A 144,179-nucleotide genomic window follows, 5' to 3' on the forward strand; every position below is an offset into this window, starting at 1 on the left:
GGGATGTACGATACTAATTTGTTCCATAGCTTTCCGCCTTGAAACAAGAAATGTCTTATGCCATATTAAGTTTTGGGGCAGTTCAAGGCCAGTTGGTCATTTCCAGACCGTGTTTTGTATATAGATTTACGGGAAATAAATATATCGCTAAGGTATGGTGGGCCAAGACAATGTACGGATTTAAACATGACAACGGCCAAGTGTTTAGCCCTACGAATTTTTAGATTATCCATATTAAGCGAAGAATAAAGGAGTTTCGATGGATATAGATGGTCAACCTGTAATACAGTTTTCAATGCTCTATTTTGTAATGTTTGCAATTTCTTATAATTGGTTTGAGAAGTTTTTCCCCATACAGTGGAACAGTAATCAAATTGTGACTGTATAACAGATTTGTATAAAATCATAGCAGTTGATTTACTAATAATGGGTCTTATTCTTTTTAGTAAATAAAGACTTTTCACAAAGGCAGGAGACAATAATATTGATCATTGGAGAACATTGGTTGTAGAACGATGTCTGCCACACCCCACAGAAACGTATCAAACTTGCAATTTGTATTGGCAACACGAATCATGTTTATAGAGCTGTGGAGATTAGAGATGATCATTCTGCAGGTGACCGTCCTTAATTGTTCGTGTTTCGGAAAGAGATACTCAGTCTAAATATTTTTACAGGGATTGCTGATGTAAATTTGACAAGCAAGCAAGCAAAAAAAAAGTCTTCTCTACAAAAAAATTGCAGGCCATTTTGGTTGAATCTCTTCATTTTGCCACATCTACCAAAATTCCAGGGGGTGCTGTCTTTGGAAAAAAACACAAAACAGCATCCCCCTCCCCAGAAAAAAAAATCAGCACCCCCGCTCCCAAACCCCGTGATGTTTCCCATTTCAACTGTTCTTCATGGACGTAATACCATGTCTCAAAATGCAAGAAAATTGGCAAAATTCCATATGCAAATATACAAATTTTAGCAAATCGATTTATGTTCATGCGAGAAGCAGACCATCAATGAAAATGTGTAATAAAATTCATGACTTTCAATTAATATTGGGACCTAAAACCGAAGTGTGATCAATTAAAACTTTCTTGCACCCCCCACCATTAGCGTGCCACGGATGCAGGTATACATCCATTAGAATCTACCTCGGTAATCATGGTAACCGCATCAATTGGGTCTAGGAGTTACAGTGCTGGGCAAGTCATAGAATCTGATGTTTGTATACTAGTAAATAAATTCAAGTCCCAGATGGTCTTATATTCCTCGTTCTGAATTTGGGGACATTTTCAGGGATTCTAATGATGACAGTATGTCATTTCTCGCCTTTCTTTTTACAATTTATTAGAAATCATGTACATATTTCAACGATATTTCATAATATTATCACAGTTTCTTTAAGTTATGAAATGTATGTTATGTAAAATAAGAAAGAAAATGAAGACATTTTTATCTTATAAAAAAGTGATTTTAAAATTCTTGCTGCGTATCAGAAGTGTCCAGCTGTAAATATAAAATTATTTATTCTTGAAGTATGAACTCAGTGTAATTTATGAGTGAAATACATATTATTGTCATTTTGTGTGAACAGTGAATACACATATCAATAAAAAGCAAAATAATGAAAATCAAATATGTTTATTGAATTGAATGCTGATTTTTTTTCGTAAACTTTAATAGGGCAATTTGTCCGGGTAGCTTTCTTTTGCCCGTGCCAACATGACACTCTGGGAAAGAATGAACATCGTAAAATCGAAAGAGTTTTAATTGACTTGTTTGATAACACTAAATTTGTTGAAATGGGAAAAGTAAAACGAGTTTCAGTGATTGTCTCGCCTGTACGGAGTTCGGCAGAGACCTAGTAATCACCTTTCCTGTTGGTCTGTCACAAAAATGTTAGTTTTTTTGTTTAATCAATTATGTTCATACATATGGTACAGATGATCCTTGGGTAATACCACATTTGTGGTGATGAAGATGATGAGGTCAAAGGTCATCTAGGGGTCAAAATGTTAGATCATGAGAGGTCATGTCTATCATTTTTCTTGTTACGAAAATGTTGACGTTTTTGTTTAACTTGCTCTCATTTTTGTACTTCTGCATCAATTGTTTTCATATACTTGTTATAAAATTATCCTTGGGTAAAACCACATTTGTGGTGACGAAGATGATAATAACGATTTTATTTACCCAGGGTAGCCAGTTAGTAAACTGCTCTACCAGCGGGCCATGACATGACATAAAAATATTATTATTGGAAGCCCTTCTCTAATCTAAATGTTGAACGCCTAGCAATAAGGTAGAAAGGTCCCTTTGGTATGATTCGGCCGAGGATCGAACCCACGATCTCCCGTTCATGAGGCGGACGCTTTACCACTGAGCCACCATACTCGGCTTCAATGAGGTCAAAGGTCATCAAGGGGTTAAAAGGCCAAATCATATGAGGTCATTTGCATCATTTTTCTTGCTACGAAAATGTTAAAATTTTTGTTTAACTTGCTAACATTTCTTTATATCTGCATCAATTGTGTTCATACTTGGTACAAAACGATCCTTTGGTAATGTGGTGATAAATATGGTATGGTCAAATGTCGTGTAGGGGTTGAAAGGTCAAATAAATAAACATGTCTTCATTCCCTTAATTCTATATAAATTTAAATGATCATTAGGCATTGTTACATATACCTACAAAACTTACATCAAAGGCCATATTGACGTAAAAAGGTAATTTTGCACGTTTTATTGATCGCGAAATCAGGTGAGACTCGTTGTTCGTCAACCACCTTGCATATATTTCATAATCAATTAAATTCGGATTAAAATTGTTGGTGTATAATTATACATCTAAGCCTGGAAGGGAATCACGTGTCGGTAAACCAATAGTCTGTAACATCTAGTAGAGATCGAGGCTGGATTTTTATAGATGAGGTAGAAAATGAGAGAGAAAATAAAGAGCGTTTTAGAGAAAAATGAGAGGGGGGGGGGGGGTAAGAGAAAAGGAAGATGAATGAAGAGGGGGAGAGATGTTTGGGGGCGAGTAAAAGAAACAAAAAGAGAGAAAAGGTTGGAGAAGGATATAGCATCATTTTTCCCCTATACACTCTTTTCATATCCCCACTCACCCATTCTTCTGCTCCAGGGCCCCATCTTGATCTTACGAAGAGTTACGATTGTTCCAATCAACTTCAAATGTATGGAAATCCATCCGTATCATATTTTTTTTCTACAGGAATTTTACCCAATGCCCTTTGTAAACAAAGTGAAGTACCCTAACTTTTTCAAGAAAGCAGTGAATGTATGACTAAACAGCATATCTAGAAAATATTTTGAACAAACATGCATTTTAGATGTTGACGTTGATGGCTTTCCATACTTGTGGTTGATTGGATCAATCGTAATTCTTTGTAAGACGGGGCCCAGGTTTCACTCACACTCAGATCTCCTTACACCACCTCTCCCTTCCCTTTACACCATGTACACCTTTTTCTCTCTTGCATGTTTCTCCGATTCTGGACTTTTAAAAGCGTTAATTTATACACAGAAACTTCTCTCCTTTCCCAATATAGATTCCTCCCAAACCTCTTCCTATTCTACTCTAAAGTTTCACTCGTTTTCAGCCCTCCTTAAATAGCCCACCTATGGACTCCACAAATGTCTCGAGTCTTCAGCTCGATCGTCTTACACAATGGATGATAATGATTTCAAGTACGGTTTAAGTCTAGTGTTGTAAAAACACCAATCACAGCACCGTATTTAAAATTACCCAATCTCGCTCTCCCACCAAAGTTTCCGTTCTAGATACCCACTAAGCCATCTCTCACTCCACCCCCAAGTTTCACTTGTCTTCGGTTCTTAATATGATCACTCTTTCTACTTCACTCTTGAAGTATTTATTGTCGATACCCCTCTAATCCACCTTTCACTCAACTCCTCATCTCAAAGTGTCACTTGTATTCATTTTTTCCATCATCACTTCCATTACCACTTTTTTTTCTTCACCATCCTCTCTCTCTATCCCATTCTCTCTACAACTTCTACACACCTTCGACATAATTAATATTCATATTTTTTCTTCACTTTTTGTTATCTTCTATTTTGTTGCTTCATTTCTATACAATCCAATTAAATGTAAAGGTAGGCAAGAACTCTAATAAGTAGTACACAATAATAACGATATTATGATAACAAACTATCGAAAATGATTACGATGATAATGAAAATAATGAGCCAATTTCTTCATTAATAGATATACAAGGCTTTGATATTTACAAAGTTATATACATATTTCATTAATTGAGAGTCTAATAGACATGCCTTTGTTTTGTGATAGATTAATTTCAAATAGTTAAACGTACACTGATCAAACCTCTTAAAGTACACCAATTATTCAAAGCCACAATCTGCATGAATTTATGTACATTTACAGCGAAATATCCCTTTTCATATTCTTAAGATTGAAACATCAAATATAATTTTCACTTTATATTAAAATACATGTCAATGTTGGTACCTATCTGGGAAAAAGACAATTGCTAACAAATTGATTAAACAAACTAATCTCGTCCGAATGTGATACATAAAACGTTTGCATACTTTCGATCCGACGAGAGGAGAGGGAACTTTTAAAACATGAACACGTTAAATACTAACAATCATGTTATACAGTGCGTCCCACAAAAAACGAAACCGAGATTTAGCGATGATTTATCATAACTTAATCATAAATACAATACACAAATGACCTACCAATGTAAAGCTTAGAATCTCCTCTTTCATCTGATGTTACTTAGATTATTTTTCATTCACGCATGAGTGAGCAAAAACAATTCGAAGAAAGGATGCCAAAAAACTCATTTGGCGGGGGGTATCTGAATTTCAAAAAGAACGTCACATGACTTAAAAGTTCAATATCTGCTCTTTAATTTGATACCTTAATCACAGAAAATGGTCAAGAACTAAAAAAGTTATGATCCCTCGAAACAATGCTTGTATTTCCATAATTGCATTAAATAAACGTGTTTTCACCGGTTTCCCACAGAAGCTATCGCACGGTAACAAAAGACTTAATGCATGGCTGATCGTCAACAAAACGGAGTGTCGAGTGAGTCTGGACGCTAGCCTGTAAAACCTCTTCATTTCATGAAATTATTGAAAATCAAGCCTTGTTTCAAATAACCAGAACTTTCTTATTTCTTGACCATTTTCTTTAATTGAGGTATCAAATAAAAGAGCAGATATTGAACTTTTTAGGCATGTGATTTTCTTTTTTAAATTCAGATAGCCCCCGCCAAATGACTTTTTGGTACCCCCTCTTCAAATTGTTTTTGCTCACTCATGTGTGAATGAGAAATAATCTAAGTAATTTCAGATGAAAGAGGAGATTCTAAGCTTTACAATGGTAGGTCATTTGTCTATTGTATTTGTGATTAAGTTATGATAAATCATCGATAAATCTCGGTTTCGTTTTTTCTGGGACGCACTGTATATTACATCAGTCAACTCTTCAAAAATCGCCTAGAAAGACACTGGTCAAAGAATTATGACTTGCTTTATAAGCCAGTGTAGGCAGTATTTGTCTTTGTTTTTCCACGGTTTTTAGCATACATGTACACACTTCCGACAATCCTTACTCGTGTTAAGTATATATTGTTTTAATACCATGGATACTGTACGACCACCAGAGGAGATACTACGATCGATGAACAGGCACTCAACTAAAGCCTACATCATCGTGGACTTAAAGTAAAATATGAATTCATAAATGTTTACCTTTGTATATTCTTTATGGTCTGGTCTGGTGTCTTATCATGGGGCGGATCAAGGATTTCATTAAAAAAAAACGGGTACAAAAAATGGTTGTTCCCTCGAAAACAACCAAATAGCCTTAAAAAATAGAAAAGAAAAACACGATTGACTCCTTCCCAAATTTGACATTAAATAGAAAGAAAAGGGGCACATTCCATAAACTGATAAAAGGGAGGCGCATAATTATAATGCACTGACTTTGGTTTAGAGAATGAAGAATTTATGTGCCATCGAGCCCCCTGTATCCGCGCCGTGTCAGACACACTTCGAGGTACGTCGACTATAAATTGACCGATTTAGCCTATCCAAAGAAAATACAGCCTATAGAAAAAATGTTCTGTATACCTAGATTATTTAGTTCAACAAAAAAGAAAGACAATCCAATTGTCTTGATTTCTATCATGTTCATAATCAAAGCAAAATGTAAGTTCTTCAAAAAAATAATAATTCCCAATGTTTGTTTCATAGCACATACCTCTCGCATTCTTTCAATCCACAGTACATTAAATCTACAATGTAGTAGCTCGCCTGAGTAGCAATTGTGCTCTGCGTTTTTCTCTGCGAACCTCATTCATGAACGTTTGAAGTTTTCCGCGAATTCTCTCTCTCATTGACTGAGGATATGAATCCAGTGCTTCCTGTAGGCCATCAAAAGACCATTCCTCAATAAGATCCTGTAAAACTTCGTTCAGACTCGTATTATCTTCACTGGGAGAAGAATCGCGCGTTGACACAAGTTTGGGGAAGGAGTCATCAATGAAGAAATCTCCTTCAAGGTCAGCAAACATCTCATCAAAGGCTGAAACGCTTCCTTTCTTTGGCTTCATACTCTTGGGGGTACTTGAAGACAAACCTTTGGGTTTCTTCTTTCTTCTCTTCAAGCTCAAGTTACGCAAGACACTACTGAGAAGAGACGCGGACGAGTTGGATCTAGTGGCGTGAGAAGAGTCTGAACTGCACTCAGGAGATGCAGATTCACCTTCACTTTCTGTAAACGATGAGTCGGATATTACACGAGGGCTGTTCTGTCCAGGTGTTGTGCTCCCTTTCTTTCTCTTGTTCTTCTTTGAACCGAATAATTTTCTGAAGCTACCCATCCTTTCTATTGTTTTGGACCTCTCTATGCTTTCCATCGTTCCGGTATCGTCATGTTCTGAGGTGTCTAGAGAAAGGTTTTCTGCAACATCATCCAACATGCTCAGAACAGCCCTCGTTCTTTCTGATCTGGAAATGACGGGAGCAGCAAGCAAGTCGCCTCGATGCTTCGACTTTTCTGCACACGAAGGACAAGGAGAATCTGAGGGTTTTGTTTCTCTGGGTTTCTTTTTCAGCGAAGATTGTCTTCTGCTAAGAATCTGGTGGTGTTCTGTGACTGCCCCATCAGATAAGCACTCACGTATTATTTGTTTAGAGTCACTTGTACGATATCCATCTGCTTTTCTGCTGTCTTCTAAACCAGGAGACTCGGAACTACGCTCTTTCTTTGGTGTAACTCTTTTCACCAAATGCTCTGCCTGATATTTTTGTCCATCATTCCGTTCATAATGAAGAGCCTGTGACTGACATTCTCTTCCTTCCACTATTACATTGCATAATTTTCTGTCTACTATGTGAGAATCTTTTGTTTCTGCTGTCAAAAATTTGGTTTCAGACATGACATTAACCTCTTCGTAAACTTGCTTAGACTCTTGTGTTATCATATCTCCGTGTTTCTGCGTCAAAACTTTGTTGTCGGGAATAGCCAGTGGACTCTGTTTATCCTCCGGTGCTAATAACATTCGAGTATCTCTCACTCTGGAGCGCACTCGATGTGAATGATGTTTCTTCCTACTGCTCGGAGACATCTTGACGTTAATCATTATCTTGTTTTTCACTATATTATCGCGTGTGCTTTCATGATCATCACCTCCGGTCGAAGCCCCAATCTGATCCCCATTAATCGCATTGACAAAAGCTGTGTTCACCCAGATACCACGATCTGAAATTCGACAAGATACATCCGTCCTTCCTTTACCTTGGCTCTCTGATTCAACAGTTACCTTCCTGCTACCTGATGACACGCTTCCATCTGAAAACGAGGAGCTTGGTCGGGACATCACTGATGAACTATAATCGGTACTACATGAAGATTCTCCAGAGTTCATCCCATGATGATGGCCAGCACTTTTCTTTCTTGGTATCACGTTCAGCCTGCCTGGAGAGTTTCGAGAAAATGTTGCAATCTCCTTGGTTCGATGTTCCTCCTTCTTTTGAATGCATCTTTTTCTATCTGCTCTTGTCTCCTTTATCGAATGTCCATTGAAAAGTTTTTCCAGACTTTCTTGCTTTTCTGACCCTTCGCTAGCATGTTTAGGGTTCTCCTTTTCTTGTTTGGATTCATTTATGTTCTCAGTACCACCATTGTCTCTGTGTGTCTTGGCATTTCCGTTTTCGTTCGGTCCTTCTAACGCTCCGCTAACTTGGGAAAACCCCTCTATACTGTTTTCCAATATTTCACCCTTTTTACAGTCTTTCTTCTGATCACTGAGAATTCCATTTTCCTGATCAGACTGGGAATTATCGTTTTCATTCAGTTTCATCTGTCCATGCACATTATAGCCACTTGATTTTGCTGACAAACTATTTTCAATAGTACAAGGAGTGTCACAGGAGCTCTGACTTCTGGCAGTCAGCTGACTGCTCCTTTTGCTGACCAGTGACCTCTCCTCTGCATAAGAATTGAAATCATCCATTATGGAGTTGGCAAGAGTTTTGACATTCGCAAGTTGTTCGCGGATATAGGATATACCAGAAAAGGGAACGTCTGAGAGACTCAGCGCCGATGAGCTGGTGGAACTGGAATCACCTTGCAAATCGCTGGCATTCACGTTTTCTTCAACTTGCTCCTCAGATTTAGACGTATTTGACAGCAATGCCCCACTTTCATTTTGGGTTTCCATCGTTTCTTCATCACGGTCTTGTTCGTTGATCTCATCTTTTTCAGTCTCTGGTGAAGATTTAATCTTCCGAAGTTCATTCTTATTATGCACAAACTTCTCTTCTTCTGGCGGAATCGGCTCTAAGTCTCTGGTAGCATCTTCGACAGCATTCTCACTATTATCATGATCATCTGTCTCTATGTCTGTAGACGAATCTTCTGCTTCAGAAGATTGCTTGCGAAGGATCTTTTCACCTACACCATTGTTGCCAATAATGCCATTCATTATTTCACTTCCTTCAGTTACCCTATTCTCCTCTTTTCCTTCGTTTGCAAAACTCTCAGATTCGGAAACTGGGGTGGTTTCATTTTGACTAATGAAAGGAACAGCACTTGATGTTTGAGGTATACTTGAACTTCTTGAATGGTTCGCATCGCCTTGTGACACGGCCGCTATGGAAGGTGGAGATTTCACGTCTGCTTTAGTCCCAGGAATAACAGACTGAAAGATCTCTCTCATGTCTGCAAGCTGTTGTCGCATAAAGGTAATGCTTGATAGAGGAATGTCACTCAGACTGCACGCAGAAACAGAATCCTCGTCAATCTGACTATCCTTTACAGATGACAAGGACTGAGAGGAAACTTCATGTGGCGTTGCAGGATAATCCTCGATACATGCAGAATCATATATCATTACTGCGTTTGCAACTACTTGTTCTACAACACTTGATGCAGAGAGTTGAAGATGGTAATCTTCCTCTGACCTTTGTCTAGATAGGGTTATGTCCTGGTGAGGGGTTGAATCTGATTCTATAGCGTTTTCCGAGGAAGCACTGGCAGGCAACAAGACATACTGCTTACCCCAAACTGCATTTGATACTGCGGAAGCTACGACTTTTGAAGCAAGGACGTGTAACTTCACTTCGTCTTTTTTCATCCATTCAGTCATTTCGTCAGCTTGAAAAGTATCATTGCCACTACCCTCATCGCACTGTGTACTCTCATCCTTTCTTTTCACCCTTTTCACATCAAGGTTTTCACGTAGGAAACTCCAAACCGTCCAAGACACGCTGGTCATAATGCTCCACATTTGACTTATCGTTTCTGCTGCAAATATTGACACACGTGAAGCGGCTGTAATCAATCCAGTCAACTTGCATGCTTTTTGGTTTCTGACCATTTTGTTTTCATCCGTTTTCATGCTAACCTCGGGTAAGAGATAGTGTGGTTCCTCCGGTGGAACTGGTTGTCTTCTCGTATGGATGTTGTCATCATCTGCAGTGTTATCATCTTCTGCAAGGCATGGAAAGAAAGCTCGTTCAAGACAAATCATTAATGCCTCTTCCTCTTCAATCTTACTTTTGCTTCGCTCTTGTAATTCATAGTCACTCAATCCTGTATTGTCCATAGCTAATGGGTGGTCATACCTTGCGGGACAATAGCGAGGTGGAGATATCCAATGCATAGGAACGGGTTTTTCTCTTCTTACCTCTCGAATGCCAGGAAAAAGTGCTAACTCCATCTGCAATGAGAAATCTTGCTCATCTGCCAATCTCCTGATTGCAACATTAACTAAAATATCGGCAAAAATTCTGGCGACTGCATTCAACATGACGAACTGTGTTATGTCATTTGCGAAATCAACTAAATCGAACCCATCCTTAGGCCGAAGAGGTTCAATTTGAATTTCCGGGCTTGTTTCTGAAGACGAAATTCCTGGCTCATACATTGGGAGACGGTCAGATTCTACTGAAGATACCGAAGTATCATTAGTGATCAGAGTATCTTCAAACACCATTTCATTCTTGTCCAAGTCGATCATAAACAATCGTTCATCTGAGGATGGTACATGTATGTCACCATATGAAGTTGAAGATTCATTACCAGTTGTCAAAGAACTTGTCTCTTGGATAGTTTCCTCTCTCGATTGAATATCAGGTATAGAATCACTATCCTCGTCGTCGTCTTCTTCTTCCTTTGAAACATTCTCACTTGATTCTTCATTTTCATCTTCTAATAGGACTGGTAAAACATTAATTTTCATATAATCTCTCTCTGGCTCTTCAAGCACCTCAAACTTGTTTATATCAATATCTAATGTGTCTTCCACAGGTTCTTCGAGACCCTCTGTCATGTTTTCACCAGATGTGATGTCTGTGTCCTCACCCACATCTGACTTGAACGTGGTCTCTGTAAAAGATTCATGCAGTATTTTAGGAGTCTCCCGCGCCAGTCTATCGGTAATATATTCATCCGATGATGTTGTCACACTGTCACTATCTTCATAATCAGTCGGTGAAGGGTCACTCCTAAGCAAGGCTTCGGTGAGATTGATATTACTTAGGAGTGTGGGGGATTTATCGGCAGAGTCTGATGTGAATATTTCTTCACCAGTTCGCGAATGAATAGTTTTAGTGATGCTCTTATTAGATGACGAGTGGGTATACTTTCCAGTAGTATAATCTGATGAATGAGACTCCGATTCGGTTTTTCCAGATTGGTATGATCCATACCCTCCATGTTCGTCCGAGGAACCAGTCGGTGTGGAGGTAACTCCTGAAGTAGCAGCAGTCTTAGATTCCGCAGAAGAAGTGATGCTAGTGCTATACATATCGGATGATGGAACAAAACTATTTTGAGACCTTGAATTTTCATCACTCTTCCCGCTTTGATGAGTAGAAGCATTAGACGAAGCATTTCCACCATCTGAAGAAACCAGAGACGAATAGAAGTCACCTAGAGGATTGATGATAGGTTGACTTGATCCTGTTCTGAGCACGGCAGGAAGATCTCGTGGATCTATACCTGACCTCTTCGAAGATGACATTCCACTTTCCAATGTACTGGAACTGGAGGAAAGCATATCTGAATCCAGAGTCAATTCCTCACTTTCACTGGAAGTGGTGAACTCATCTGTTGAGCCAATACTCGTTAGCGTAGGAGAATTCATATCTTCTTCGTTTGTTTCTGATGCCATCGTTGAGCTCATATTGGCGTCTTGTAACTCAAACCTAAGCTCGTCGGATAGGGCAGTTTCAACACCAAACTCTTCTACCGATGAAGAAATACTTTCAAAATCTTGTTCCGTTGTTCCTGACGTTATTGTAGAACTGACGGCACTACCCTGTAATTCACTTCTTCGATCACTAGATTGGGCAGTATCATAACCCGATTTTTCTGATGCTGGAAAACTTTCGAGATTAGAAGACATCGTACTTATTGACTCAGAGATAGTTCCCTCCTGTAACTCACTTCCTATCTCACTTGATTCGCCAGTTGGAGATACCTCACTTGATCGACCAGCAGGAGATATAGTTCCGAGATTAGATGATGCATTACTCACTGACCGAGAGCTAGATTCCATTTGTGAATCCATCCTTTGCTCACTTGATCGTTCTGATGATGTTTGCAATTTTCCAAAATCGGAAGACATCGTACTTATTGACTCAGAGATAGTTTCCTCCTGTAACTCACTTGATTGGCCAGTTGGAGATACCTCACTTGATTGACCAGCAGGAGATATAGTTCCGAGATTAGATGATGCATTACTCACTGACCGAGAGCTAGATTTCATTTGTGAATCCATCCTTTGATCACTTGATCGTTCGGTGTTGGCCCCCGATTTCTCTGATGTTTGCAATTTACCCAAATCGGAGGACATCGTACTTTCTGACTCAGAGATGGTTTCCTCCTGAAACTCACTTCCTATCTCAATTGATTGGCCAGTAGGAGTTGTCGATTTCGTTGTCGTTAAATTAGTTCCGGGATGAGATGATATATTACTCTCTGTTCGAGAGCTAGATTCTATTTGTAAGTCCATCCTCGGCTCACTTGATCCTTCGCTGTTGGCTCCCGATTTCTCTGATGATGTTTGAATTTTTCGATAATGAGAAGACATCGTACTCGCTGTCTGAGAGATATATTCCTGCTCTAGCTCATTCTCGAGCTGACTGGTCTGACTGACGTTGACACTTGATTTCCTTGACGATGTTTCAATAGTTCCTAGATCAGAAGACATTGTAGACCCTGACTGTGCGCTAGGCTCAACATGACCATATTCTTCAAAAGTACTTTGCGTTCTGTCGCTTCCACTTACCTCCCGGCTTTCACTCACAACACGAACCGAACCACTGTAAGCTGTATCAGTCTTTCCCAGAGCATCAGATTGACCAGTTGAGAAATGCAAATCAGGTGATAACATATCACTAAATTCGTCTAGCGAAGTGGACACGGCTTTCTGCAACATGTTCTTTACGTCATTCCTACTGCCCAGATTCCATCCATATCCTCCAAGACCCACCTTAGGGCCAGGTATCTTACCCATCATGCTTGGTTTAAGAGTTCCCATTTGGCCATCAGAGGAAACGTCCGACATGCCATCAGCTGGCGTGTCAATTCTTAGCGATCTTAATGATCTTTTTATTTTCTTCTTGTGCTTTCCAGTTGTATCCAGTCGCCTTTCATCGTAGAATGAACTGGCAGCAGATTCTTCCACGGTATCATCCGACAGAGTATCAGAAGTCCCTTCTGATGATAATTCACTCTCATCTGATGTTTTAAGACGTTTTCGCTGACTTGGACTATCCACATCCGACCTACCCATGAATGAAGCCGTTCCTGATGACTCATAGCTAAGATCCCCTGAAACTTTCCCTAATGTTTCGCCATCCGAACCAATCGTTTGTTGCCCACTTGCTCCCCTTGTGTCTATTTCTATAGATGACTCCTCGATGCTCTGTGTGAATTCTTCTATTGCACCACCCAATAATGATTCTAGTTTTCTTTTGGCAATTTGTGGCGGGCTTTTCAAAGGTTTGTTTTCTGCCTTCTGCTTCTTGATTTGTGATCTTTTTAGATTTTCATCAGAGCCCCGTTTTAGAGGAGACCTGTCACCTGTCTTTGTGTATGATGAGACTTCTCCTGAGGAAGGAAGAGAAGGAAGAAAGAAGGGTATAAGCTGTTGGATACAAGATATAATAGAAGATATGTTTAGACTTGCATTTGCCTTTCGTACACTGAACCTGGAAGCGTGATGGATCGTCAAGGTCTCAAAAAGCAAAACTAATGTTATTTTTTTAACCAATTTTAATTTAAATTCCATAATTACTTATTCATTTATTAGTTTGGTTATGAATCTATTCATCTTTTTATCTATATCATTAATTAATTTATTGCAATTTTTACATTTTTAAGGGGGTGCGTGGGGGTGTTTAAAACTTAAACCTCGACAGTGGTCCCCGGAGCTGGAGATAACTTAGGACTTCGTGGAACACGTTCACATCTTCCTTAGATCATCACATTAAAACTGTACAGTACTTGTTTTATATCTTGAGGGGAAAGGGTGAAACGGCAATGACCAATCCAGTTATAGCAAATTACAACAATTGGTTGCACTGCTTAACACCATAAAGGGCTAATTGAAAATGATTGAAGGATGGGTTCATTGATGTGACTTCCCATCTATTTATTCATCTTTAAATACGACGATATTTATCATTCAACGTGACTTAGACTTTGAAAAATATAAAGAATGAGTTAAAAAGCAATTGCATTGTTTATTTATGACCTGCTACTAGAAAGAGGTGAGATGAAAGTCATGTGGAATTTAAAATTTTTCTAAACAAAACAAGTGTCACACAATGGCCATTTCCTAAAAATAATCGAATACACATCGTTTTATAAAACTTTCAATATAAATGCGACGGCGGTCATCCAAGGTAATGTATTCATAAGGTCAAGCATTTCAGAAAAAAAACTCATGGGAAAGAGAAGGATCAATGGTGCACAAAGGTATTTCTGTAACAAGATAATAAAACATTATTCGGATAAAGCTTTAGCCCGAATTTTACTTGGGATCGATTTACTTACCATGATTTTGAACAAATCGAGATGGGATAAGTATCTTGTCTGAGTTGTTGCTCTCCGGTCCAAACAATGTCGCATATTCGTGCTGATGTACAGTTTTGAAAATAAAGGGGTTAACGAAAAACGTGAGATGAGAATAACTTAAAGGACAAGTCCACCCCAACAAAAAATTTGATTTGAATATAAAGAGAAAAATCCAACAAGCATAACAAAATCGGATGTAAAATAAGAAAGTTATGACATTTTAAAATCTCGCTTAATTTCAGAAAACAGTTATATGCACATCCTGGTCGGTATGCAAATGAGGGAACTGATGACATCACTCAGTCACTATTTCTTTTGTACTTTATTATATGAAATATGAAATATTCTAATTTTCTCCTCATTGTCCTGTGAAACAAAGTTTTATTTCTCCCTGAACATGTTGAATTACCATTGATTAACATTTTATGGTTCAGTCAATTTGGTCCTTATTGTAAAATCTGCACAAATTGAAATAATGTATAATTCGAACAATAAAACACAAAAGAAATAGTGAGTGAGGGACATCATCGACCTCTCGTTTGCATTTGACTAAATTGTGCATATAACTATTTTGTGAAAAATAAGCAAAACTTTAAACTGTCATAACTTTCTTATTTTACATCCGATTTTGATGAAATTTTCAGCACAATGCTTTTCTTGTTTTTCTCTATTGATTCAAATCAACATTTTTATAAGGTTGACTTGACCTTTAACATAAACCATGGTACTTCGAACAATCAATCCTTTATCATAGTGACTACGACGTTATGCATTTAATCTTATATGTATCCGGTATGACCTCTTGTTACCGTATCACCATCATTGAAATGAGCTGTTTAAAGTTGCCGCAAAAAGCAAGAATATGCTAAAGTAATTTTGTGTATGAAACTATGATTAAGAACAAGTGTATATCAATAAATTATATTCTACCTTTATTTTAGAGAGAGAGAGAGAGAGATAGAAGGTGAAAAAGGAAAGAAAAGACCAAAGTGTTAAAATGGGAAATAATATTTCTGACTAATATGTCAAAACCTATCGCACAATTAGATTTTCTTATTATAGGTAAACGTTTTGCTCGCTAACAACTTTTTTTTCCATACGGCATATTGTAACTCAAAATGCAAGCTCATTACATCACCGGTAAAGATCTTTGGAACGTTTTATGAAAGAACTCGTCGGACGTTTGATCTGGTGAGCGTTTCATGAAAGGACGTGTCGACAAGTCTTGTTTAATTCGACAGTTACCTTATAGGAACAGTGCTTCTCAGCCAATCAACATCGAGGAAAGTTGTCAGATCTAACAATTACCTGTCAGCATGGGTGTCGATCGGTATTCTTGGTTGGGGGGGATGATTGACACAAATGTTCTTGTGGATGGGGATCTTTCAACATTACCCCCACTAAAATCACAAGTTAGGACATTTGGGAGTGGTTGATCTGCATGGTGTTCTTGCAGTGGCGTATCGTGAGTCACGGCATTGGGGGGCACCAGCAAAATTTTTGAGTCACTTAGCAAGCGCGCGAAGCGCGCTCAGTTGCCAGGTATACTGACCTAATATAGGGACATTTTAAGGACAGTGCCATTAAACGGATATGTATCTCACTGCTCAAATAATGCGAGCGCAAAGCGCGAGCTGAAAATTTTTGATATGCAGACCAAAAAAGGACATTATAAGCAAATTTTTGTAATCATGATACATACCTGTCTTGCTAAACAAACAATGCGAGCGCGAAGCGCGAGCTGAAATTTTTGTAAATATTGACCCCAATGCCCCCCCCCCCCGTAGTTACGCCACTGTGTTCTTGGAAATTCTTTCATTGTTGCAGTGTACTGTACTTATATAATTTTTTTCAAAATTCAATTTGTGTTACAAGTAAGCCTATTCTAAACTCATACGAAAGAAAAAATGACAAAAATTGTCTGGACCATGTACAAAGTGATCTGTTTATTGAACATGATGTATACAACTTCTCTTTTAAATCTAACCCGACTGGCATTATCTTTTTTCTTCTTAATGCATGATGATAAAATGCAGATTCGGACAAATTAAGACTAGCACAGATTACAAACTGTGTGGCTTCTAGTGCGCCATCGGGCCCCGCATCGGGCTTACCGTCATTCCTTAGACGATTTTAACCATGGATTTTAACATGTTTTAAATGCCTTATAAGTGCATGAAACAAAAACAAACATAAAAACAATCAAAACTCAACTGTCATGTTATGATATTTCTCCCAACATTTTCTTGAACCATCAGTGTGTAATATCAGCTAATATATGTGTTAAAATGAAATTTACGTACCGCATGAGTGTGCTCATATAGAATGCAAAACTGTCATCCCTTTCCAAACTCAAAACAGATTTCTTTTTGCCAAAATAAGAAAAAATCAATCAAGTTTAGTTATTCAAGTCCATAACAATAACAAGAATAACATGGAAAAAAAACATCCGATGTTCATATCCGAAGATACGCTTTAGAGAGAAATGAATGATTATTCTTTCTGAAACCATTAATTGATTTCACTTATTAAAAAATTGTAAAAATATGATCATATTACCACTGGTGGGATGGAACACCCTATAAACAAAAGTTGTTTTTCGTCAGGGTCCTTTTATGTCATGTGTTAAAAAATATCATATACATAAACATTTCATTCTTTTTCATCTTGAACCTCCACCCATCTGTTTAAAAGTCCTGGAAAATAATGTTTTTATTTAATAACAATATACACAAATTGCGAGGGAAACAAACTGATTGATGGCATACTATAATCATCACTATAATCATCATGATCAAACTTTTCATTTTTTCATCATCATTATTATAAATTTTCTACCCTAAATTATTGGGGGGGATGATAATACAGGCCATCCCCCCCACTTGAAATATTGGGGGGGATATATCCCCCCCATCCCCCCCGTGATCGACACCCATGCCTGTCAGATAACAAAATATGTTGAAACACGCTCTCCAGACAGTTACCGTAGTAAAAGTGCTTGTCAATCTAATGATATCCAGACTAGTTTTCAGATCTGACATTTTGTGGGACAAAAATGTTGATGATATTTTTATACGCTGATCCGACTTACCTTGGATAGAAAGGCTGCAACATCACTATCATCACTAGTCACAAGAGGGCTACTCGTTGAAGAGCATGGTTTGATCTCCTCTTTCTGAAGTTGTTTTACCGAATCATTTTCTCGGTGCTGATCCATTTTCTCTTCCTTTCCATTTCTCTCCACGATCAAACTTCCATCTTGCTCCTCTTCAATCTCTTCACACTCTTCTTCCGTTTCTAAAATAGTGTGTAGATTCGGAGATCCGGGAGGGGTTCGAATGAAGTCGGGTATCGGATAGTCTTGCTTCGGGGACAATAGTTCCTCATCGGATGGGAGTACGTGTTCTTCTGCTGGTTTGGCCTTTTTGTGTTAAAAAAAAAAAAAAAAAAAAAAAAAAAAAAACGAAGAATAAATTCAGAAAACAAGAAAGAAATACATAAATATGATTAAAATACCGAAAACCATCAACATGCATGTTTTACGATCAATTAATCTGTCACTTTTCCATCATTTCTTTTCACATTATTGAAAAGTATGTTTTGAAACTATGTCACAGGTGCGTGCTTCTCATACAAAGATGTTTTTTTGTATAACTTTTTTTTTAGGATGGCCCCTCCGTTCAACGTCATTTTTGCCAAATTCACCTTATTCACCTCAGTTACCGCTTACTCTATCTTCTACTTCTATGAATTATTGTGATTGTCCTTGAACTTTGTGATATTTTGACAATGAACATATTTTTTTTTTAACGGAAAATGAATAGATCTCCAATCTCGGCTGCCTGGTTAATATCTTTCACACTGGGATAGTCTCCATCTTATATCTGTCTATCTTTGTCTCCTTTTCACTTTGTGTTACTTTATTTATGTTCTTCCTGTTAACTCCCATTCTATTCAAACTCCTTTAGAACTCTTTAACTCTGTTTAATGTTACCGATTTCCATGCACCCCTGCTTATTCGGGGGGGGGGGGGGAGGTGGGGTTCTCTCAAAACTTAAAAAAAATGATAAGCCAAATTGAGATTTTACTCCACATGCTTGCAATTTGTTTTAAGCCACTAGATTATTTCATATTCCATGTTTCATCTATGGAATTACCACAAACTCACAATCGAATTTTTTGGGCGGCCATTCGGGGGAGGGGGTCGAACGTGTCGCCCCTCTATTTCCATTTTTTTTTACCGCAGCCTCAGATGGGAGTAGGTCATCATAAGGGCCTAGTCTCACAGAATCGTCGCTCATGATTATAATGATTGATTGCATTTTTATTTTCTCTATTATGTCTTTCCCTTCATTCACTGTTCATGTTGTTCCAAGATAGATAATTGTGCCCTTCCCCCCAAGGGTAATCATACCTCGGCCTTGGATGACTTTCCATGCAGACGCCTTCGGCATGGGGGTTCTCGCCTGTCATGGAGTCCGCAGATCACGTGATCGTCGGACGACGAGGACGACGATGATTTTCCCGTCGAATCTTCATCGAGAGTTCGAAGAATACCCATGAGCACGGAGGCAAGGACAGGGTGCTTTGGATCGCTGCCTTGACGCTGGGCAACATCCATGATAGAGTACTGTCAATCAAACAAATACATTTTCACCATGTTTGTGACATACCTAAACATATATGTCCGGACAGATCATACAGATTCAATAGCAGATACAAAACAAAAAACAAAACAAAACATGACAAAACTTCTCAGCAGTATTTTACAAATCGCTTGAAAATTTATTTTGACCATCTTTACGACATATATGATCGTGATATGATATTATTACATTCCAGAGGGCGGCGCCTAAGAAGGGGGGGGGGGTTCAGGGGGCTCGATCCTCACAATGATTTGGCAAAGGAAACAGACGAGTATAAAATGGGAGAGATCAGGGTTTTTAACCCCAATAATCACCTGAAAAATGTATGACGTTAATACTTTGTGTTGTCTTCTTCTTTAAATTACCCTCTTTCCTCTTTTAATGCGCGGACAGGGGGTACGGTACTGATAAAGAGCTTTTTTCAGTCCAGCCCAGATTTTCTCCCCCTTTTCCATCCCCCCTACTATTCCCATTCCCTCTTTCTATTCAACCCCTTCTTTCTAATTCCCTTACTTTTCTATTAATTTGGCTGGGAGCGAGGGGAAAGGGCTTTTTGTCTAAATATTCACAGCTTTCCAGGGAAAACCTAAGTGATTATTCTTCCCTCTTTTTTATTCGGTCCAGTTCGTGTCTTCTTTCTTTTCTCTTTGTTTCCTTGTTGATTGTTCTTTGTCTTATTCTTTGCTGGGAGACTCGGAGTGAGGCAACAGCCAACGTCAAGTGACCGGGGCTCAATTTTTCAGTTTCAGTTTCAGTTTAGTTTATTTCACTTCCATTTTCTGATAATAAACATAACAAACATATATACATATGTATGAATGTACATAACAGAATAAGTGTCATAAGAATACTTCAATAATTAATTAACAAATTCGTAGGAAATAGTCGAAGTATATATAATTTTTTTTGTTCCAAACACATTTTGATAATTAGACAAATTATACATTACAGTTAGCATGTGAAAATGAAAATGAGGGACTTATTAAAAAGCAAAGCTTGTAATGGTAAGTCCCTTGGGATAAATTTGTAGTAATCTTAATCGTATGTAATTAAAAGTAAAGTAGGACAATCTTTACCATATAATAAGAACGGCAAAATATGTTTGAATAACAAGGAAAAGGGGGGCTGTGACTACATAAATTAGGGGGGAGAAGGGAATATTAAAAACTGGGGGGAATAAAACAAAAAAACAAAAAACGGTTATGTGTCCAGCAGAGAAAAGGGAAAGGGGAGGGGAAAGAGAAATAGGGTCGAGAGTCAAGTATCGTGGAAAAGAGAAAGCAGTTCATATGTGTTATACGTTGTACTCATTAAGGAATGAGAGTTTAGGTGTTTTTTTAAGGTGTTTATATTTCTATTTTGTTTAAGGACGTTCCACAGTTAGGTTTGTGCGCATTATGATCTGCGCATAGTTTACACTCTGCGCGCTGACGTCACAATGGATGAACAGGTGATTAATTAGCTGCGGGTATGAGCTGATTTTTCTCATCTTCTGCACTTTAACTGCAGATCCGATGCGTTATTTCATGAAGATAAAAAATTGAATTATTCCATAGACCATTCAAAAAAATATTCTCTACAATTTCAAAATACTTTACTCTGCAGTGCTGCCAAGAATCACGAATATTACCCCGAGTTTGAATAAATGGTAGAGTGGTTTTGATTTTTTATTCACATAGATACTAAGCATTCGGCGCATTTTTGGTGTTTTAAAAAGCACATTTGCTCTAATAAAAATGCTGATAGTTTAAAAACAAGCACATGAACCCCTATTTTTTAATGTTTGTACCTCTTAGGTATACCTTCCTCTACAACTCTGCAAATTTTGGTGAAAATGACATGGATTTTGAATAAAGTGCAGCATTTATTGTACGTTTGTAGTTTGTTACTGAAATTTTACATTTTTTAGATTGGGATTTTGTTATCTTTTACGCCATTTTTAAGAACTGACAGTGCTGTTAAACTTAAAATTGCAAACAAATAGCACTATAAATAGATTCTCCATTCTAAGGATACAATTATTAACTCTCTTGCGAAATTTGATGACTTTTTCATGTATTTTGACTGAGTAATAGAGGTTTAAACTCATTGTAGTAATATTGGGCGGTCTAAAAATGCCAAATTCTTTTGAATGCGCAATTCTTAAAAACATCAATTTGGGTGAACTTCGAAGCTCTATAGCAAAAAATCAAGCACATGGACCTATGTTAATTTTTGCACATTTCGAATATTAAGGTTCTAAAGTATCTATGTGCACAGTTTGGTGAAAATGACATGGATTTCACTTTAACTGTGGAACGTCCTTAAGGCTTTGGTGAATAAATTTATTGTCGATGAATATGCCGAGAAATTTTGTTGATTGGGTAGAGTCAATATTTATGCCATTAATGTTAATGTTACCATGGATCGTTTGTATTGAGTTACTAAATAACATGTAATTTGTCTTTTTTATGTTTAATGATAGTTTGTTCGCCCGTATCCAAGTATGGACCGATTTTAATTCGGTATTCATAACATTAATCAAAGTTGTTGGGTCACGATGGGAGAAAAATATGTTGGAGTCGTCAGCGAACCCCTTCCCCCTTCTGGACGCTTTTTGTCTCTTTCATCTCCTTTTTATCCACTCTCTTTCTTTTCTTTACACTCTAGACCCTATTTAAGGCTCTTTGTTCTTTCATTTACTCCCCTGACCCCCCCTCCCCGAGTAGCGCCTTGTCCAAAACAGCTATGCCTGGACGTAGGCTAGACTTAATTTCGACTGGAACAGCTCTAACATTAGATCTACGTTAGATCTAAAGTTACCTCTGCTCAAATGATCCGGTCATTTTTAGATTTATTAGGGTACGGTACTACCTCTGCCAACGTTTTTCTTCTGCAGTTTTTTACCTCTGCCATATTTGCCTCAACCACTTTTACCTCTGCCATTTTTTTAGCTAGGCATTGTCTGGCTCTGCCATTGTTATCTTTGCCATTTTCACCTCTAATATTATTATTAAATACCATTGCCATTATTACTTCTGCTATTTTTACCTCTGTCATTATTACCTCTTCCATTTTTACCATCAGTCACTTTCACCGAAGCCAGCCCATTGACTTTAAATAGTTAACATTAGGCCTTTCGTTCTAATACTGGGTCGGGTGTTCGGACACATTATTTTTGAAGCCTTCTTTTTTATCTTTTGATTACACTAAAAATATGAATTTAATTCAATTCAATTCAATTCAATTCTTTTATTTCATTTCCATTCAAAACATAATACAAAGTAATACAAATCAAATACAATTTTACAAAAGGGCATTCTTACTTCGTAAAAAAAAACACAGAAAAAACAGTAGGATGGGGGATCGGGTGTCCGGACACTTTATATTTTTGAAGCCTTCTTTTTTGTCTTTGGATTACCCTAAAAATATGAATTCAATAGTTGTAATCATCTTCGATTTTGTTCTCTATAATATTTCCTACATTTTGTACTAAAAATTTATGAAACTTCGCCTGTAAATTTCTTCAAATGACTTCCTAAAATTGATCGTCCGGACACACAACCTGTCCGGACACACAACAACTGGGTATATAATATAGAGCATAAATGGAAATGAGGGGGATCCACTAAAAAGCAAAGCTTGTAAATTGTGGATCCCCTTGGAAAGGAAGTATAGTAGACTTATTCTCATATGCGTACATATATGTATTACAGGAAAGAAAAAGGTGTAATCATCTTCTATTTTGTTTTCTATAATATTTCCTAACATTTTGTATACCCAGTAACTTGTGTGTCCGGACGATCAATTTTAGAAAGTCATTTGGAAAAATTTACAGGCGAAGTTTCATCAATTTTTAGTACAAAATATTAGGAAATATTATATTATAGAGAACAAATAGAAGATGATTACAACTATTGAATTCATATTTTTAGTGTAATCCAAAGACAAAAAAAGAAAGCTTCAAAAATATAATGTGTCCGGACACCCGACCCCCCATCCTACTAAAAATCGATGAAACTTCGCTTGTATTTTTTTCCAAAAGACTTTCTAAAATTAATTGTCCGGACACAAAACCACTGGGTATAACACTGAACGAGTCTAAACGAGTACCGTATATTAGCAGTTGTTGTGTGTCCGGAAAGGTTGTGTAACAGTGTAACCAGACGATCAATTTTAGAAGGTCATTTTGAAAAATGTACAAGCGAATTAAGTTTCATCAATTTTTAGTACAAATTGTTAGGAAATATTATAAAGAAAAAAATACTAAATAGAAGATGATTACGACTATTGAATTCATACATTTAGTGTAATCCAAAGACAAAAAAAGAAAGCTTCAAAAATAGGTGTCTGGACACCCGACCCCCCATCCTACCTCTGCCATTTTTTTTTACCTGGCCCTGGGGCAGGCCTTCTTGTCTGGCTCTGCCATTGTTATTTTTGCCATTACCATTGCCATTATTACATCTGCCATTTTTATCTCTGTCATTATTACCTCTTCCATTTTAACCTCAGTCACTTTTACACCGTAGCCAGCTCATTGACATTGACTTTAAATAGTTAACGTTAGGCCGTTCGTTCTAGTAACACTAACGAGTAACGTTAGGCTCTATACCGTCAGGGCACTAGTATTCAACCCGTTTGGAGAGTTTCCTCAAATATATAGAAATATAGAATTTACCTGAATTTCAGACCCGTCTTATTTCCAAGAGCAAATGCTGGTTATTCTTTTTCCGTTATTTTTTTCTTCAACCAGTTGACTGTGTGCGCGGGCGATCGAATTATACGGCGACGGATTTTGGTACTAGTATTCAACCCGTCGGCACTAGTATTCAACCTAGCGATGAAAGATGGCCCTGTCTCTCAATCTGCCCTTGTCCCATCCAACTATGGACTAGACCATTTGAGATGAGATCAAACAGGGAATTAATCAAAGCCAGAGATTTACATAGATCTAGATCTAATTTAGCAATCTAAACCCTTTTGAGATTTGCTATCAATCCTCACTAGGTTGAATACTATAGTAGGATGGGGGATCGGGTGTCCGGACACTTTATATTTTTGAAGCCTTCTTTTTTGTCATTGGATTACACTACAAATACGAAATCAATAGTTGTAATCATCTTCTATTTTGTTCTCTATAATATTTCCTGACATTTTGTACTAAACATTGATAAAACTTTCCTTGTAAATTTTTCCAAATGACTTTCTAAAATTGATCGTCCGGACACACAACCTGTCCGGACACACAACAACTGGGTATACCATACCATTCAGTGCAAAAGGCCATCGCCGCATAATTCGATCTTCCGCGCATACAGTCGACAGATTGACAAAGAAAATATCGACAACAGATTACCCTGGAAATAACAAAGGTGTGAAATTAAGATGAATTCCCTATTTCTAAATTTTTGGGGGAATATGTCAAAATCTTTGAATTATGCCGGGTTGAATACTAGTACCCATACGGTACCGGTACCGCCTACCGGTACTACCGGCGACCGTACGGCTGAATTACGACGGTCTAACCTGGCTCAGACTAGGTCTAGGCCTAACTCTGGATATTTAATTTCCACACTTACCTCGAACGTTAAGCTGTTTCGATCCTCAATGAATTGTCAGTCATCGTAAATCATTTCGTTTTCAGTTCGCTAGGCCACTCGTAAATGCAAAAACTAAGAAATTAACACATAACATTATGCATAAAACTGCAGTCAAACATGTATGATGTAGTAGACGTGTATTGTGCGCATATAAACATCAGTGAAATATGACAAAAATGTAAACAAAACGAAATACGCGCAAACGCACTGACGTCATGGGCTTCGCTGACGTAACAATCAAAAGCTAATTTTATTCATATCGATTTTTATTCGGCCGCGGGGGGGGGGGGGGGGGGGGGGGGTCATGTTTTGCTCCAAATTCCATTTGGAAAGGTCAACCATCGATATGGATATTCATGGTTTCAGCAGGCGGCGGACGGAGGATACCCCCCAACACCTATACTCTTTTAAAACGAGATATTACTGGAAAGTATTTTTCTGTAATGAAAGAAAAATGTAAAAAAAAACAATTTGGTATAAATCTTATATGAGAATCTCATTCGATGACACTGATAGTCCAAGCTAGCCTTCCCAACTGCAGTTAGATTTACCTCATGATGCCACCATTCGAATATCGAATCGTTTCAGTAATTAACTCTGCTTCTTTCATAAAAAAAAATGTTTACAGTAAACAAAACACAATAAAAATATGTACCAAATTGCCTTTTTTTTCAAGCAAGAGGTGAAAAAAGCAAAAAGCTTCCTACCACTTAAGGGGGGGGGGGGGCATCCCATTATATACTCTCCCGCTCGCTTCGTGAGAATGGGCCTTATTTGTCTATGGCATATGGGCTAGGTCACGTACGTCCCACACCTACCAGAACTGGTTCTTACGCCTTCAGTTTTGGTCTGAGCCGATGATCTGTCGGTTTATATACTAACGTGACAAGACGATGTGATGAGACCATGCATCATTATAGGATGAATCCATTATGTTTTTAGAACGTAATATTTCCCGAACCAGTGGCAAAGCCAAAAAGTTTAAAAACACATAAAAGTACAATTTTATTACTGTTTGTTTCTCTATGAGGATGGTAATAATTATGGAAGTCCTCCCCCCTCTGGCTGGAGGGGGGAAATGTCCAATACCCCATAGTAGGATACCACAGAGCTGTTAATTCAGTGTCAATCAGAACAATAAATCACAGAAGCAAGAAAGGTAAAATAAAAGGCTCATGAACGGATAAGAATTCTTTGAGACAAAATATATTTAATAAGAATCAAAAGAAAAAAATAATTCTCTATAGACTCAGAAGAAAATGCTCGATTTGAAATAACCCTAATCATGACAATTATACAGTTAAATACTAATCTCTTTGTCCCTCTTTGCCAGCTTATAACAGGGCTTGCAGGACGGTTCTGGAAGTTAGAGGGGGGGGGGGGGGGTAGCCAGCGGCGTAACAGGGGTCGGTGGCCAGGGGGGGCAAGAGCCAAAAATTTCCCGGTCATATCATGGTATTTTGAGAAGGCCAGATATTGCGTATCGGGCAAAATTTATCTTTAAAAAAAAAGTAGCGAGCGAGCGAAGCGAGAGAGCAAAAATTTTGACCTTTTTAATACAAAAATCAAATTTTGTGATAGATTTTGACATGATATTAAAAAAATAATATATTTCACTCTTCTCTCCTTAGATTCCCTTTTTGTGGTCTGTACACCACTGTGAAAAGGATTCTTTGCGGCAGTAGCATAAAGAGTTTAAAAAAATACGAGGGGCACAGTATAGCACATGTGCTAAAAAGCTGCTATATATAAGTCCCGAGCGAGCGAAGCGAGCGAGAAAAAAAAATCACCTTTTCATGAGAATCTAACTATTTTTGGACATTATATTCAGTAAATAAAATCATATCCTACACTTTTCCTTTGCGTTTCTTTCCTCCTTTTTTTTTTGCTTTTGTTTGTAAAACTTTTGGGGGCCATGGCCCAACCCTTCCATACACGGTGCTGTACGGGTGGGGTCCGGGGCGGAGCCCACGGAACTTCTTGATATCAAAGCCATTTAAACGTTGCAGATTGCCGCTATTCAAATCGCGGGCATATAGAGAATATAACTTTTACACAACACATTTATTCAACCCAGTTGCGTAATGAACCAAATATTTTGAGGGGGCAAAACATAGCAATGTGGGAAAATTTGTAAAAAGTCGCCAGCGTGCAAAGCGAGCTGGAAAGAAAAAAATTGCCAATTGAAATTAAATTCTAATTATGTGATAGATTTTCCCATTATATGCAACAAATTACACATTTCATTGTTTCCATTCATTTCATTATACGTTGTTTCTATTTCCTCTTGGGTGTGGAACCAAGACCCCCCCCCCCCGCCTGTATGCCAGTGATTAAACGGGGGGCTTTATAGAGCCATTTGAAGGTTATAAATGAAGAGCCCCTACTGCGTGGGGTCTGGGGCAAAGCCCGGTAGCTTATTTACATAAAATTTAGCAAGCTTGTAGCACAAAGTTGTATGCATGTCCATCTTTCTTCCCGCTCTTTAATTTCAATCATCGGCAGCCCGGTTGTTATTTTTGTTCTTGTCCCTTTTCTTTGTTTTCCAATTTAGCTTTTGACTAATTTCATTCTACCTTCGTTTCCCGCTATTGTTTGCCAATTTGTCATCTTTTGATTTATTTCCCATCGTGCTATTGCATTACATAGGCCTATTTCGGAATGATACACTTTCTCAAATGTTCTTCTTTCGTACATATTCCCGCTTTCCTTCTTTTTCCATAAAAAAAAAGTTTTTTCGCCGTTTTCTTTTCGCTTTTCCCTTTCCCTTTCCTTTTCCTCCTTCCCCTTTCCCCTTCTCCCCCTTTCCCTTTCTTTCTCCCTCCTTTTTTTTCTTTTTCCCGTTTTTCTTTTATTTTCCCGGTGAAATCCGCCAGGGGGGGCAGCTTGCCCCCCCCTGCCCCCCCGCCTGTTACGCCACTGGGGGTAGCTGACTATGCAAAAAAATAACATCACAAATATAGATTTTTTTTTTTCGTACACGCTTATTGAAAAAAAAATGGAGAGGGGGGGGGGTGAAGGCTCTGTCCCTGCGGGTTCCGCGGACACTGTACATGATACACTGCCTATGATGGCTTCATCATGCTCGCTAGTATGGCCTTTGTTAACAATGGATTAAAAAGAAGAACCATCCTTTTCACTCAGAATGGCCTGCCAAACTTTGTAGATATATCATCACATCGTTGCATTCGGATGTGTATAGAACTGTTTTACCGAAACGACGCAAACTTTTTTTTAGGTGTCATCATTATACTTTGTTGTATATTCCTTGTCCGATTTTGATCATTTTCAGTGTTTTGATTTTCTTTATCTGGTCAAATCATATGATTTTTTACCTGGATTACCCCCTTTAATTTGATGGTCGTGCCACACTAACAGAATATAGTAAAAGGGGCTATATTTCTAACGAGTGAAAATTTTGACACTTTTAAGTTTAAAATCTAATTTTGTAATAGATTGAGACATAAGCAAATTTCTAATATTTTATCCTTTCCCCTTTTAAGTTTCCATTTTTGTATCCTTTGTATCATTATATTATGTTATTGTATACCTCTCATTTGTTTATAATTTAATAGTTATCATGCATTACTGTTGCCGCCTTTTCATGTGAATCAAATATGTTCATAGTTTATTGAGCATGATGTATTGCAAATGCCCTTCAAAACGGCCTCCATCTATATTATATGCCAAGCCCAATGTCCTCCCCCATTCCCAGTCGCCACCCTGGCCTCAGTAATCCATCTACTTCAAATATTTCTTTGCTATATGGGCCTATATAATATAGTGCTGCAACCTTATTAAAACATTACTCTAGATTTGTGGTTCGTCCCCTGTTTTCAGTAACATTTTTGACGTTTCTCATATTTTTTTCTTTTTGCAATTGGGCGAATTGGAGACACCTAATTAATCGCTATCGATTGGTCGGTTGCTGAATCTTGAAATTTTGGATTTTTTTTACGTTTCCTCCGATTCAATAAGGTAAACAATGCGAAATGTCATTATAATATATTACAAAAGTGCTTATGCGATGCTATGGTACTAACTGTGTTGTTATTGTGATAAGTAAAAGAAGCATAAACGTCCATCAATTACAATCGATGCCGGTCCCATACGTTCAAATATTTGTTGGAGGTTTAAAACGTTCAACGTGCCCTCACATAGCCTTTAGACTAGTTTAGGCACGCTTCTTGGAAGTCTTCACGTCTCCGATGCACAAACAGTTACATTTTTACTGTAAAAGTTTACTTGTTTTATTTAGTCGTTATGAATATTCCCCGGGGGGGCCACTTACATTGACGAGTGGATACCATGCGCCACCAAGAAAACACGTAAAAAGGATGTCTTTTTCAAGATAGGGCACGTTACGTACGTAACGTGATAAGGGTGTCAAAAACACAAAAATAATGAAAAAAGGGCATCTTTTTCGCTAGGAAAGCTACGTGTTTAGGGTCACATTTGCTAGTTTAGGCACGCTTCTTGGAAGTCTTCACGTCTCCGATGCACAAACAGTTACATTTTTACTGTAAAAGTTTACTTGTTTTATTTAGTCGTTATGAATATTCCCCGGGGGGGCCACTTACATTGACGAGTGGATACCATGCGCCACCAAGAAAACACGTAAAAAGGATGTCTTTTTCAAGATAGGGCACGTTACGTACGTAACGTGATAAGGGTGTCAAAAACACAAAAATAATGAAAAAAGGGCATCTTTTTCGCTAGGAAAGCTACGTGTTTAGGGTCACATTTGCGGGGATGATAAAACAAAATTAAAATGTTGTATAAAGGATGTCCTTTTTCTGGCTTTTTGCCCCAACACTACGTGTTTAGAGTCCCGATTTGCGCGAGGTGAGGAAGGTGGGACCTTACTAAACCAAAATGTGTAAATTAGGTAAAACCGACGACCGACGGACCCGTGACACAACAATAAAATTTACTTGTTTAGGGGTTCATTTCAGGGAATACTTGCCAAGAGTATAGTTTTGTTTCCAATACTTGTTAAGGGTAGGGTTTCAGACGCCAATACTTGTTAAGGGGCACTTGTTCACTGCAACCACCCTGCCTGTGGGGAATCTACAGGTTGGACTATGGCATGCCAATGCTGTACAGAGCACACACTTTAAAAAATGATTAAAATGTCACTTTTGTGACCAAAATTACTAATTTCTGTACAGTTGCAATTTATTTTTCATTAGTAACTTGGGAATAATTTTTGTATTTACCAGAGCGCTCAAAAACTTGATTTTGGGGCATATTTCTGTGTACGCCCTCTATTGGTGGAAAGTAATATGGCAAGAAAATTTTCATTTTTTGATCTCTATTTTTAATTAAGAAAAAATAATTTAAAGAATCAAATTTACTTAAGAGCCAAGTTGTATTACTAATAGGTGTAATGGAAACTGTCAGTGTAAAAAATTTCAAGCATTTGTCCCAAAGAAAAAGAGAAAATAAGCCAAACATTGCCACCTTTATTTTGCCACACATGGAGATATAACTGAGAACAAGGTTATATCACATAACCTTGTTCATTGAATGAGTGTTAAGGGGTGCATTTTTAGAACATGGAAAATACGTGTTTAGGGTGCTTTTCGAGACCCCGTGGTCGCGCATGGTATCCACTCGTCAATGGAAGTGGCCCCCCGGGGAATATTCATGAGCATGAATGAGGTGGGCTGATGATGTCTCATCCCACTTTCCCTTTTCTTCTGTTATTACATGAAATCATAAATGTTTCATTTTATCAAACATGTGTAAGTGATGTCATTCATTCTGCCATTATGATGAAATAAGTTGCGGCAATAATGCACTTAATCAGTTGTCAATCCAATTCTCGCTACCCCAAATAGCGATTTCCCCGAGATCCGGGAAAATCCCTGTAACGCGCATTGCATTATGGGATAGCTTTTCGGTATTACAACTTCCTGTTCGGAAGTCCAATGCACTGTTTTGCCATTCAGATCAACAGTGCCGTCATGCACAACACAACGTTGCTTTCGCTCGGAAAGTTCGTGATCACAACCCTCTCTTTCACGATACAGTTTAACGGCCTTTTATGCTTAATTCAGTCACTAATTCTGCCCAAAGCTTTCCATTGCAAGGTATTCCTCTGTCAGTTAAGATTTTTTTAAGTTCCGAAACTGATTTTTTATCCATTTTGTGGTCGACGAAAATTTGAACGGAATGAATGCTGTATATATTTAGCGTCTAGTCGAATACGATCGTGATGTCAGGCCGGTCGCTAAATACACAATTTTAAGATATTCATTTTTTGTTTAATTTTTTTATAACCAAATAAAAACATGAATAAAAATTATTTTCACGTGAAATATATTTTTCATTTTTATTTACAATTCAAATGGAATCAAAACTGACCAAATTGAATAAAAAGTATTATAATCTGTACATATTACGCTGATTGGCATCGATTTCAGCGTGGTGGAAAACTCAGTATCGCGAACCTCGCGCGAGCATGACTCTGAACCGGAAGTGGTGATGACGACCCGACGGAGTGAAAATTATCTCGTCTCGCGCATTATGAGATTTTTGTTCCTATTTGGGGTAGCGAGAATTGTTTTAGTTCTTGGACTTGGTAGGAAAATTTAGAATAAACCTAATTTCATATAATAAAATACAAAAGAACAATCTGCAAGAATCTTCAACCCTGAAGGAGGCAGATGTAACCTGAAGAAGAAGAAGAACTGTTTCACCGGAATAATGCAAATCTTTAAAATTCAACAACTTTGTTATTGTTATCCAATTTTGATAAAATTTCTGCATTTTGCTCTGAATTTTACTCTATTTATTGAGATATAAATATCTCTGGCCAGGACCATCCCTTTAAGTGTAGGGCCTACTGAGTGTTTGCCAGTTTGGTGCACTCATTTAATGAACAAGGTTATATATAACCTTTTCTCTTCCCTGTGACACCTGTATGCAGGGGCGTCGATCCATTTTTCAGATTGGGGGGGCGAAATCATTAACGTTCCAAAGGCGCTCGATCGTACAAAACACCCACCCACACACACACACACACACATATATATACACACACACACACACACACATATATATATATATATATATATATATATATGTATATATCTATATATATGTATGACTCATGAGACACAGACACGTATCTCACTACACAGATAGTACGAGTGCCGAGAGTGAGCTCAAATTTTTTTATATTCTGAGCTGAAAACTTGATATTCTAAGCATTTTTGGTACAAATGATTAAGATTTGTATCTAAAAGAGAATAGATGCGAGCGCGAAGCGTTAGCTGAAAATTTTGATATTTCGATCTGAAAAAATGACAGTTTACTGGACGTTTTTGATAAAGAACAAGCTATATATCCAAGAAAAGATGATTGCAAATTGAAGCAGTTCTTTTGAGGCTTAGAACTGAAAATGGGACATTTACATTCACCAATTTAATCATGAAAAGTATGGGTTTTTGCTACAGAAATGATGCGAGCGCGAAGCGCGAGCTGAACATTTTTATATTCCAATCTGAAAAGCGGACATTTTGAGCACGATTTTAAATAAAGAACGAGTTGTGTATCTCAATCTCGCTTGCTGAACATTACAATCTTGTTTTTCTTTTAATGCATATCCGGAATTATTGGGGGGGCAAAATGATATGTTTGCCCCCCCAATATTTTCATTGGTGGGGCGATCGCCCCCCCTGCCCCCCCAGGATCGACGCCTCTGCCTGTATGGTGAAATAAGGTTGCCAACGACTTGTTGTTTTCTCTTGGGGAAAAAATGCTTTACACTGTCAGTTTCCATTATTACACTCAGCTAAATTATTCATCATATAACTTGGCTCTTAAGTAAATTGAATTCTTGAATCATTTTTTCTAAATTAAAAATAGAGATACAAAAATGACAATTTCTTAAACTTATACTTTTCACCAATAGAGGGCGTAAACAAAACAGGATCAAAATTACAGTTTTTACAATCTTTTTACAAAATTACAGTCTTGTGAATGAAAATGATCCCCAAGTTACCATTGAAGAATAAATCACAACTATATACTGTATATGGAAAAAAGTATTTTTGGTTACAAAAGTGATATTTCAAAGCAGGGCCCCACACTAACCCTTCTTTTTTACTGGTCCAACCTGTTCATGTCGGTCCACTAGATACCACTCATTCAATGAACAGGGTTATGCTAGATACCCAGTTTTTCCTTTTTTTACTGGTCTGAACCTAAAATTTTCTGGTCCCCCAAAATAAATAAAAACATTTAAAAAAGACTTGAGTTTATTTTGCTGCCTTTTATTGCTTTTATTACCCCCCCCCCCAAAAAAAAATAGAAACATTCCAACCAACAGTATACTCACACAACATATTTCATGAGAGCCATTTCTCAATTTCGGAGAGCCATTTTTGTAATTTACAAAAGAGGAGTCAGATCATTTGTATCAGTTTGATATATTTTTTACTGGTCATGTCGGACCAGTAAATCTGGTTTTTCTGAAAAAGTTGGGACCGTCAAACTGGTGCCAGTGTCGCACGCTCTTTACAGATTTTTTTTTCAGTGTGTGTTTTGTATTGGCACACCATAGATCTACATGATTCCCCACAGGCAGGGTGGTTGCAGTGAAAAAACGGTTTGGTGTTTGGAACACTCCTAAATAATAACAATAATACTTGCCTATTACTTATCTGGCGCTTTTCCCATAAGGCCCAAAGTGCTGTAATGTCAATGAAAGTACGGTACTGCAAATGAATTATATAATTTTTTTTTTCATTAATTTTGTTTAGATATGTCTGAGTCATTGCCAACCAAACTAGTAAAGATCTTGGACTGCAAACAAGGAGCAGTTCGGGCAGTGCGCTTCAATGTAGATGGTAATTACTGCATGACATGCGGAAGTGACAAGTCCCTTAAGCTTTGGAACCCCGAAAGAGGACTTCTTTTAAAGGTAAAGTTACAAGTTGTGTTTTCCCCATAGTAATTGGTTAACTGGACATAGTCAGGATGCAAAGCCACTAGCATTTATGGTAATTAAGCTTTGGATGGAAGATACAGATAAATTTAAAAAGTCCAGAAAAGGGCAACTAACATGGTGCAGGAGAGAAAAGAACTCCCCTACCCAACTAAGTTGAAAGTATTGGACTAAAAAAGATGGACTCAAATCACTTTTTCTCATCATGAAGAAGTTCCAATCTTTGAGGTAACGCGTTAAAGATTTTCAAAGAACGATCTAGACTCGACATACGCAAATGCATTTTTAGTAACCGGGTAGTGAATGACTGGAATAGCCTCCCCCAAGAAGTTATTGACTCAGGCTCCATCGATGTATTCAAATTAAGACGTGATAAGTTTGGTGGTCTGAGCATTTCAATCTTCAATGATCAAAACCAATTCTGCTGTCAAAGTTTTTGCTTTTGTTTATGTAAACACATCGTATGGAGATGGAAGACTGTAAATTCAGATGAAGTGATCAAGGTCAACAGGATTACCTCACCTTGTAACATGATGATATTGATGATGAAGTTATTGCTGAACTGCCCCCCAGGAAGTGAGGAAGTTCAGTGCTTTAAATTAAGCATGGGCAAGCCAGAATTCAATTTCCAGGGGTAAAACATTTACAAAACTTATTGTGATGTATTAATCACAGTATTATTCGATTACACCCATTAATGATGACATAGATTGTGATTGTTATGACAGAGGTGCCAACCTTCCCGATTCCATCATAAAGATCCAGAAAAATTGCCCCAATTCATGCCGTACTATCACCACCTTAATACTCCTGAATAATTTGTTGAGAAAATGAAAATTGTTAAAAAATGCATATTTAAAATATTTCTTTAATACTTATGTTTGACTAATATGAAATTATTTATGTTATCAACATGTCAACTACTGAGTAATAAGGCTCAAGTTACACCAGAGACATCTTTCAACCTAGTGCTTCCTGGGCCACATAACTTAGAAATCTGCTCTAACTCTAATTTCCCAAAGTTGGCATCTCTATTATGATTATGATGTTGTTGATTATTATGAATTTTTCTCTTCCCTTTTCTTCCTCTCTTGCTCTCCCATTTTCTGCCCCTCTCCCTCCCTCTCTCTCTCTTTTGCTTCAAACAGACCTACTCTGGCCATGGCTATGAAGTGCTTGATGCCCGTGCATCTATTGACAATGGTCATCTGTGTTCTTGCAGTGGAGACAAGACTGTTGTCCTTTGGGACGTAGCCAGTGGGAAGATGATGCGTAAATACAGAGGACATGCTGCAAGGGTCAACTGCGTGTGCTTCAATGAAGATTCTACTGTTATATTTTCAGGTAAATTTTGTACAGTGTAGTTTTTTTTTAAATCAGGTGGCTAAAAAGCACCATGTGTTTTTTGTCATTTTGTTATCAAACTTAAGTATGGAATGGGCTGAAAATTTTCATGCAATAATCTTGTTTGTAGCTCGCGGTATGCAATCATTTATTTGTGAAAAAGCTATTCATTTAGCCCTTTTTAGAATTAAAAGATTACCAAAAGAGGGTACTAAATATCCTGATTTCAGCAGGAGAATATTTTCAAAAGTAACAAAACTTATTTTTTAATAATTTATTATGATACCTTGTTTGTATGTATAATATACATTACATACAAAAACGTGATTTCCATAACAATACCACATATAGATTTGGAACAATATGTCCAGTTATTAGGAAATTTTCTCAAATTGAATAATTCTACCCTTGTGTGAATGATACCCAGGCTCCATCGATGCTACTGTGAAATCTTGGGACTGCCGATCAAGGAAGTTTGACCCCATTCAGACTCTAGAGGAAGCAAGGGATAGCATCACTTCAATCCAGGTCACCGATCATGAGATTCTAACGGGGTCTGTCGATGGAAAGGTCAGGAGATATGACCTTAGGAATGGAAAGATGCATGCTGATTGTATATCAAGTACGTTTCAATCAAACCCCTGGGGCCCCGTCTTACAGAGACTTACGAATAATCCAATCTGTTTCAACTGTATGGAAATCCCCCCATACCATAATATTTCTACAGGAAATTTGCACAATCTCCCTAATAAACAAAGAAAATCACACTGAATTTTGAAGAGAATGATGAATGTATGAATATACATCATATCTAGAAAATATTTTGAACAAACATACATTTTAGATGTTGATGTTGCTTGCCATCCATGGTTGTGTTTGATCTGATCAATTGCAACTCTTTGCAAGATGGGGTCCAGATTATAGTATACAGATAATACATGTCAGTGAGGGCATTATGAAGAATTGTGGTAACCTTTTCGAACAGTTCTGACAACCCCAAAGCTGAAGCGTATTTTGACAAGTTTCAAAGGTCTTGATTGGGGGCTATCATACTAATACCGGAATAGAATATTTGTTTCATAATCATCCCCATCTCCAAACCATGACAGATCATCATCCTTATGGGGCAGTTTTACACCTATTATTCGCATTTGCATGTCCTTAAATTATAATTTAAAATTCTTTTCGAGAAGGTTCCAATTATATAGAAACATGTCCTTATTTTCCACTTTCAGAGCCAGTTACCTGCGTCTGCTTCACCAAAGATGGTCAATGTATGCTAGTCTCTTCCCAAGACTCAACTCTCAGGCTTCTAGACAAGGACAATGGAGAATTGCTTGGAGAATACCAGGGTCACATCAACAAAGACTACCGCATCGAGTGCTGCATGAATGAGACCGACACCCATGTAGTCAGCGGGTCGGAAGATGGAAGGATCTGCTTCTGGGATTTGGTTGAGGTGAATACTTGATGTTTTTAAACTTCATTCATGTTGAATGTAATTATACGGTTGAATCTGAATCTTTTCTACTCAAATCTCTTGAAACCTCAAATTTGATTTTAGAAGATGTTCATACCATATGCTTTGCAGATGGGGGGGGGGGGTATTTCACAAGATTTAAGTATGACTTAGATTCGCGCTTAAATGTCTAGTTGCGTGCGGTATAAAAGACATGCCCGCATTGGTCAGATTATGCCAAGAGGATGCACACTACTGCAAATTGATCAATAAGATTGCATGTTTCATAACAATAATAATGTTTGCATCGGCATTTAAATGTGGCTCTAAGTCATACATTGTGAAACACCCTCCTGGTCTGAAAACTTTTTCTGATTTAGGTGATAATATTTGACCTATAGGATAAGCTTCTGGGATCTGGTTGAGGTAAATGATTCACTCAAAGCCAGGGCTTGAATTAATCTCTTGCAATCAAGGGTCATGGGTGTTGAATGCCTTCTTGATTGACCTCAATGGTCCTATCCATGCAACTGAAAATAAATTGAACTTTTCAAATTTTCCCATTCTTGCCGTAATATAGGAATGTGCCCTCCAGAAAAGTGGCCTTGCCCCCCAAATACTGAAATTCAAGGCCTGTAAAATTACATTGGAAGTAATTACTGTATTTCCCATAATTGCTCATATTGTTACATACGGATGTGAAAAAAGTCAGTTGCATCATAGTAATCAGGGAAGTGGGAGGTTTCCCTGGTTCTTATATATAGGGCACATATCTGTCTGATATGATAACTCCTGGTGCTCCACAAGCTTTACCTGGGCTTTAGTACTGCCACCATTAAAGCGCTTTAGCATAACAAGGATTAAGTTCTTATTTCCTTTTTACCTCACCTTGAACAAGTGTGGGAAATGTTGATGTCTTTCCAAAAATCTTTAGTGCCTTGGCGGGATCTGAACCTTGAATCTTGTGATTTATAATCCTCAAACTCTCTTACTTTCCTCCTTCACTTTGAACTTCTATAAATGTACAAAATAATTTAATTAATATTATGTGGAGAGTTCAGACATTTTACATTGAAAGAATATATCAACAGTAAGAATATTTCAGTACTATTTGCTTATTTGAATCTCAGCTTATGAAATGTATGATGATTTAGAAACCCAAATGGCTTGTCAAATTTAATTTGTGTGCAAAGTCAGGAATAACTTGACAAATCACTGTATGAACGCCACTCAAGAGAGAAACCCGTATTACAAATACTCATGTTTTTTAAACTACTATATTGCTATTTTTGTCTCACCTGCATAGCAGAGTGAGACTATAGGCGCCGCTTTTCCGACGGCGACGGCGACGGCGGCGGCGGCGGCGGCGGCGACGGCGGCGGCGGCGGCGACGGCGACGGCGACGGCGGCGTCAACACCAAATCTTAACCTGAGGTTAAGTTTTTGAAATGACAGCATAACTTAGAAAGTATATGGACCTAGTTCATGAAACTTGGCCATAAGGCTAATCAAGTATTACTGAACATCCTGCCTGAGTTTCATGTCACATGACCAAGGTCAAAGGTCATTTAGGGTCAATGAACTTAGACCATGTTGGGGGAATCAACATCAAAATCTTAACCTAAGGTTAAGTTTTTGAAATGTCATCATAACTTAGAAAATATATGGACCTAGTTCATGAAACTTATACATAAGGTTAATCAAGTATCACTGAACATCCTGCATGAGTTTCACATCACATGACCAAGGTCAAAGGTCATTTAGGGTCAATGAACTTTGGCCGAATTGGGGGTATCTGTTGAATTACCATCATAACTTTGAAAGTTTATGGATCTGATTCATGAAACTTGGACATAATAGTAATCAAGTATTACTGAACATCCTGTGCAAGTTTCAGGTCACATGATCAAGGTCAAAGGTCATTTAGGGTCAATGAACTTTGGCCAAATTGGGGTATTTGTTGAATTACAGCCATAAATTTGAAAGTGTGTTGGTCTAGTTCATAAAACTTGGACATAATAGTAATCAAGTATCACTGAACATCCTGTGCGAGTTTCAGGTCACATGATCAAGGTCAAAGGTCATGTAAGGTCAAAGAACTTTGGCCACGTTGGGGGTATTTGTTGAATTGCCATCATATCTCTATAAGTGTATTGGTCTAGTTCATAAAACGTGGAAATAAGAGTAACCAAGTATCACTGAACATCTTGTGCGAGTTATAGTAGTTTTCAAAATCAGCACTGCTGCTATATTGAATCGCGTGATGCAGGTGAGACGGCCAGAGGCATTCCACTTGTTTATACTTCATTCTACTTCTAGGGCTCAATGACCTCAACGATCGAGAAGGCTGGTAAGAATGTGATCCCCACACTCTCCTTCCATCCTGAAGAACCATGTCTTCTATCAGCCTCTGAAGGACTGGTCAAGGTTTGGAGGCAGCAGTCTTATACTGAAGAAGATGACCAAACAGGATGAAGAAATCAGTCATACCGTCTAGACCAATTGTATGATTGTTTAGAGAAAAGAGATGTTATCACCCCAATCTGTTGGATGATGTTGTGATGACTATGTCTCTCACCAAAATCTGAAGAAGTTGTGAGGGTTTTGAGGTAAAGAAGAAAATGAACAAATATGATGAAGATATCACTAGATTGCACTTTCTTAATTTCTTGTTCATGAGTACCATCCCTGCTATCAAAAGGTTCTACCATTTTGATTTAGAGGCAGTATTCTTACCATGTTTTCTGAAGATTATTAGGTAAAATGGACAGATCAAGAGATGTCATTACTCCAATGGTTGGATCATGTTGTGATGGATATGTCTTCTATCGGCCTCTGAAGAACTTGCCAAAGTTTGAAGGCCGCATCTTATGCAGGAGAAGATGACCCAAGAGGATCAAGGACCTGAAGATCAAACCATCTTGATGTGTTTGTTCATAAGTAACATCACTGCTGTCCCTAATTCATGTACCATTGTTTAGAGGCAGCGGATGTCACCACCCTAATCTGTTGGATCGTGTTGTGATGACTGTATCTCCTCCAGCATCTGAAGAATTGTCAATGTTTGGAGGCCACAGTCTTATGAAGAATAATATTAACAAATATGATGAAGATATCACGAAATGGATCACTAGTGACATCCATGTTTTCCGTCTCAGAAGAAATTACTTTTGTTTTGAGGAATTAGTCTTACGTTTTATGAAGATTAACAAAGGAAAAGGAAAAAAGGGTGCCATCTCCTTAGTAGTTGGATGTTTTGACGATTGTTGGAATAATTCATTGGGTGTTTTAATGGACCGGTATGGTGGTTGTGTTCAGCGGCGTAACAGGGGTCGGTGGCCAGGGGGGGCAAGAGCCAAAAATTTCCCGGTCATATCATGGTATGAACAGGCGTAATGGTGTAATGAGGCGACTATTTTGATAAGGCCAGATATTACGTATCGGAGAAAATTTATCTTTAAAAAAAGCTGCTAGCGATCGAGCAAAAGTTTGACCTTTTTAATACAAAAATCAAATTTTGTGATAGATTTTGACATGATATCCAGAAAATAATATATTTTACTCTTCTGTCTTTAGATTCCTTTTTTGTGGTCTGTACGCCACTGTGAACAGGATTCTTTGCGGCAGTAGCATGAATAGTAACCCCCAAAAAATGTGAGGGGCGCAGTATAGCACATGTGCTAAAAAGCTGCTTTATATAAGTCCCGAGCGAGCGAAGCGAGCGAGAAAAAATCACCTTTTCATGAGAATCTAACTTTGAGCTATTTTTTTACATTAAGTTCAGTAAATTAAATCATATCCTACACTTTTCCTTTGCTATTCTTTCCTCCTTTTTTTTTTCTTGTCTGTAAAACCTTTTGGGGCCATGTCCCAACCCTTCCATACGCAGTGCTGCATTGCGGTTGGGGTCCGGGGCGGAGCCCCCGGAACTTCTTGATATCAAAGCCATTTAAACCTCGCAGATTGCCGCTATTTTAATCAAATCACGGGCATATACAGAATATAGCTTTTACACAACACATTTAACCCAGTTGCGTGATCAACCAAATATTTTGAGGGGCAAAACTTGGCAATGTGGGAAAAAGTCGCCAGTGTGCAAAGCGAGCTGGAAAAAAATTGCCCATTGAAATTAAATTCTAGTTATGTGATAGAATTTTCCATTATATTCAGCAACTACACATATCATTGGTTCCATTCTATTCATTATAGGTTGTCTCCTATAATTTCTTTTATTTCCTCTTGGGTGTGGAACCAAGACCCCCCCCCTCCGCGCCTGTATGCCAGTGATTATTGAACGTGATTGAACAGGGGGCGTTAAAGAGCCATTTGAAGGTTATAAATGAAGAGCCCTACTACGTGGGGTCTGGGGCAAAGTCCTGGTAGCTTATTTGCATAAAATTTAGCAAGCTTATAGCACGATGTTGTTTGCAGTCCATCTTTCTTCCCGCTCTTTAATTTCAATCATCGGCAGCCCGACCGTGTTATTACTTTTTTCTTGTCCCTTTTCTTTGTTTTCCAATTTAGCTTTTGACTAATTACATTCTACCTTCATTTCCCGCTATTGTTTGCCATTTTGTCATCTTTTAATTTATTTCCCACCGTGCTATTGCATTACATAAGCGTATTTCGGAATGATTTGCTCTTTCTCAAAATAATGTTCTTTCGTACATTTTCCCGCTTTCCTTCCTTTTCCATTAAAGAAAATGTTTTTTTCTTTGTTTCTTTTCACTTTTCCCTTTCCTTCCCCTTTCCCTTTCTTTCTCCCTCCTTTTTTTTCTTTTTCCCGTTTTTATTTTATTTTCCCGGTGAAATCCGCCAGGGGGGGGAACTTGCCCCCCCTGCCCCCCCCCCCCCGCCTGTTACGCCACTGGTTGTGTTGGGAGCATGAACCAGGCTGATGAACTAGGTTCAGGGCTTAGAAAAATAATTCTTTAGTGTTGTTCTGTTTTGTTATATTTATGTGTCACTAATAGCTTGATGAAATTAGTCAAACACCAATATTCAACACCATAAATCGCTCGGTGATTTCATAGAAGTTTGTCTCTTTCATTATCTAAATTAATTTTGACTCTCTTGGATTTTGCAACTTTATTTTTGTTCTGTTGTAAAACAGTCTAATTTGAGAAATTCGTTTCTTAAAAATTGTGATCATTCAAAATAAATTATGAGTGTTTTTTCTCCTTATCCATTGTTCAATCTGTAATTCATTTTTTTCTGTTTCACTCGTAAAATGGTTTATATGAAAAGCAGTTGGTTTACTCTTACAGATGGACTAAACCCAGTTGATATTAGTCTAATTTCCATTTTTAGTAATAGTCTAATCATTGGGGAGGGTTTCATGAAGTTTTGTCAGTGGTTTTCAATGACTTACTCCTAAGCCAATCAGATGCAAGGATTTGCAGTAACTTATAGCAATAATCAGTGAAAATCATTGACTATTTGTTTCACGGAATGCTCACCCGATGGTCTAGTTGTCACTTCATCTTCACCTTGCCAAATGAACAGGCACCTAAATGTATAGACTAATGAGTGTTAAACCAGATGGGTATTGGTCTAGATAAAATGGGTGTAGCCTTAACTGGACACAAGACAAAATGGTGAAAGGGTTTAAAGGGGAGGTTCACCCCAAAGAAAAGTTTGTTGTAAAAATAGAAAAAAAAATTGGTGAAGGTTTCAGAAAAATCCATTATAGATTAAGAAAGTTATTAGAATCTTAAATTTTTGATTTGTGATGTCATATACAAGCAGCTTTCTCACGTTATGTAATATATAATGCATAATTTTTTTTTTTAATGGTTCGTGATTAATTTTTTAAATGTTTTTCTTTTTCTTAGGAATAAGTGTAAAATGATTTGTCTTTTAATATAGTGAAGGTACAATAAAGAAAACATCAAATTTCTTGGAAAATGAATTTTGTTGATTTTTGCCTTAGGATATATAGGAAGGCTGCTCGCATATGACGTCACAAATCAAATTATTGAAATTCTAATAACTTTTTTATTCTTTGATGGATTTTCTTCAAAGCTTCGGCAATATTTTTTATTATTTTCAAAATAATTTTTTTGTCATGGTGAACTTCCCCTTTAATGGTAATTAGACCAATGGTTAATAATGATTAATAAAGTGGATGTAGATCAACACGGATTAGACTATGTTGGTTAAGACCGAATGGAAAAAAAAATCATTACTATAAAAAAATCTAACCCTACTAATACCCTGTAAAAAGAAAGAAAAAAAGGTACACATAAACTTTAAAAAACAAATCAAATTGAATTAATATGTATTTGTAAATCTGATTTAATTCAGTAATATTAGGAGTGGGCTATAAATGGGTGATTTTTTGTTTTACTGTGACAACAGTTTTTTTGTGTTCCTTTTACCTTATCTCAACATGAAATGACAGTATTTTTTGTCCCGGGTCCGAGAAAAAAGTGTGCCGGGCCAAAATCCAAAATGGCCGCCAAAAACTCCAAAAATCACTATTTGGGCCACAACTTTTTTATTTGGTGGTCCTTTTCTCTGGTTTTGGTGTCTATTCATATGTTTTGGGGGGTAGGTTATTTGTTTTTCCTGAAATTAGTACTTTTAAATCATTATTTGTAGAGTTATATGGTGATTTTACTTAAATTTACCAATTTTTTAAGTCCCTTTTTCAGCCAAAAAGGAGGTTTCATCGTCTTGTGGTTCTTGGATATTATACGATACTAGTTGAACAGTAGCAGGCAGCTTATATATATAGCTTTATTGCTTTTATTTCTCTAAATTGGGGTTTATGGATATTTGCGAAATATATCTTATCAAATAAAAGAAAATGTCATTTATCCATAGGGGCTATACGGTATACAATGCACTGTACATACTACACTGCATATATCCATGCATTGACCACCATGACATATGACAAGGCCTGTATACAAACTATAGTGTCATAGAAATGAGCTCCTAAGGTTTAAAATTAGATTGTGATTTGTGAATTTGATTGCTTGTCAGCTGATGTACATGATGAAACCAGCAATGTAAATTGCACATACATATCACATATATATCATATACGTACATCACATTTTTAGCGATATCTTCTTCATTTAGAGGCTTTTTTTACCTGGTTGTGGTGTCTAACTGGCCTTTGTTTATGGGGTCAGGTAACTCATGGTAAACCTGATCAACAGCCAATCAGAATCAAGGATTCCATGCAAGTTACCCTTAAGTTAAGTTAACATAATGGTATGCAACGCGGCCCAGAATAGCTACAGTGTAAATGCTATGTGGGGTTAATTACCTTTCTCCGCCCCCTGAATTAGCATATTTGACAAAACATGTCATCAATTTCTGAGACAAAATATATTTTTAATTTCTGAGGCATCTAATTCTAAACCTAAGAGCTCATTTCTATGACACTATAGTTAATATAGGCCTTGTCATGGTGGCCAATGCATTTATGCAGTGCAGTATGTACAGTACATTGTATACTGTGCAGCCCCAATGGATAATTGACATTTTTTTTATTTAATAAGATATATTTCACAAATATCCGTAAACCCAAGGTAGAGGAATAAAAGCAATATAGCTCTATGAAGCTGCTTGCTATTGTTGACCTCGTACCATCTAATATCCAAGAACCCCAGGACGATAAAACCTACTTTTTTGCTGAACAAAGGCTAAAAAAAATGAAAAATTTAGATATAATTACCTCTTAACTCTACAAATAATGGTTTAAAAGTATTAATTGTAGGAAAAACAAATTGCCTGCCCCCAATAACATATAAATAGACACTAAAACCAGAGAAAAAGACCACCAAATAAAGAAGTTAGGGCCAAAACTCTGATTTTGGGGGATTTTGGCGGCCATTTTGGATTTTGGCCCGGCACACTTTTTTCTCGGACCCGAGACAAAAAATATTGTCATTTCATGTTGAGATACATTACAAGGAATAAAAAAAAACTGTTGTCATATTGAAATTACAAAAAAAGTATTTTTGACCCATGTATAGCCCACTCCTAGTAATATAAATCAAAGAACATGATGAGTGCGTCCTGTACAGTCCATAAAATGGTACGTTTATGTACCGATACTATTATACAGATATTCTGAAATATAAACTCTGAAATATGAATATCATAATATTATGCTCTAAAATAAAAGATATTGTATATTTGGATATTAGTTTTATTACATGTTAACACGGTCAACTGTGCATGACAAGAACATAATAAGATCACTGTCTTAAATTAAATACTTTTATCCTTGTTTTCATTGATTAAAAATAAAAAACTGTTTCATATAGGTAAAGAAGATAAATAGCTCTCAAAGTAAGGACTGTAAACTATACTCCAATCAAAACTGAAAGAACATTATTCTTGTACAATTCAATCCTTGTCAATCTTCATAACCCACTAAATTTAACCTTGTGATAAGCATGGAAAAATCAAGTTTTTATAAATATATAACCATCATTCAATTGTGTGAAAATGTGTATCAGTACTATAAATTATTTAATGGACAGTTAAAGAAATTGAGTAACTTTGTTGAGGTTTGCAAAAATCTGAGAAATTGGGACCCTCTATGCTGTCAGGAAATTTTATTTCATAAGCATCCATAAATGCTTTGCAATAAGTAAAGAATTACCCTCCATAGCCCAGTGTTAATCCAGCATCCACATGGATGCTTATGACTGTTAGTCACCATTATCCCTGCAATTGAGTGACCGATATGCTTAAAAATCTCAGCTGATTCTTGTGTTACCTAAAGGTTTGCAATTATGACAACAGCATATGCTGCTAGAATTTTTTTTTAAAGATCCTTAATGAAGTTAGACAATCCCTTTAAAGGGACTCAATGTTTGAAATACACAAGATTCACATTGAGAATATAATAAACTTACATTCCCAATGACCTAAAGATGTTCAAGTATCGCCTCATTATGCTGAACATATACAGTGTCTTTTTAGTATTACTGAATAAAACAGTTCTCAAAATACATTACAATAAAATATATTCTTAACTTATTATGTCCAATATTAGGGTAAAATGTAGAATTTCAAAGTACATGACAGTATTGCCCATGACTGCATATTGCTCATTTCTTGTCAGATCAATTGTGGAGAGGTTTCATTTCTGGTTGCATGTACATCATGGAAATCAAACTTCAACCCATCAAAACTTGCCAATATGCCACCGAATTAATTTTTCAAATCTTTTTAAAAAGAACTAAAATCTTATGAGAATGTCTGAATGAAACATATAAGCTCAGTGTCACAGAAACGGCTCAGATTCCATCCTAGTAAACTTTAATATTTTTCTTAAAAGTGCAAGACAACTTTTTATAGAGGGCATAAACTTTTTTTTTAAAGAAAGGTAAAATATAAAACTTTTCACTACTATATTTGACAGGTCATGTCCCATTGACTACACACAAAATATTTGTCAGCTTTGTCCCTTTATATCTGGACAATTTCCTTAATAATCCAGGAGGGTGTTTCACAAAGACTTAGAGTCGTACTTAAAATGCAGAAGCATATACGATATGCAACATGCAATTGTATAGACTAATATGCAGTAGTGCGCGTCCTCTTCGCAAGATCCATCCAATATAGTCATGTCTTTTATACCGCACGCAACTAGGCATTTAAGTGCGACTCAAGTCATACTTGAATCTTTGTGAAACACCCATCAGGTTTTTTTTTAAAGTCCAACCCCATTTTTTTGCCCATTCTTATTTCACTTCATTTACTGCCCAAGCCATTATCATAGCATTCCATATTTTCTCAGAAGAACCATTCATTGTGCTCATAAACCAATGAAATTGTAGAATTACTGTACAAAATCTAAAATCACAATTGAACTCTGCAATGCCTTGGAAAACCACCTCATATATCTTATCTGATTAATAAATGAGAGAGAATATATATAATCATTTCAGATTAAGTTGAAGTAAAAAAAATAGGATGAATAAAATGCTACATGCACAGAGAAGTCAACTATTAAAGTGAAAAATGAAATTTCTGTGTCTGTGTGTATGTGTACTCTCTGGATAATGTTTTTAAAAGTGTTTTAATATTTATTTTGAATGCCATCTTGGTATCTTCCATCTCTTTGTTTTGTTGACAACCTCTCCCCCAATTTCTAATTCTTCATATGGGGCGTTGCAAGAAACTTGCGATCAATTGCAAGTTTATTTTTGTTCCCGAAATCAAGCATATGCCGTGCAATTAATTGCAAATTTGGGATTGATTGCTAATCTGCTCCATGAAACAAGTACATGTAGTGTAATCTGATTTGCTATAGTTAAAAGTGATCAATCAACTCTAAACTTGCAACAGAATATTTGCGATTGATTGGAAACACCCCCATAATAAGTCATGGGGGAGGTAAAGGCAGGGGGAGTGGTGATTATTTTCAGTGCAGCATGATTTTTTTTCCATTTATCTTTTTTTTGGAAATCTTAATGACACAAAACATTTTCAATGCGAGCAATTCTGAGGTGATTTTTTTATCTTTTCCTAATAATTTGATTTGATTACATAAAACAGGGCAAATTCCAAAACTAAGGTCACATCTAATGTTCACATTGTTCATATCTATGGATGCATGATGGCATACGTTAGCTTTCTGATGCACTCTTTGCCTTGGAAACAGAAATAGAGTTGTTTGGCTTGAAGCTAGCGAAGCTCCCCTGATTAGATAGCGCATCCGCTCTTGAGCTGATGTCATCAAAATGGAAGATTCTATCCACAGCCATGAAAGGCACTTCACCCGTAGACCCCTCATTGACTTGGTTTGCTTCTCTAGGATCAGTCTGGTGACCTTCGACGCGAGATTTGGTCGTTGATAAACTGGAATGACTATCATTTTTTGCACGTTGCCCTGGAATTAATGGAGGTGATGCGTTATTAGAGTTTGATTGATTATGAGATGGGCTTTTTGAAGGACTCTGTTGATTGCTGCCGCCTCCTACTTGCTTACATTGTTCTTCTCCATCTGTTGGTTGATCAGTTTGTGGGTCACTTAACGACATGTTGGCATTGCTCTTCATAGGGCTAGTGGCTCCTGAGCCAGCACTTTGTATGGTATGCAAATCAACGCTGTCCTGCGAAAGAGCATCACCTGAACTGTAGTTTAGTTGGCCGATACCGATTACTTCAGCTCGCACTCTTTGCCTTTCCTCGTCATCTTCATCATCGCCATCACTGCTGGCTCCGTTGGTCATATGCTCCCCATCGGAAGTCCGTCCGTTGAGGGAATCTTCACTTCCTGCCACCTCTCCACTGCTATGATCCGCTCCACCATCATCACCTGGCGATGCTTCATCTCCTTCTGTCACCACCACCCCACTATCTCGCAGCCCCCCTCCTCTACGTTCTCCATTTGCACCCCTCCCATCTTGGGGAGCATCCCCTTGTGGGGTGGAACCACTTGCCTCTTCAGCCCTCCCCTGCTGAGTTGCCTCGGAGATGTGGTACGGAGGAGGTGGACTGTTGGGAATGTTCTCTGCCAAGAGACCGGCTGGGACACCAGAAGCTGCCGAGGAGTAGTTTGGAGGATTAGGAGACATGTATGGACCGGAGGCCTGGATCCCAATGCTGGCACGGGACCGGGGTGATCCGGCTGGAACTGGTTGAGAAGCGGCTCCAGGCGGCTGGGTATTGGCTCCACTTGATGTAGGAGGAAGAGAGCTGAAAGGAAAGGAAAAACTAATATCAATCAGAAGATGAATTAATCCAAAGCACAGTCATCATGACCATTGTCCATTAGGACACACATCATTGAAAGGATTATATTGTGGGTAATTAGGTGGTTTACACACAAACACAAAACTGATACCAACTCAAATCTGATTTCCAAAAGAGCCTTCTGATAAAAACAAGTTAAGTCTGACTTAAAGTTGCACTTGCACTGTTGTTTGGCATGAACCACATGATAACCTTGGAGAGGGTGTGTGTCCTCTGAAATGTCTTAAAGGAAACCAAAATTGCATCTTGCCTCCATTTGAGCACAACATTTGTCATGGGAAAATATAATTCACACCACATATGTCAAGGTCAGGAGGATATAATGTGAAATATGTAAAATAAAGGGAAAATGTGAAAATTTATGTACAAAACAAATGGAGAGTTGTCTACAAAATCAGCCATTTTGAAGCACGTTTGCCAATTTGAGGATCCCTATAAAAAGTACAAGACTTTTTAAACGTCCATAATTTGCTTATTTCACAACCGATTTTGATGTGACTCTTTTTTAAATGTTCCTCTCATTTTACTCTTTCCAATAAGATTGCTTTTCTTCTTGGGTTTTGGTTTCCTTTAATACAGTGTGCACTTTGGTATTTAAATATGATTTAGACCACACTTTTCTCTTTGTAATCCCCAGGTTCCTTTGTTTTCCAAAGCCCTCTGCTACTATACTCCATCAGTGAACATGAATACTAGTATGTATGCTTTGAGACATGAAAATCCGAAAAATGAAAATCCATAATTTATTGTTCGAAATAGACATGAAATTAAATACTCCAAAAATTTGCTTTGCCCAATTGATCATGGGCCCGGCAGCCGCTGTGCAGCGCCAGATCGACGAGGCTCTATCCCTTTAATCGTTGAACGCCAAACAGGGGAGCAGCAACTCCCATCTTTTAACGTCTTTTGGTCTGACGCGGCCGGGGTTTGAACTCCCGACCTCCCGGTTGTGAGACGGACGCTCTACCAACTGAGCCAACACACCGGTGACATGTGGGGTTCAATAAATTCACTCTATACTTCTCATGATAGAAAAATAAAGACATTGACACACACTTAAGCAATCTATGATATAGTACGTGGAGCTCATTACAATCACTTTAGATATTGGGTGCCAGAAAGGATACATATTTTAAGAAGGTGACCCTAAGAGAAATACTAGACATAAACACTATCCAGCAACTCATACATGTATGTAATATAATTTATTTATTCAGATAAAAGGTCAGAGACTGAGAAGGTGGAAACTGGAGAGCATTGCACAAAGATATTTTGCCAGTGATGTCACTGACAACTGTTACAAGCTAGAGCAGAATGGTCATTAAAAATCACTGACAAAACTCTTCATGGAACACTCCCCGAAAAAAACCACACTTGAAGTGAAATATCCAGTCAGACTTACACTGAAGTGCCCCATTTGAGTTCTAGGAGGGTCTGTAGGTTTGGCAAGGTCAGACGAAGGTCAGAGGTCCCTAGTCCAAGGATGTACCTTAGCTGGGCAATGTTACGGTTCAGGAGATAGACAGCGTAGTTGAAATGAAACTTCTCCTTGCCTCTGGTATAGAGTGGAAAGCTAACAAGCGAGGAAGAGATAAGATGAAAAATAACAATTTAATTCAGTCAATTATCTAGATTTCATAATACCCCCTCCTCCCAAAAAGAAAATAAATAAATACAAAATAAGAATAATCATAAAAAAATAATATCAATTACTTAACATCGAACATTAATAGAGAGAATACTTTTGTCCTCTCTTACTGTTCAAAATCCCCATTAAAATAGTTTTGATTCCCCTTGATGTCATCTGCCCTATACAGGGTGCTACATAACTTTTTTGAAGCACTTGCCCAGTCGGGCAAGTAAATTTTCAAATAGTTGGAAAATACTTGCCCGAATATAGATTTCACTTGCCCGAAAAAATCCTTCAAAACAAAGTTTCATTGCTTCAAAACAAGTTATAGCCTTATGGTTTTACATACCATACCATTGACGGCTTAAAAATAAATTTTTCAACATGACTACTGATGTACCTTGTAGTTGTATTTCTTTTTTTTAATGATTTTTATCTTGAACATCATGACAAAATATATGGTAAATATGCTCTTTAATTAATTTCCTAATCTCATATATTTTCCATATATTTTGGAGGGGACTAGGACACACAATAAAAAAAGGGGAAATCACTGAAAATAACCAGAGAAAAAAAAATAAGAGAGGGGGAGAGAATGAAAGAAAAAAAAGTAAGAAGAAAGACAGAAAGGACGAAGAAATAAAGGAAGGAAGAAAGAAAAAAAAGAAATAAAGAAAGAGAGAGAGAGAATGGCTGCGGGGAAGAGAAAGATGGAAAGAAAGAAGGGAAAGGAGGATCGAAAGAAAAAAGAAAGAAAAAAAAATAGGAAAAAAATGAGAGCAAGAGAAAGGAAGGAAAGAAAGGAATGAATAAAAGGAAAAAAAGAAAGAAAAAAGGTAAACAGAAAGGAAGGAAAAGGGAAAGAAAGAAAACGAGAGAAAGGAAAGAAGGAAGAAAGAAAAGGTATAAGGATAGATGGAAGGAAGGAAAAAAAAAGAAACAAATAAAAGATCGATACAACGAAAGACAGAAAGAAATGAAGGAAGGAATGAAGGAAAGAGATGAAGGAAGGCAGAAAGAAAAAATAAGGAAGAAAAGAAAGGATGGATGGAAAAAAGAAAGATCAAAAGAACGAAAGACAAAAATAAAGAAAAACAGAAAGAAAGAAAGGAAGGAGAAAGAAAGAATGAAAGACAAAAATAAAGGAAGGAATGAAGGAAAGAAATAAAGAAAGAAAAGAAAGAATGAAAGGGATGAAGAAAGTAAGGAAGAAAAGGTAAAGAATGGATGGACGGAAGACAGTAAGAAAGAATAAAAGGAAGGGGAAAAAGAAGGAAGGATTAAAGAAATAGGTAAACAAAGGTTGGATGGAAGGAAGAAAGAAAAAAAAATAGAAAGAAAAGAATGACAAAAAGAAAGACAGCTATAGTAACAGAAAAATGAACAAAAAAAGGAAGGAAATTTAAAGAAATAAAGAGAGATTCAAAAGAAGGAAAGATAGGCAGAAAGAAAGAAAATAGAGAGGAAGAAAGCTCAAACTATCCAGTCATAAATAAAGAAGAAAATTTATCAATTTCCTTGGCTAAAAAAATAGTACGAAAGAAACCACGTTTATCAACATACACACAAATGCATATGTGGGACTGTCAAACAATGTATTTCAGTGTGTGCGATACAGACGATCATTCGAAACCCGATCTTTTTTTAGCATAACAGAAGTGAAAATTTCTCCTTTTACTGCTTACAAATGACAGAGCTACCCCCAATTTATAGGAAATATGGACACTACAAGAATTTTCATTGGTAAGAAATGTGAATTTTGACAGTTCTGAGGGAGATTTCTTCCAGAGCAAACTTTGTTCGTGCAGCACCGTACTCCGTAGAAACTTAACTACATGCATCGGCTGCGTGGACTAGGCGCTAGCTAGCTAGGTATGCTAGACTGCCATTGATTCTGTGTGTGTGTGTATGTCTCTGAGCTGTGTGTTTATTGCAGAAAATGGCGCAAATTTTGCAATTCGAAAGAAGAAATTAATGATATTGCTTTTTTTGTCTCTTTTTCTTTTCTATATTTTGATGGTGAAATATGGGGAATCTTTCTAAAATATAATTTCCATAGGAGAATTTTGCTTGCCCGATTCGGGCAAGCAGTTTTTGTCTTTGCTTCAAAACACTTGCCCGACTCTAACTTTTACTTGCCCCGGGCAATCGGGCAAGCGCTTATGTCGCACCCTGGCCCTATAGTTTACGCAATAACCCATCATCTTCACAGTGTTCTCCTGAACTTCTATTCCCCTATGGTAGCTTTTAGGCAGATAATGATAATAGAAATGAGAAACATTGAATAAAAATAAAAAGCATTGATATGAATTAATCATTCTTACTCTCTATCTTTATCTTGTAATGGCTCAGTGATGTGATCATGTATCGTAGATCTGGAACCGTTGTAATGGATCTGATAACGCAAAGGAACTTGGAGTAACTTGGAGATCATTAGGATCAGGTGGCTTGCATGTCCTAAAGCTGTTGATATCGTCATGTCATCTTTATCTGTAGGATGTAAAACAATATCAATACTGTCAAGATGGAAGACTTGGGCATAAATGCAGGGATACACATGTATTTCTTTTTTCACAATTTTCAAAAATCCTATTTCTACTTTTTCTAGTAGAAAAATCCTATTTAGTGTCACTTTCACCTTAAAAATTTTACTAAATAAAACCCTGCAAATTGGCAGCTCTTATAAATTGGATTGAGCAATGCATGTAATAAAAATAAAATAGAGCAAGGTTCAAACTTAGAACTAAATTGATTGTTTCCTGGAATTGCCCCAAAACTTATTCTGTTGAGCAAAGCTCTTTACAGAGATGTTGTTATCTTCTAAGAATGTAGTATGTGTAATTATGGTATTTTCATATATTCGTTATTATTATGAAATGTTGAATGCATTCATAAGATTTAAAATACAAGTACATAGAGCAGTCTACTGTCTGAGATGAACTTACTCATTTGAATGTTGCTCTCTGCATGTGGCAAGGGTGCTTTGCATATGGTGAACATATTGCTAGGTAGTTGACATATTGGGTATATATGAGAGAGTTCTTGGACGAGAGATGCTTTCCTTGCCGTATACATTGACACCACCTGAATGTTGATATCCCTATAATGCACCAAAGAATTGCAATAGATTAAAATCACAATAAAACTAAGACTAAAGTTAAAAGAAAGTAGTTGCAACAAACGGTTATTTCATGAGAAAGTCTTTAAAATCAAGGTTGATTGTCACCATGTTATCATATATCTAGATCTGGTAAATTTATGTAAACTTATCTTTGAGAATTCATAAAATCTTAGCTGAAAACCGATAATTCTGATGATCACTAACAGAGGAAAGCATATGTGGGACAGTGCATCAATATTGCTTCGGAAAATACTTGACATTTGATGGAATTCCCATGCTTATTTTGATAATCTCTCAGGAAATATGCAATATTCTTCAAGAGCCAATTGGCACATATTGTTTTATTCATATGTACAAACACTTGGGTGCTAATTTCATTGGATTCTGTTTGAACTCATCTTGAGATCGTTCATGTTATACACTTCAAATGTTGAGGGGAATTACTTTTTTCTAACAACCATACCATAAGCTTAGAGATTTGGGTCCAAAAAAATCCTCATCAGGGTAATACTCTCTCATATTTTTTTCAGTAAATGAGTTGAAAAGATCGAAGCCCATAACACAAAGCTTTTAATGATCGTAGAACATAATGTATTTCTTAATTATTACATTGACTACAACGTACAATTAATCGTGAAAATCAAGCGTACGATTAATCGCTAACCTTGGTGTTATGGACCCTGATCAATGAAGCTTAGCGACTGATCATGGGGTTGATTTTTACGTTTGATCATACACAATAATCAATGCAATCAATCATAGGACTCAGTGCGACAATCAATGACTAAGCTTTGTGTTACAGGGTCCTGAAATTCTTACCTTGTCTCTGTCATTTTTTTCGTCTCCATCTGAAGCTCTTCATGACTGTGCTGTAGTTCGTCCCATCTTAACTTAGTGGTTTCAACTGCACACAAAACACAAAATATGAAAATGAACATGAAATAAAACAATTTGCACTACATTATGTCTGATCACACAAAATCCAGCATTTCTACTGAAATATTTCGATAAAATATTATTTTACCTAGTTATTGATTGATTGATTGATTTATCTATTTGTTTATTATTTGTTTATTCTTCACGATTACTTTCCCCCGGGGGGAGGGGGGTTATGATTGTAATATTTAGAGCCTTTGTTTGAAATAGTTTCACAATGCCCTTTACAATTAAGGCCTCAAATGATACATGAGACTCAAAAGAAAAATGTCATAAAATGTTGCAGTGAATGCATTTTGCATTATGATTAGGCCTGGGACATTTGGGTATTTCTGTTTTTGGGTACCCGTGGCAATTTTCGGGCGGGTACCCGAAATTCATGTCGCATGAAATATGACTAGTGGAAAAATCCCATAGGTGACGTCATCCAGCCACTGCGCCGCAAGCAAACTTATGAATGAAAATATAGTAAGCATGCCCAGTGCAAGCCTCCCATGCCCCACGCAGTATTTTATCAAAACAAGTCTGCAATACTCTGTCACCTCGTACCAAAATCGACCTAGAATTCCACTTTCCTATATTTCATATTAATAATGAAAGGTATTCTCGGAGGATCGGTTTTCTTACCGATATCACACAGGTAAGCAAATTTTGATTACTTCTTGCTTTTCCGTCAAAATCTTACGAAGTAGCGTCGATATTACATCGTGTTTGTGAGTTTGTAGAATCTATCACTACATGCACAAAGTCAATTGATTTCCGGGTAGTTTTGGAGCGCCGAATGCACCAGCCAATCATGATCGGGTTACCATAAGGTATATCGCTAATCATGTCAGAACCGCAATGCATCACGGGATCGAAAGGGGGGCCGTTAGCTAGCGCTGCACGTGCGCAGAGCTAGCTATAACGGCCCCCTTTTCGATCCCATGATGCATAATTGCGATTCTGATTAGCGATAAACCTTATTTTCGGTTTATGATGAACTGAATATGGTAACACGTACGTGGTTGGCTGGCGCTTCGTATGCTCAAGCTGCAATTAAGAAACATGGCGATGATCGAACGATCTCAGTCACATCATCACTTGAAAAACTTGTATATTTATGGATATTTCGAGGTTAATTGGTGAGATTCAAAATGAGACTTGTGTACTTTTGTGATAAGTTACAATCATGTCTCACACTATGCACTACGCAAATACGTTATAGGTAAGCAATTTTCGGGTATCGGGTATTGATTTTTCTACCCGGGTACCCGAGGCTTCCGGGCGGGACCCGGGTACCCGGGTTTTAGTCCCAGCCCTAATTATGATGTCGGGGAAGAGGGGCTAAAATCAGTCTTCCCCAATTTTTTTTAGGGTTTACAAAAGTCGATTAAACTTGTTAATTTCTTCTAAAAAACCCCAGTCATTTTCAAATGCTTTAAATTGTAAGGCCCTACAAACAAGTATCATAATCTGGATAAAATGTTAATTTCCCTAATGAAAAATATGATGGAGATACATTGTACATACATGTATAGCACATGCATGTAGTTTATAACATTGAAGCGTATCAAACATTAAAAAATAATCCATGATCTATTTTACTTCTTTATTTCTTATCTTATAATTTTCTTCTCTATATCTTACCTTTAGATTGGAGTTGTTGTTTATGATGATCATAAACTTCCTTCTCTCTCTCTAGTCTCTTTCTCTGGTTTATTATTTCTTCTTTTAAAAGCATAAGTCTCAGTTCTATGGCTTCCTTCTCAGAACACTGCAATTCAAATATCATAAAGTACTTAGAACAGAGTAGTGATAGAAATAAAACAGGATGATGGAAACTTTTACTCTCAGTGCAACTGAAATAACTTGATTTATCATTCACCATTTTTTTCTCCAGGACAACAATTTTATTCAAGGTCATCCCCAGATTAGCACCTGCTACACAAAATTCTGATAATGCACAAACGATTCTTTTATCAATACCATTAAACCCATCCAGCACACATTCATAATTTGTGATTCTAATACAGGAAGAAGGGTTCAACTTGCAGTGCAGCATAAGAAAAATATTTTCCAGTGTATAATTTTCCTGGTATCACATCAAAATTTGCTCCACATTTTTGAAAGACTGCTATGCATAAAGTCTTACAATGTAGGTATAGCATATTTTTTTCATAAGAATGTACATTACTTAGTCGAGAGCTTTTCTCTTATGACCACAAATGCTATTCAAATTCAAAATGCAAAATTAATCCCTGGTATTATGCTTTTGCTTTGAAAAACAAGGGGTTTGTAACTCTTCTAGGAATGGGCCCCAAGGACTGACTAAAAAATAGATCGTTTGAACGCACCTGTGACATGTTCTAAGGGAATTAAGGTCAAACTTACCAATCTTGTTTTATTAGTTGTGTCACTCAATTTCTGAATGATGGAGGTCCTTACTTTGCCGACTGTCACTTCCGTCTGTTTTATTGCACGTTGTGTAGTGTGTAGCCTATTGAACACAAAACAAATGGAGTCACAAATTACAATCTAAAAGACATGAGTATGATACCATAGAGATACCATGACAGAAAGAAAATAACCATACCACAGAAACAAAAGATATTAAATCTGTTACCAAGGATCAAACAATACATGTACTACTTGTATACAGTGTAGTCTGTGTTGAAAACTAGTGCCAGCGGCACAAAAACGTTGTTTGCCTATTAAACAGAGTGCTAATAGTAAGCCCAGTCACGTCTTTCGGATTGTGAAGTCAAAACATTTATTTAGATGTGTACATGTAAGTAATGCATTATTGTAACATTAGGCATCGCTGCCACATTACCAGTTGAAACAGGGCCTTTGTTAGCACATTGTTAGCACATTTTTAGCGCTAACAACATTTCTGTGCAGTCAGTACGGAACTTTAATATATACAAAACTGATTCTGAAGTGGTGCTTTTAAAGGGGAATCCAATGAACGAAAATGAGAAAATGGTGAATAATAGATTTATGGCTGTTTGAAAAGGGAGACCAAGTAAGACTTCATTTCTTGAATAAAAAAATAATGAGATTGAAATAAGTGACATAGGCCTAATATTTTTATCTCCGTACATCACAAGTGTTCAAAACAAAATGTAAACAAAAATTGATTGTTCTAGCAGTTGTACATTCAAACACTGTAAATAGCAGGTATTAAAAACAACTTCTCTTATCACTGCTATTGATGTATCTTTATAATCTGGTGTCAAAAATTTACTTTGACATGGGAGATTATTTAACTTTAAGATAAACATAAATGCAGACACTACTGTAAATGCAATATTTTGGATTTTTTTGTCTCTAATCACATTTCAGGAAATGGCTCTTGGTGTAAACTAAAACAACTAATTATTCACAAGGTCTCTACTAATTGTTTTAAGATGGGCCAAATTAAACTCACCAAATTCTCTATTATAACATTTAATTGTACAAATTTATATTATGTACGAGGAAGCAAAACAGAGCATATGAAAGATTAAACAAGAAACACATTAGTCATGATCACCGGGAAGTGGAGACTTCATTCTATCAATCAGAGACAGTGATAATTATTAATTACCAATTAAAGTCCACTCAAATGCAGTATTTACTCAAAACCAAAGTCTAAAGGACACTTGAAATATATAATGAATACAGTACCAGCAAAATGACACCTTGGACAAGGCTAAGGATAAGAGTGTACATGTACATGTATAGAAAACAGTACCTAAGATTTATGGAGATTTTTATCGTTTGTATAAAGATGGAAAGTTTTCCTTTGAAGGTATAATTTGTTTAAACTTGAATAAATACATGTAGTTTAATAACGAACTTTAAAGGTATACTGTATATACATTAAATTTAATTCCGCTTTGCAATTTCATAAAGAAAAACATTGACCATGAAAAGAAAAAAAATCTGCAAAAATAGCAATTCCTTATATAAACACATACATGTAAAAGCAAGATCCCGGTTCAGATTGATAAAGAACTTACATGTAGAATATGCTAGTTTTGAAATCAAAGATATTATGCAAAAAAATATTTCGACTCAAATAGTGCCATTCATGAAATTGTTCTGTGGTGCTGTGTGTATAAAACTTCATTTAATAAGCGGAAAACCATCAGACAAATCTAATCTCTTTTAGTTTCTAACATGACTTTTATTTTCATTGTTTGAATTGAAGCACAGGATGATACTATTCACAATGACAATTTAGAGCCTCATCTTTTTAACATACATGTATATACTAAATACAAATTAATAAAATGAATATATATATATATAAAATAAATAAATAAATAAATAAATAAATGTTTCCATAGCAAGTAGGGTCATATGCAGCATCTGAGCCTCATACATGAATCATATGAAGTTAAAAATTTTCTTTAATATATGAATGATGCTTACAGTGTGTTGACATTTTGAAAAAGATTGTGCAACCCCCATCCCCTCCCTCTCTACCTTTCAATCTCTGTATTTAATAGGTTAAAATGAATCATTTCACCTTTAAAATGAAATGAAATAGCTAAATACATACGTGTTTAAAACTAAAATAGATCAAATCAATGGTCTTCTTTTTTCATACTTTAATGTAAATTCGAAAGTGAAACCCAATGAAAGGATCATTTTGGACAATACTCGTGTTTTAGAGTTTAAATGACTTTCACCTTACATGAACAAGCATACACATGATCTGTTTCCTTCCTTTCTACAGATTTAATATCTATTTTCAATCTTTTATAATGTACATAATAGAATGGAAATTATGCCAAAGGATTTAGCCACTACAGATGTGATTTAATATTGGTAAAGGAAAATATCCAAATCACAGCAAAATAAATAAACAAACAAAATAATGAAAAATTATATAAGGAGGAGGAGAAGCAGAATGATGAGGAGGAGAAGAAGGAGGAGAAGAAGGAGGAGAAGGAGTAGGAGAATGAGGAGAAGCAGGAGGGGGAGAAGGAGAAGGAAGAGGAGAAGCAGAAGGAGGATAAGTAGGAGAAAGGAGGAGAAGCATAAGGAGGAGGAGGAGAAGGAGGAGGAGAAGGAGGATGGTGATGAAGATGATGATAAGGAGGACATATTATAAAAATATAACCTAAAGATCAATAATAACACTAAAGCTTTACATCAATTAATAATAATCCATACCAATTCCATAAAATATGTACGTCATACCCCCTATATGCGGGACCTTTATACAATTTTCTGTCTCTGATTTCTTGTTCTTTTGACAGTCTGTAATGCTCTCAAAGGACCATGGATTGGTCAGTCTATGAAGTGAAGTAAGACTTGAGAAAAATGGGGGGGGGGGGGGGGGGTGGCAGACGTACAAAAAATGTTGATTATTTTATGGAATTGCCTAGTTTTAAACCAAACAAGGAAGGACCATAAGATTAAAGTCACCTTGCTAATGAGTACGAGTTGTATGTGAGAACAGCTGAACTTTGATCAACTTCTAGGAACTTGCAAAATCTAGCTTTATTTCTTGAAGACTCCTGTGGAAAACATGTAATATAAATATTAAGTAAGTAATCTGAGTTCAATATTAAAGAAAAACGAATCTAAAAATAAATCAATTAATTTGAAAAATAGTAAACAAATATGACTTCATTAAAAACAATGAGTCAGCAAATTCATCGGGAAAAAAAGAAGCTAATAAATATTTTTCTTTAACTTAATTACTGCACACGATGAACATTTATTAGTACAAATAACTAATTAGTTAAAATAGATTGATACAGGTAAACTTGTCTAAGTCAAATCTTTTCTTACCTATGAGAAATTCAAATTACAAGAAATACTTGTTTTGAATAATCTGAATGATTCTGATCAAACTCAACTATGGGGATCCATTAATGTCATAATTATACCTACTACATGAGGTTTGTACTTAAAAAAAACCAATGATGTACATGTGAGTACACATCCATTTGAACAAATTCGCATTTTAGATGTTGCCATTGCTGGCTTTCCATAGATATGGTTGATTGGATCAATCACAAATGTTTGTTATACAGGGCCCCAGTCTCAAAATATGCTTCAAGATGGTCAAATATTAACTGATGGAAGGTAACCTGTATCAACAAACTATAACGAGAAAGAAAATCAAAGTAAAAGGGCAATTCAATAGTGTAACAACTACCCCTTGCCCCCCCCCCAAAAAAAAAAATAATAATAATAATGAATAAATAAAAAGAAATACATAAAAGAAAATGAAATAAAAATAAAAATGGGGAAATAAATAAAGCAGTCTTACCTGTAAGTTATCTGCTGAACTATAGAAGCCATCAAACATCCCAAAGATAATTGAATTAGGCTGGTACTTCACGCCATCCTTATGAATCTGTGATTAAAATATATTTATTCAATCAAATTCAATTTAAAATTTGTGACAAAAAAGACTTCTTAAGACATTTCTGGCATACAACCAGCAAATGACTCCTGAAAAAAAAAAAGAAGAAAAAAATCTCAGACAGTGTAGGATTTAAACCTGTAAGTCACCCATTGCTTGTTGGGTAAGGACTCTACCACCAGACCATAAGACAAGTACATCAGCTCCTATGACTTAACCCTAAATAGACTGAGCTATTTCGACAGCTAAGAAGAGGGCGGGCTGATTCAGCCCCCTTTATGATCCTGGCCGTCGATTGCACGATCATGACTAAAATTGGCACGTGCGTTACCCATGGCATTATCTACAATTTAAGTATAAGAGAAAATTCTGCAAAACTCTCATTGCTAATTAATTATGCTAATTTATGCGTAAAATAAAAAGTTTGCTCTAAAATAACCGAATAATGCCCCTAAAATGGTAAGTTTTGGTTCACAGACTCTTTATAGGAATCTAATCAAATGTACTTAAAAAAATTTCAACATCATGTTTATTTTCTTAGGTACGGTATTTTATTGTTTTCTAAAATTTTTGGGTTTCTTTTTTTATAGACTTTTTTTGTATTGTTTTTTATTTTGTTTCTTCAATGGAAATTGTCGGGGACTCTATTTTGACCATAAACAAGATGAATTTAATTGACTTTAATTAGTAAAAGGAAAAATGATACATTTATGAATTTTGGCTAAAAACATTATTTGCATTGGATTTTTACACTAATTCATGTTTCTGAGCAATTTTAGGTCTGCATGCACTTACGAAATGTTGTGTAATTTTGGAACCGTGTACCGGGGGTTGCAATTTTGGTCTCAAATATTGCGTGAGACTTGAAAGTAAAAATCCAGCAAACCTTAATCTTGGATTATATTCTGGTATCAAATGCATTTTCACGCCTAAACCCACACAAAAAATTATTGCCTTTGCATGTCAAAAATGTACACATCGATGTCAGAAATCGATCTTTCGGATTCAAGGAAGAATGAAATATTCTTGCATTTTCAGCAAAATTAGGAAAAGTTACATGCTCCACCCCCTACCAGTTTACCATATCTGCCCGTTTACAACAAGCTGATGAAATAATATTTCACAGTAAGCATAAAGACTTGGGCCGATGCATTGAACCTATTCACTTAAAGGGGAATCCAGCCTTGGCCATGAAATGTTGTGTTGGGAAGTAGAAAAATAAATTAAACAGAATGGTGAAAGTTTGAAAGAAATCGGACAAGCAATAAAAAAGTTATAGGTGCTTTAAAATTGAGATCACTAATACTATGTAGATTTCAAATTGGCAACTGGGTAAGTTAATTATGACAAGGGGCAAGGGCAACTTTCCCATAGGCCATGTACTTTATTATCAGGGATTTGTGGTTTTCTCCTAAGTACCCATTCCCCTGGGGCAGTAATCTAAATATAACCCAGGTAGTATATTGTTTTATGTCCTCATGAAAGAAAAATATAATTTGAAATAAAACTTTTGGGAAAAATGACATTTTAGCCATAATATGTATTGGAGTACATGGAAGAGTAGTCCTTGCCTTACATCACTATGACATCCCATATGCAGCCAATTTGAAGTCTCCATGGGTATAGTGATTACAATATTTACAACTTAAAAATTCATAACTTTCTTGTTGTTTGTCCAATATTGTTCAAACTTTCACCTATCCACTTGTCAGATTTTTCTTTTCCTTATAAAAACAACTTTTATTTGGGTTGGATTCCCCTTTAATACAACGAAGGAAATGAAAAATAATCTTACCTTTGTACCAATGAATGAAAGGCCCTTAAGATCAACCTTCCATTCAATGATGAGTTTGAAGTCACTGTCATGTCCGCCCCATACTTTCACATAAAATGCTGAAAAAAGGCTAAGAAAAATGTCTTTCTTCGTTCTACTCATAGCAATAAAATAGGAACAACCAAGCAATAAATTAAGGTAGGTTAATTATTAAAAAATCAATTTCCTTACTTTCACTCTCAACCTCAATAAATCAAATATTGAAGAAAAAACTGCTGAACACACTCCATCGGTAAAGTTACAAATGATTATAGATCTATACTAAAAATCCATTACTGGACAGCACTATGACTTGACAGACTTTCTATGGGGTTTCAAATGGCTATTTTAGAACCCTAGCATTTGATCAGGCAGCCAATGATATATAACATTCTGCAAACCGTTTACAGATATCCACGGAATGTCGTGGATGAAAGTTCGAAAAAATTATGATCATGGAATTGACAGTTCCATTTGAACTTGGAATAGATAAAGCACACCAATATAAATCGGATAAATATTTGTCCCTTTACACAGACATCCTACATGTAAGTATATCTACATGTATACCCCTCGGCAAGCCTTGGGTAAAATAAATGAATAGAAAGTTACCCCCGGAAAAAATTATTTTATATCTCTTCATTACCCATAGTTTTTGCTAGATCTTCGAAAAACAATATTTGTATATTAATGACGACGATGATAAAGACCATGCATAATACCAATATAAGTAATATCCATTGTGTATTGAAAACAGAAATTCGCTTGTTCATATTCTATTTATTTTGACTACAGAATATAAAATTTATTATGAGATTAATCCTATCTTGACTGGGCTATTTCAGACCAGTATATACTGGGGGGGGGGGGGGGGGGGGGTCAATTTGACCCCCCCGTCAGATCTCGGCCGCTGATCGCGCGATCGCCGCGAAAATTTGCACGCACGTAGAGCCGGATGTAAACTACAAGACTCTGACTGTATGGTAAAATTAAAAAAAAATTAATTCTTTATATTTTTAATTAATTAATTATGCAAATAAGCGTATGAAATTTGCCCTAAATTTTGTTTTTGTGTATGTTTTTGCCTTTAACTCAATTTATATAGCTAGTAGAATGCTAATTTTTGGTTGGAGTATCAATTATTACATTTCTAACAAATATCTACAAAAAAATTGCAAAAATATGATTAATTTCTTATGTATTTTATTGGTTTTTAAATTCTTATGTATTTCTTTGTTTTTTCAAACCTTTGTTTTTTTCAATGAACTTTGTTGGGGACCCTTCTGCGATCAAAAATAGCATAAAATAAATCAACAAAAGTAAAGATAATCATACATCTATAAATTTTGGTTGAAAAACACAATTTGCATTGACCTTGTACACGGAATCACGTTTTTGAGCAATTTCGGGTCTGACATGCACTTACAAAATGTTGCGTAATTTCAGAACCCCGTTCCCGGGCGTCGCAATTTTGGTCTCAAAAGATGCGCAAGACTTGAAAGTAAAATTTCGGTGAGCGGCGCGATCAAAAAACTTTGCGCGATGGCATAGTGATGAAATATGTCAAGGGGGGGGGGTCAAATTGACCCCCCCCCCAGTTTAATAAGGGTTAATCTATATGTATATTTATGATATCTTATTCTGTTCTCTATTCTATCTTGTATTATGTTCTATACTGAATGTCCTGCCTCTGCAGTAATACGTCAGGACCAGGCCTATTTTTACTTCCTCTGTTAATCATGTTTGTATATGACTTATGTTAATGTTTTATTTCATATATCTTCTGATATATATTTAAATAAAGTGATACAAAATCAATTACCCCAGTCATCAATCCTTGGCTTGCCCACACTTCCTTCCCCCCCCCCATAGACAATAATTTTTGGCCTGGTGTTTAAAGACTAAATGTAAAAGAGGCATATGTCTGTATGCACTATCTGCCTTTCTTTCTAAATCAAGTCGTCAGCACAAGAGAAAGGGAAACAAAATATTCTGGGGCTTGGCGGATTTGTCACAGTGTGTTCAAAATCTAAAATAATCCATTGAATACAATGATTGAACATTTAATTCATAATGCTAACTTTTACTGTAAAAGTGACAATCTTACATTTTATATTTTGTGGCCATTTTTTTTTCAGATTTCAGATTCATTAATTTGTTGTTCTCCATGGAAATTAACTCTGTTGGCATTATAAAATATACATACATTATTTACATAGATTATACAGCACAATTCAATTAATATATGCACACCATAGATGTCATTATATCAGTCATTATATTCTTACATTATTATATAACATTTAAGAGAACAGTAACCCAGTGCAGTATACAATCTCATTTCCAAAGTAATTTGTGATGAGTGAAAAGCATAAAAAAAAATCTTGCATGTTTAAAAATAAATGCTGTTTCAAAGGATACCAGATAAAGACGTGTTGACCTCAGGACATGACCTACAGAGGTCAAAGCTCCGCCATGTTGGATTCTAGAAAAAAAAAAAAGTATGAAATTCCTAGATTGTTAGGAATTATTAAAGGCTAATGTATCATTCAACAGTAGTACTGAGGTACTCCAACAGTTACCGGTATATTTTTTTAACAGATTGTTATGAAATATATATGAACATGTAGCCTACAGTATAGTTGATTTTCTACTTGCTTCTATGTGTTATGAAGTTTAATTCTTTACAAAATGTGCTAAATTGTTTGGCAAAAAAAGGTTAGACATCAGTGCATTTTTACGATTAAATCTTAAACTTGCCAACCTAAACATATATTTTGCTTGGTGTTATTAATTACACTTTACTGTGTCAATAGATCTTGATCTGATCTCTCTATTACAGAGTCCAGCACATAATAATCTGCAACAAATGTACAATAGTGCACTTCTTGAACCATGGGTGAACACCGGTCCATCCACTACATGTACATGTATATTCTGATTTCAAATCCCAATTCCTTTCATTTTCAAAAGTTAAAATGATTTTATAATAATCCCAATGCCCAGAGGAATTCAATTAATGTTCTTTTCTAGCAAGATTTCACTGATTACATAGTTTGTAAAACATGTAGTCAATAGGATCATCTTTTTGGAAGCAAAAAGTCATTGATAACTTACCAATGAATCCTGGATCTTTTCACTTGTATAAAAGGCTGTGAAAACAATAAAAACAAATATTTTGTATATCTTTTTATACATATTTAAAAAAAAAAAAAAAAAGCCTAGTACATGAAATGAAAGTGAAATGTGTGAAAAAACCCAGGGAAGTAAATTTCAAAGTGAAAAAAAAAAGAAAATTAGGGAATACACACAAATCACTGCAATCAATAGAATCATCACATTACTTATAATTCTATTAGTAGGGAAACTTTAAATTACAAGCTCTGCTTTTTAATAGTTTGCCCTTCATACCCTCATCTTATTGATATATCTGTCTCCAATCTGAATGTTCAATTGTATAACCTTTGTCTTATATATTATGAATAATGGTGAATAATGTATTGTATTCTTTTATCATTAATGATTTACTGTCTTTTGATGGATGTTACATTGTATATGATATTTTGTGAGATATGAAAAATAAACCAAACTAAAAACTGAATGAGTGAACCAGTAATTAATTTGAGAAGAATGGGGACACGGAAGAAATTTGTAATTCATCTCCAGAAGACCATTTCCTTGTTATTTCACAAGTGCACACAAGAGGCAACTCAAACAAGTTCATTTTAATAGAATATCTTGAAAAACTCCCAACTTCCTGAAAATCTCAATGTCCTGACCTCCTTCATTATAAATTTATCACATGGTTTTCTGTTCCCTTCTTGCCCTTTGAACAACTTTCATTTCAAAACAAAGGTGATTTAAAAAAATAACATTTTCAAAATCTTTGATCTGAATTGATAACCTGTTTCAGGGCAGTACTCATAACATACATAGTAGAATGGAAAGAGAAATGATATTTGAAAAATACCCTGTTCTTATTAGAGACAAGCATTGAAATTAGGCCTAATTGAAATCTGGTATGGTAAATACTGCTTGAAAACAATTCTGTATAAAAATTTTTGTGAATAATTAAGATATTTTTCTTGTAAATAGTGTAAATATGTTCATTAAAAATGATAGCAATTTTCTGCATCAGAAATAAGTAGAATTAGTACTGGATTTGATGTACAATATTGAGAATTAGTTAAAATTATTGTTTGAAATATGATAATGACATTATTTGGGCTAATCTCGATCTTGGTATTATGTTAGCTCCAATTAACCAAATGTTTTTTTATGTGTAGGCCTACTATTCCATGTAATTGTACCTGATGGTTGGTAATAAATTCAAATTCAAATTCAAATTTACATGACAGCAGGCAAATACTGCACAACTTTCAAACAAGGGTGGTGGGCACACATACATGGGGTACCAGTAGGGAAAAATGACCAAATGATTGATTTTAATTTTTAATATTCTTTTTTTAAAACATATATCCATAACTGTAATTCCCCTTAATATATCTTCTTATTTTGCATTTTTTGTCTAATTATATCCCCATTTAACTTTTAAGAGCTAAATCAAAGGAGTTGCAACAACCAATTATTTCATGAGAAAGTCTTTAAGAACAAAATTAACCATGGTAGATCTAGATCTGGTTTATTTTAAATCTAATTCTGTGAAATCATTTGGCACATGCATTTTTTTCATTCATTAACACTTAGGGATCACTTTATTGGATTTTCTTCAAACTCATTTTCAAATCCTTACCCAGACCGGCCAACCTCTGGGAATGAAAAACTGTATTCTGTAATAAAACAAGTGGAACGCCTCTGGCAGTCTCGCCTGCATTACGCGATTTAATATAGCAGCAGTGCTAACTTTGAAAACTACAATAAAATAATCATTCACAAAAACACCATTCATATAATGACATAATACCACGTTCATTGACCATAAATGACATTTGAACGGTGACTTAAGACTTGTCAGCTACACCCATGTCCACATTTCATTCACTCTATCCATAAACTTTCAAAGTTATGATGGCAATTCAACAATTACCCCAACATGGCCTAAGTTTATTGACCTTTACTGACCTTTGACCTTGGTTTTGTGACCTGAAACTCACAGGGGATGTTCAGTGATACTTGATTACTCTTATATCCCAAGTTTTATGAACTAGATCTATAAACTTGAGTTAGGATGGTAATTTAACAAATACCCCCAACACGGCCAAAGTTCATTGATCTTAAATGACCATTGACCATGGTCATGTGACCTGAAACTCGCAAAGGATATTCAGTGGTACTTTATTAACCTAATATCCAAGTTTCATGAACTAGATCCATAAATTTTCAAAGTTATGATGGTAATTCAACAAATACCCCCAACTTGGCCAAAGTTCATTGACCCTAAATGACCTTGGTCATGTGACCTGAAACTCAGGCAGGATGTTCACCCATACTTGATTAACATAATGTCCAAGTTTCATGAAATAGATCCATAAATTTTCAAAGTTATGATGGTAATTCAACAAATACCCCCAACTTGGCCAAAGTTCATTGACCCTAAATGACCTTGGTCATGTGACCTGAAACTCAGGCAGGATGTTCACCCATACTTGATTAACCTTATGTCCAAGTTTCATGAACTAGATCCATAAATTTTCAAAGTTATGATAGTAATTCAACAAATACCCCCAACTTGACCAAAGTTCATTGACCCTAAATGACCTTTGACATTGGTCACGTGACCTGAAACTCGAGCAGGATGTTCACTAATACTTGATTAACCTTATGCCCAAGTTTCATGAACTAGGTCTATATACTTTCTAAGTTATGATGTCATTTCAAAAACTTAACCTTCGGTTAAGATTTTGAAAATAATTCTCCCAACATGGTCTAAGTTCATTGACCCTAAATGACCTTTGACCTTGGTCATGTGACCTGAAACTCAGGTAGGATGTTCAGTAATACTTGATTATCATTATGGCCAAGTTTCATGAACCAGGTCCAAATACTTTCTAAGTTATGATGTCATTTAAAAAACTTAACCTTAGGTTAAGATTTGATGTTGACGCCGCCGCCGTCGGAAAAGCGGCGCCTATAGTCTCGCTCTGCTATGCAGGCAAGACAAAAAAAATGTATTTTTCCCCAAAAAATTGTATTTCATAATAAAATGCGTGGCGCACTTGCTCATCACGGCGCTCAAGCTGCATGCAAGCTAAAATGCGCACTGCTCTTGCAGATGAAAAAAAACATTGAAACATGTTACCTGAAATTACATTGATCTACACATGTAATAACCATATTTGTGTACGTTTTATGAAATAGAGACATATAGAGATGATTTTTCTCCATAAATTACGATTTTGTAAAAAAAAAAAAAAAAAAAAACAACATATTTTTGAAACAAAAACGTACTGCCGTATTTTGGTTGCAAAAACGTACTAAATACGCCTAAAACATACTGGTTGGCAGGTCTGCTTACCACAACTGGCATTTTAAGAATTAGTGACAGGCCTTCTAGCGAGGACAGGATTGCTCCCTGGATCCTGTAGTACAGCTCCTGGCTTTAAAGGGGGAGCAAAAATACATGTGTTTTAATTAGTTACCTTCAGTACTTCTATTAGAATGGAGAGTGAAGTAGGTTTCCATGAGAGATTCCGTTCCCCATTTTGACTTCTCACGGCTGATGTTCCTAGCTGAGAGACTTCTTAAATGACGCAATCTCCGCTAGAATATAAGGATACAAATCAAGATCAACTTAATGGTATACAAGACATTTTCTTGGATCAAAATTTTCTGTTTCTGGTTCATAAGCTTTTACTTCAACAACAAGAAGTGGCGTAATGAGCCAAAAATTTTGAGGGGGCTTGATTATGGCGTATCAATATTTTTATTACAAAAATCTAAGTTTGTGATCGATTTTGATATACATGTGTATTATTTAAACAAGTGGAATGCCTCTGGCCGTCTCACCTGCATCACGCGATTCAATATAGCAGCAGTGCTGATTTTGAAAACTACTATAACTCGCACAAGATGTTCAGTGATACTTGGTTACTCGTATTTCCACGTTTTATGAATTAGACCAATACACTTATAGAGATATGATGGCAATTCAACAAATACCCCCAACGTGGCCAAAGTTCTTTGACCTTACATGACCTTTGACCTTGATCATGTGACCTGAAACTCGCACAGGATGTTCAGTGATACTTGATTACTCTTATGTCCAAGTTTTATGAACTAGACCAACACACTTTCAAATTTATGGCTGTAATTCAACAAATACCCCAATTTGGCCAAAGTTCATTGACCCTAAATGACCTTTTACCTTGATCATGTGACCTGAAACTTGCACAGGATGTTCAGTAATACTTGATTACTATTATGTCCAAGTTTCATGAATCAGATCCATAAACTTTCAAAGTTATGATGGTAATTCAACAGATACCCCCAATTCGGCCAAAGTTCATTGACCCTAAATGACCTTTGACCTTGGTCATGTGTCGTGAAACTCATGCAGGATGTTCAGTGATACTTGATTAACCTTATGTATAAGTTTCATGAACTAGGTCCATATATTTTCTAATTTATGATGACATTTCAAAAACTTAACCTTAGGTTAAGATTTTGATGTTGATTCCCCAACATGGTCTAAGTTCATTGACCCTAAATGACCTTTGACCTTGGTCATGTGACATGAAACTCAGGCAGGATGTTCAGTAATACTTGATTAACCTTATGGCCAAGTTTCATCAACTAGGTCCATATACTTTCTAAGTTATGCTGTCATTTCAAAAACTTAACCTCAGGTTAAGATTTGGTGTTGACGCCGCCGCCGCCGTCGGAAAAGCGGCGCCTATAGTCTCACTCTGCTATGCAGGTGAGACAAAAACATATATATTTCACCCTTGTCCCTTTCATTTTCTTTGTTGTTATTTTTTTAATTTTTTTTTTGGGGGGGGGGGGGGGTGGGTGGGTGGGCAAGAGCCACCCCATCTGTACGCCCATGCTTTGCTTCCCTTCAAGAATATCTTGATAATCCAATACCACCGCGCCCGCCAGCGAGCTCAGTGTTCAAGGCCTACATATTTGAGTTTATTTTTCTGTCTCTTGACATATTTTCAATGGCACAGAAATGTCAAAATTTCTGTCAAGAATACTTTGACCTTTGTACTGTAGAAACATAGATTACGCAGAAAAATACTTTTGAAGCAAAGTTGGAGAACTCATTTCATGAAATTTTGAAGAATTCAAGTGGTCGAGTTGTTCGAATCGGAACCAACCATGGACGACCTGCCCTGCCCTGTCGGTTCACCAGGTGGCTGGCCTCCCGCTCGGAGCCCCCGCCGTCTCGGGAGGGCAACTCGACCCGGTCGAGTTGTACACAGTACAGGGCAGCGGGTCGGGTTTTCAAGGACCAGGGCCCTTTCGTGCAATCGGCCCCTACGACACATCCGATCATTTTCAATCAATCAATGGGCATACAGTTTTCAAGCGCCAAAATAGGGAGGCAGCATAGCTCAGTCGGTTAGAGCGCATGTTTCGGATAAGATCGTAGATCTCAACGTGAGGGGTTCGAGTCCCGCTCATGCCGAAACGCGCCTAACAAAAAATCTGATGCTATAGCGTTGTGTGTTAGCATGCCTCACCACTGTATTCAGTGCAGGTGTGGATACAGTTGGAAAACACTCCGTCCATCGGAAAGGACGCAAATGTTGGTCCCGTGTATAGGAGAGTCACAACCTATGCACGTTAAAACCAATACACTATTCGTCAAAGAGCACTCACACGAATACGAGGTTAGTATATATATATACGAACCTCGAACCTAGATTTCGAAGTAGTCGGCAAACATTGCTTCATTGCTGAAGTAATATTTGCCGAAACTCCTTCTCGCTACGCACCGGGGCTCTTTCCTGTAAGTAGCAATACATAACAAAATTATACATAAGATTTTTAACTGATTTCATAAAAAAAAGAGCAAATTTCGCTTACCTCGGCCTAGCAAGTGACTTCGTTTGTCTCTTCTACGGAAATACAAGGAAGCCCGTTGGCGGCGCTAATAAATTTCACAACCTTGATACAGCGAACAATTGTGTACAACGGATAGCGGAGCGTGAACGTAGCGGTCGTGTACATTTTTGCTTATTACATGACGTCATCAAGCAACCGCCGAGAGCCAATTTATGAATGAAAATATAGTAAGAATGCGCAGTGCAAGCCTTCCATTTATCCACACAGTATTCCACCAAAACAAGTGTGCAATTCTCTATCACCTCGTACCAAAATCGACCTAGAATTTCACTTTCCTATATTTTATATGAATTATGAAAGGTATTCTCAGAAGATCTATTTTCTCACCGATACCGCACAGGTAAGCGAATTTCGATTACTTCTTGCTTTTCCGTCAAAATCTTACGAATTAGCGTCTGTATGTCATCGTGTTCGTTGGAATTTGTAGAGTCTATCGCAACGTACACAAAGTCAATTGGCTTCCGGGTTTCGGAGCGTCGCGTGAATATGCATGAAATTGCAGAGTTTCGATAATTTTCGATCGATACCGGAGCGATCCGATCACGGACCAAGTCCATTTCCGGCGTACACAACGTGACCGGATATCGTTATCGCTATCGATACTTCCGCACGCAGTCCGAAGGAATTATTTTTGGGACCATGTGGTGATGACGTGATCTGCGCGATTGACCAATCAGCGGTCTTCGAATCGCTGTGCGGAGACGATCTATCCGTTGTACACAGTCTATGGACAATTGTTCGTTGTGCTTGATTCAGCTCCTCGGTAATTTTATAACTGTGTCTAAATTCTTTGAATGCGCAATTCTTATAATTAATTTACTAATTATGGGCACCAATAAATAAAATACCTTCAAAAACATAATTCAAGATTACTATTGGCAATGATAACACTTTTGTTGCAATTAATTTAAAACGATGACTAATAGAAATTAAAAAAAAAAAATACACATGCCTGGAACGAAACCAGCAGTACAAGCAGTATTAACTAACAGTATTAACGAACGTCACGGTATACCAAAGTCTATACCTTGAAAAGATTGGACACTTCAGACTTCGCGTAATGCCTTGCGTTGATTTGCGTGTAAAATAGTGTAGGTTCCTAATCTTTCCCTAGTCGTGTCTTTGATATGAATATAAATCGCGCGCCCTCTTTAGGCGAAAATTGATATCTATGCTGACTGGGCGTTGTGGCGTGCGCCTGTAATCCAAGCTGTGGGGAAGTTACAAATTGATGCAGAGGTTCGAGGTTCGAGCCCTGGTCACGTCTTTCGGACGGTGACATTAAAGGTCGGTCCCAGACGTAAATAATCATATCTGATTGATACACGTCTGACAAAACTCAAACACACACACACACACACACTGACCAATTTTTATCTCCGTGAAATCTTCACTAAAGATCAAGAAAATATACATGTTTTTTTTTAAAAAGAAACTTCAAGGAGATGTCACGGAAGCACGGAAGGATCTAAATGATTCGGTAAGTGTCATAGCAGAATGTGAAATACCAGATTATAATATTGGTGATATTTTATGTGGGCAAAAGCCCATCCCACTATCTTTTTGACTTGTCGTGTGTGTCGCGTGCATATGACTGAGTGATATTCCTTCGCACGCGAGATGATATGAACCCAGGCCATGGGTGGTCAAACTCAAACTCAAAAAGAGTCAAAGAGTAGGGACTAGTCACTAGGTAGACAGGAATAACCGTCGTTTCTGGGGATTTATTCAACAATTTCTGACATTTTACTGTAATCCCCATTTATGTATGGTGAGTGGAGCCAACGTAGTTCAGCGGAACAACCAAAATACAGAGACTGAAGCTTTAGTTTTGGTCTAGTCACTAGGGTGTTCACCCGGTATATATTGCACCTGCACTGCAGCCAGGTCCCGGCAAAATTCAGGTCAAGTCAATCTTGACCGACGTTCACATGACATAATAATCAATATAATGTTAATGATTGTGGGCATTAACGGAAAGACAAGACAAGACAAAATACCTTCATAAGATACATGACATACAAATGTGGGTATTGAAACCGCACTAGCGCAGAATACATATCGTCGGAATCGGCAGTGCAGTGCGGGCCGCGGCCGGGGCCATTGATTGGTTGCATATGGGCAATCACACACACAGACACATACAGTCAGTCTCAGCCACAGCAGCTCAGCCTCGGCTCAGTCCGATTCAATCAAATTAAGTTAAACATACTTGCTGGGATATTAGTCCAATGTGTCTCAGTCTCCTGCTTGTCTCAGCTGAAGACATGCCTACATCTCAAAACAGGTAGCTCATAAAATAAAAAGTTTCCTCCAAAAATAAACTACGTTGAAAATGCAGACATTTTTATAGTGACATCCTCCAACTCCGATCCGATCCCGAGCCTATATTTTGAGGGAGAGGTTACTGAAGTTGTCGACAATAAAAATCCTGTTGAAGCAAATTCGTCGTCGATTGACATGGCCAATTTAAGAGTTTGTAGTGAACATCACGAATCAGGCATCTGATTACTAGTATATCTTTGAGCAGAGAGAAACTAATACCTTGGTCACATTTGCTCTACGGCGGCCGTACGGCGAGTCGAAAACAGCCGTTTTCACATTTTATGCACGACCTGCATAGAGGTGGTTTGTATAAAAATGAATAAAACGGCTGTTTTCGACTCGCCGTACGGCCGCCGTAGATGTGACCATGGTATAATGTATGATGGGGTGTCCAAACTTCGCGCACTTTTCATAAATAATTCATCAGGCTTAAATTTTTTCACAAAATATTCATAATTTATACAAAACCAATTAAAAAAATAGTTACCACATTGACGGCAAGATCGTAAACTATAAAATCATGGACGAAAATGTAAAGTAGGTCAAGGCCGGGATTCGCCGGTATCGCGATCTCAAAATTCTATTCCGATCGGCGAATGCGCGCTGTGCTGGAAAACCGTTCAGAAAAAGTGTGACCTAACTTCGCGGACCAAAGTTTTTGTGGACATTTAAACAAAAACTCAAGCTCAAAAAGTGAAATATTTATATCAGATTGATGGCAAAATGCTATAGAATCGGTTAGTACCACATTTAACTCACATTTTTGATGATTTCTGCTTGCAAAATGGTGATATCGTGATGCTTGTTGAGAATATCAGATTTCTTCAAAACGGGCGCTAAACGTGACAAATTTGCCGATCTTTTGCCAATATTTTCATGAATACTGAACTCATCCTAAAGAAACTTACACCAAAGGGTAATTTTAGGTCGCTTTTCACGTTGATGATGTCAGATTTTAAGGATATTGGCTAGTTTTTTAGATAATGACCGTCCGCGAAGTATGGACACGCGCGAAGTTTGGACTCACTGCCATACATTGACAGGGTACCTCTACCAGTCGACCTAAATTTGGAGAAAAAACAACAAAAAACAACAGAATAATAATATGCACTTCAGGGTTCACTTCAAAGTAGAAGCCCATGGAAGTTGCCGCACTTAGGTTCTTTTTTTAAGTTCCATATAGTGAAACAAATATTTTTTTAAAGGAGAAAGGGGATGAAAGAAAATCGTCACAAAAGAGCTATCACAGCCTACAATTGTAATTGAAGTTAAGAATTGTCTGATTAGAGGGTTAGAGATAGTCCTGGCTTTTTTTTTCTTTCTATCAATCATTTAAAAATCATATCTGCCATGGCAAATCAAATCCTTAATTTCATTCCATTAATATAATATTACAATTTTTTATATAAAAAAAAGAAGTCTATAAAGATGAGAAGAGTTACCATTTTATCAATCCGTGAATGAGAAGGGGAGGGGGTGGGGGCCGCGGAAGAGGAAAGGAAGATGTTGGGGTCAGTGCTTCCACTTTTCAATACAAAACTCTCTGAGTTTTACAGATGTTGTCCAGTCTCCCATAAGAGATACAAAAAATGATGACGTATAGGGCCCTGTGCCGTCATGAGCCAACAATTTTGAAGGGGTGAAAAACCGAAATACGGCGTATCAATTCATTTGACAGTTTCATAACAAAGATCCAATTTTGAGATATATTTTGAATATTCAGAAAATAATAGAATTCCTGGATATGACAACTTCCCGGAATTTCTCACTTCCCGAAATGATCTTGGAAATTATGAAAACTTCCCGGAATTTCCTGGATTTCTGGGAAGAGTGGAAGCACTGGCTCGGGGTGCTCCCAGCAGGCTGGAGTGGATATACGTATCTGACTCTATGGCAGTACCCCCTGGAAATGGAGGTTGGATTGAAATAGTGTAGATTTGCAGATTTGCACCTATCATTTGGAAGCGATAACCAGTCATTTTTTGCTTGATTTTTTTCTGACCAAATTCCCTTTTCACATGTCATTCATCTTTTTAGTTTTTAGAAAGTTATGACATTTTAAAGTTTCGCTTAATTTCACAAAACAGTTATATGCACATCCTGGTTGGCCAGTGCAAATGAGGAAACTGATGACGTCATCCACTCACTCTTTCTTTTGCATTTTATTATGTGAAATATGAAAAGTTTCTAATTTTCTCCTCATTAACAAGTGAAACAGCATGTGGTATATCGGGCATTGTAATACTGTATGGTTCAGTCAAGTTGGTCCTTATTGCCAAATCTGTATAGACGAAATTTTATAATTCAAACAATGAAAAAACAAAAGAAGTCGACTGTTTCATTTTTATGTCACTGAGTTGTGTATAATATATTATCACTGTTTTGTGAAAAATAAACGTAATTTCAAAATGTCATAATTTTTTCTTATCCGATTTTGATGAAATTTTCAGCGTTATTCTTGTTTGCCTTTTCTCTACTTAAAAAAAAATCAATGTTTTTCTGGGGTGGACTTGGCCTTTCTAACCAAAGTATCCTTTACTCTCTAGTGATAACTTTTGTTGTTGTTATAGTTGTTGTTGTTATTGTTGTGGTTGTTGTTGTTTTTCTTGTGCAAAAGCCCCTGCTTTAAAATCGTTCCCATGCAGGGCCGTGGTGTACATGGTCGAGGAGTAGGCGGAGTTGACAATTTATTTGTTATCATTAGGTATTGACCAGTTACTAGATTGGCAATAGAGAGTTCGGGCAAATGTTCGGCATTATTCTTACTATTTTCCATGTACAAAATTATGGGAGGTGCTTAAGGGGCCGGCGGGTACTTAATACAATAGTTATAATTAAAGAAAAGACGATTTCTGTATAAATTAAATCAAACATCACCTAGAGTCTTTAAATAATCCTCTTTATGTATATGATTAATATGGTGTTTCGGAAATATCGTTTAGCATTCAAATACGGAGTTGTATCTCGGCAATGTTGACTTTGCCTGATTTAATCACCTGACGAATAAAACAAATTATCAAAAATCTTGAAAATATTTTGCACTTTCCTAGATGGGTTTTTTTAATACTCATTTCACTAGATTAAAGAGACACACATTTTTTTTTTGTCATATAAACAATCGTTGATCTGCTTTTGGAAAGATTTACCCCGGGGCATGTGAAGCGAAGCGGAAAGGAGTGGTATAGAGAATATATTATGAGATGACGTACTTATGTAAAGAGTGTAGTATGTCTTCACTGATCTCTGCCGCAGATCAACAACCTGGGTCAGAGAAACAATATACATAATAATTCTTGTTTCAAGTATCATTTTATTAACAATCCTTCTAAAACCCCAAAGGCGTGTACAAGCATACAACAATACAATGAATACATGAATGAGATTGAATGAACAGGAATTGAATTGAACATTGAATGAACAGGAGCATGAGAACATGCCAAACACCAACAAATGGGAAATACTAACAAAAAAAAAATGAGAGTACAAACATTAAAATGCAACATCAAGAGGAAATAGCTGGCGGCCAACAGTGATATAAGCGAAATGAGTTCGACAGCAGTTTGGTGAATTAAAGCAGCCAGGATTTTCATGATACCAAATGAAGAAGAGGTAAAGTTAATAGGTTGTGCATTGTTGAGGCAATAAAATATGCTATGACAGAAGTGTCAAAGACGAGAGATGATTTAAAGATCATAAAGATGTAATGAAATTAATCTCAAATCACCGATTCACATAAAGAACATAAACTGTCTTCTTTTTCGTAATTGCCAAATCTACCAATTACAATGTTTCCTGTTCTGAATTTACATAAATGATATGTCAAAGAAATGAGAAATGATCCGATTGACCGTCAGATAGACAGATTTTCGACACTATACCTTTTGTGAAGGTGGGTTTTGAACAATGACAATTAAGCCGCCATGCCTCAGCTGGATCAAAGGTATTGCTTTAATACAATTCACGTATGGGAGAATGTGAAGTTAATACATGTACAGCAGCTTTGGCAACTCTTTTATTTAACTATTGTTTGACAGAAATGGATGAAGAGAAATTGGTATAGTGTCGAAAAGCTGTCTATCTGACGGTCAATCGGATCGGGGTCGCCCTAGCCACTAATCCAGTGTGGTCTAGTGGTTAAGGCACCAGCGTTCAAAGCTGGGGGCCCGGGTTCGATTCTCGGCAGAGACATTTTTTTGGCATCACCAATAATTTCCAATGAGGGTAGATAGCTCTGGGGAACCTTGATTTAAGCTACGCCTACCATTGTCTCTTAATTTCATCCATTTCTGTCACACACACACTATATATATATATATATATATATATATATATATATATATATATATAATGTATATTCCCCGGACGTCGTTTGTCAAGATACGCCGCTAATGAAATATTTCTATAGCTCCTCATTGCATGTTCAACCGTTTGAATCTTTTGTATTAATGCCATTGTTGTAACGCTTTTGTTGTATGGCGTTTGATTTTACAATCGGTTCTAATCAACTTTTTTCTGGGTATGATATTCGGAGATGCATGTTTTATGAGCAGAACATTTTGAAAAGCCCCATCCTAAAAAATGTCATTAACTCAAGACAGAAAAACGGGGTTATATTTCAGGATTTCTAGCTTATCATTGTTTAAGGATTTTTCACAAGAACGGTGACCTATATGAGCTAGAGCGGCATACACTATGCTGATGTAACTGCGACTAGCTACCCCCCACCCCATATCAGGGGCGGATCCATTTTCCAATAAGGTGTAATTATTATACAGTAAAGATTTTTCGACCCCCCCCCCCCACAAAAAAAAAGGTGTTCACTATATACAAATCTTTGGATCGAGGTCATTTTGTAATTCTAGAAAGAAATTTACAAGCAAAATAAAAAGCCTCACAGATATTTTTGGTACCTATTAAAAAGGGGGTGGGGCATGGGCCGAATGTACCCCTACCTGCCACAGAGATGTATTCATGGATCATCTCTACGCCCCCCCCCCCCGCCTCCCCTATAGGGTACCCTTTGGGTGAAAACACCAAACGACGAAAACCCAGATTTTCACGTGTGATCTATCTCTGAAAGTAAGGTCCTTTACGATGCATAGGCCACGAAAATGTCGCTAGATGCGATGTGGTAAAAAGTTAGATTTTTCACCTGTAGTTGTCTCTCAGAAAATGCAACGAAGTTTGTTCCAGCAAGCCGTGCGTATGCATGGTCAGAATCTTTCAGTCCTCACAGAAAAGCATCTCCATGAAGATTTCATTTTCATGCAAGAAGAGAATGACGATGAACAGCTTGCTGATCAGAAAGCAGGGGAGGACAACCATCGGGAATCGGCTTTGAATCACCCCGACACTACCCCGGGGGCTCCCTACCAAGATAGCGTACGTTTGACGGGGACCATGCGAGATCTTGTTCATGTGCAATCGCGTTCAACAACAGCGGAATCAAGTGCCGAAGAGTCTTCAAAATCAGACACTTCACCGGAAATTCTACCACTTGGTGTGCCGCGGGAGCTCCATGAGCCATTTGATGACCTGTCCACCAAGACCAAATTGTTTAAAGAGTAAGAAAGGATGAACTTTTTATGTCATGCGTGACTCTTTGAGTCTTTGATCATTGTCAATGCATGACGACTTGTCATTTTTTTATTATTGTGAGGCTGAGATTTAATGAGACTTCAAATTTATTTCATTATATTGAGATGGTCTACTACACAGTAGTCAGATATTAACTTGTTTTAACAAATAAAGAACAAGTCCTCCCCAACAAAAAGTTGATTCGAATAAAAATTTTAAAATCCAACAAGCATAACTAACACTGAAAATTTCTTCAAAATCGGATGTAAAATGAGAAAGTTATGACATTTTAAAGGTTCACTCAATTTCACAAAACAGTTATATTCACATCCTTGTCGACCATCGGTATAAATGAGGACACTGATGACATCACTCACTATTTCTTTTGTATTTTATTATGTGAAATATGAAATATTCAAATTTTCTTCCTGTTGTGTGAAACAACTATTAATTCCTCCCTGAACATTTGCAATTGGCATTAATATATATGCTTCAATCAAGTTGGTCCTTATGGTCAAATCTGTAAAAAATGAAATATTTCAAACAATAAAAAACAAGAAATAGTGAGGGACATCATCGACTGTCACATTTGCATGTCACTGAGTTGTGCACATCACTGTTTTTTTTTTAAATAAGCGAAACTGTAAAATGTCATAACTTTCTTATTTTACATCCAATTTTGATGAAATTTTCAGCATAATGCTTAATTCATTCTCTATATTTATTCAAATCAACATTTTTTCTGGGGTGGACTTGACCTTTAATTTAAGCTACTACCATAATCAAATAGGTAGATATGTGGATCTAACCTACTCTGAGCCTTCTATAATATAGATCCTATTTTATAGATTTTTTAAGAAGCCATGCAAGCCAGCTCAAATGCCTGTTTGTTAGACATGTTGTTAGTACAAAACATGTTACATGTACTTCTTAGCAATTATTTCATCTCAAGTAATGCCCAAATTTACTCTCCAGTAGGGGTCTAAACGTTTAAGTATAATTAATGAATTACCTGAATTGAAACCACATCGAGCATTAGGAACAACTTCATTTTGACTGGGATCTTAACTCAATTTTCATCACAAGCTTTCTTTTTAAGTAGGTCTATACTGAATTAAGTTAGCTAACCAAATTATGAGAATGTAAACCCACATGCATGCACACCCGCATACATTTATGTACATGAACTTTGATCGCTAACTTCAGTCCTTATTTGTCTGAGCACTGTACATTCTGCATCGCTTACACAATGAAACAAGTTGAAAGAAGTGATAGCTTAAATTTGTTTTTGGTCTTTTACTTTTTCAGTGATGGATTTGTATCCCAGCTCCATAATTTCATATCGAAGAAAGCCCACCTTCTATTCAAGCCATCTCAAGGAGCCAAAGAGTCTACCACGTTACCAAGCCTCCAGGACACTGTTGACCTAGACTACTATGCTACTTTACCCCCAATTGAGCAGTTCATGGTCATTCCTCCGGACCAGTCTAGGAAAAGACTCTTTGAGATCCTTGCCGTTGGCGATATCATTGCAGGATCCATCGTGGCCATCAAAGATTTTGGCATGTTTGTGCAAGTGGTGTGCTTGTGTGGGAAAGATGCCAGGTAACAAACTTATGACATTCTAGCTGCCTTTAATTTTGGTACCAAACAGGTGGATCCAGGAATTTACAATTTAAAATATTTTGTTCACTGTTCACTCCCGAACAGGGGATTTTTCATCCTCACCTAAAGATAAAGAGGCACAGGGAATGCAGGGGGGAGGGAACTTTTGGCTGGGGGCTATAAAATTCCCCTTGTACCCAGCCCCCCCCCCCCCCCCCCCGATCCATGGCTGGTACCACAAAAAATGTACTAAAAAAATCCTATGACCTGTAATTTTTTTGGTGCTTCTATAAGTGCATGACAAATGATGAATTGTTATTGGTCATATATGTGAAATGAAAAGAGACAAAAACAAGAATTTTCATTTCTAGATCATGTTTGCACCTTTTCAACAAAATGAGATAAAAGCTTAGAATGGTTCATATCATTGTTGACATAATTTAGATCACTTAATTATTTTCATAAAATTAGCAATGTATTTATACTGTCTTTTCAGCCATCGATTGTAAAGCATAATTATATTTGTGTTTACATTTATATATTTTTGAATGAAAATTAAGAAGGTTTAGTTGAGATTGTCATGTTGTTAGGCTGATCTCTGAAGTGGAAGGTCAGTTTTATCCTTGCAGGGATTTAATCTGTAATATTTGATAAAATATTCTCCTGTTCTTTTCTCTTTTCTAAATTCATTTGATTGAAGGTATCTTCAAGAGTGTGACATTGTTGGACTGCTTCCGAAGGGAGAGCTCGGTGATAGGTACTCCCAGAAGTCTCAGCTTGAAGATTTCCGTGCTGGCGATGTGGTCCGGTGTAGAGTAGTGAAGACGGATGCAGTCAACGAGAAGGTCATCTTGACGATGATCAACCAGGGTGAACAGAATGATGAAAACCTTCTAGTAAGTGTTCTCTACAGACGTAAACCAACAGTGAAACTAGGCCTTGATCAAATGTCCTCCACTGCAACTTAAAAAAGCTTTACTTAATTATTTTTACTTTTAAAATATGAATTAGTGTTATTATTTGTTGTAAATTGTACTTTTATTATATAGCCTATGAGGTTACTTTTAATGGTAATTTATTTTTCCTTGTTCAAGTGACGTTAAATCTCACCAGAAATTGATGTTGGTTCTGTCCTTTTTTCAGGTTCGTCTCATTTTCTTTCGATTTCTCTTTTGTTGTCTCTCTCTCTCCCTCTCTTGCTCTCTTCCATACTTTCATCCCTTCCCAATACTAAAAAAGTCCTACCCATTTCAATTTGTTTAAAGTGATGCATTGTACCTGCCTGCCTTTTTCCAAAAGAACTACTCCCCCCCCAACAAAGCAAAACAATAATAATAATAATAGTCCGCTTTTAAATAGCGCTTAATACATCGGAACGACCTGTCTAAGCGATTTACAGATATATTATTACCCCGGTCATCGGATTCAATCAGTCATTCCCACACACAATGTGTGCACATCCTCCACTCCCTGGGGAGTATTCCAGTCAGTCGCCTGTGAGGCGCACACAGTACTGGACAAGCTGCAATGACTTTCACATCCTACCGGGTACCCATTTAGCACCTGGGTCGAGAGTGGCAAAGTGTGGATTAACGCCTTGCCAAAGGACGCCAGACCGCGGTGGGATTCGAACACACGATGCTCTGTTTACAAGGCGAGAGTCAGAACCAATACACCATGGCTCCTCCACACCATAAAACACCATAACAATTAATCAGAAACTATCTCCTATTCACTTAAACAGGGTATCATCAATGAAGGTGAGCTTCCTGTGCATTACCGTCGCTCTCAAACCCAGCGAGAGACACAGGAGTCCTATGATGAGATGTTAGACAATACTCTAGGCTTTGACAACCCTTATAATGTATCCTGCCTGGCTAACATGCTTGATATAGACGATACAGCCCCTCCTTCCCTGATGCCTGGATTGCAGAGGTGAGTCAAGCATTTTCCTAGGCAGGTTTACATGTTCTGAGCCAATCAGATGCAAGGATTTCAGTAGCTTATAACAATTGTCAGTGAAATATTTGTTTTATGAAATACTCCCCTGGATGAAGGCTTGTAGTCTCCCTTCGAAATAGATGGATGTTTCATTGACTAATATGAACGTGTTATTTTCTGTAATAATTTGCCAAGACCAAAAACACTTGCAAGTATTAACTGAAGTGGTTCTGTATTAATTGCTATTCTTAATATCCTTGAGTGCTTTTTAGTGTAGAATTTTGTTTACCTCTGAAAACTAGTAGCATTTGAGACAGAATTATGAAGTAATACTCTCAATAAAATTGAAGATAAACATGTATGATTGTAACCCATAAACAATTAAAGGTCTGCCAGACTGGGTTATAAATGCATACCTCTCATTTAGAACTGATATTGTGAAAGTATAGACTGATGAGTGATGACGGAGATGTTAGATGCACTTATATGATAATATATACTTCGAGAGCACTATTTCCTCTTTGGTGAAAAATGCTCAAGGCACTTTGAGAACACAGATAGGGAAGAAAAAAAAAGGAAGATGAAATTGACATTTAAACACACGTGGGAACGAAAGGAACCTCTGGTTTGCTCGTAGAGATTGCATTTTTAGACCCTGTGGCAGCCAGTTGCACAGGGTTGGTCTGGTATCCATAGAAGCTTGAAGGATTTCTTGGAATGTGGAAATGAAGAAGGCCAGATTCTCAGGAACCTGGGGCTGCGTGGGATGATAAGCATCTAACAGAGACTCACATGTATTGTTATCATTGGCAAATGATTAAATAAAACATGAATTTTGAAAACATAATAATAAATAATATGTCCATTTATACAGCGCAGTTACTTTGTGCATATACTCAACTGCACTTTGATACTTGGTATCATATTATTATCCCGGCCGTAGCTGAGCCGCCATATTAATAGGCGCTAAAGCATTCAAGGAATATATCCTTACCGGGTACCCACTCGCTTCACCTGGGTCGAGTGCAGCACAATGTGGATAAATTTCTTGCGGAAGGAAATTACGTTATGGCTTGGATTTGAACCCACGACCCTCTGTTTCAAAGTCCGGAGTCTAATCCACTGGGCCACAATGCTCCTGATATAAGTTTGATGACTTTTTTTATAATTTCCTTTTCAGTGCTAATTTCCCGACAGAGGAGCATGCAGAAGCATTGAGGAAATGGCAATCTCACAAATGGGCCATGGAAAGGTAAGACGGTTTCTTCTGATAATGATTCTTGAGTCTTTATGATGCTAAAAAATAATCTTGTATTAGATGCTAAAAAATCCCCTAAATCTTCTCACTTTGGTAAATTACCGTTTGTTGTAGAACCCACATTTTCTACAAGTTTTCTGTTCTCATCCAAAATGATCTTATATTATATTTCTCCCCGATTTCATTCCATCGTCGATAATTTCTTGCTTAAAGTTGAGATGATCAGTAGGGCAGAGGCGTGACGTCATAGGCTATCAATAACACGATCCGTATCGCTCCTCTGAACCCAGCTTGGTGTTGGAGCTCGGTTTAGCAGCCTTTTCACGCTCTCAACACCAACACCAAATACCATACTTAAATACCATACATAAATCCCCCAGTGTGCTTCAGTTTCTTGAGATGTTGCTGTTTACTCTCTCTTGGTCCTCACAAATGACATGTTGTGAGGTTGGAGAACAGTATGGGGTGATTCCATACGTGTCGTACGGGACATTTAGAGAACATTTGACAGTTTTTTGACAAGAAAAACAACAAATATTCCAGTAACTAAAGGTGATCATCAAGTACTACATGTACCAGAGTGTGAGAAAAACCAAGACTTAACATGACTTGAATTCACATCCTGTATAATACAGATTTAAAATAGTAATGTGTCGTACGGACGCAGAAAAAGTGGCTTTTTTCGAAACCTCAAGTTTGTACTCTAAAGTCTGTGAGTTGGACAGATAATTTTCATAAAAACTGAACTCAAATTGATATTCAATTACCCAAGAACAAACACATCTATGAAAGAAAGCAAAATAAACATTCAGGAATAAGTAAAGCAAATTACAATTTTCGAGAACATTGTGGCGTACGGGACACTCAAAATGTGTCGTACGGGACATCTCTGAATTGAAGCCAAACTTTCTTACTTTATGTCTCTCTTTGACTTCTTCAATCACTATATTTGGCTGATGATAAGATAATCCTATCAAACTAAAGACATTCATTATGTTAGAAACCGCTATTGGCTGAATATTTTTGTCAATATATCATAAACAAAATAATGTGTCGTACGGGACACTTGTGTGTCGTACAGGACACTTCTGTGTCGTACGGGACACTTGTGTGTCGTACGGGACACTTGTGTGTTGTACAGGCACTTGCGTGTTGTACTGGGCAGCCTGAATAAAACAATGAACTTTTTATCAATCAGAAGGGGAGCATTGCCCCTAAATTCTTCCTTTTTAATGAAAAGTCTTTTAATAAGTAGTCATTCAGGACAATATAATTAAGTAACCTCAATTTATACAATCGGGAGCAATATGTTATCATTTTTTTCATGATGGGAAATGCACAAGGGTTCACAGCATTTTTACGAGCTGAAAAACTTGAGGTTTTGTGTGAAGTTATATTTTAGTGAATTAATTGATGATTTCCAATACACTATTTAAACAATAAATGAATGAAACTGTTTGTGTAAATTATGGGGCTAAAATGTTATAATTTTTTCATATAAAATGTATATATACATGATATATGTCACAACTGTCACTTGTAATTCCACAAAATATTTTTTTTCTAAAGAAATGCGGTTCTACTTTTTCAAACCTTTCTGCATTTCATGAAACCATATGGTTTGTCTTATTTTCCAGATTCTTTTTTGAACAACATGGTTTGTCTTATTTTCCTGATTTTTTGTTTACAACTTGAAAAAAGTAAGGAGTTTCAATACTGTATATAAAAAAATTAGTAATCATCAAGGGAAGTCCAAATAGTTGATTGATATGTAATTTATTTTTGTGTACATGTACATCTTATAATAATTCCACCTTAGCATGCAAGAGGAAGTCATCTTCCAGGCTAGGGTCAATCAATTATAAAGGTTTTCTTTTCATGCTGAGTGACAAAGAAATAAACTTGCTCTGACCAGTGAAAATCACCAGTTTAGCTGAAGGGATTCACAAAAGAATACACCTACATGAAATCAATTAAAATGGTTAGAATCACCTATTTCATGTTCTATGGAGATAAAAAAAAGTATTTTTTTCAGTTCACTTTATGTCAAATCAATTACTTGAATTAAAAAAGGCCTACTATTTATAGTTTCTGAATCCAAATCCTGCAATTAAATGCATTATATATTGTGTGTCGTACGGGACATGTCCTGTACGACACACACTGTGTCGTACGGGACAACTTTTTATAGGACAATTATTGAAAAATGAAGGGCAGTGATTAGATCCTTATGGGATAAATCGATCACCCATGGGTCAAAGAAAGAGAAACTGATATTGTGAGATTGCATCATCAAAAATAAAATTGTAGGAAAAACTTTTGCATTTTCATGTGTCGTACGGGACATTGCCAAAAATAGGTTCGGAAAAATCAGGGCTGCCCCTATTATGGATCATGAAAATGTTGTAGATATTATTTGGAACCATCAATGATACATTATTCCATTGACCTGCAATATTTTCAATCTTCTCGTGCTTTGCCAATAATTTTTTCAGGCAGTGTTTGTACTTGACTATTTTTTAAGCAAAATTATTGAAAATTGAAAATTCCATTGTTCCTCCCCCAAAAACTATATCTGACTTCACTTTTGGGTACAAATCATAATTTTCATAAATTTTAGGTATCATAGTAAAATATTACACTACTTATGACTTATTGAAAGCATGTTGAAATTTATGATATTTTTGAAGTTCTAGTGTGGAATCACCCTATGGCATAAATCCTAAAATATATATGTAATTCTGAAGGTTTCCATGGCAAAGAAGAATAGTGTAGTAGGTTTCACGGTACACCATGTATCTTGGGCAAGTCCTTTTCAGGACCAACACTTGGCCAAGAAAGATACATGGTGTACCGTGAAACCTACTACACTATCCTAAAATATACCATGTCCCTAAAGGATGCAACAGGAAGTAACTGCATGTATATTGAACATCTTCTTGACAGTGTTGCTCGAGGTGTGGAGCATTTCAAAGCAAGCCGTTATCTTGAAGCCATGCAGCAGCTTAACAGAGCTCTTGAGATTGATGCAGAGAATGTAGAAGGCCTTGTTGCACGGGGGGCATTGTAAGTATAATGGTTATAGTATGTTTATTGACTGCTTTGAGGGGCATAGACAACACTATTGACCAGTATCGGCTGCACAGAAACGCTGTTAGCGTAACATTTCACTAACACTGCGCTAACAAAGGGCCCTGTTAACCGGTAATCTTGCCGCGATGGCTATAATGCATTATTTACATCTGAGATCAACGCTTGACATCACAATCTGTATAGTATTATCCATTAACAAATTAGCTCCTAACAACATGGGTAGAATTACCGCACAGAAGGCAGAGAAAGCTGTTGTTAAGGGATTAGAGTTAGGCAAAATCTATAATTTGTGCGTAGTCATGGTAGTGATCTAGATTTAACTTAGATTTAGTTACGATTATTTGCACATCCTACAAGTTTAAAATCTTGTCTAGGAAAGGGTTAAGGAATGTAATTCATTATCATATAGGCCTACAAAATTGAATTATTATTACATTTTAAACATGAAATGGCAGCAGGTAGTAAATATATATTTACTAATTTCATTAAAAAAATATAGAATCAGCTTAAAAAAGATAAAAAAAAATTGCCTATCATGATATTATGATGGAGATTGTGTACAAAAAGAAAATGCAATCCCACTTTTCATCAGTTTCTTTTGTTTGAAAATGCTCTTCACAGACTTCACTCATCATGCTCATGATAGAGTATTTGCCAATGATGGTTACCATGCGATAAATTTCATCAGTTATTGTTCTTTCTAATGTAGGGTCTATTCATAAAAATGTCTTCAAACACTATTATCTTGGAAGAAAAGAATCTTTGAAAAGGATCATATATCTTGGCACTAATCAACATCCCCCGCTATATACATGTACCTATTCCTAAAGGGGTACTCCAGGCTGAAGAAAATAATATGGTTTGAACAGTAAAGTGAGACAAACAAAACACTGACAAATTGATAAAAATTGGAAATGAGTACAAAAAATATGGTATCTTAAAATTTTGCATTAGTCCCTTATTTCAGTGAAATTTATATTCATGTCTTTAGGAATATGCAATGAGGGTCTGTTGTATCATACAAAATTAGGTTTATTTAAATTTTGTCCACACAGAATATTGCTTCAAAGATCAATTTGTTACTCGGGCGACATACATACATTTGAGACAATTACGAGTTCATTTCAATAAAATCAGAAAAAGGGGAAAGAGCTAGAGGATATGGCATTATCGTTCCATTTATTGCATATTCATGGCCACATGCTGCTCAGTAATATCAGTTGCAAAATACAGTGTTTAATTTTTAATATTCAAGAATTTTTTTAAATCAGATTTTGATGAAATTTTCAGCAATTTGCTCATCTAATTTTACTCAATTTATTCATATATTGTTGGGCCCAGAATACCCCTTTAATTCGGTCGAGGTATATTTAAATTACTTGGTATAAGAAAGGGAGACAAACTTTAAAGAGAGAAATTATTCACTAACATCGTCACTATTGGTGCCCTTGGCACTGTTAGTGATTTGTATTAACATTAGCGCCACTGTTAGCTTCTGCTAAGCCTTTTATTGTTAGATTATTAGGAATTCGGCTAAGCTTCTGTGAGTTTATCGATACCGGTAGGCCTATTTTAGTGCTCTGTTAGTGAAAACAATGCGGTGGTCACCTGTGATAGGTGTGACTGGCCCTAATGTTAGCGTTCTGTTACGCTAACAACGCTTCTGTGCGGTCGCCACAGCTCAAAAGAGCCCTGGAGATTGATGCAAAGAATGTAGAAGGCCTTGTTGCATGGGGGGCATTGTAAGAGTAATGGATATAGTACATTTATTGACTGCTTTGAGGGGCATAGCCCAAACTATTGCCAAGCTCAACAGAGCCTTTGAGATAGATAATTTTTTTAGTTACTACCCTATGTTTACTTGTTTAAACACAAGTTCCACATATTTACAACAAAACTGATGACAAACTTGTGCAGGTTAGGTGTATAATGTGTGGAATTTTATCCACTCTTGGACAACTGAATAAATTACCACCGAAAAACATGCATTTCATTACTTGTTTTGAGAATCTGAAATTTTCAGGGTGGAATCACTACCATTAGATACTGATTGCATGTGAATGTTTGGAAGAAAAAAAATTTATCTGTGCTCACTTTTTATTTTTATTTTTTCAGGTTTGCAAACCAGAACAACTTGTCCAAGGCCATCAAAGATTTTGCTGAAGCTTTGAGAATCAAACCGTCTCATAAGAATGCCAATAGATACATGTGTCAGACTCTGTATGAGAAAGGAAAACAGTAAGTGATTTTTGTCTCACCTGCATAGCAGTGTGAGACTATAGGCGCCGCTTTTCCGACGGCGGCGGCGTCAACACCAAATCTTAACCGAAGGTGAAGTTTTTGAAATGACAGCATAACTTAGAAAGTATATGGACCTAGTTCATGAAACTTGGCCATATGGTTAATCAAGTATTACTGAACATCCTGCCTGAGTTTCATGTCACATGACCAAGGTCAAAGGTCATTTAGGGTCAATGAACTTTGGCCGAATTGGGGGTATTTGTTGAATTACCATCATAATTTTGAAAGTATATTGGTCTAGTTCATACAACTTGGACATAAGAGTAATCAGGTATTACTGAACATCCTGTGTGCATTTCAGGTCACATGACCAAGGTCAAAGGTCAATGAACTTTGGCCGAATTGGGGGTATCTGTTGAATTACCATCATAACTTTGAAAGTTTATGGATCTGATTCATAAAACTTGGACATAAGAGTGATCAAGTATCACTGAACATCCTGTGTGAGTTTCGGGTCACATGATCAAGGTCAATGGTCATGTAAGGTCAATTAACTTTGGCCAAACTGGGGGTATTTGTTGAATTACCATTATATCTCTGTAAGTGTATTGGTCTAGTTCATAAAACGTGGACATAAGAGTAACCAAACTATCACTGAACATCTTGTGCGAGTTATAGTAGTTTTCAAAGTCAGCACTGCTTCTATATTGAATCGCGTGATGCAGGTGAGACCGCCAGAGGCATTCCACTTGTTTTTTCTAGCCATTAGCTTTAGCCCTAAACTAACCCAGAGAGCTCCGAGCCCAGAAGGTAACCATAGGCTGCCACAGGTAACAAACACTAATATGGGTACCTTTGAGTTTGGGGTACCAAAAACACCCAAAATTAAAAAAAAGAAATCATGCACCCACCTCAATTCTATGGATAAAGGTATAACAGACAACAAAATCCTGACATTGAGGCAGTAGCCAGACCCTAAAAAGGGGGGGGGGGGAGGGAAAGGCAGCGTTTGCTCACTAGCTTTCAAAATTGCAAACAAAACTGGCCAATCGATATACCGAGGGAGCCTGCACGAATTTGGCTGAGTTTATTTTGCGCATGCGCCATCGGTATATCGATCTTATGTCATTACTTTGAAAATTAATGTAGTTCATGAAACTTGGACATAAACGCAAACACGTATCCCTGAACATCCTGTGTGAGTTTCAGGTCACATGACCAAGGTCAAAGGTCATTTAGAGTCAATAAACTTTGGTATGTTGGGGGTATTTGTGGAATTGTCATCGTAACTTTAAAAGTGTATGGATCTAGTTCATGAAACTTGGACATAAGAGCAGCAATGTATCCCTGAATACCCTGAGCGCGTTTCAGGAACATGGCCAAGGTCAAAGGTCATTTGAAGGTCAATGAACTCTGGCCGTGTTGGAAGTATGTGAAGAATTGGCATCATAACTTAGACAGTTTATTTAGCTGCTTTCAAAGGCAGCACTGCTGCTATATCCAATTGCATAATGCAGGCGAGACTGCCAGAGGCGTTCCACATGTTCTGTTTAACGCTGGATGATGTTTTAAAAATTCCACTATTTGATATTCATAGATGTGAAGATAACAATGAGAAAGACAAAGCCAAGGATTGTTATCAGAGCGCTGTGGACCTCAACCCAGATTTCAAGGACGCCCTCGTGTGTTTACAAAGACTTGAGAAAACTTCTAGACGGGTGAGTAAAGGGTGAAGGTTGTATGATGTGAGATAGATAAACTGCTTCATTGTTATCAACTAAGCACCCATTGTTGTCAGGGAGACTCCTTAAAATATGATTACTCTCACCCCCACCACATGGCCTCATCAAAACACCTAGTAAAATTGATTCGTTGCTGTGATTTTCAAAAGTACTTTAGAAATCTTAGAAACTGTCAGTGGATGAGTAAGAACTGAAGGTTGTCCATAGTGAGACAAATAAGCCTGTAATAACGTCAGGGTTGACTAAATATTTTAGGTTGGTTAATTTTTAGCTAGTTTCACTTTGAAAAAAACTGATATTTTCACTCCATGGCATGATTCCATGTACAAAGTGAATGAAAAAGCAATAATCTAGCAAAAAAATATTTTTCTAAATATCCCATAGTTGAAGGAAAATGGGCAAATAATAAATTTGGGGAATAATCATAGAGTTGCGGATTCATATCCTACATGTACTACAGGTGTTAAATTTCCTTCAGCAAGATTTTTCCCATATTGTGTTGCACTCAACCCAGGTGTGGTAAACAGTATCCTGGAAGGAGTTTATTCTGTGTAATGCCAAAGCGCTTAACAGCTGCTCTGCTAAAACCTGGGTTATTATACTACATAAGTTTTTGCTAAAACTTGACTTGACTAGCATTCATGCTATTTTCTGGTTCCTATTATCCTTGCTTTTCTATGTATTCATAACTGATTGTCTGTAAACTTGTTCATTCATTCATTAATTCATTCATTCATTCAAAACCTGGGTTATTATACTACATAAGTATAGAGCACTCCTACAGAGACGTTTTATTATTTAAGTATAAGGGGGAAGATGGCAAAACAGCTTCTCAAATTCCTTCCCATTTTCCTCCTAAATTGTTGATGTAATCCTGAATTTATATAGATATCTTCAATGCAGGAATTTTTTTGGCATTGATCTTTTTAGTTTGTGTATTTCCAAGGCCTTTAAGGTTTTGAGGTTGCAATATTCTTGTGCCATTTTACTTTGAGTGCTGCATGGAGTGTATGAATGTTGGTTAGAATGGTGACATGACCTTCATTCTAACATGTACCACAATTGCTTTGGGCTCTATTTCATTTCAGATTTAGGGTTAGGGTTGAATTGGAGGTTGAGGGTAGGGTATAGTGTTGATTCCAGGATTGAAGTCAGTCATTGGATTAGTGTGTGGAATTTATAGCAGATCATCATGGAACCATTGGTACAGTTAACAACTAGAAAACCAGTGATTTTACATCCCATCCATGGAGCAGAGTAAGAATTGATTAATAGTCTTTGCTTTGAACTGATTCACCTAATAACAAGATAACGGTTGTACCAACTGAGCCATAGGAGAAAGAGACAGAAGAGGGGAGTAGTAGGAGGAGAAAGAGATGAAAAAAAAAGAACAACAAGACAAAGGAGAAGAGGAATTTGGAGATGGAGGAGAAGCTTGTACTTGTAGATTTCCTTCCTCCAGTATTCAGAGATCGGTGGCAAGCCTCAGAGTGTTGAATAATTCAGGTCCTTTTTAGATGGTGCTGTCGGCATATAGGTGAATTTTAAAGATGTATTTCAAGCAGTGACATGTCAAAGAGGAAGCAGAGGAGGCGGGCAGGGAGTGTGAGGGAAGAAGATGCAAGGGTGAGGGGATCATTTCCAGTGAAATCATTTCAAAACTAGGATGAAATTAGAGTATGAAATTAAAAGAGGGAGATATGTCTGGGCTGCTTAAGATACACTCTCTCTCTTTCAGCATAAAAAAAAAAATATATATTTACTTTTAATAGTGTTACCAACAATGTACCTTTCTGTCTGTCTGGTTAGGAATCTCGAGAGAGTATAAGTCAGGGCTGCCCAGTCTCCATGCAGGAAATTCCTTGAAAATGGAGTGGTCTCGTGTGAAAAAGTGCTGATTATATCATGGTCACTGACTTAATTTAATATCTTGTAGTTCACAAAAAAATCTCTCCAGTTGGTCAGTGAATTCTCCTTGAAAATGAAATGTGAATATTAAAGTTTGCAGCTCTAATAACTGATACTTATTAGAACAAGAAAGGATTATTTCTCTGCACAATTGATTTAAATAACCCTGGGGTAGGTCATGTGTTGATTACATGATGAATAATTTTAAGGAGCATTTATATTTTAAAAAGACAAATACGCATTAATGCCATTCATTGGGTGCATGCACCATTCACCTAATAAAGATCCCATGCTATCTATCTGTTATTGATATTATGTGGATGTGTGTGTGTCTGTAAATGTCAATGTATTGCATGATTCTGAAATCTGCAGTCAAGGCATATATTAGTTCTTTTAACCCTATCTTAACTGGGGGGGGGGGGGGGTCAATTCGGCGCGTAGAGCCGGATGTAAACTACAAGACTGTATGGTAAAATGTTTAAAAAATTAATTCTTTATATTTTTAATTAATTAATTACACTGTATGCAAATAAGCGAATGAAATTTGCCCAAAATATTGTTTTTGTGTATGTTTTTGCCTTTAACTCAATTTATGTAGCTAGTAGAATGCTAATTTTTGTTTGGAGTATCAATTATTACATTTCAAACCAATATCTACAAAAAAATTGCAAAAATATAATTAATTTCTTATGTATTTTATTGGTTTTTAAATTTTTTATGTATTTCTTTGTTTTTTCAAACCTTTGTTTTTATTGTTTTTGCCAATGAACTTTGTCGGGGACCCTTCTGCGATCATAAATAGCATAAAATAAATCCATTTAAACCAACAAAAGTACAAATAATCATACATTTATGATTTTTGGTTGAAAAACACAATGTGCATTGACTTTGTACACGGAATCACGTTTTTGAGCAATTTCGGGTCTGACATGCACTTACAAAATGTTGCGTAATTTCAGAACAGCGTTCCCGGGCATCGCAATTTTGGTCTCAAAAGATGCGCAAGACTTGAAAGTAAAAAGTCAGGGAGCGGCGCGATCAAAAAACTTTGCACGACGGCGTAGTGATGAAATTTGTCGAGGGGGGGGGGGGTCAAACTGACCCCCCAGTTTAATAAGGGTTAATGCTCACTTTGTTGATACAAATTGTCCATATGGCCTAGATGTTTCATGATGCTGCACTGCCTTTAGGTAATTGTTTGTGTAGTCCCATGTATTATTTTCTATGTACAGTGCTTGCATCTTGATAACCATTCATCCAACCCAAGTTCTTAGATGCATTATAATTGAACTGTCCAGGTTTATTTTGATTGGCTCAGAGAAGATTATTCAGTGAAAATCACTGACTAATCTCTTCATGAAAATGCTCCCCTGAACATTTATCTTTTATCGGACCTTGTTATTGATGAATATATTTTGTTTATCTTTGTTTTACACGATGGGTACTCCTGGACTTCTGACTTCCTTGCTCTTAATGGATTATGCTATTCTATGTCTATCAATTGCTACGGACAATCTACCCAACATCCGTCACCTGATGTTGATTTCACCATTGATCACTGCTGTACGGTATGTTCTCTTTCCATACAATTTTATGGATTGGTCTCTTTTGTTTTTCATTGTTATCAATAAATGAATTTAAAATAATATGAATATGACTTGACAATTATGATGAAAATAATGATTTCCTCTTCCTAATTCATCTTTTATCACATTGATTTACGCTTTGTTTTGACTTGTAATGATGTTCATTTTTTTTCCAACTAACACTGAATTCTAATTGCCCATCATCTTACATGTATGTCTCCTATATTTGCTTTTGTAATTAATTCAATTCCTATCATTGTTTATCACATTGATATTATTTTGCACCAACTCTTTCAAATTGTTATTGTCCTTGTTTTTATATTGACTGACATATTTCATTGCTAGAAGAGTGTCAAGGATAACAGTGAGGAAGAAGTGCTTGTTACATCATCCGAAGAGTCCCCCCAGGAACAGATATCTGCCAAACAACTTCGAGAAATGATCACTGAAGAAAAATCCTCCACCAAGAAGAAGAAGAAGAAAGATAAACAATCCCAGGGTCATGAGGACGGGAAAGGGGATACTAAAGTCAAGAAAGAGTTGAAGATGGCAAAAAAGAAGAAGAAAAAGAAGAAGTTGAGGAGGAGGAGTAGCTCGTCGCCAGAGATCTCTAAGTTGAAGCAGAAAGAACCATCTAGTGATTCAGAGAGTGAATCGTCAGAACCACCAAGCCCTGTGCCGAAGCACAAGAGAGGCTCAAAAGAACCGAAAGAAGTGCAGTCTCCAGAGAGAGGCAGGCTCACAGGGAAGAAGAGATCAAGAAATGGAAGCCTCTCACCAAAAAGAAAGAGCCGTAGCAAAACTAGGAAAGCTGATCTGATCCGAAAGAAATCCAAACATGCTTCAGAGACATCCTCGAGCAATGATGATGATAAATTGAAGGAGGTTAAAGTAACAGATAAAAGAAACCATCGGAAGTCTATGGAGAGGATTAGCAGTGTAAAAGCTAAGCATAAAGTTGATTTGAATCGGAGCAGAAAGGATAGTGACTCTTCTGAGGCTTCATCGTCTGATGAGGAGCCTGTGAAGAAGAGAGAAGGCAAAAAGGAAAGTAAAGACCAAAAAGCGAAAGAAGTGTCTCATAAGAAAAGGAAGATGAAGACAAAGAAGGATAAAATAAAAAGAAGCAGATCGTCATCATCTGTCTCTGAAGAAAGTGCAGATTCTCCGTCTTATTCTCCCATGAGGAAAAAATCCAAACCAGCAAAGAAGGCTAAGAAAATGCATAAAAGGTCCAAGAAGAGGTCAGATAGTGTTACATCTGGAAGTGATTCCGGCTCAGACTCTGAGCGAAAGTCTTCCCCTCCCAGGAAAGCCCACAAGAAGAAAAAGAAGAACAAGAAGAAGAAAGCAAAGAAGAAGGAACGTGCATCATCAGTTTCGTCTCGGTCGGTTTTCAGTTCAGAATCCGCAGAACGACCCAAGTCAACTGAGGAACATTCTAATAGGAAGTTCAAGAAAAATACAAAAGGAGATGATCATTATTCAGACAGATCCAGTTTGGAAAGTTCATCTTCCTCAGAGCAGCAAAAGGTAACTAACAAGAAGAAAGATTCCAAAGCCAGGATTGATGGAGACTCTCCAATAAGACGATCGCGGTCTACTTCTTTGGTTAAAAAAGAGAGACCTTCCAAAGGCAGCTCAGACGAAGGAGAGGAGATCAAGATTGGTAAGAAACGGTCCAGATCAAGCGAGTATAGTATTCCACAAGTTAAAGATCACCCTAAAAGGCAGTCATCCAGAGAAGCAGGCCATTCACCAACAAATGAAAGACGACAACGAATGACTTCTGATGAAGAATCAGAGGAGCACTCTATGAAGAAAGCTGGGCATAAAGGACAAAAGAGATTATCATCACCAGAAAAAGAGGAAAGCAAATCTGATATGAAAGACAAGACAGGGAGTAAGCAAAAAATTGAGAGAAAAGAAGAGGTAGACAAAAGTTCAAGGAGAAGTAAAAGACACTCTAAGGCAGAATCTCCTTCCAGTAACAGGAAACACAGAAGTGCATCAAGGGAAAGAAATAAGTCAGATGACAGAGACAAAAAGGAATCAAGAAAATCACGTTCTCCTGCTTGTATGTCGCCAGAAAGGAAAGAACCTTCCGGGGATTATAAACACGACAAATTAGATAAACATTCTGAGTTCGGTGGTGATGGATCATCAAGGGAGAAGAATAAATTTGACGAGAAAGACAAAAAGAGACAGCAGAGGTCATATTCTTCTGCCTCTGAATCCCCTCCAAGGAAAGGCAAAGTTGAGGAGCACAAGGAAGCGAAGTCTGGTAAGCATTCAAGGACTAGGGAGGACAGTCATGAAAGGTTGAAGTTAACCAGGAGATCAAGATCTCTCTCTCCAAAAGGAAAAAGGGAAGAGGAAAAGAAGGAGCGTACTCCTATTAGAGAAAGAAAACGAAAAAGAAGTGGCTCTTTCAAAGATGACACAAATTCACTTGAGATGGAAAGACGTGATCGAAAATCAAGAGATATTGAAAAAGAAGAGAAAGTTAGACATAGAAAGGAATCGGGTGAAACTCGCAGTAGGTTTGAATCTCCTGAGGGAAGCAGGTATCGCCCCAGATCAGCTGATAGTGGGAAAAATGCCAGAAAAGAGTCTCCTATAGAGAATAAGAAGAGTCAAAGCAAACATTCTCCATCCCCCTGGAACAAAGATAGAAGTAGATCAAGAGAAGATGTGAATCAAAATCAATATTCAAGAAGTGGTAGAAGTACTTCCGTTGATTTTCATGACAGACAACAGAGGTCAAAATCTGGGTCTTATGAGAGAGAGAAAGACAAGGAACATGATAACAGATCAAAAGACAAGAACACAGGAAGAAATAGAAGAGAATCAAAAGAAGAAAGCAGAAGAAGAAGTGGATCTATTGATAGAGAAGGTCCTTCTAAAGAACGAAAATTGAGTGATGGCGATCACCACAAAAACTCTGATGAAACAAATAACAAAGATCGCCCAAGGTCAAGAGAAGATGAAAAGATCAAAGAAAGCAGAGATGCTGAGAGAAGAACAAGTCATGATGTTATACGAGATGATAGGGATAGAGGAAGGGATAGAAACAAGGAAAGCCAATACCATGATCTTGACAGGTCTCGTCGTAGGGAATCCAGAGACAGGGAAAGGTCCAGAGAAAGGGAGGGAAGAGATTCAGGGAAGAATGCTGACAGTTTTGGGGAAAACGGCAGGAAATCAAGGGAAAGGTCCAGAGAAAGAGACAGAAAAGATTCACGGAAGAATGCAGACAGTTCTCAAGAAAATCGCAGGAAATCGAGAGAAAGAGAAGGAGAAAGGTCCCGCGAACGGTCCAGGGAAAGAGATTCAGCAAAAAATGTTGACAATTCTAGGGAAAGAAAGGAAAGATCTAGTGAGAGGGAGAAGGGGATTTCTGGGAGCAGATTTGAATCAAATAGCCGAGAACAGAAGATTCACTCTGACTCTTCTCAAGACATTGGAAAAGCAGGGACCAAAGCAAAGGAAGGTGAGCATCATCAGATGCCCTCTTTGAATATTGAAGATATTCCAATGCCTCCTGAAAAACTGACGCCGGTTGTTGAAGACAAGAAAGAACCATCTCCTATTCTTTATGTGACATCCAGTTCTTGCAAGGATGAGATCATCAAGGTGAAAAGCAAGTGGGACACTGACAGTGAAGATGACGAAAGTGGTGCCTCTGGACCCTCTCAGAATCGTAGAGGTGGTGGAGGCAGGGGTGCTTCAGGTGGTCCAAAGTCTTTTGTACCCTCTTCCCAATACAGGGGTAGCAATGTTGGTGGGAATGCTGGTGGTGGAAAAAACTATGGAGGTAATCGCAGACATGCTGATGATAGCGTTCTTGAGAACACATCCTACAATATAGGCATTTCAGAAACTTCTCAGTGCTGTCAACATCTGTCTGTAGATTTAGAACAGGCTATGCACCATGAGCCGTTGAGATTGAGGGGTGGATGCGTTGCCAGTCCACCACCCAAATATGAATCCGATCACAGCGATTCTGATGTGTCTTTTAGTTCGTCAAGTAATGTTGACTCTGAAGAACCCAAGCAAGACAGTTCATATGAGGATCATTCGTCGGTTGGAAGAAGGTACAAATCCTCATCAAGCGATAGAAGTTCTGGTGAGAGGAGTAAAAAGCGGTTTAAGCTATCAAGAAGGAGAGAAAGTCAAAGTTCCTCAAGGAGCTCAAGCACAAGCTCTTCAGGAAGCTGGAGCAGTAGATCATCAAGCAGGAGTGACATTTCTCATCCACCAAGAGACAAATCTCGCTCTCCATCTTCTGAAAGGTCAAGTAGCAGTTACAGGAGCTATGGCTCTAATAGCAAATCATCAAAGGAACAGAAAAAAACCCTCAGACAGGATGACCAAGGGTCCAACACTGAGACTTCAGATGCAGAGTGTGCAGATGAATACAATCTTTTTGATAGTTGGGAGGACTACATGGACACTAGGGGCCATAACCTTGGTAAAGAACTTCATTCCAGTATTAGAGAACAGCGCACTGTAAAGCTAGAGACTGGTGGTAGTACAGTAGGAAAGTTTAATAGAAATAGTCCTGTACACACAGACTCTGAAGAAGATCAAGAAAGCCCTAGCAAAACTGTCCAGACTGAGAATCCAGATGACGACATTGCTGATGACGACAATGCTAAATGTGATGAGGATATTACTGATAGTACTGAATGTGAGAATGAACAAAAGACTTGTGGTGATTTAGGAGAAAATAAAGAGAGTGGAACCTTGGAGAAAGCACAAGGTATGAAAAATCAGGCACCAATACTTTATAAGGAAGTTCAACTTGATAGACACTCTAGAAAAAGAGATAGAGATGACTTTGCAAGTAGTTCAGAGCATGAAGCCAACAAAGTCAGCCATTATCAGGGATCAAGCACTAGTAGTAGATATGGCCAATATGGGTTTCGAGCAGTTAATGTTAGGCAGGAAAATTACAGACACAATGAAAACTTGAATGAAAGTTATCCTGTAGAATATGGAAATCAACTGAAAGTAAGACTCAGCCATGGATCTGACCGTCATCATGATCATGTAAATGCTGAAAGACGTCATGGTGGTCAGTGGTCTCATGATCATAGAAGTGGCCATAACAAGGATGAAAGGCACCACAGAGATGACGGCAATTACAGAGAAAATCACCATCACTCAAGACACACCTACCCTCAACGAGAGGAGAGGCAAGATTACCACAGACACTCTCAAAGGGGTTATGGGAATCATAGACGAAGAGAGCACGGTTTTCGAAGGAGAAGGGATGATGACGATTGGGGGCGAGGTGTGAAGGAAGTCCAAGAACGGGGCACTTTCTTGGGGTTGGTGACGAAATCCAAAGAAGGATTAGTCTCACAGTTGTACAGTGTGTGTTCCTCAGCTCTTGAATTAGTGCGATCTGATCACCGTCAGTGGTGGCTATGACATTCATTCACTTCGGAATAGGTACATTATGTAACTTCTTCAGGTTCTTTTGTTTCGTCTACTTTATATATTTGTTTTCAACTGAATTGAGTTAACATTGCAGATACATGTATGTTTCTCAATAGTGGTTTTATTTTTTGATTCATTTCCAATGTCCATTTTCTTCAGAAATTATTTCAATTAATATCAAATCTGAAAAATAACTCATCTGTATTTTTTATTGTAATAGTAATTGTATGGAATTTAATTTCATTTCTTTATTTTCACATTTTACTGAATATTTTACCCGCAATGATTTACTTCCTGTGTTTCCTATGCTTTGTGTGAGCACAGGTCAATGGGTGATTTCAAGTTCGGTGTTCGGTGTTGGTGTTGGTGTTGGTGTTGAGAGCGTAAAAAGGCCGCTGAACCGAGCTCCAACACCGAGCTGGGTTCAGAGGAATGATACCGATTGCGTTATCGATAGCACATGACGTCACGCCTCTGCGCTGCGCTGCTAAATCATCTCAACTTCACGCGAGAAGTCTCGACGACGAAAATGAAATCGGAGAGAAATGCATTGAATCCTCATCGTACAGAATACCAATGTTTTAATGAATTCAAGAATTCAAAAGAGTGAACATTATTCTTCATCAAAATATATACAGCTCAAATGATTTGTACTCATCTTAACTGTAAAAGCTAATTTTACGGGGATGTTTCATTGTGTTCGCCGCCTGTTCACGAGCTTGAGATTGCCAACACCAACACCAACACCGAACTTGAAATCATGATTTTTCCCAATCCCTGGGGGTTGGTGTTGGTGAATGGGGAAATTGCACGTAGATCGTCAACACCAGCCGCAGTGCTGGGTTCAGCAGACGACATTCAACACCAGCATTCAACACGAACTGCCGGAAATACGTCATATTTTCCGAGGTCAATCCCAACACCAGCCTTATTTCAAGTACGGTATTGTGGCTGGTGTTGGTGTTGTCACAACACCAACACCAGATTTCAACACCGTACTTGAAATCACCCAATGTATATTATTTGGCGATCATTTATGTTGGCTTCATCATTTGTGACTAATTGCTTATTAGCAATGGCCAATCCCAGTAATTGTTTATTAATAATTCTTACCATGAACCAATCAGAATCACTGTTTCATATTTGTCCAATTCATTACAAACCTTTATGGGTTAGTAGGCTGTCTGGATTGACGCAATTAATTCATAATTTGGTCCCTGTAATCATTGGGTTGTGGGTGGAGACATTATTTGCTCAAATTTACAAAGTTGCTTTTGAATATATGATCTGAAACCATGGTATATGTTGCTTTGATAATTCAGTGCACACATATTTTGAGAACCCGTTCAATAATGAATGTTGGATTTTCTCGGTTACTTTTGGTTCAGCATTGCTGCATGCACTGCTTATGTAAACTTATTTTGCATAATAATAATAATAATAATAATGATAGCCAATTTTATATAGCGCTTTTCCCAGAATGGCTCAAAGCGTGGTACAGCATATTGCTACACCGGTCATTGGATTTATTTCAATTCTGCACGAAAAGTGCACAGTTTCCACTCCCTGGGGAGCATTCCTTGCATTCATCGCAGCCTCCTTATGGTGCTGGCAAATTCAAACATACAGTATCTTTCGCATCCTACCGGGTATAACGTGTACTTATTAAATCAAAACTTATCATGGGATCATCATTGCCCTGGCATAGTAACAAGCATGTGTTGTATCATACGTAATAATATAATATGAATACTGTATGTATTCCTTGTACTCTTTCTCAGTATAAAAATAAGTGTAAGTATAATTTCATGAAATTGAAGTGGTTTTAGGAAGCCTACCTCAATGCAGAACTGGGTAGCATTTCATAAAGTGACTTCAAGGATGTTTTATTTGACAGGGTATTTTTTATCTGATAGTTACCATAGTAACCTTTTTTTTCAGCCAATCAAAATCAAGAAAATATTTCAGATAACAAATGATGATGAAATGCTCTCCAGGGATAAATCACCTTTCAACATTGTGTATGAAAATATCAGAGCCTATAATATCAAAAGCATTAATAAGCATAAATTATCAGCTTTGTGTACCATTGGAAATGTAAAAGCATCGGTCTGTGTACCATAACTTGTTCTGCTGACTACGTTGGCTGAACTTAACCTCCCTATATAAATGTAGGAAAGAGATCATCTCAAATGACAGCAATTGATGATTCAATCTTCAGAACAGAAAGTACTTCATCTCTACCTGATGACTTGCAAACACTGAAAGGAGTGGTCCAGGCTGGAGATATTTCTATCTGAATAAATATAGTAAAATTCACAAAGCAAAATGCTGAAAATTTGATCAAAATTGGACAAAAAATAACGAAGTTATTGAATTTTAAAGATTTGCATTTTTCCGGTGAAACAGTTCTAGGCATGTCTTTATGAATATTCATTAGATGGGCTGATGATGTCATATCCCCACTTGTTATTTTGTATTTCATTATATGAAATAAAGTTTATTCAAAATTTTTCTACCAAGAACTAAAACAATTTGATTGACAACTAATGAAGTGCATTAGGTATTTATTGCCGCAACTTTATGAAAAAAAATGAAACATTTATGATTTTATGTAATAACATAAGAAACAAGAAAGTGGGGATGTGACATCATCAGCCCACCTAATGAATATTCATGAGATGTGCATATAACTGTTTTCACAAAATATTGATAAAATTAAAAATTCAATAACTTTGTTATTTGTTATAAGATTTCGATGAAATATCAGCATTTTGCTCAGAGAATTTTACTCTATTTATTGTTATGAGATATCAATATTTTCAGCCCAGACCATCCCTTTAACACTTTATGCGTTCTGTATACAGGGCCCTGGGAAAGATGTTATAGGGAGTGCTGCTTTGGAAGGAAAACTTGACAAGCATGCACCCCCCCCAAAAAAAAAGAAAAAAAAAAAGGGGTTTTCTCTCCAAAGTGAAGGTGATTTTGATTATATTTTTACTTTTTAGCATCTTTAGCGACCCCATTTCCAGGAATACAAAAAATACAAAACCATCTCTCACCTTACGACAAGACTTACCTTTCAACAAAATTGCAAAATCTACCCTAGTATTAGTGGGGCTCTATTGTAATAATAAGAAACAAAAATATGATTTGAATCATACAATCATTATCAATTTTCCAAGTAATGATTAGCTATATATTTCTTATGGTAGTTTTTCATTTTGATATTTTTGTTTATTGTGTCATATTACGCATTCCCTTTTCCATTCATCATTAGCACCTCCCACTCCTGACATGTGCAAGCTGCTGTTAAAAGCTACTGAAATCATGAGATCTGATTGGCTAAGCTGATATGTGCCACAGAATTTGAATTTAATGTTGTTTAAGATTATTTAAAAGGGCCCAAAATATTTCTGTGGGGTATCAAAAGTGTAAGTTATTGATAGTTTTCTTCCGATGAAATCACAGTTGATAATTTGTAATGTTGTAATCATTTGTATTGAATTATGAGGTGCTGTTTAATTGCACACATTTAAAGTTCTGTTATCGCCCGTTGAAAAAAACAACAACATAGCATTGAAGTCATTGATACTTACATTTTAATCAGTCTTTACTACCACAATAAAATAACGCAACACTGCACAGTCAACGGCCAATTGAAAGAATCCAATTTAAGTTACCACCAATGTTTGGGGGTATTCATTGGTCCAAGAATGTAATTTATTTTGGTAAATGTATGGGGTGTGATATTTTTTTAACAACAGGAGGATTGTGGAGTCAGCAACAATGGTTGCATCTTAATTATATTCTTTTGGATTTTAAGGATCGTATGATCAAATATTTTGGGGGGTTTCATTTGGTATGGGACTATCTGTGAGTAAATATGTCTGATTTTTTTTGTTTGAATACTTTTACATATATGTAATTAAAAAGTTCATTTCAATTTCATTGTTATTTTTTGTGGGTAGTCAATTCTCTTAATAGTTCATCTTATAAATACCCTTAATAAATCATAGTACTTTTATTAATAATTGGTTGAATGTTTTGGTTACCAATAATATTTTACTTTCGAAATTGCTCAACTCTTAAATGAAATTTCATTTTCAAATACCTGATCAATATTTTGTGTATGTAACATTCAGAGTGTTAACCTATGTGTTTTAACACACATTTATTTGTCAAAATATTTGAGGAGTTTCAGAAGCAAGTGTACCCTTTGACATGATGCTGATTGTATATATTTATCATTTTGGAATTGGAGGATACAGCGTAATGATGTACTTACATTACTGCTGCCGATGAATTAAATTCTAGTCTCGATTTGCCAAAATGAATTGTAGATGTCTTTCTGTTGAAGCGTATCAGTGAAATCTGGGGCTGATGGGCAATTCACAAAGCTATTCATAAGTTATGAGCAACTTTACTAACGACTGGTGATCCTAATTTATTGTAAAAAATGATACCAGATTTTAATTAGTGTTGAATTAATAGTAATAATATAATGCGATTTGTTAGGCGCCATGTCCATCTTGTAAGAGATGTTCAAGGCGCACAAGTGAAGGGGGGGGGGGTGGGCAAACAAAAACCAAGTCACCGAAAATCATTGATAAAGTGCGTTATAGAGGTAAGTTTTAAGCTTAATCTTAAATGTTTAGACACGTTTGCTATCCCAGATCTCTCGTGGGAGGGAATTCCATAGTGAGGGCCCCGCATGGACGAATGCCCCCCCCCCCACTTTTAGTTCCTAAAAGGCTCATCAGTCGTTTGTAAACCTGCTTGTAACTTACATACGAACAGTATTACAAAGTACATCACCTGATTCCTAAACACTGTTGTGCAAAAAAATTACGCTAATAGGCCTACTTCAGAGTTACTGAAATCCTTGATTGACTTAACTTGTTACACATAGAAAGTCTACATTTATTATTATAACAAGTTTGTATGAAACAAGATGTGATGTCTTGAGCGGCTCTGGAACCAGGATCATTGGGTGAGGGGGGGGGGGGGCACCTTTTCTTTAAAGATTTTCTGGCACTCCAATTACCCCCTTCCCCTTATATACTTCTCTATTATTGCCTTTATAATTTAAACTTTTCTCCATGGACCCGTCTCTCGTTCATGAGAGCATCATAGCGAATCTAGCATAGATAAGTATATAGAGATGGGAAGAAAGAGGTGGTAGACCAGAGAAAGAGAGAGAGAGATGGGGGGGGGGGGGGGTCTGGCAGAGAGAGAGAAAAAAAGCAAGGGAATGCAAAGAAATAGAGTGGGGACAGAATGGGGAGAAAGCGACCCGGGGGGGGGGGGCGGCAGTCAAATGTATTGCTGTACACATGCGTGACCAAATTATGTCCAAGCACCCGGCCCCCTTAACGAGTATTTCTCTGTGTGCAAAATAACCAACTAAAGTTTTTTCGTGGGCTTTATTTACACATTTTAGCCCCTAAACAAGTTGTCGCCAGAACATAGGACTCCGGGGAAAAAGCTTGGGGGAAAAACATACCCTAAATACGTTTGGCTAGTCTTGAAAAAAAAAAGCTTTGGAAAAAAAACATACTCTAAATACGTTTGACCCCGCATTTGACCATTGACCAGTCTTTCAAAACCACCCTTTTATTGTGAAAATTGGTGTTTTTGATACCCTTAACGAGAGCACACGCGGCCCGCGCCCAAACTTGTAAAAACACACCTTGAAACGCGTTTTTTTTTGGTCACGCATGTGTACAGCAATATATTTGACTGCCCTCCCCCCCCCTCTCGGGGAAAAGCGATGTGATTTAGGGGGAGGGGACAGCCAAATACAGAGCGAGAGAGGGGGGGGGGGGAGAGGGGAGAAAATGAAATATCCGACAGGAAAAAAAAGAGAAGAGGCAATTGTTTTCACGGTAAACTGCACAATAATCAATATGGAAATACATCGGTAAATATGCAGGGCGGCGGAACCAAGGGGGTCGGGGGCAATTATTTTGTATCAGAGAAGAACGTACATAAGGATTTTTTTTGGAATTTGAAGAAGATGCCCCCAAATTGGCGGATGAAATATAAACGTTATGTGTTCTAGTCTTTTCTGCTATTCATGAATTTTGAACATAGTTTTATTATATTCATATTATGGGCCTCGTCCTGTAATAGGCTTTCATACCTTTAACTCCAACAGTAAATTGATTTGTGATCCCCTCTTTGATTTTCCATCAGTTTTTTTCTAATTCATTACGAGGTGTGTCAAAGATATAGTCCAAAGTCAGTCATATTATAATATAGCTTTTATCATAGAATGGAGGAAGGGAGTAATATACAGACTCGAATACGAAAAGCCCGATGCCTTTCTTCAAGAACATATATGGTTTATGAAGCGAAATAATTACGTTGAAGGATTGTTAACTATACAACTTTACATTGTGGGGTTTTCCTAAATATTATGTGGAATAAACCACTATTCTGATCTGCCAATACTTGTATGGCGTGTCACAGTTGGGAATTATTCTGCTGCATGTATTTGCAAATCGTCATGCATTTTGCCTTTCAACAAAAGACTGTTATGATTTTTCGAAGTTCATCTGCTACTACATGTATTATGAAATGACATGCCATTAGATGTGTACTCTCATACGATGCATGTTGCATGCCCTTGGACTTTGGATCTTTGTCGATTTCAAACTACAGAGTGAGTCAGAAAAAACCCCATAAACCCACCCTAGTAAACTCATGGTTTTAATTGAAGAGGGAAAATCAAACCAGCTTAACAATGAAAATGTCACCAAAATCGGATGTAAAAGAAGAAAGTTATTACATTTTAAAGTTTTGCTTATATTTTTACAAATCGGTTATATGCACAACTCAGCGAAAAGCAAATGAGAAAGTTTGTGATATCCACTTTTTCTTAGGTTTTTTGTTATTTGAATTATACAATATTTAAATTTTACAGATTGGACAGTAATGACCAACATAACTAAACCACAAGATGTTAAACTGGTAATGTCACGTGTTCAGGGAACAATAAACTTTGCTTCACATGTTGACGATGAGAAATGAATTAAATATTACATATTTGGTATAATTAAATACAAGAAATAATGAGTGGAATAATGTCATCAGTCCCCCACTTGCATACCGACCGGGATGTGAATATAACTGTTTAGTGAAATCGAGTGAAACTTTGAAATGTCATAATATATAACTTAATTATTTTACATCTGATTTTAATGAAATTTTCAGTGTAATGCTTCTTTAATTTTTTTTAATTATTTTTAATCAAATCACCTTTTTGTTGGGTGGATTTGTCATTTAATCATTGATTTATTGATATATCTTGGTAGAATTATCCTCCCTGCATATTTTGGCACCATGGATCTTTGCATGCATGAATTACTGATAGATGCCCCAGGGGGTACTTGAATTATAACATGATACCTTTGTGCCGCGCCATCTCGAAAATAGGGGGCTCTGGAACTAAATCTTGGTCTTAAAAATGGGTCTCTGGAACGGCTCTTGGACCAACGATTGCTAAAAATGCAATGCCCTAAAACGGACCACATAAAAAATGGGGGTCTCCGAGACGCTCTCTATAGAAGGTCCTAAAACTTTGCTCCACATTGCTGGGAGAAGAATGAAACAAAGTGTGAAAAAAAATTGTGTGCACACAGAAAGACACCTATACCTATCATTCCACAGATGCACACAGACACCCACCCCGCACTTAAAGGGATGGTCCGGGCTGAAAGTATTTATAGCTTAATAATTAGAGTAGAATTCACTGAGCAAAATGCCGACATTTTTATCAAAATCGGATAACAAATAACAAAGTTATTGAATTTTAAAATTTAGCAATATTTTGTGAAAACAGTCGTCATGAATATTCATTAGGTGGGCTGATGATGTCATATCCCCACTTGTAATTTTGTATTTCATTATATGAAATAAAGTTTATTCAAAATTTTTCTACCAAGAACTAAAATAATTTGATTGACAACTAATGAAGTGCATTAGGTATTTATCATTGCCACAACTTTATGAAAAAATGAAATATTTATGATTTTATGTAATAACATAAGAAACAAGAAAGTGAGGATGTGACATCACCAGCCCATGCACCTAATGAATATTCATAAAGATGTGCATATAACTTTTTTCACAAAATCTTGATAAAATTTAAAATTCAATAACTTTGTTATTTGTTATCCGATTTTGATGAAATTTTCAGCAATTTGCTCTGAGAATTTTACTCTATTTATTGAGATATCAATATTTTCTGCCGAGACCATCCCTTTAACACTTTATGCGTTCTGTATACAGGGCCCTGGGAAAGATGTTTAAATAGGGAGTGCTGCTTTGGAAGGAAAACTTGACAAGCCAACCCCCCCAAAAAAAAAAAAAAATAATAATAATAATAAAAATAAGGGGTTTCTCTCCTTACTGAAGGTGATTTTGATTTTATTTTTACGTTTTAGCATCTTTAGCGACCCCATTTCCAGGAATACAAAAAATACAAAACCATCTCTCACCTTACGACAAGACTTACCTTTCAACAAAAATGCAAAATCTACCCTAAAATTAGTGGGGATCTATTGTAATGATAAGAAATATAGAATATGATTTGAATCATGCAAGCATTATTTTTCCAAGTAATGATTACCTATATATTTCTTACCGTAGTTTTTCATTTTGATATTTTTGTTTGTCGTGCCATATTACACATTCCCTTTTCCATTCATTATTAGCACTTCCCACTCCTGACATGTGCAAGCTGCTATTATAAGCTACTGAAATCATGAGATCCGATTGGCTAAGCACAAATGTCACATAATTTGAAATTATTAAAATAATAAACTTATTTAAAAGGACCCAAAACATTGCTGTGGGTGTCAAAGTGTAAGTATTGATATTATTCTCTATGAAATCGCAGTTGATGATTGTTAATGTTCTTATAATTTGTATTGAATTATGATGTGCTGTTTAATTGCATGCATTTAAGTTCTGTTTTCGCCCGTTGACCCCCCCCCCAAAAAAAAAAAAAAAAAAAAAAAAAAAAACTAACAAACATAGCTTTGAATCCATTGATGCTTACATTTTAACCAGTCATTACTACCACGATAACATAACGTAACACAGTCAACGGCCAATTGAAATGATCCAATTCAAGTTACCACCAATGTTTGGGTATTCATTGGTTCAATAATATCATTTATTTTGGTAAATGTATGGGGTGTGATTTTTTTTACAACAAGGGGAGTGCTAATCTGATGCTGATGGAATAAAAAATCTCTGGTTGTATCTGAATTATATTCTTTTTGGCTTTTAAGGAGTGTATGATCAAATATATTTGGGGGATTCATTTGATATGGGACTATCTGTGAGTAAACCTGTCTGTTTTTTGTCTCACCTGCATAGCAGAGTGAGACTATAGGCACCGCCTTTCCGACGGCGGCGGCGACGGCGGCGGCGGCGGCGGCGTCAACACCAAATCTTAACCTGAGGTTAAGTTTTTGAAATGACAGCATAACTTAGAAAGTATATGGACCTAGTTCATGAAACTTGGCCATAAGGTTAATCAAGTATTACTGAACATCCTGCCTGAGTTTCATGTCACATGACCAAGGTCAAAGATCATTTAGGGTCAATGAACTTAGACCATGTTGGGGGAATCAACATCAAAATCTTAACCTAAGGTTAAGTTTTTGAAATGTCATCATAACTTAGAAAATATAAGGACCTAGTTCATGAAACTTATACATAAGGTTAATCAAGTATCACTGAACATCCTGCATGAGTTTCACGTCACATGACCAAGGTCAAAGGTCATTTAGGGTCAATGAACTTTGGCCGAATTGGGGGTATCTGTTGAATTACCATCATAACTTTGAAAGTTTATGGATCTGATTCATGAAACTTGGACATAATAGTAATCAAGTATTACTGAACATCCTGTGCAAGTTTCAGGTCACATGATCAAGGTCAAAGGTCATTTAGGGTCAATGAACTTTGGCCAAATTGGGGTATTTGTTGAATTACAGCCATAAATTTGAAAGTGTGTTGGTCTAGTTCATAAAACGTGGAAATAAGAGTAACCAAGTATCACTGAACATCTTGTGCGAGTTATAGTAGTTTTCAAAATCAGCACTGCTGCTATATTGAATCGCGTGATGCAGGTGAGACGGCCAGAGGCATTCCACTTGTTTTTTAAATACTTTTACATTATATGTGATTAAAAATACATTTTCGATTTCATTTTGTTATTTTTTGTGGGTAGTCAATTCCCTTAATAGTACATCTTATAAATATCCTTAATAGTACTTTTATTAACAACAGGATGTACAGTATATTTTGGTTGCCAATAATATTTTACATTTAAAATTGCTCAACTCTTAAATGAAATTTCATTTTCAAATACCTGATCAATATTTTGTGTATGTAACATTCAGAGTGTTAACCTATGTGTTTTAACACACATTTATTTGTCAAAATATTTGAGGAGTTTCAGAAGCAAGTGTACCCTTTGACATGATGCTGATTGTACATATTTATCATTTTGTAAACTTGGAATTGGAGGATACACTGCAAAAACTCCGGTGTTGATTTAACACCAGCCCAGAATCTATATGTCCACACCAGAGAAGTATTGAAACAGCACCATCAAACCGATGCTGTTTTAAATTGGTGTTGTATAAATACTTATCTGGTGTTAGACCAAAACGAAACTGGTGTTGTTTAATACTTCTCTGGTGTGGATATATATAGATTCTGGGCTGGTGTTGAATTAACAGCGTAATGATGTACTTACATTACTGCTTCATCATTTGTGACTAATTGCTTATTAGCAATGGCCAATCCCAGTCATTTTTGTTTATTAATAATTCGTACCATGAACCAATCAGAATCACTGTTTCATATTTTTCCAATTCATTACAAACCTTGGTGGGTTAGTAGGCTGTCTGGATTAAAGCAATTAATTCATAATTTGGTCCCTGTAATCATTGGGTTGTGGGCGGAGACATTATTTGCTCAAATTTACAAAGTTTGGATGATCTGAAACCATGGTATATGTTGCTTTGATCATTCAGTGCACACATATTTTGAGAACCCGTTCAATAATGAATGTTGGATTTTCTCGGTTACTTTTGGTTCATCATTGCTGCATGCACTGCTTATGTAAACTTATTTTGCATAATAATAATAATGATAATGATAGCCAATTTTTATATGGCGCTTTTCCCAGAATGGCTCAAAGCGTGTTACAGCATATTGTTACCCCGGTCATTGAATTTATTTCACTTCCGCATTTCAAAGTGCACATTTTCCACTCCCTGGGGAGCATTCCTTGCATTTATCGCAGCCTCATTATGGCGCTGGCAAATTCAAACTTACAATATCTTTCGCATCCTACCGGGTATAACGTGTGCTTTTTTAATCAAAGCCTTATCATAGTAACAAGCATGAATTGAATGTCGTACCATACGTAATACGTATAATATGAATACTGTATGTATTCCTTGTACTCTTTCTCAGTATAAAAATAAGTGTAAGTATAATTGCATGAAATTCAAGTATAAAGCTAAAATAAGCTGTGAGTGCTATGAACGCCTAGCTTAGCCGGGTAATATAGGAGCGCCTTGAGCACCTAACAAGGTGGATATGTGCGCAATATAAATACCCTATATTATTATTATTATTATAAGTTTAAACTATAAATGTGTGAAAACTAAAGTGGTTTTAGGAAACCCACCGTAATGCAGAACTGGGTAGCATTTCATGAAGGGACTTCATGAATGTTTTATTTGACCATGGATCTATAGGTCCATGATTTGACAGAGTATTCTCTTATCTGATAGTTACCATAGTAACATTGTTTTTCAGCTAATTAAAATCAAGAAAATATTTCAGACAACAAATGATGATGAAATGCTCTCCAGGGATAAATCACCTTTCAACATTGTGTATGAAAATATCAGAGCCTATAATATCAAAAGCATTACTAAGCCTATATTATCAGCTTTTGTGTACCATTGGAAATGAAGAAGCATCGGTCTGTGTACCATAACTTGTTCTGCTGACTACGTTGGCTGAACTTAACTTCCCTTTATAAATGTAGGATAGAGATCATATGGGGATCAAATGACAGAACATGATGATTAAATCCTCAGAACAGAAGGCAATTCCTCTCTACCTGAATTGCATTCAATGTTTATGGTCGACCCCAAGACAATAACCCTTAACACTTTATGCACTCTGTATACAGTTCCCTGGGAAAGATATTTTAGGGAATGCTGGTTTGGAAAGAAAACTTTACAAGCTACCCCCCCCCCCAAAAAAAAGAAAGGGGGTTTTCTCTCCAAAGTGTAGGTGATTTTGATTAGAATTTTACTTTTTAACATCTTCAGCAACCCCATTTCCGGGAGGGGCTGCATTTGGTGTATAGCACATGCAGCAACTCCTGGAATTTTTTTTTTTTTTTCTTCTTTTTTTTTTTTTGGGGGGGGGTGAGGCACCCCACCCCCCTCTTTCCAATGAGCCCTATATTTGTATGTGTATCTTTACATGGGTGATAAAAAGTGTGCAGTCAATTCAAGTCAGTCCAGATTACCCATACTTTGGGATTTTGCTTTGTGTATATCATTACTTTTATAGCAAAGTGAGCAATAAAACATGCTTACCATAATCTGGTCAAATGACTTGCCAAACTTCATCTAACATTTGACTTAAAACGTATGGCAGGTCAACTTAAAAAAGAGACATGGTGCATCTTTCAATTTCATTGCCTAGTACATGTAGAGCATGTTTTCATTCTTTTTATATTTTATTTGAATTCAGACATATCATTCTGTACTTCAATTAAAAGATACAAAACCATCTGTTACCTTATGACAAGACTTACCTTTTAACAAAAATGCAAAATCTACCCTAGTATTAGTGGGGCTCTATTGTAATAAGAAATATGAAATATGATTTGAATCATGCAATCATTATCATTTTTCCAAGTAATGATTAGCTATAAATTTCTTACGGTAGTTTTTCATTTTGATATTTTTGTTTTCCATGCCATATTACGCATTCCCTTTTCCATTCATCATTAGCACCTCCCACTCCTGACATGTGCAAGCTGCTGTTATAAGCTACTGAAATCATGAGATCTGATTGGCTAAGCACGAATGTTGTCACATAATTTGAAATTATTTAGATAATAAGCTTATTCAACCGTTCAAAAGGGCCCGAAACATTTATGTTGGTGTCAAAGCGTAAGTTATTGATAGTATTCTCTATGAAATCACATTTGATGATTGTTAATGTTCTTGTAATTTGTATTGAATTATGAGGTGCTGTTTAATTGCACAACTTTAAAGTATACATCCAAAGAAAATTCACGAAAGTGATGATTATAGACAAATTATATATGAATGGAAAGGTCTTGTCTTGTTATACATAAATATGTCACTAAAAAGTCTTATTGATGTCGTGGAAATGCAAGAAATGAAATTATTAGAGACCCTTCTCAGCCCCCCAGCCGCCCCCAGACAGACAGTCACGCGATCAAAAACAGTCGAGAATAATGACGTCACATGATCGACTCACTCTGTGCAAGCCAGCAGTACGCTGATAGCTGGACTCTATTTTTCTTCGAATTTACCGTTTTCTTCATGTATTGTGATATCCAAATTCTGTTTTCGACAACTTCAGACTATAAGGGAACCAGAACTGTGTTATTTTGCCCGTTTTTTATTGAATTGTGAACTGGAAAGGTCGCTTTTGTCCACTCGACAGTCTTCGTTGTGTTGCTCTTATAGGCCTACTAACTATTGAAAAACTCCAAGCTGCACGGTCCCATTCACTTGCTCCCGATACATGTTGCAGGCTACGCTGTTTGATCCAGTCAAAAGTCAAGGTAAGCATGTTTGGAAACTGTACTTGTTCTGACGATGCATTCAGGTCAGATGACAGATACAGATCTGATATCAGTTTAGAATCATGCATTTTGGCATAACTACTATTAAAATTAAAAAGTTTTTATTTTAGAAATAATGTTTTTGCACAATTCCAGCAGATTTTTTCTTCAGATTTCTAAAACTGGTCAGGACTCAGGCAGGCGATTAAATCATTTAGGAGCACTGGTATGGACCATGGCTGAAAATCTGCTGTTTCAGAGGAATGTTTAAGTTTTTATTATACACAGAATTATATCACCATGATGCCGATGTCATGAAGCCAGACAAATTTTCAGCAGTGATTACCCTGATTCCTGGCCAAAATCACTCACACGTATTGCGAGGTTAGTATTAGTATACTTATTACCTCGCACCACGAACCGCGTTTGGCAGTGGATTTCTAACTAGTGGGTCGCGCGTGCTGGGATCTCACTTCTTGGGTCCACGACTTCTATGGCTTGAATTTTCTGTGCGCGGCGGCATGTAATGAACCCTTGGGTGGGCCAAAATTAGAGTCTGGTGTTTCTTTCTGATTAGAGTGTTGCTGCATATATGTATGCGTAATGCCTTCAACAATGAAGATAAATGCAATCTTTGTAATGACACAGAGACTCAGAGAGCACCGTACCTCAAGCGATGTTCGTGTAGTCTCCACTTCACTACTGCTACAGCCTACACTACGCTACACACCTACCCTGGTAGGTGTGGCGTACATGTACGGTAGTGTAGCGGTAGTGAAGTGGAGTGGGGCCTACACAAACATCACTTGAGGTAGAGCACCAGTGTTCTGAGTGGAACTTTTCAGGTGTCTAAACCTACTATCATTTGTTGTTGACCGGGAATTACATGCCACCGCACGTCATCAATCATCACGATAATTAAATTCATACTTTGATTTGATTATTTAAACTATTTCTTTTTTTCTCTCTTCTACACACAGATCTGCAGACTTGCTGACTCTGGTGACTTCTGGTCTCTGCTTGCTACCTCAATCTGGGAGATTCCATCATGTCCTTTTACTATGATTTGGATATAGCCATTTTTTTCTTCACTCTTTCCAGGACCTACGGTTTGCAAGTTGTGGACTGATAATGATACAAAAGAAAAATTTTCAATATCAAATTTGGAAACAATTTTGAGCACAGTTTTGGAGAGAACTAAGAAATTTGACTTGGACAGGAATACAGCTTGTCAAAAATAATAACACACAATTTAACTCTTACCCTGCCAGGCCCAATACCCCTCTACTGCCAGGGATATTCGAGGGAACCCTAAATTGACCGAAATGTGAGCAGCGACTGATTTTAAAACGGTCATAATTCTTTACCCGTACGTTGTATAATAAAACCTTCTACACATGAAATGATGCATGGTTCATGGGCTTTATGGTCGTGTTATTATCTTTCATATTTGCGTTTGGAAAAATGGAGAAAAGATGTAATATTTTACATCGTTTTTTTTCAATAAGTAAAACCTAGAAAATTATGATTTCATGAACATTTCAAAAAGTAAATAACCTGAGGAATTGTAGAGATACCAAGAAATTAAGAAGATAAAATGAAAGTTCAATGTTTACCCTTTCAAATGACGTATCTATTAATGAAATTGAACAAAAAGAAATAACGAAAAATAATGCTCTTTTGAATAAAATACTATTTTGCTATTCAAGTTATTTCCTCTGAAGTACGATAAAGCGACCTGTTCCAAAAAAGGGCATTGTCGCCGATCAAGTGACCAATCACAGCACAGCTGCGATCCCCACGCAAACACACACAATAATATATTAGAGCCATGTATCTTCAAAGTGCGGCCAACCGTACCCTTTCATTCGTGTAGTCTTCAAAATAAGACTCTGTAATTTTTTTTATTCGTAGTGTAACAAACAAAGTTATTGCCAGTCAGAAGGAGACAAAATATAAAAGAACTTAAGATGATATATTGAAATAAAGATAAAGAGGGGTCGGACAGTTTCAATACTTACAAGTTTGGGGTATAAAATCCCACAAAATAATATGGGCGTTCTTGGCAAAGTGCACAGAAGTAAGAAATAAAAAGTTTATTTTTCGTGAATCAAAGAAGAGGGAATGCAAATCAGTTACAAACAAAAAAATCAATACAAATTTTCAAAAATAAAATAGGCCTATTTGTTCTGTATTACTGGTCTGACCAAAGTAGCCACCTGTTAACATTCTACGTGACTACATTCTTTTGGTCATGCCACCAAGTCATGAACAATAGATGCCCAGACTCTCTTTCATGAGGAATCTCTAATCCGCGCTCCCTTCTGACCTATTATCTAGGAGAGTAATTTAGCACAGGATGTTCATAGAAATCGGGGCTCACGCGCGTCTTTTGATTTGACATTTGAATACTTTCAAAGGTTCCGGTATTGATTTCTTATGGGTGACCCAGGTAAAGAGAAAACAATTTGCCCCCCTACAGAAAAATCCTGCATCCGCCCAGGGCCTCCCCAGCTCGTAGCACTATCCGTGGTAAAAGAAATTTATTTGTTCAGATAACATAGTGTACAATAATATGCGTGGTATAAAGAAATGTAATATTCAACCCGTTATCATCGTTATCATTTTCATTTCTACTCTCTAAAGTCGTTTTAAAATCCCCTCGATAGTGACGTCAATGATGCAGCAACTAACAGGTCGGTCTGATCGGTTTTGATAATGTATCCCTTTTTTTTCTTTTCCTCAAAACATCTTGAGACGAATAAAGCGGTATTATCGGCCGTTTTAATTATCACATGTATTTGTTTTGCTTCTTCCTATTTGATTCGAGGAGAATATTGAACGATTCATATTTTTGTGAGAAGTTTGAATATGATATTGATAAGCATAACAATGTCAATCATTCTTTTTTTATGGTTTGGGCTATAAAAACACAAACGAATATGAACCGTTATTTACCTGATCTTAAGTTTATGAAGAGAGAGTTTGGCTGCAGAAGGAATGCAATTGATATTATTACAACAATTATTTTTTAATAATAATCATAATGATGATGATGATGATTCTGATGGCAATAACATTAATAATAAGAAGGTAAAGGAGAATAATAATGATAATAATAGCAATCACAATAATGATAATAATGATTACGATAATAGTAATACTAATAATGATAATAATAATAATAATAAATGAATAAATAAATAATGAGTGTGATGATTGCAGTGCGATGAGAGTTGGAAATGACAGCCTTCTTTACTCATATATTTATAACGAGAACAATTTTGTGAGAATGCTAAAAAAACGAAGTATAAGACCTTTCCCCCACCCCCCCCCCCTACCCCCAAAAAATCTCCCCCAAACCGTGCACATTTGCAGGCAGAAAAAAGCCTTGACACAAGAAAACTACCATACCGGCCTGCAGAAGAGCCGATCGATAGCTCATGAATATTCATAAAACAATAGCGAATGGGCGAGTAGCGTTGGGTGAGAGACATCGTACCGCTCTGTCATTGGTCAATTCTGAGCTGAATGCCTTCGCACACTCGCCTTTGCTCTGCCCGTAGAAGTACGTGTATTGCTACACACAATCTTTATATCACACGTGTCTATAGGGGAAATTTTGATTCAGATCGCGGCAATATCCGAAATCAACTCTTTAAAATAATGATGCAAAAATGCCATTTTACTCAAAAAATGTCTATGTAAACCACTATTCATTATATAACAAAATCAATTGTGAATTCCTTGCCAATATAACAACATAAAAAACACAGAATATAGTGTTGATTTTCTGGCTGTAAAATTGGTTAAACAAAAAAAAGTTAGTTGGGCAACTATAGCTGCCAGTGGCACTAGAGGGCTATGGGCAACTATAGCTGCCAATGGCTCTTAAAGAGTTAAACGAAAGAACAATTTTAATGTTACTAGGGCATTTTGCGAGAAATGTGATACTCAATCACACGTCCCAAATCAAGGGTAAGTCATTTGATTAAACATGTAGTTGAATTGCGATTGCAACTCGACCTTATTACGCTTGAATTTGAATTTAAGACTTACGCTTGATTTACAATTGAACATAAGTTTCTTGCAGTGCCCCGTAATTATGTTTTGTTATCAGATATTTAACGTGCTGATTTTTCTCGAAAGGTATAATATATTTGTCCTTTTAAACGGTATTTGAATATGGGTACGCCTTTTATTTGTTTTCCACAATATTTATTGCATGTATGAACAGAAATGAAATATTTATTGTGAAGCACTGTGAATGTTGTGTGCTGTTGTGTGATGGTTCATCATTTTTGTTATAAGACTAAAACTAAAGCCTGGTGGATGTGAGGAAGTGGCCTGGATGAAAGAAAAGTGAACATGTGTCCAATAACTGATTTGCATATTCTAAGACAATTTTGTTTCTGGATAAATTTTGCTATGCATTCCCTACATTAAGAGTAAAGGAGAAGTCCACGCAATCAAAAATTAATTTGAATTTAAAGAAAAATAACAAGATATTGCAGGAAATTTCATAAAAACTTTGATTCAAATTTATATAATTACTATTTTAACAGTTCCGTAAATATAACCTATTGTGATCAGATGAAGAGTTTCCTATCGTCAAATCTGCAAAGAATAAAAAACAAAATGCCACAAAAAAAAAAAAACGAATGTGATGTGAGTGACAACTCTAATTTGCATATCATTGTTTTGTGTATATGACTGTTTTGAGTAAAAACAACAAGGGAAATTACTCTATTCAAATAATTTTTAGTTGATGTGGACTTGACTTTTAACTCTACCCCTCCCATCCCAAATAAGAGTAGAAATAATCTAATCAAGAACTTTAAAATCAAAAGCAGCAATTAAGAAGCAAGATTTGATAAATACAGGTCTGAATAGAATTTCACAAGAAAATAAAAAGAGAGGTAGGGACGCGGAAGGAATAAAAAAAAAAATACCCAGAAAAAAAATCCGAGTTTCGAACCAGGGTCCTCGCACATGACAAAACAATGGCCCACGCATTTGGCCACAGACCATCGCCCAATCGAAAGGCATTTTAAAGATATATGAAAGAAAGTCCGCTCGCCGCTGTTTCCTAATAATGCTTCGGCAATTCAACTGCAATTTCAGTCATTTCGCGATGGATATTGCCGTGTTTTTTTGTGGTTCCTGGCTTTGCTACTTAATGAAATTTCATAATTTTTGTTCAGTCATAAAAAAGAATGTCTATGTTTTATATTGATTATAACATTAATGTGACGCAAGTGTGATTTCTACGTGAAAATATGCTTTGTTTATTCACATATATTTCTTAAAAAAAAAAAAAATTCTAAGCTAAATATCGGTTACCAAAATACGTTAAATGTGCACTTTTTTTCACTGTTCAGTAAATTCAAACTTTTATCTATATAACAAGACTAATTTTAAGAGGAATAAACAATTCTAAGAGCAAAAAACGCTGATTGGAAAGATCGTCTCCAATGGGCTGCTGTCAGCTCAGCTGCTCACTGCTCATTGTGTGACGTCACTCAGCTGGAGCTCGCAAGAGGACCGGTGGAAGGCAGAAATATGGCATGAAAATAAATCATTTTTGAGAGCTGATTTCTGCAATCTCTGATCACTATTTTGAAAAGTGAAGTTATATATCTGATTAGTAATACTTCCCCTTAACAATGATGACCACATAAAGTCATTATAAAATACTTTTGATTCTTCGGATGTATACTTTAAGTTCTCTTGTCAACCGCAGAAAAAAGTTTGCATTGCAAACATTGCTGCTTAATACATTTTAATCAGTCATTGCTACCATGATAACATAACCCAACACAGTCAACAGCCAATTGAAAGGTTCCAATTCAAGTTAACACCAATGTTTGAGTATTCATTGGTTCAAGATTATCATTTATTTTGGTAAATGTATGGGGTGTGATATTTTTTTTTTACGACAGGAGGAGTGCTCATCTGATGCTTCTGGAGTCAGCAACAATGGTTGCATCTGAATTATATTCTTTTGGATTTTAAGGATCGTTTGATCAAATATTTTGGGGGGTTTCATTTGGTATGGGACTCTGTGAGTAAACATGTCTGATTTTTTTAAATACGTTTACATGTGATTAAAAAGTTCATTTCAATTTCATTGTTATTTTTGTGGGTAGTCAATTCCCTTAATAGTTCATCTTATAAATACCCTTAATAAATTAATAGTACTTTTATTAATAATGGGTTGAATGTCTTGGTTACCAATAATATTTTACTTTCGTAATTGCTCAACTCTTTTAAATGAAATTTCATTTTCAAATACCTGATCAATATTTTTGTGTATGTAACATACAGTGTTAACCTATGTGTTTTAACATACATTTATTTGTCAAAATATTTGAGGAGTTTCAGAAGCAAGTGTACCATTTGACATGATGCTGATTGTATATATTTATCATTTTGTTAACTTGGAATTGGAGGATACAGCTGCGTAATGATGTAATTACATTACTGATGCTGATGAATTAAATTCTAGTCTCGATTTGCCAAAATGAATTGTAGATGTCTTTTTGTTGAAGTATATCGGTGAAATCTGAGGCCTGATGGGCATTTCACAAAGCTGTTCGTAAGTTATGAGCAACTTTACTAACGACTGATGATCATTTCTTGTAAAAAAATGATTCGAGATTTTCATTGGTGTTGATTTAATAATAATACTGTATGCGATTTCTTAGGCGCCATATCCATCTTGTATGAGATGCTCAAGGCGCACAACAAGTGAAGGGGGGGGGGGGGCAAAAAAACCTGCTTGTAACTTACATGTACGAACAGCATTATAAAGCACATCACCTGATTCATAAACACTGTTATAAAAAATACACTAATACTTCAGAGATACTGCAATCCTTGGTTGACTTAACTTAATATACATAAGAAAGTCTACATTTATTATAATAACAAGTCTTTATGAAACAAGATGTGATGTCTTGAGCGGATTTGGATCCAGGATCATTGGGTGAGGGGGGGGGGGCATCTTTTCTTCAAAGATTTTCTTGCACTCCAATTACCCCCTTCCCCTTATACACTTCTCTATTATTGCCTTTATAAATTAAAGTGTTCTCCATGGATCCGTCTCTCGTTCAAGAGATCATCATAGCGAATGTAGCATAGATAAGTATATAAGAGAAAGATGGGAAGAAAGAGGTGGTAGACCAGAGAAAGAAAGGGGGGGTCTGGCAGAGAGAGAGAAAAAAGCAAGGGAATGCAGAGAAACAGAGAGGGGACAGAATGGGGAGAAAGCGACCGGGGGGGGGGGGGCGGCGGCAGTCAAATGTATTGCTGTACACATGCGTGACCAAATTATGTCCAAGCACCCGGCCCCTAAACGAGTATTTCTCTGTGTGCAAAATAACCCCCTAAGCAAGTTTTTTCGTGGGCTTTATTTACACATTTTTGCCCCTAAACAAGTTGTCGGAATTGCTTGGGGAATTGGCTAATCTTAAAAAACTGTTTGGAAAAAAAATACCCTAAATACGTTTGTCCCCGCATTTTACCATTGACCAGTCTTTCAAAACCACTCTTTTTGTGAAAATCGGTGTTTTTGATACCCTCGACGAGTGCACGCACGGCCCGCGTCCAAAACTGAAAAAACACGCATGTGTACAGCGATATATTTCAGCCCCCCCCCCCGGGGGGAAAGCGATGGGTTTTAGGGAGAAGGGGGAGGGGACAGCCAAATACAGAGCGAGAGTGGGGGGGGGGGGTGGGGAGAGGGGAAGAGGAGAAAAGGAAATATCCGACAGGAAAAAAAGAGAAGAGGCAATTACTCAATTGTTTTCACGGTAAACTGCACAATAATCAATATGGAAATACATCGGTAAATATGCAGGGCGGCGGATCCAAGGAGGAGGGCAATTATTTTGTATCACAGAAGAAAGTACATTAGGATTTTTGTTGGAATTTGAACAAGATGCCCCCAAAATAGCGGATGAAATATAAACGTTATGTGTTCTAGTCTTTTCTGCTATTCATGAATTTTGAACATAGTTTTATTATATTCATATTATGGGCCTCGTCCTGTAATAGGCTTTCATACCTTTAATTCCAACAGTAAATTGATTTGTGATCCCCTCTTTGATTTTCCATCAGTTCTTCTAATTCATTACGAGATGTGTCAAAGATATAGTCCAAAGTCAGTCATATTATAATATAGCTTTTATCATAGAATGAAGGAAGGGAGTAATATACATACTCGAATACGAAAAGCCCGATGATATGCCTTTCTTCAAGAACATATATGGTTTATGAAGCGAAATAATTACGTTGAAGGATTGTTAAATATACAACTCTACATTGTGGGGTTTTCCTAAATATTATGTGGAATAAACCACTATTCTGATCTGCCAATACTTGTATGGCGTGTCACAGTTTGGAATTATTCTGCTGCATGTATTTGCAAATCGTCATGCATTTTGCCTTCCAACAAAAGACTGTTATGATTTTTCGAAGTTCATCTGCTACTACATGTATTATGAAATGACATGCCATTGCATGTTTACTCTCATAAATTGCAGGTTGCGTGCCTTTGGACTTTATATCTTTGCTGATTTCAAACTACATAGTGAGTCAGAAAAAACACCCCATAAACCCACCCTAGAAAACTCATGGTTTTAATTGAAGAGGGAAAATCAAACCAGCTTAACAATGAAAATTTCATCAAAATCGAATGTAAAAGAAGAAAGTTATTACATTTTAAAGTTTTGCTTATATTTTTACAAATCGGTTATATGCACAACTCAGCGAAAAGCAAATGAGAAAGTTTGTGATATCCCTTTTTCTTAGGTGTTTTGTTATTTGAATTATACAATATTTACATTTTACAGATTGGACAGTAATGACCAACATAACTAAACCACGAAATGTTAAACTGGTAATGTCACATGTTCAGGGAACAATAAACTTTGCTTCACATGTTGACGATGAGAAATGAATTAAATATTACATATTTGGTATAATTAAATACAAGAAATAATGAGTGGAATAATGTCATCAGTCACCCACTTGTATATACCGACCAGGATGTGAATATAACTGTTTCGTGAAATTGAGTGAAACTTTGAAATGTCATAATATATAACTTAATTATTTTACATCTGATTTTAATGAAATGTTCAGTGTAATGCTTCTTTAATTTTTTTTTATTATTTTTAATCAAATCACCTTTTTGTTGGGTGGATTTGTCATTTAATCATTGATTTATTGATATATCTTGGTAGAATTATCCTCCCTGCATATTTTGGCACCATGGATCTTTGCATGCATGAATTACTGATAGATGCCCCAGGGGGTACTTGAATTATAACATGATACCTTTGTGCCGCGCCATCTCGAAAATAGGGGGCTCTGGAACTAAATCTTGGTCTTAAAAATGGGTCTCCGGAACGGCTCTTGGACCAACGATTGCTAAAAATGCAACGCTCTGGAACGGACCACATAAAAAATGGGGGTCTCCGAGACGCTCTCTATACAAATTTGCTCTACATTGCTGGGAGAAGAATGAAACAAAGTGTGAAAGAAATTGTGTGCACACAGAAAAACACCTACCTATCATTCCACAAAACAAACACACACACCCATTCCGCACATAACACATCACACCTCTAGCACAAACACATCCACCCATACACCCTCCCACACCCATGTACGCACACGCTTCCTAAACACTTCATTAACAGTGTTTACATTTCCCCATGTCTCTATATTGGCTATGTCTCTGTTTGGAAGCAGTTACTTATGTTGAGTACTTTACAAGTGTGTTTGGGTGGGGTTGGTGGTGTGTGTGTGTGTGAGGTGATGTGAATGTGTAAGGGTTTAAAGGGATGTGTGTGTGCCTCACAGTGCCTGTGTGTGCAATGATGGGGTAGATGCCTGCACACAATTTGTAACCTTTTTCAAACTTGTGTGATTTTTCAACTGGCAACTTAGTGCAATGAGATTTTACGACCGTAATATTGTATCGCAGTCAGTCATATGTGCATGTAAATATTTCCATAAAAATGGTACCTGAGTATGCGTGGCGAATATCTCTATCAAAACATATCAATAAATCAAGAATGATATGTTCATACTTCAGACAAGATAACTAAACTGATGGGACATTTTTTTCTGACTCACTCTGTATACAGAGTATCTCTGATGACACTCCTCGGTTGAGAGGACATGAATACATATTTTGATTTTTTTTTATATTAAAGAAAAAAAGTCATGACTTTATCACATATTACTATTTACAGGAATATTTGATACTCATCGTACAATTTTACAATCGTGATAAGAGCAGTGCGCACGGAATTGTTGGAATCTAGATTCTGGAACTGCATGGAGACATTCATTTGGATACTCGCTTTTGGAACCTTAATTGAACCTCGGATAGAATTCTAGATAGGGGCCTCTAATATCAACAGGGATCAAGATAGAATAAAGCTATTTCTTGGTTAACATTATTGACGTGAGAGTTAAAAGTAGATGAGTTGTCGGGCAATTAGGCACTTAGTTCTTGAAAAATCTTGAGATTCATATTTTTGCCTCATATTAATGCGAGTCAAGTGGAATCGTTGGAGAATTCTAGACGTACATATGGCATTAGCAATACGGTACCGGTACACGTCGGTGAATGGATTCGGTCTTCTCAGGAGATAGAAGGCATTTACTGACCCTGTATCATTAGGGCCGAACGTATTTTTAAACAATGACGTCATCTGTGAGCTCAGAACGACGATAGGCGGATGTGTTCTTATCCACATGATTTGCTATAGGCCTAATAATTAAGGCTAGTAAACCACGTGTGCTTTCAAAAATCCTTTATTCTAGCCATGACTTGTGAGATGCGAGTACTCAGCTTCTAGCTTTTCCTGATTCTGCCATTTTGACGACAATAAGCAAATTAAACCATTATAGGCTTATATTAAGATTAACATCAGTTTATTCTGGAGAATGTGTGTAAATCTCTCGGATCATATGCCTCAATATAGATGTTTGCGTGAAACGATCTTCTTAAAATATCCCGGATAAATATAACTTCTTGTTTAACAGGTTTACCACCTATAGACCTACGTTTTTCTGAAGAAGTTGCTGACAGGGATTCCTCACATTGTGAATAAGACGTTTATCGCAGAAGCTACGGAAGGAAATGCTTTGAAGACAACATCTACTCTTGAGGATAAGGCAATGGGTGTCGATCATCCAGGAACAGAGAGAGCTGATCTCCATAAACACTCCTCCAAATCGATTTAAATTGTTGTATTGCATGGAATAACTTCATCAATATCCAAAAATATAACCTTGGTTATCAGGTCATACACCTACATTCGTTGACCAGGATTGATCCGAAAAAGGAACTTATCGCAGGTGTAGGAGATGTTATGAAGACAATATCTTTGAGGATGAAGAAATTTGTGTCAATTAGGTGGAAAAAAAGTTAAATCTAAATGGGGAGACATTCGTCCAGATCGGTTTAAATTGTCGTTTGCATAAAACATATTCACAAATATGCTTGACAATTACATCAACTTTTGGTTATCAACCTACATCTTTCTTTGACCGGAACTGATCACATCATGAACAAGGCGCTTATTGCAGCAGTGAAGGAAGGGGATGTTGTGAAGACAAGATCCATTCTTGAGGATGAGGCACTTATTGCTATAAGCCAGGATGAGGTAGAAGATACAGATGGGAAGACAATCCTCCACATCGCTTCAGAAGAAGGGCATATCGAGTTGGTAAAATACATCATTGACTTGAGGGATAAGTTTATTCAGCAGAGCGGGAATGATGGCAATCGTCCTCAAGATAAGTCTCAGAGTCGTCTTCGGAATCTCGCTCAATATCTGGATATCAATGAGAGTGATAATAATGGTTTTACACCTCTCTACCTTGCCTCACGGTTCGGTCATTTAGATGTGGTTGAGTGTTTAGTCAGACATGGAGCAGACGTAAACAAAGCAACATCAGATGGCGATACACCCCTTTGTATTTCATCAAATAACGGTCATCATGATGTAGTTAAATGCCTCGTAAGTTCAGGGGCAGATGTAAACAAGGGCGGGAAGGGTGGAGCAACACCTCTACATAACGCATCAGACAATGGTCATTATGACATTGTGCATTATCTCATTTCTAAAGGAACGAACCTGAATAGCGTGGATGACCTTGGCCAAGCGCCTTTACACCTATCCTCAGAGAGTGGTCACTTTGATATTGTAAAACACCTCATTGATGAGGGTGCAAACATCAAGGCAGAAAATAATAAGGGGATTTCACCACTACACGTGGCTGCACAGGAAGGTCATTATGATATCGTGGAATGTCTAGTGAAAGCAGTAGTAGATGTCAATAAATCAGATGAATATGGATGGACCCCTCTTCATGTAGCGTCACAGAATAACCACATAGATATTGTAAAATATCTCATTGCTGAGGGTGCAAATATTAACGCAGAAAGTAATAATCAGATCTCGTCCATCTATCTGGCTTCAATGAGAGGTCATCTTGATATTGTTAAATGTCTGGTGAATGCAGGAGCAGAGGTCAATAAATCGACTGAAGATGGACGGACACCTCTTCATGTGGCGTCAGAAAACAATCACATAGATATTGTAATATATCTCATTGCTGAGGGTGCAAATGTTAACGCAGAAAGTAATAATCAGATCTCATCCATCTATCTGGCTTCAAAGAGAGGTCATCTTGATATTGTTAAATGTCTGGTGAATGCAGGAGCAGATGTCAATAAATCGACTGAAGATGGACGGACACCTCTTCATGTGGCGTCACAGAATATTCACATAGATATTGTGAAATATCTCATTGCTGAGGGTGCAAACATTAACGCAGAAAGTAATAATCAGATCTCATCCATCTATCTTTCTTCAATTGACGGTCATCTTGATATTGTTAAATGTCTGGTGAATGCAGGAGCAGATGTCAATAAATCGACTAAAGATGGATGGACACCTCTTCATGTGGCGTCTGAAAACAATCACATAGATATTGTAAAATATCTCATTGCTGAGGGCGCAATCATCGACGCAGAAACTAATAATCAGATCTCATCCATCTATCTGGCTTCAAAGAAAGGTCATCTTGATATTGTTAAATGTCTGGTGAATGCAGGAGCAGATGTCAATAAATCGGATGAGGATGAATGGACACCTCTTAATGTAGCGTCACAGAATAACCACATAGATATTGTAAAATATATCATTGCTGAGGGTGCAAATATTAACGCAGAAACTAATAATCAGATCTCATCCATCTATCTGGCTTCAAAGAGAGGTCATCTTGATATTGTTAAATGTCTGGTGAACGCAGGAGCAGATGTCAATAAATCGACTGAAAATGGACGGACACCTCTTCATGTGGCGTCAAAAAACAATCACATATATATTGTAAAATATCTCATTGCTGAGGGTGCAAACATTAACGCAGAAAGTAATAATCAGATCTCATCAATCTATCTGGCTTCAAAGAAAGGTCATCTTGATATTGTTAAATGTCTGGTTAACGCAGGAGCAGATGTCAATAAATCGATTGAAGATGGATGGACACCTCTTCATGTGGCGTCAGGAAAGAATCACATAGATATTGTAAAATATCTCATTGCTGAGGGAGCAAACGTCAACGCAGAAGTTGATTGGAAGATTTCTCCCTTATATCTTGCTTCAGAGAACGGTTATATTGATATCGTTAAATGTCTGGTGAAAGCAGGAGTAGATGTCAATAAATCGAAAGAGAATGGATGGACACCTCTTTTTATGGCGTCGGCAAATAATCACATAGATGTTGTCAAATATCTCATTGCACATGGTGCAAACATTAACGCAGAAAGTAATGATCACATATCATCCGTCTATTTGGCTTCACAGAACGGTCATCTTGATATTGTTAAATGTCTGGTGAATGCAGGAGCAGATGTCAATAAATCGGATGAGGATGGATGGACACCTCTTTATGAAGCGTCACAGAATAACCACATAGATATTGTAAAATATCTCATTGCTGAGGGTGCAAATATTAACGCAGAAAGTAATAATCAGATCTCATCCATCTATCTGGCTTCAAAGAGAGGTCATCTTGATATTGTTAAATGTCTGGTAAACGCAGGAGCAGATGTCAATAAATCGACTGAAGATGGACGGACACCTCTTCATGTGGCGTCACAGAATAATCACATAGATATTGTGAAATATCTCATTGCTGAGGGTGCAATCATCGACGCAGAAAGTAATAATCAGATCTCATCCATCTATCTGGCTTCAATGAGAGGTCATCTTGATATCGTTAAATGTCTGGTAAACGCAGGAGCAGATGTCAATAAATCGACTGAAGATGGACGGACACCTCTTCATGTGGCGTCAAACAACAATCACATAGATATTGTAAAATATCTAATTGCTGAGGGTGCAATTCTGAACGTAAGCGATGAGGAAGGCTTTACACCCTTATTTCTGGCTTCATTTAATGGTCACATTGAAGTTGTTAAATGCTTAGTGAAAGCAGGAGTAGATGTCAAATCGAAAAAGGATGGATGGATACTTCTCCATGTGGCGTCTGAGAACGGTCATCTTGATATCGTTGAATGTCTGGTGAATGCAGGAGCAGATGTCAATAAATCGACTGAAGATGGATGGACACCTCTTCATTTAGCGTCACAGAATAATCACATAGATATTGTAAAATATCTCATTGCTGAGAGTGCAATCATCGACGCAGAAAGTAATAATCAGATCTCATCCATCTATCTGGCTTCAAAGAACGGTCATCTTGATATCGTTAAATGTCTGGTGAATGCAGGAGCAGATGTCAATAAATCGACTGAAGATGGATGGACACCTCTTCATGTAGCGTCACAGAATAATCACATAGATATTGTAAAATATCTCATTGCTGAGAGTGCAATCATCGACGCAGAAAGTAATAATCAGATCTCATCCATCTATCTGGCTTCAAAGAACTGTCATCTTGATATCGTTAAATGTCTGGTGAATGCAGGAGCAGATGTCAATAAATCGACTGAAGATGGATGGACACCTCTTCATGTAGCGTCACAGAATAATCACATAGATATTGTAAAATATCTCATTGCTGAGGGTGCAATCATCGACGCAGAAAGTAATAATCAGATCTCATCCATTTATCTGGCTTCAAAGAGAGGTCATCTTGATATCGTTAAATGTCTGATGAACGCAGGAGCAGATGTCAATAAATCGACTGAAGATGAACGGACACCTCTTCATGTGGTGTCAAAAAACAATCACATAGATATTGTAAAATATCTCATTGCTGAGGGTGCAATCCTGAACGTAAGCGATAAGGAAGGCTTTACACCCTTATTTCTAGCTTCATTACATGGTCACCTTGAAGTTGTTAAATGCTTAGTGAACGAAGGAGCAGATCTGAACCAAAGAGGAATTAAGTATGGTCGGACAGCTCTCGACCAAGCTTCACATAATGGACATATAAACATAGTGAAATACCTAATTTCTAACGGAGCTAAATTCAATGACGCAGAGAGCAAAACCCCTTCACCATTACATTTAGCATCGCATGGAGGTCATCTGGAAGTTGTAAAATACCTCATCACCATGGTAGAAGATCTTAACTCATTAGATGATAAGGGAGTTACACCACTGTATGTCGCTTCACTGGGAGGAAATCTTCATATCGTTGAATGTCTGGTGAAGGCAGGAGCAGATGTCAATAAATCGAAAAAGGATGGACGGACACCTCTTCATGTAGCGTCACAGAATGATCGCATAGATATTGTAAAATATCTCATTACTGAGGGTGCAAACATTAACGCAGAAGATGATGAGGGGAGATCGTCCGTATACACGGCTTCAAAGAACGGTTATCTTGATATCGTTGAATGTCTAGTGAATGCAGGAGCAGATGTCGATAAATCGGATGAAGATGGATGGACACCCCTTCATGTAGCTTCAGATAACAATCATATAGACATTGTAAAATATATCATTGCCAACGGAGCAAACATCAACATAATGGATACCAACCAGATGACAGTATTATGTTTCGCTGCATGGCAAGATCATTTTGAAATTGTTGAATCTCTAGTGAATGCAGAAGCTGATGTTAACATGGCCACAAAGGATGGCAAAACAGCTCTTCATGCTGCCTCACATAAAGGCTATCTAAATATCATACAATATTTCATTACGCATGGGGCAGATAAAGAGGCACGTGATAATAACGGTTGGACAGCTTCTCATTTTGTTGCAGCGAATGGTCACTTAGAGTGTTTGAAATATCTCCTGAGGAACAGAACTACCGATGAAGTTGATGATAGTCACAACGCTCTTGATGGAAATATACAGGTATTTGTATGCACCTAACTACCAGCGGCGTAACAGGGGTCGTTGGCCAGGGGGGGGGGGGGGGTGGGGGGGGGGGAGGGAAGCAAAAACATTCCCGGTCATATCATGGGATGAACAGGCATATAATGGTGTAATGAGGCGACTAATTTGAGAAGGCCAGATATTGCGTATCGGGCAGAATTTATATTTTAAAAAAAGTTGCGAGCGAGCAAAAATTTTGACCTTTTTAATAAAAAAGTCAAATTTTGTGATAATTTTTGACATGATATCCAAAGAATAAAATATTTCATCCTTCTCTCTTTAGATTCCAATTTTTTGTGGTCTGTCCACCACTGTGAACAGGATTCTTTGCGGTAGTAGCGAGAGGAGTAACCCCCCTCCCCCCCAAAAAAAAACAAAAAAACGAGGGGTGCAGTATAGGACATGTACTGTGCTAAAAAAAGGCTGCTTTATATAAGTCCCGAGCGAGCGAAGCGAGCAAGAAAAATTATATTCAGTAAATAAAATAATATCCTACACTTTTCCTTTGCCTTTCTTTCCTCCTTTTTTTTGTTCTTGTTTGTAGAACTTTTTGGGGTCTTGGCCCATCTCTTCCATACGCAGTGCTGTGCGGTCGGGGTCCGGGGCGGACCCCCCGGAACGTCTTGATATCAAAGCCATTTAAACATCGCAAAGTTTAATCAAATCGCGGGCATATACAGAATATAGCTTTTACACAACACATTTATTCAACCCAGTTGCGTAATGAACCAAATATCACGAGGGGGCAAAACATAGCAATGTGGGAAAAATTTGTAAAAAGTCGCCAGCGTGCAAAGCGAGCTGGAAAAAAAAGCCTATTGAAATCAAATTCTAATTATGTGATAGATTTTTCCATTATATATTCAGCAAATAACAAATTTCATTCTTTCCATTCATTTCATTATACGTTGTCCCCTATAATTTTTTTTACTTCCTCTTGGGTGTGGAACCAAGACCCCCCGCGCCTGTATGCCAGTTAATTGAACGTGATTGAAGGGGGGCATTATAGAGTCATTTGAAGGATATAAATGAGGAGCCCCTACTGCGCTTATTTGCATAAAATTTAGCAAGCTTATAGTACAATGTTGTATGCAGTCTATCTTTCTTCCCGCTCTTTAATTTCAATCATCGGCAGCCCGGTTGTGTTATCATTTTTTTCTTGTTCCTTTTCTTTGTTTTCCAATTAAGCTTTTGATTAATTACATTCTACCTTCGTTTCCCGCTATTGTTGCCATTTTGTCACCATTTCCCACCGTACTATTGCATTACATAGGCCTATTTCGGAGTGATTTGTTCTTTCTCAAATGTTCTTCTATCGTGCATTTTCCCGCTTTCCTTCCTTTTCCATTAAAAAAAGCTTTTTTCTTCGTTTTCTTTTCCCTTTTCTTTTCTGGACCAACATATGAATATTCATGACTTGCGTCTTCGGACTAAGAGTACGCATGCGCGTGGACTTTGCCTCGACCAGTGCCGGTGTAGCGGCGGATTTGGTTCCACCGGCGGATACCGTTTCCGCCGGCAGATATTGTTCTAAATGGCCGATATCGTTTTTAATCGGAACCATATCCGCCGGGTTTGATGCGGCTTGATGTTTGCAGATTTGGTTCCTCGGCGGATTTGGTTCTATTGACTATACGTTTAATATTGATTTGGACAAATAACCTCGGCAGCGCGCGCATGCGCGGCTCTGGCAATGTCGATCGCAATGGGGGGGGGGGGATTTTCGTCCGCCTTTAGTGAATTCTTATTCAGGGGCGGATCCATACAGCTTTTAACAAAGGGCTCGATGGGGATGAGGATTAATAGGAGAAATAATGTCTCGATATTTCATGTATTACATAGACCTGGCACATACGCCAAAAACTATGCTATCTATAATTATAAGATTTTGATAAAATTTTCATCATTTTGTTTTGTGAATTTTTATACTATTTTCGGTCCGCAGTATGCATCGATCTCTTTAACTGTGCATTTTCTTTCCATTATGTAGTGTCAGTTTGCCAGACTGTTTGGCGAAAATTTGCACCCCATATAGGCCTATGGGTTTTTGAAACTACAAATGTTTAGACAAATTTCAACAAGTTAAAACTTCATATTTCAAAATAAATGATGCAAATTAGTGTATTAAAATATTGCTACGATACTGCAACAAATAACAAGTAAAATTTAGATTGAATTTCCTTCTTTTTATTACAGGAAATAATTAAGTATACACAAACAAATCATAAATGATAATGGTCTTACGTCTCTTGAAATCAGTTCTGGCAATTTCGGTATTCCAAATGATAGTATCCAGATAAAATCCCAGTTGGCTGGCGAAAATTCACAATGATGGCGATGATGAAATTGATGTTGAAGCACGATGAATAATAAGAGTCACTGTACCGAGTTGAAATGTCCGTGAAGACGATGTTGATGATGATTAACAGTCAATTTCAGTAATCCATGGGTTGAAAAGCGTTCATTAAACAGGTTGATGATGTTGATGATCTCGATGAGAACTGAGAATTCCTCTCTCAAAATAACTGCAAACAGTTCATTGATGGCGGGCAAATAATTCCACAGAAGATAAATATTCCAGGTGGAAATAAACTCTGCTCTGACATAAAGTCTTGCGTGAAACTCTTGAGTTCTGATCCGATGTGATCTGATCTGATGAAGTGATCTGATATGATAAGATGATGTCCTTGAAGAAACTACAGCTATATATGCACATTTCAACTATTCTAGATCATTCTAGTATTTACTATTCTAGAGACTTCTATTATTGTCTGATACAGAACATTCTGCCCATTTCTAGAGCAGTCTACAATTCTCGCTACCCCAAATAGGAACAAACATCTCATAATGCGCGAGACGAGATAATTTTCACTCCGTCGGGTCGTCATCACCACTTCCGGTTCAGAGTCATGCTCGCGCGAGGTTCGCGATTGTGTGTACACCACGCTGAAATCGATGCCAATCAGCGTAATATGTACAGATTATAATACTTTTTATCTAATTTGGTCAGTTTTGATTCCATTTGAATTATAAATAAAAAATATATTTCACGTGAAAATGTGAAAGAGAAGGTTGTGATCACGAACTTTCCGAGCGAAAGCCACGTTGTGTTGTTGTGCATGACGGTACTGTTGATCTGAATGGCAAAACAGTGCATTGGACTTCCGATCAGGAAATTGTAATACCGAAAAGCTATCCCATAATGCAATGCGCGTTACAGGGATTTTCCCGGATCTCGGCGAAATCGCTATTTGGGGTAGCGAGAATTAGAACACTCTTGAATGACCTCATTGAAATCAAGAGTGTCAACAAAATAGCTAAGGCTATTGTTAATTTCCACTACCGCTGGAATCCTATTGTTTGCTTTTCCCTATTCAAAAATAAAACTCCTTGGCCTTTAAATAGGCAAGAGGCTATGAGACGCCGATTGTACCAATATTATATAGAACAATTATTTGTTATATAATCATTATTTATTAAATAATAACTATTATTTATATATAATTTACATTTTATTTGTAAATAATTACTATTATATAAAATAACATTTCTAATTATTTATATATAATTCCAAGTAATACTTCATTATTTGTAAATAATAATAGTTCGACATTCCATTATTTATAAATAATGATTATTTGTTTTTCATTATTTATAAATAATGATTATTTGATTTTCATTATTTATAAATAATGATTATTTGTTTTTCATTATTTATAAATAATGATTATTTGTTTTTCATTATTTATGAATAATTTTTATTTGTTTTTCATTATTTATAAATAATGATTTTTTTTTTTCATTATTTATAAATAATGATTATTTGTTTTTCATTATTTATAAATAATGATTATTTGTTTTTCATTATTTATAAATAATGATTATTTGTCTTTTAATATTTATAAATAATGATTTTCGTTTTTCATTATTTATAAATAATGACACTACATACTTCATTATTTATAAATAATTGCAATTCGTTTTTCCATTATTTATAAATAAGTTTTCTATTATTTATAAATAATTATTTATTAACAATGCCAGTGCACATTTCTTTATTTATAAATAATTTGTTGAGTTTCCCATTATTTATAAATAATGATTATTTGTTAAATAATGAAAACGTCTACTTCATTATTTATAAATAATTTTTTCGAGTGCGCCATTATTTTCATTATTTATAAATAATCATTATTTAATGTTCGAGTTTTCCATTATTTATATAATGAAATATCTACTTCATTATTTATAAATAATAATTTAGTTTCAATATCCCATTATTTATAAATAATCATTATTTATAAACAATTTTTACAGTTTGCCATTATATACAAATAATCATTATTTATATACAAATAACCATTATTTATTAAATAATGCCATTATTTATTAAATAATGGAAAACTCGCTCTAACATGCAAATGTGGGACCGCCCATGATATGAATATTCATGATGCGATTTCCTTTTTCGTGATTTTTCTTCACAAATTTTTGTCCGTGTCCTCTTCATAATGGCATTTCTTGAAGCAATTTTCTAGGGATATGGTCTGATTGTAATATTCTTCATTTTCTATATAACTTCGTCTTCGTAGAAATATCAAAAAGTGTAATTTTATACGATTTTTCCTACAGTTCACAATCCCCATAGGCGCGCGTGTATTTCACCTTTTCTCTCTGATCGTAGAAACAACCCAAGGGTTCATTACATGTTGTCGCGCACAGAAAAATTAAGCCATAGAAGTTGCGTGTTGTGGACACCAGAAGTGAGATCCCAGCACGCGAGACCCACTTGTTAGAAATCCACTGACCGGTGAATCGACGAAATGCTCTTCATCGAAATATTACGTTGGTTGGTCCCCGGAACTGTCGGGCGGAATTTAGCCCGAAATCCGGATCAAGTGCATATGAGCTGAGAGAGTGAGTGTAAGTGAATCAGGCCCTTCTACTTTCTATAATTTTTTGTTTTTTTGTTTTAGTTAAGTTAATTTTTCAAAAAAATGCTCGCAACGTACGACAATACGGGGGCATGATGACCCCTAAATTTTTGAAAACTTATTTTTCTATTGAAAATTATCACAAAATCCACCAAAAGTGTGCACGAAAGCCTTCATATTTCACTTTTAAAACTAAAAAAAGTGCCCAAATGACAAGCTTGGTCGCTTCGCTGTGTCGCTTTCAACTTGAGAACGAGTTTACACGCATGCTCCCCCACCCCCCCCCCGAAAGAAATTCTGTGTACGGCCATGCTCAAAAGAGCCTGGCACATTGATTTATATATACTTTTCATTTTCATTATTTTTATATTTTTTTTCTCATTATCACCATGGCCTCACGCAGAATTTTTTCAGGGGGGGGGAGCATGACGCGCGTAAACTTTCTAAAAAAAAAACCTTGAAAGCGAGACAACCACGCGACCAAGCCAAAATGACAAGCTTAATGGTCGCTTCGCTGTCTCACTTTCAACTTGAGAGCGTTTACGCGCGTCTGCCCCCATCTCCCGAAAGAAATTCTTTTCAATTTCATTATTTTTATCTCATTATCACTATGGCCTTACGCAGAAATTTCCGGGGGGGGGGGGGGGGTGGAGCATTACGCGCGTAAACTTTCTAAAAAAAATCTTGAAAAAGCGAAGCGACCAAGCTTGTCATTTGAGCTTGGTCGCGTCGCTGTCTCGCATTCAAGATTTTTTTAGAAAGTTTACGCGCATCCTGCTCCCCCCCCCCCCCCCGTAAGGCCATGGTGATAATGCGAAAAAAAAAAAAATAATGAAAATGAAAAGTATCTATAAATCAATGTGCCAGGCTCTTTTGAGCATGGCCGTACACAGAATTTCTTTCGGGGGGGGGGGGGGAGCATGCGTGTAAACTCGTTCTCAAGTTGAAAGCGACACAGCGAAGCGACCAAGCTTGTCATTTGGGCACTTTTTTTAGTTTTAAAAGTGAAATATAAAGGCTTTCGTGCACACTTTTGGTAAATTTTGTGATAATTTTCAATAGAAAAATAAGTTTTCAAAAATTTAGGGGTCATCATGCCCCCGTATTGTCGTTGCGAGCATTTTTGGGAAAATTAAGTTAACAAAAACAAAAAAACTAAAAATTATAGAAAGTAGAAGGGCCTGATTCACTTACACTCACTCTCTCAGCTCATATGCACTTGATCCGGATTTCGGGCTAAATTCCGCCCGACAGTTCCGGGGACCAACCAACGTAATATTTCGATGAAGAGCATTTCGTCGATTCACCGGTCAGTGGATTTCTAACAAGTGGGTCTCGCGTGCTGGAATCTCACTTCTGGTGTCCACAACACGCAACTTCTATGGCTTAATTTTTCTGTGCGCGACAACATGTAATGAACCCTTGGGTTGTTCCTATGATCAGAGAGAAAAGGTGAAATACAGGCGCGCCTACGGGGATTGTGGACTGTAGGAAAAATCGTATAAAATTACACTTTTTGATATTTCTACGAAGCCGAAGTTATATAGAAAATGAAGAATATTACAATCAGACCATATCCCTAGAAAATTGCTTCAAGAAATGCCATTATGAAGAGGAAACGGACAAAAATTTGTGAAGAAAAATCACGAAAAAGGAAATCGCATCATGAATATTCATATCATGGGCGGTCCCACATTTGCATGTTATAGCGAGTTATTGCCATTATTTAATTAATAATGGCATTATTTAATAAATAATGGTTATTTGTATATAAATAATGATTATTTGTATATAATGGCAAACTGTAAAAATTGTTTATAAATAATGATTATTTATAAATAATGGGATATTGAAACTAAATTATTATTTATAAATAATGAAGTAGACGTTTTCATTATTTAACAAATAAAAAACTCAACAAATTATTTATAAATAAAGAAATGTGCACTGGCATTGTTAATAAATAATTATTATTTATAAATAATAGAAAACCTATTTATAAATAATGGAAAAACGAATTGCAATTATTTATAAATAATGAAGTATGTAGTGTCATTATTTATAAATAATGAAAAACGAAAATCATTATTTATAAATAATAAAAGACAAATAATCATTATTTATAAATAATGAAAAACAAATAATCATTATTTATAAATAATGAAAAACAAATAATCATTATTTATAAATAATGAAAAACAAATAATCATTATTTATAAATAATGAAAAACAAATAAAAATTATTTATAAATAATGAAAAACAAATAATCATTATTTATAAATAATGAAAAACAAATAATCATTATTTATAAATAATGAAAAACAAATAATCATTATTTATAGATAATGAAAATCAAATAATCATTATTTATAGATAATGAAAATCAAATAATCATTATTTATAAATAATGAAAAAAAAAAATCATTATTTATAAATAATGAAAATCAAATAATCATTATTTATAAATAATGAAAAACAAATAATCATGATTTATAAATAATGAAAAACAAATAATCATTATTTATAAATAATGAAAATCAAATAATCATTATTTATAAATAATGAAAAACAAATAATCATTATTTATAAATAATGGAATGTCGAACTATTATCATTTACAAATAATGAAGTATTACTTGGAATTATATGTAAATAATTAGAAATGTTATTTTATATAATAGTAATTATTTACAAATAAAAATGTAAATTATATATAAATAATAGTTATTATTTAATAAATAATGATTATATAACAAATAATTGTTCTATATAATATTGGTACAATCGGCGCTCATAATAGGCCTGCAGAACAAAAGCTTTTACAAACATGTTCTCGAATGTTCTTTATTATTCTTGGCTATGGATATCCTTAAAGAGGAAATAACTGAATAAATGAATGTAATTGCTCTTACAATTCTTCTTATATGTAACACTATGTTTTGCTGTTAACTCATATTATTGCTTGTAGAATGCTAATTTTTGGTGAAAACATAAATTTGATATTTCTAACAAACATAAAAAAAAGAATGTTAAAACGTTATCAATTTCTTATGTAGTTTATTTTAAGCCTATTTTTAATTTGTCATGTATTAAAAAACAAATCTTTTTTTAAAGGAATCTGAATTAATTAAAGGGGACCGGAAGTTCACCCTGACGCCACGTACTGTTTGGTGCTCCCTAATTTACCTATCAGTCATCTAATTTTAAGATCAATATGGGATCTTTAGTGAAATATAATTTCTCCTTTATGTCTTTTGTTTCTCACTATACCCCCTCCTGGTTTTCATTTCTTTATTTTTTGCCTTTCTTTTGTCCCTGCTCATTTCGCCCCTTTTGCCTCTTTTCCAGTTTCGTAACGTTTCTGGCACATTATGAATATACCTACGCGTGGGTGATATAGCACCAAAAAGGAGAAATAGAAAGAGGAAGGGTGGGAGAGAAAATAGAAAAAATATACGAGAAAATGTGGAGGAAATAATATAGTAATACATTGGAATTTTGTAAATCAAGAATTTTCTTTGCAGTAATCATTATTTATACTTCCCTTTAGAAAAATACTGATTTTAATTATCGAAACTGCCATTGTTTGCCTTTATTTAATACACTGTATTAATCATATTAATTGATGCATATTGTGCCCAATTTATACCTAAAATTGTGATAAGAAGGATTTTTCATACTGCAATAAATTAATAGGTATAAAATAGATTAACAAATACATGTTATTTGATTACAAGCATTATTATCATATTTTGTAAATTCTTTGTATAGGGCCTACTAGTAGTGCAGCAGACATTGATAGTTTAATGAAGACTAAATGTGGACTATTTAAAGACCCAGACCAGACCCCAAAATTTAATTGACAAATCAGACAAATCGAAGCTATTAATTTAAACTAAAAACAGAAATGCAAGTTTTATGCATTCATCGCTTACAGCTGAATATTTTGCTTAAGAATAACTCCAATTATCGGGTTTCGAAAATATACTTTCTTGTAAATGCTTTCACCGGCCTCGCACCGAGACCGTGACGTCATGTAGTGTTAGAATTGGTGTAATTCCATAGAGTTGTAACAAGAAAATGGGTTATTTTCCCTTTCAGATTACGCTTTTTATTTTTTCACTCCTATCACATAGAGATAACATAAATATCTCTGTCTGCAAGCTTTAATTGATGAATTTACCGCTTTTGACTAGTTTTCTCGTACCACGTGACGTATGTGAATGAAGGATATCGCGATAGCGCAAGAACGATATCTTCCGAAGAGAGTAGTACTGAATCCGCCGGAGTAGAACACGATCCGCCGGCGGATTTGGTGCCTAGAACAGCCAATGAGTATCTGCCAGGCGCAGGATCCGCCGGTACACCGGTCGTAAGCATTCACGTTCAGTTGCTCAGAATGAATTAGCAACGCCAAATTACCGGTACCTACATAGTTACATAGGCCTTACAGGCTTAGAGATATATATATATATATATATATATATATATATATCCATCCAATTATTAAACACTTATCAAACTAGCTGCCATTAACGGCAAGACATGTGCTAGGCTAGGGCTCACTTAGGGTGGGGGGGGGGGCACTCAGTATATAATACTATTATTAGTATTAGGCATTAGACAGGTCCAGATTTGAGGTAAAGTTAATGCGCTAGCCTAAGCTAGCCCTAGCCTAGCACATGTCTTGCCATTAATGGCAGCTAGTTTAATAAGTGTTTAAGAATTGGATAGATCTAAGCCTGTAAGGCCTATGTAACTATGCAGGTACCGGTAATTTGGCGATGCTAATTCATTCTGAGCAATTGAACGTGAATGCTTACGACCGGCACTGGTCGAAGCAAAGTCCACGCGCATGCGTACTCTTAATCCGGAGACGCAAGTCATGAATATTCATATGTTGGTCCAGAACTCGGTGGGAAAAATAATTTCGCCCCCGCCCCCCCCCCCGCCTGTTACGCCACTGCTAACTACACAACAAAAAATGTAAGTCCCCTTTAAACAAACATCAATAAATTCCGAACTACTGAGAGTTTTTAATATAATTTTACATGAGCGTGTAGGAAATTTTATAAGCTACCATCTTAGTGAATGTTATGGACATATTTTATGTCATGCTTCAATGAGCACCGCCAGAAGGCAAAACTGTCACTTTTTTAAAAGTTACAAGCCAAATATCATGACTTTGATTCCATTTTGTTGGTACACATTCTCATCATGCATGTCATGAGAAATCGACAGAAGGCTTGTGAAAGCTGATTTCTAAAAGATGATACAACTTTTGTTGATAAATTTCACGGTTGAATAAGCACAAGTCAAAATTTGCTATTATTGGATTTTTTTCCACATTTCTTTCGACAAAAATTATCGAATATGATGACATTTATTTGTGGAAAGACGCATACATTCGTAATTCCGAAGCTTCGTTATTCCGAAGGTTCGTTATTCCGAAGGTTCGTTTTCCCGAAGGTTCGTAATTCCGAAGGTTCGTTAGTCCGAAAACGAAATGAGGTTCGTATTTCCGAAGGTTCGTTAGTCCGAAAACGAAGTGAGGTTCGTAATTCCGAAGGTTCGTTAATCCGAATAAGAAATGAGGTTCGTAATTCCGAAGGTTCGTTAGTCCGAAAACTAAATGATTGACTAACCTTATTTCGTTTTCGGACTAACGAACCTTCGGAACAACGAACCTTATTTCGTTTTCGGATTAACGAACCTTCGGAACATCGAACCTTATTTCGTTTTCGGATTATCGAACCTTCGGAATAACGCCACAAATGTTCGGATTAACGAACCCTTTTACGTTTTCGGATTAACGAACATCGAGGTATAGGCAATTTACGTGTTTCGGAATTTCGAACCTTCGGAATTACGAAGTGTAACCGTGGAAAGAGTATCTTTCCAATTTTAACATTTCACAAAAAATACGATTTTCAAATATCATAGGCAAGTATTGTTTCATTTTGTGAACTGATATTATCTTATCAACTTTTCTTTGCGTTATGTTCATGACCAATTAACGTGCTTCAAGTTCAAAGGCGTTTAATTAAACATTCACGCTTGAATGAACATGTGGAATGCGAATATTTTGGGGTAAATTCTTTGTATAGGGCCTACTAGTAGTGCAGCAGACATTGATAGTTTAATGAAGACTAAATGTGGACTATTTAAAGACCCAGACCAGACCCTAAAATTTAATTGACAAATCAGACAAATCGAAGCTATTAATTTAAACTAAAAACAGAAATGCAAGTTTTATGCATTCATCGGTTACAGCTGAACACGATCCGCCGGCGGATTCGGTGCCTAGAACAGCCAATGCGTATCTGCCAGGCGCAGGATCCGCCGGTACACCGGTCGTAAGCATTCACGTTCAGTTGCTCAGAATGAATTAGCATCACCAAATTACCGGTACCTACATAGTTACATAGGCCTTACAGGCTTAGATATATATATATATATATATATATATATATATATATATCCATCCAATTCTTAAACACTTATCAAACTAGCTGCTATTAATGGCAAGACATGTGCTAGGCTAGGGCTCACTTAGGGGGGGGGGGGGGGCACTATATAATGCATAGTGTGTATGTGCCGCGGAGGGGACCCCCATTTTTACACTCAAATTTCCGTTCCCAGGCATAGCATTTTTGTCTTATTGAGAAAAAGAACAAAGAAAGCCGCTCCAAAGCATAGCATGCATTTTCTTTTTCTCGAGAAAAAAGAAGAAACAAATCCGCTCCAGGGCTTCGCATATTTTACGTTACGCCGTTCCGGTCGCAATTTTGGTGAAAAGCGGCCGCAGCTCGCTGTCCGAGCATCGCCTCTGCGCAAGCGCACCCGTCAGTCGTGCCGCCGGGCTAGCTGCATGCACATTCCATAGGGATGCATACGCATTCACACGCAGGCGACCCGTTCCAAGGACCCCCGTTTTCACAAACATTTGTAGTTCCGAAGCCCGTTCCGAGGACCCTCCTTTTTACAATAAACCCGCTCCAAGGCCCGCGTTTTTTGTCTCGCCCGCGGCACACCCCTACCACATTTTTGGTCGAGTGCCCCCCCCCCGGGGGGGCTAGCGCAGTAAGTTTGAAATGCCTAATTGGCCTTGAGGTTTTCAGGCCTTGGCCTTGAGGTTTTCAGGCCTTGGCCTTGGGTTTCCATGCCTTGGCCTTGGCCTTTGGTATTGAAGCCTTGGCCTTGGCCTTTGAGGTTTGAGCCTTGACTACAACACTAAATAGCCGAGTAATACCATGGTTAACTTCGAACTGGTTAATTCCGAACTTTACGTTTACTTAGGTTTAGACAAATGTTAGCTTATTTGCCATGGTTTGTCTAGTCCGTATACAAAACCAGTCCTAGATCTAAAATTTTTTTTAGTTCGAGTCTATACTCTCTAGATCTAGACTCTGATCTACTGTACGCTGTATCAGCATGGAACCACTAGTGTACCAAAGGGGGGGGGGGGGCAGACTGCCCCTCTGACGAGTCACAACTGATTCAGGGAACGTGCCCCCCCCCCCTTTGAGAAGCCAAATTAATAATTTGTAAATGTAAAAATACAATGAAAAAGACGTATGTCCCCACTTTTGAACGTAAAGATTTATTTTTTTTTAATTTTTTTTTTGGGGGATGGGGCTTGTCAATTTTTTTCGCGGACGAAATATCCTCCAAAAATTTGCCCCCTTTATGGAAAATCCTAGGTACGCCAGTGCATCAGTGGCGTAGCTACGGGGAGGGCCTGAGATTTGGTGTGCCCCCCCCCCAGAAAAAATTGGCAGAGCAAAAAAAAGTTAAAAAGGGGAAGAAAGAAGAAAAGAAAAAGGAAAAGAAGAATAAAGACAGAAGAAAAATAAAGAAGAGGAAAATAAGGGGAGGAAGGCGAGTGAATGAAATAATGTGAGGGAAAGACTTGAAAAAAAAAATTTCATGTTACAATATAAAATTTTTGCTTGCGCTTCGCGCCAGAATTGCCTGTTCGATGAGATTCATATTTTGCTCAATAGGCTGATATGGAGCAAGTTTTGAAGTCAATATACAAAACATATTTTAGCTTGGACTTCGTTCGAGCTTTCATTATTTTTTTTTTATTAACAAATTTAAGTGCTCTGTAAAATTTCCGTTTTATGGTCTACATATCAGCATTTTAAGCTCACGCTGCGTGGTCACATTGTTTGATTTGCCAAGTTCATAATGTCTACGTGTATTCCATAATGTTCCATTAGACAAATGTATTCAGAATGCCCAGATTCTAGGTCTAAATCTAAAACATGCGCGATAGCCTGCATGTTCTTTATTTAAAATGTACTTAAATTATCTAGTTTCACATCAGAATATCAATAATTGTCTGCTCACGCTTCACGATCGCATTATTAATGATACCCAATTAACCATATCCTATTTATGATTACCAATATGAAAAGAGTGTCCCGCTTTTAGGTCTAAAATCTCAATTTTCTTCCTCTCGCGCTTCGCGCTCGCATCAATTGTTTAGTTTCATACCTATCCCATTTATTAATACAAAAAGTGCTTAGAATGACCATTTTTTAGGTCGGAATGTCAAAAATTGATCGCGCTTCGCGCTCGCATTATTGAAATATAAACCGTCTTCGTTGGTAACTGAAAGTAGTCCTTAACAGGTCCCTTTCGATAATGCTATAGAGCAGTTAATACAAATTTCTACTCGTGCTTGGCGTTTGCAGTAACCATCTAGTTACATACGAATCTTGTTCAGGATCACACATACCATTGCCCATAATATTTTTTTTAAATCGCTCGCGCTTCGCGCTCACACTTTTTATAAGGCTTATGAGATTATTTCATGTTTATGTTGTTTTATAAGAATAAAACTAAAAAGTGGCTGATCGGGGAAAATATAGGTGAAGATAATTTCGGGCCCCATCCCCTATTGGCGAAAGTCCGATCCGCCCTTGTGACACATACACACACACCGGAAAAAAATGGCCGGTGCCCCCCTTCTGAAAAAGCAAGTCGACCCCCAGTGCCCCCCCAGGAAAAAAATCCTAGCTACGCCACTGCAGTGCATGGAACG

At 36.8% G+C, this 144,179-nt stretch overlaps 4 protein-coding genes across 5 annotated transcripts; 3 read left to right on the top strand and 1 right to left on the bottom strand.

Moving 5' to 3' along the window:
* The first annotated feature begins 28,718 nt into the window (after positions 1–28,718).
* On the top strand, positions 28,719–39,808 carry LOC129278500 (WD repeat domain-containing protein 83-like). Its single transcript, XM_054914650.2, has 6 exons — positions 28,719–28,814; positions 33,608–33,768; positions 34,941–35,136; positions 35,564–35,758; positions 36,372–36,595; positions 38,915–39,808. The coding sequence occupies exons 2-6, from the start codon at positions 33,610–33,612 to the stop codon at positions 39,068–39,070; spliced, it is 930 nt and encodes a 309-aa protein (XP_054770625.2). The 5' UTR covers positions 28,719–28,814; positions 33,608–33,609; the 3' UTR covers positions 39,071–39,808.
* A 3,066-nt stretch (positions 39,809–42,874) lies between these two features.
* On the bottom strand, positions 42,875–73,785 carry LOC129279531 (UV radiation resistance-associated gene protein-like). The gene is made up of 15 exons (XM_064111210.1): positions 73,420–73,785; positions 68,777–68,897; positions 65,295–65,329; positions 64,599–64,662; positions 62,160–62,257; positions 60,269–60,355; positions 59,416–59,507; positions 56,386–56,491; positions 55,642–55,768; positions 53,896–53,980; positions 52,901–53,055; positions 52,280–52,445; positions 49,728–49,898; positions 44,627–48,268; positions 42,875–42,917 (listed from the first exon to the last, which is right to left on the bottom strand). Exons 1-14 carry the CDS (start codon positions 73,474–73,476, stop codon positions 47,197–47,199), a joined length of 2,436 nt encoding a protein of 811 aa, XP_063967280.1. The 5' UTR covers positions 73,477–73,785; the 3' UTR covers positions 42,875–42,917; positions 44,627–47,196.
* A 4,782-nt stretch (positions 73,786–78,567) lies between these two features.
* Positions 78,568–104,270, top strand: LOC129279236 (zinc finger CCCH domain-containing protein 13-like). 2 transcript variants are annotated; one of them, XM_064111211.1, is made up of 9 exons: positions 78,568–79,096; positions 80,418–80,714; positions 81,415–81,610; positions 82,459–82,649; positions 83,836–83,907; positions 86,860–86,979; positions 89,122–89,244; positions 90,845–90,965; positions 94,829–104,270. In XM_064111211.1, the coding sequence occupies exons 1-9, from the start codon at positions 78,654–78,656 to the stop codon at positions 99,920–99,922; spliced, it is 6,657 nt and encodes a 2,218-aa protein (XP_063967281.1). In that variant the 5' UTR covers positions 78,568–78,653; the 3' UTR covers positions 99,923–104,270. The 2 variants fall into 2 exon arrangements, with proteins under 2 accessions (XP_063967281.1, XP_063967282.1); XM_064111212.1 differs by having other exon boundaries at positions 78,584–79,096; positions 94,832–104,270.
* Positions 104,271–124,577: 20,307 nt separating this feature from the next.
* LOC135156946 (serine/threonine-protein phosphatase 6 regulatory ankyrin repeat subunit A-like) lies at positions 124,578–130,189 on the top strand. The gene has a single exon (XM_064110962.1). It carries the CDS (start codon positions 125,396–125,398, stop codon positions 130,187–130,189), a length of 4,794 nt encoding a protein of 1,597 aa, XP_063967032.1. The 5' UTR covers positions 124,578–125,395.
* Positions 130,190–144,179: the final 13,990 nt, after the last annotated feature.

The sequence above is a fragment of the Lytechinus pictus genome, chromosome 16 (genome assembly GCF_037042905.1).
Source record: "Lytechinus pictus isolate F3 Inbred chromosome 16, Lp3.0, whole genome shotgun sequence".
Taxonomy (NCBI): Eukaryota; Metazoa; Echinodermata; class Echinoidea; order Temnopleuroida; family Toxopneustidae; genus Lytechinus; species Lytechinus pictus.

Bases quoted from the DNA above. Each gene is read 5' to 3' on its own strand.
- LOC129278500 (XM_054914650.2), top strand. From the start codon at position 33,610: ATGTCTGAGTCATTGCCAACCAAACTAGTAAAGATCTTGGACTGCAAA. The intron at 33,769-34,940 runs GTAAAGTTACAA...TGCTTCAAACAG, and splicing joins AAAGAGGACTTCTTTTAAAG to ACCTACTCTGGCCATGGCTA. The intron at 35,759-36,371 runs GTACGTTTCAAT...TTCCACTTTCAG, and splicing joins GCATGCTGATTGTATATCAA to AGCCAGTTACCTGCGTCTGC.
- LOC129279531 (XM_064111210.1), bottom strand. From the start codon at position 73,476: ATGTCTTCAGCTGAGACAAGCAGGAGACTGAGACACATTGGACTAATA. The intron at 64,663-65,294 runs GTAAGTTATCAA...TTTTTTTTCTAG, and splicing joins AAAAGATCCAGGATTCATTG to AATCCAACATGGCGGAGCTT. The intron at 52,446-52,900 runs GTAAGTTCATCT...TACATCCTACAG, and splicing joins AGAGAGCAACATTCAAATGA to ATAAAGATGACATGACGATA.
- LOC129279236 (XM_064111211.1), top strand. From the start codon at position 78,654: ATGCGATGTGGTAAAAAGTTAGATTTTTCACCTGTAGTTGTCTCTCAG. The intron at 86,980-89,121 runs GTAAGTATAATG...TTATTTTTTCAG, and splicing joins CTTGTTGCACGGGGGGCATT to GTTTGCAAACCAGAACAACT. The intron at 90,966-94,828 runs GTGAGTAAAGGG...TTTCATTGCTAG, and splicing joins TTGAGAAAACTTCTAGACGG to AAGAGTGTCAAGGATAACAG.
- LOC135156946 (XM_064110962.1), top strand. From the start codon at position 125,396: ATGAACAAGGCGCTTATTGCAGCAGTGAAGGAAGGGGATGTTGTGAAG.